Here is a 144,179-nt window from a genome sequence, read left to right on the forward strand (position 1 = left end):
GCATCCAGAAAGTATTCACAGCTTCACTTTATACAAACAATACCCCATAATAAAAGTGAAAAAACTGAAAATTCCTATCAAAATACTTACCGTAATTTTCCTTTCCTGATGGACTCCATGGCAGCAACGTGTGGGTTAAGTCCCGCCTCCACTACCCTATAGGACACTACTCCCATAAATCTTTGCTCCCTGCCCATGGCCGTGTTCGATAACTAGCCTACTCCAGCCATTTTGGGAGGGAACTCCTGCTGCCATGGAGTCCATCAGGAAAGGAAAATTACGGTAAGTATTTTGATAGGAATTTTCCGTTTTCCTGACAGACTCCATGGCAGCAACGTGTGGGAAATAACTCGCCAAACACACTCGGGTGGGCAAAAATGCTGAACCAAGATTTATTTAACACTGTCCACTGACAGCACCTTTAAACCAAAATCAACAGAAGATAAACTGGCAGGTTCGACACAATAGTGAGCCATAAATGTATGAATGGACGACCAAGAGGCAGCCTTGCAGATAACCTCAGGAGCCACATGACGTGAAGCTGCCCAAGAAGTAGAGAGACTTCTCGTGGAATGTGCCGTAACCGCCTCAGGAGGAGCCAAGCCCTTCTCTTTATAAGCCCACTGGATCGCCTGAACCACCCACGTGGAGATGGATCTGACCGAAGCCCTAAGGCCTTTGTTTTTGCCATGAAAAAGAACAAAAAGGTAATCCGATTGCCGGAAAGAAGCTGTCGCCTCCAGGTACCGTTTCAGAATAATTCCCATGTCGAGAGGATGAAGATCCTGACTCCCAGCAGAATTAAAGGTAGGAAGAGTAATGTCCTGATTTTCGTGGAAGACCGAGGTAACCTTTGGGTTTGAACCCAGCATTGGCACTAGGACCACTCTGTCAGGGAAGAATGTGAGGAAAGGTTCCTTTGATCCTAAAGACTGAATCTCAGAGACTCTCTTCGCTGAGGATATGGCTACCAAAAAAGATGTCATTAGGGACAATTCTTTGACTGAAAGTGATCTGTCCAGTTGAGAGAAGAAGTCGAGAACTAAGGGTAAATCCCACTTGGGGAATCTGGGTTTCCTCTGTGGTCTAAGTCTAATTGCTCCTTTAAAAAATTGCTGAACCAAAGGATGTTTAGCCCAAGATATTCCAGAAAAGGCTGAAATTGCCGAGACTTGCACACGAAGAGCGCTGACAGATAGGGGAATGTCTAGTCCGGACTGTAAGAAACTCAGAACATCCTGAACCGTCAAATTACCATCGGAGCAAGACCTGGAAGATAAGTGATTTGTGAATCTAGACCAAATCCTCTCATACACCTGGTTGGTACTTTTCCTTCTAGCACTCATGAGAGTAGGGATGGCCTCCTTTGGACAACCCAGAGCCTCTAACCTTCCCCTCTCAAAAACCAGACCCTCAGACATAGATGGGCCGGGCAGGGATGGAGCTTCGAGCCCTGGGACAGAAGATCGGATCTGAGAGGTAAGGGAATCGGATCCCTGACACTGAGGAGCATTAGAAGCGGAAACCATGGCCTGTTGGGCCAATAAGGTATTACAGCTATCACCTCTACTGCTTCTGATTTGAGTCTCCGCAGGAACTGTAGAATAATAGGAGTTGGAGGAAAGGCGTAGGCTTTGTTGAACCACCATCGATCCGTCAGAGCATCCACTCCGTAGGCCTGAGGATCCCGAAACCTGGAATAGTATCTTGCCAGTTTCTTGTTGCAAGGGGAGGCAAATAGGTCGACCTCTGGGACGAACCACAATGTTAGAATCCACCTGAAAACTTCTACGTGAAGGGACCATTCGTTGTTGTCCAGACTGACTCGAGACAGAAAGTCCGCCTGGACATTCTGTGTTCCTGGAACATAAGTTGCTGTAATGTTGACCAGGTTCTTCTGAGCCCAAGACATGATTGGCTCTACCTCCTGAAGAAGGGAGAGACTCCGAGTACCTCCTTGTCTCCTTATATATGCCACTGCTGTTGTGTTGTCTAGTCTGAGTAGGACCGAGGTTCCTGAGACCAGATGACGAAAGGCCAGGAGTGCCTGAAAGGCTGCCCTCAATTCTAGAATATTCGACACCGTCCCCCTGGAAGGGAAGTCCCAGGTGCCTTGTGCTACTTCCGACAAACAGTGGGCGCCCCAGCCCCTGTTGCTGGCATCCGAAGTTATTGTTATCCACGAGATGGGGAGAATGGAATGACAATTGAATAGGTTCACCTTCTGAAGCCACCAGGGCAGAGAGATTCTCATTGAAGATGTGATCCGGATAGGTTGAGTCTTGTCGCCTAGCCATTGGTGAAGAAAACCTTTTTGAAACGGTCTCATCTTCCATTGGGCCCACTTCACCATCGGAATCGTTGCCACCATGGTGCCAATAATTCTCAAGCACTGAAGAGCCGGAAGATGGGAGGCTGAGAGGGCCGGACGGATTCTGTCCCGAATTACCACTACTTTCTCCTCGGGTAATGAGATGGTACCCCTCACTGTGTTGAAGAGTGCGCCTAGGAATACCAGAGACTGGGAAGGAATTAACTGACTCTTTTCTAGATTCAGGATCCAACCGAATTCTTGAAGAGTGGAGATGACCTGCTCCTTGTGCACTAACAGACGGTCTCTGTCCTGGGCTAGCAGCAGAAGATCGTCTAAATAGTGGTGAAGACGAATTCCCTTGGTTCTCAATAGAGCCACTACGGCCAACAACACTTTTGAAAACACTCGGGGGGATGTTGAAAGTCCGAACGGGAGACAAACGAACTGGAGATGTAGTTTTCCTACTGAAAATCGCAGAAACTGCTGAAAATCTTCTGCCACAGGGACATGAAAGTACGCGTCCTTTAGATCTATTGAAATCATCCAGTCGCCTGACTGGACTGACTGTTGTATTGTCGACAAGGTTTCCATCTTGAACCTTTCCTTTCTGATAAAATGATTCAGATGTGTAAGGTCTATGACTGGTCTCCAAGAACCGTTTTTCTTTTGGACCATAAAAAGAGGAGAATAAATTCCTCTCCCTCGTTGATCGTCTGGCACGGGTACGGCAGCGCCTTGAGCCAATAAAGATTTCACGTAGGCCAACAAGATCTGCCTTTTTTCTTCTGAGGCTGGAAGGGAGGTGGGAACAAACTTTAGTCTTGGGGACCTGCTGAAGGTCCAAGAATGGCCTGAAGAGACCGTTCTGACGGTCCAGAAGTCCTTGATTGAGGCCGCCCAGACATGCCGAAAATGTAGAAGACGAGCCCCCACCTGGCCTATCTGAGCGGGCCCAATCTCAAAAAGATTTGGTTGGTTCCCTCTCTCCTGTCGCACTGCTCTTGGCAGATTTCTTGAAGGATGACTGCCTTGATTTCCATGATCTAGAATATTCCCGACCCGGTCTATAGCTACGGGCCTCCCTGGCTTGCTCCTGATACTGTTTTTTAGGAAAAAATATCTTCTGGCTTTTTAGACGTCTGTCCTGAGGAAGAAACCCCGATTTACCACCAGTGGCCCGGGATATGGCGCTATCCAATTTATTCCCAAAAAGGGAAGAACCTTCAAAAGGGATACGGCACCACACCTGTTTTGAAGCTGGATCAGCCAGCCAGGGACGGAGCCATAGGGCCCGCTTTGCGGTTACAGCCGAAAGCATAACCCGGGACACTAGGCGGATGATGTCAATCGAAGCCTCCCCCAGAAAAGCCGAAGCAAGCCGTAACTCCTGAATAGGAGAACTTTTAGCGACTTCCTCCGAAATGTTTCTGAGGGTATCATCCACACCGTCCGTCCAGACTTCCATGGCTTTGGACATTGCCGCTAAAGCCAATGCTGGCTTGCATGCCATACCGGCAGTGAGGTAGACTCTCTTTAAATCGGAATCAATCCGTCTATCTAAAGCATCCTTAAATGAAACTGTATCCTCCAAAGGAAGGGTTACGTGTTTTACTAGTCTCATCACCGCTGCATCCACAAGAGGAGCCGATTCCAGATGCTTGACCTCATCCTCCTTAAAGGGATATAACCTTAGGACTTTTGAGAGCATACTATTCTTTTTCTCCACTTTACTCCATTCATCCGTGATGACCTCACCAAGTTCAGACAGAAATGGAAAGTTAAGACGCTCCCTTTTAAGTTGCTTAGACTTGGAATATGAGTGCCGGTGGTAAGATTTAGAAGAATCGCTTCCTCTGTGCGTTGAGCTGCATTGCTGTTCTGATCTAGATGGGCTAAGACAGAGATAGAAGAGACATACAGATAAGGAAAGATAACAGACTGACTAATACCGGACCCCTCCCCCCCCCCTTACTTCCCCCCCAGACAGTACCTATTATGAGAGGGCTGGCCACATACAGGCGGAGGTGAATCCGTATCTCTAAGGGTCTCCATAACTGCTGCAAAGACATATAAGTAAGGCTGAGGATGCTATAAACACACACACATGCCCACCCCCATCTTCCCAGAAGGCCACCTACCTCCACAGCAGAGAACCTGGACAAGGGGAAGTCACGAAATAACCTGCAAGCATTCCCAAGGCTTGCAGGCTATATCCCATGTTTAAATAAGGCGCCTTAATGACGTCATCACCGCGTCCCGTGCGCCGCTACCGCGCATGCGCGAATAGCGTCACTTTGCCGCTATCGCGCATGCGCGAACCAAGCCTCGATCCTGAGTCGTACTCGCGCATGCGCAGAACGAACGTATTAACGAAAACCAGGAAGTGAGCGACGGCTGGAACGCAGGCTAATCCGACCGCAATGTCTAAACCCATATACCTATACACAGGAAAAAACGAACAGAAAAGAAGGGAAGAAGGCAAAGAACAAACACAAACTGCTGCCATGAAAAAAGAGGAACAATCTTACCGCTCCCACACGAACGTCTCCAGGCCGAAGGTAAGCACAATACATACCGGACTTCTTAGGGCACAATAGGTCACCTGCTATTTAGCTGGGCTATCCGACCAAATGCGCAGCCTGCCTGCCAGTGGCTAGGCTCCTGGCTTTCCTCCAGCGCTTATATCCAACTGCCCACTCCATACCCCGCTAGTAGCTAGGGCTTAACGGAGATATGCGACAACTTCGTCCACAGTCGCTTTTCGGCCAAACCAACGACGGAACCGTGTGGGAGCAATCTTCAGGTAGAAAGACCATACGTCTGGTCCTACGGAGGAGGACAAAAAAAGAACACGGCCATGGGCAGGGAGCAAAGATTTATGGGAGTAGTGTCCTATAGGGTAGTGGAGGCGGGACTTAACCCACACGTTGCTGCCATGGAGTCTGTCAGGAAAGGGTTTTTTAACCACTTCGCATCCAGGCTAATTCTGACATTTCTCTCCTACATGTAAAATGCATAATTTTTTTTGCTAGAATGTTACATAGAACCCCCAAACATTATATATGTTTTTTTAGCAAAGACCCTAGAGAATACAAGGGCGGTCGTTGCAACTATTTATCTCACACGCTATTTGCGAAGCAATTTTTCGAACACGTTTTTTTTCAGAAAAAAAAAACTTTCATGCTTTAAAAAAAAAAAAAACAGTAAAGTTAGCCCAATTTTTTTGCATAATGTGAAAGAGGAAGATACGCCAAGTAAATAGATACCCAACATGTCACGCTTCAAAATTGCACGTGCTCGTGGAATGGCGCCAAACGTTGGTATTTAAAAATCCCCATAGGTGACGCTTTACATTTTTTTACTGGTTACATGTTTTGAGTTACAGAGGAGATCTAGAGCTAGAATTATTGCTCTCGGTCTAACGTTCGCGGTGATACCTCACATGTGTGGTTTGAACACCGTTTTCATATGTGGGCGGGACTTACGTATGCGTTCGCTTCTGCGTACGAGCTCACGGGGACAAGGGCGCTTTAAAAAAAAAAAAATTTATTGTTAATTTTATTTTATTTTTTTTAGTTTGACACTTTAAAAAAAAAAAAATAATTTGATTACTTTTATTCCTATTACAAGGAATGTAAACATCCCTTGTAACAGGAATATGGCACGATTGGACCTATTTACAGTGAGATATGGGGTCAATAAGACCCCACATCTAACCTCTAAGCTGGGAAGCCTAAAATAAAAAAATAAAATAAAACGATCCTGGCTTCCCAGCCAAAACGGCGCCATTAATTTGAATGCAGAGGCCGGGCGTGACGTCATAACATCCAAACGATCATAGAGACTCCGGGGACAATCTGGTCCGCCGGAAATCTCTATGGTATCATCCGGGGGCCGGCGGATCCTGTGACCGACACACCGATGGAAGCAGTGAGTCGGTACAAGCACCGGAGGGCAGCGGAAAGGGGGGGTGTCCCCTCCCGCCGCCCGTAAGAACGATCAAGCGGCGGATCGGTCGCTATGATCGTTCTTATGGTGCAGGGCATCGCTGGCTGAAAATGCCGATATCTGAATGATGTCTGTGGCCTCAGGCATCATTCAGATATACCGCCACAAAGCCCATGACGTCCTATGACGTAGTGTGGGCGCCAAGTGGTTAAATCTTTGCAAATTTATTAAAAATAAAAAAAGGGAAAAAAATAAAAATCGCATGCATGTACATATTCACAGCCTTTGCTCAATACTTTGTAAAAGCACCTTTGGTACCAATTACAGCCTTGAGTCATTTTGAGTAGGATGCTACAAGCTTGGCACGCGTATTTTTGGGCAGTTTCTCCCATTCTTCATTGCAAGACCTCTCAAGAATCAAGTTTGATGGGGAGCATCGTTGCACAGCTATTTTTAGATCTCTCCAAAGATGTTCAATCGGGTTCAAGTTTGGGCTCTGGCTGGGCTACTCAAGGACATTCACACAGAGTTGTCCCGTAGCCACTCCTTTGTTATCTTGGCGTGTGCTTAGGGTCATTGTCCTGTTGAAAGATGAACCTTCACCCCAGTCTGAGGTCCAGAGCGATCTGGAGAAGGTTTTCGTCAAGGATGTCTCTGTACATTTCTGCATTCATCTTTCCCTTGATCCTGACTAGTCTTCCCAGTTCCTGCCACTGAAAAACATCCCCACAGCATGATGCTGCCACCACCATGCTTCACTGTAGAGATGGTATTGGCCAGGTGATGAGCGGTGCCTGGTTTCTTCCAGAAATGACGCTTGCTATTCAGGCCAAGCCCGTTCTAGGAAGAGTCCTGGTGGTTCCAAACTTCTTCCATTTATGGATGATGAAGGCCACTGTGCTCATTGGGACTTTCAATGCTGCAGAAATGTTTCTATACCTTGATACAATCCTGTCTCGGGAGGTCTATAGACAATTCTTTGGAAGTCATGGTTTGGTTTGTGCTCCGACATGCACTGTTATCTCCGGGACCTTATATAGACAAGGGTGTGCCTTTCCAAATCATATCTAATCAACTAAATTTGCAAAGATTTTAAACAAAACTTCTTTCTAATTGTCATTATGGTGTATTGTTTGTTGAATTTTGAGGAAAATAATGAATTTAATCCATTTTGGAATAAGGCTGTAACATAACAAAATGTGGAAAAAGTGAAGTGCTGTGAATACTTTCCGAATGCACTGTACATTCTGCATTAGACTGAACAGGCAGGTACATTTATTTTATTGCAGGAGAGACGACATTACAAGTCTCTTCTGCAATGAAGAGCCTAACCAATCACAATTTTTTTATCCTTGCATTTAGCTCCACTTTAACTTTGTTCTGTTGAGTGTTTAACCACTTGCTGGTGGTTGAGCTTTTTGAGCATGGTGAAGCCAATGAGTTGTAAAGGAGGTTAGCTTTAACAAGTGGTAAATCTCTCAGGTGTAAAAAAAAAAACAAAAAAAAAACAAAACACTAAAGCCTAAAGCCTCGTACACACGATCAGATTTTCAGTTGACCGAACGTCTGTTTTTTTTTTTGTGGCATACTAGTCTCATGTCGAAAGTGAAGAGGTTACTCACAATGCGAACATTTTCATACGACAGAATACAATGTCAGAAGTGATGTAATGTGTTGAATAGTTTTGTATGTATTCTTTCGTTTCTGAGCATGCATAGTCTTGCTCTTACAATTTTTTACATATGAAAACCACACTAGTGAAACGAAAATCAGATGTTGAATTCACATCCTACAAAAATTTTATAGTCTGCACATCCTGCTTTTGTTTGATGAAAAAGCGAAATCGGTTGTCAAAAGCACCGTACTAACAATCCAAAAATCAGCATAAAGCTTGTCGTACGAATTTTTCCATCCAATTTTCACGGACCTTTAGGTCCAAACAGAATCTAAAACTTCAGTTGCATTATGAATAGTTCACTGTGCAAATAAAGAAATTTACAGTCATTACATTGTATTAAGAAGTTAACTGTTGTGTGCAGCATCACAATTTCCCCTTTTTCTGACTAAGGCCCCATGCACATGAGACGCTGTTAACCGCGCGTTCAGAGGCAGCTGGACACTTTTTTCAACTGCCCCTGAACTCATTCAATATTATCCTATGTGCCCATGTACACAGTCTCGTTTTTTGCCGTTTTTGGGCAGCTGTGTTTAACCTCGTTCTTCCAGAAGCAAAAAAATGGGTTCAGATGCAAAAGTTTTCCACGTTTCAGACGCCAAACGTGGCAAAACGCTGGTACCGCGTTTTTGTTTATAAACGTTTTTAAAGGTGACCTTTTTTTTTTTTTTTTTTTTACAAAAATCTCAAAAATAATGGCAAATGAAGAAAAACCATAAAAAAATGTTTTAAACAATTGCAAGTGGACAATCCACAACTTGTGGCAAGTGACATGGCAGGCGGCAAGTGACGTGGCAAGTTGACAAGCCACAACTTGTGGCAGGTAACGTGGCAAGTGTACAATCCACAACTTGTGGCAGATGATGTGGCAAGTAGGCAATCCACAACTTGTGGCAGGTGACGTGGCAAGTGGACAATTCACAACTTGTGGCAGGTGACGTAGCAAGTGGACAATCCACAACTTGTGACAAGGCAGGTGATGTGGCAAGTGGACAATCCACAACTTGTGACAAGGCAGGTGACGTGGCAAGTGGACAATTCACAACTTATTTGAATTTTTTTTAAACAATTGCAAATGAGCCCTTGATCCAATCCAATACACCACTTGCATTGCTGTTATCCGAAGTATCATTGGAATTTGACCCATATGTTGTTAGATTTGAACAAGCAACTTGTGGCAGGTGATGTGGCAAGTGGACAATCCACAACTTGTGGCACGTGACGTGGCAAGTGGACAATCCCCGACTTGTGGCAGGTGACGTGGCACGTGGACAATCCACATCTTGTGGCAGGTGACGTGGCACGTGGACAATCCACAACTTGTGGCAAGTGACGTGGAAAGTCACGTGGCAAGTGGACAATCCACAACTTATTTAAAAATATATTTTAAATAATTGCAAATAAGCCCTTGATCCAATCCAATACACCACTAGCATTGCTGTTAGCCGAAGTATAATTGGAATTTGACCCATGTTTTTAGATTTGAACAAGCAACTTGTGGCAGGGGACGTGGGAAGTGGACAATCCACAACTTGTGGCAGGTGACATGGCAAGTGGACAATCCACAACTTATTTAAAAAAATATTTTAAACAATTGCAAATGAGCCCTTGATCCAATCCAATACACCACTAGCATTGCGGTTGGAATTTGACCCATATGTTTTTAGATTTGAACAAGCAACTTGTGGCAGGGGACGTGGCAAGTGGACAATTCACAACTTGTGGCAAGTGACACACTAAATACAAGTACACTGCTGCTCTCACAGTTGCTGCTACACACTCTGGTCTCACAAAATGGCTGAGATAGTTAATAACACGTTTTTTTGAGCTTGGGGAGGGTCTTATGATGTTATCTTAACTAAACGCTTCTAGACGCAAACGCGGCACGCAAAAGCGGCAAAACAGGAGTTTCTAAATGCCGGTTTCAGCTTTTAAAAACAGGTTCAGCAGAGTTTACACAGGCGTCTCGTGTGCATGGGGCCTTACAGTAACAAAATCAATTGCTACAAGCAACAGAATAGTTTACCAATAAAATCTATTCCTGTAGTCAGTCAGTACAAAACACAAGATGTTTAATCATTATGACTGGGTTATTTGCAGTTATCTTCAGGGGATTGGACTCTGGCAAAAAAAAACACTGAAGAGACATCTCCTATATGACCCTTACCACTGCCTGCTAGCCTCAGTTTTGTATCAATCAATAAAGGAGATCATAAGAACAGGGGGAGGGACATTTGCCCTGTAATGTACTCCAAGAAATGCATTTTACAGTTAAGTTCGTAGCAGGCTCCGAGACATCCAGAAAGCAGTTAAACTAAAAAGTGAGCAGCATAGCAAACACCACCAACAGTGCTACAAAAAAAAAAGAAAAAGGGGATCAAGAAGAGAAGAGAGAGGATCTTGTAGTGCCTTACATCCGAAAATGGCACCAGAGGAGGCCTGAACCTCCACCAAGTAGAACGTAAACATGTGATGTTTGATGTGTTTGCAACAAGCAAGGCCACCTTCAGAAGAGCTGAGAGAACCAGATTGAGATCCCAAGGAGACACAGGGGATTCTCTAAAGGGGTGGTGGGGTGTAATGTGAGGTACACCCTAAACGAAGGCCTTAATCAAGGAGGGAGTTGTCAAAAGGTCTAACAGAATAGTTAGGGGGAAAAAAAAATGTGTCCTTTTGCCCTGGTTCACATTGATGTGATTTGTCAAAATCGCATGCCAAATCAGTGGCAATGTCACCATCTGATTGGTGCGACTCTGCATTTACGGCACCACATATTTCCATTGACATCTGTGCAGAGACCCACACAGATGTCTCTGAAATCACCCCCAAAATCGGGACTGACATGCAGGAATTAAATTGTGCGAGTTCAGCTGAACTCACACGATTTCATTCCCGCAGTCAGTGAGAACCAGGGCTCAATGGTAATCCAAAATGCCCCGTCCCAGCCAAGCAATTAAAGACAGCAACCGAGAAGCAAATTGAAACACTGGCTCTTACACAGAATGGTTATATGAAACTGGAAGGGTCCACAGGAGGCCTGCAAAAAGTCTGAGCATGTCCAAGTCCTTCTGGGCCAATTCAGTGCAATGAGAATAACTGGAATGCCCTCCTTCTCAAGCCTGTGGCGTAGGTAAAGGAAGAATCTGGTGTGGTTTAGATCACATTGACAGACCCCACGGCATTACCAGCACATTTACTGCAAAGGTCCGAGGGTCCCTGTGCCTTGCGACAACCCTGTACACTTTGTCTTTTAAGCTAGACCAAGCAGATACAAACATTTGGCATCCCTCATTTCTAGCAAAATGCCGGACTACCACCCAGCTGGAGAGCCCATTCCATTGAATCTATACGCTGACGACTAAAATTCCATCTGGCAATCTTTAAACACCTGGGATATGAACAGGGGACAGGGCTGAAACTTAAAGGATCAATTCTGCTTTCCTTGGAGCAGCATGACTTTAAAGCTGGATGCACACTATACAATTTTCTGTAGAATTTTTAATTCAGATTTACCAAAATCATATAATATGAGGTCAAACCTTAATGCCCTGTACACATGGTCAGACTTTGACGGAGTACGTCAACAAGCAGTATAACGTAAAGATAAAAAGGAGGGGCCTGTGCTGTGTCGGTCGGTGAATTACAGAGAAAAAGGCTGGCGTCCTGTGTGATCACTGTCCACTTTAGGAGGTAGGAACGACTTTCCGGCCTGAATCACCAGGGACCTCAGCCACCAGATCAGTGATTCTCTGACTGACTGGCTCACCTGAATCTGACGATCCAGGGACAACTGAGATCTGTCCCATTTTGATAAGATCTACTTCTGCAGGACTCTGGTGTAGAACTGGGCAAACGGTACAGCACCAAAAAGGAGACCACCATGAGCTCCAGGACTCGCATGCAAGAGCAAAGCGACGACCACCTGCGGTTCATCTGCAGTTTTACCATGGATCTAAGAATCTGCAGCTTGTCTGAAGGGAGAAACACTCTCGCTTCCATGGAGTCTAGCAGCAAGCCTAGGTACTCCAAACACTGAGTCGGTACAATCACCGCGTTCTTTAGGTTCAACAGCCACCCAAATTCTCGCAGAGTCTGCATGGTGATCGCCACACCCTCCTCTAATTCTGAGGTGGAAGATGCTCTCAGGAGATCTTCTAGATATCGCACGATCGCGACCCCACGTTGCCGTAGCAACGCCAAAACCCTGATAAAGACTCAGGGGGCTGATGCCAGACAAAAGGGAGAGCTACAAACTGGTAGTGGGCTTCCCCGACTGCAAATCGCAGAAACTTCTGCTGTCACAGGCATATGGGTATGTGCAGGTACGCATCCTGGAAGTCCAAGGGCGCCAGGGAGTACCCTTAATGGAGTGCAGCAACTACTGGGCAAACTGATTCCATTCTGAACCTCTGCACTTTTACAAGATGATTGAGGGCTTTTAAGTCCAAGATTGGACGTACCCCTTCCTTCTTGGGAACTACAAGCATATTTGAGTAGAATCCCTGGAAACGTTCCGATTGCAGAACCGGTACAACCACCCTGTGACTCAGCAGGTCCCTTACTGCCCCCAAAGGGCCTCCAGGTGAGCCGGGGATACGGGTATGCTGGAGAGGAAGAATCTGTTTGGCGACCAAGAGAGACACTAGCCTAAGGAAATCAGATCGCAGGTCCATTGGTCGAAAACTGAGGGGACCACCAGGCTGCAAACTCCCGAAGGCAACCCCCCACCCGAGACATGGGTGGGAACAAACTTTCATGCGGTAGCACTTACTCCCAGGCTTGTTAGGCTTGCGGTTCCAGGGACGTTTTTGTCCGTCCGTGGTCGTCCTGTCGGGCTGGGGACGTTATACCGAAGCTCCAGGCGGACTGAAAAGCTGTTAGTGAATGGAAAAAGGGGCCCTAAGGCGTGGCTCCTTAGCCTTCCTGGCCTGTGGGAGTAGTGTACTCTACCACCAGTGGCATTTTTACTAATGCCCTCCAAAGAGGCTCCAAAGCACCGGTCGCCAAGGAGGGGAAGATCAGTCAGGGCTTTTTTAGATGCCTGGTCAACAGACCAGCATATTAGCCAAATCAGGCGCCTCAGCACCACAGCTGACACCGAAGCCCTAGATAGAGAGGGAGGGTATCCAGGGCCACGTCACAACGTACTTAAGGCCTTGCACTAGTTGGTCTGCTAATTTCACACAGACAGGAGAAGCCTGTTGCTCTCCCAATTTGCGGTGCAAAAGTTTTGCCCACCCAGTCAGTGTCTGTGACACAAGTGTGGATGCCAGTACTGGTCGCACAGCGGACCCCATAACCGTAAACAAGGAACGAGCCACTGCCTCAGCCTTCCTGTCCATGGGATCCTTAAATGTAGGAGTTCCCACTATCGGGATCATGGTTACTTATTTAACCTGGATACTGGAGGTCCATGATTGGGGGAGCCGACCACTTGTGAGAAGGCTTTCCTCAAAAGGGTAACACACCACCATGTGTCTGGGGACCAAAAAGGTCCATTGCGTGCGACCCCACTCCCTCCCAAGTGAACTTGCAAATAAGTCAGATACGGGAAAACCATAGGTGAACATGCTGGCTTGCGGGACCCAAAAGGGACCAGTACATCAGCAGGGGGACCTGCTGGCTCGTGAATCTTCAGGGTATCGTGCACAACTGTGATAAGTGCTCCAACAAGCGCGTTGTCGCGCACGGACCCGGACGGGGACTCATCCTTAGTGTCCGAACGGTCCTGGTCAGTCATCTGACAAGACAGAGCAGGGGTCACCAGCCTCATCGGGGCCCGAGTCTGTGCCAGAGCTCTCCCCAGAGGACGGGGGGAGGGGCCACCTTATTGCACCCATCTTCCCATGCACCATCTCCATCTAGCAATGAACGAGTTGAGGACCGCCATCAGGGTGTCCATGGGCACTGCGCAGTCTGCAGGTGACCCGGTTGCCATTGCCTGGACTTTGGGGGAAGAAACGCTAGTTTCTGAGCCATGCTGACCCTATCCTGACTTCCACCCGAAGGGGACTTAGGACAGTGACAGTCCCACCCTCCCTGCTGCCGCTGACTGAGGGGCTCATTCCCGTCGCACTCACCACCCTGGGGAGTTCTACGCTGTCCACAAGTGGTGCCTTTATTCCCTGAGTGCGCCCAGGTGCAGAGGAAACCAAGAACTGAGTTGGTGATAACCGCTGGAACGATTGCTAAAACTATCAGAAAAAATGCTCAGGCTTCCATAAATTGGCCGCTCAGCGTCCAGTACACAGATGGGAAACACAGGGAAAAAAAAGGCTGTGAGAGCACATGAGCCATGCTGCTGTCAGGGAACACTGAAATATGTTCAGGCTTCCAGAAAATGGCTGCTAGTGCCTTGAATAGGATTCACATAGAAAATGGCCACTGAATTTTAGTCAGCCTGCTCTGCCCCCACCTAAAATGGCTGCCAAACATCGCCATGAGGTAGATATAAAAAACTCCCTGCAAAGCCACAGCACTGCACCATTCCCAGCAGACCCTCACAGGCACCTTCCAGGCGCATACAATACAGGTCCCAGGACCACCGCCATTCAGCCACCCCCATGTCAGGTGAGAGCCCACAGAGAGCCCCTATATAGGCACACACACACCGCTCAACAGCCACATGCAGCATTCCCCCCCGAAGGGGAGAGAGAGTGAAGATAGGGACAGGGAGGTGAGGGGGCCCCCGAATCGTCCTCCCAGGGAATGCCCAGCTGCTCAGCCCCGTCAGAACAGGGAGAGCTGTACTTACCAGTCCTGAAGAGCTGGGAGACATTCCATTGAAGATCTACTCCTGATCAGTACAGGGTAGCTACTGGCCTCGGCATACTGTGACGCAGACATCAGTAGCCCACTCATATGTATGCCCCGAAGCATAAAAGCTCACGACCACCTCTGGAGCTGAGGTATGTCGTGGCCTGCGACCTACACACGCTCGATGGCTGGACTGGGGAGACTACGAGGATAAGTGAACCAGCCTTTCACTCAGCCGGCTGTTGATAGAAGATCACAGGATCACATCTTGCACAAAAAGCAAAGCTTCTGCATAAAAAAAAAAAAAAAAACTAAAAAAAAAAAAAAAAAACGGACCTATGGGCTCGCAGGGTTCCTAGGTCTGTCTCCTTCACTAGTCAAAATAAAACTGGATTACTGCAAGGCAGGGTGGAGGGTTGATACCTGGAGTGTTGTGTTACAACTTTGCCTAGTGTCTCCTAAAAGGGAAAGGTATACAACCCAATGGTCTAAGAGAGGAGCTGTGTCGGTCGGTGAATATAAGAGAAACTTCTATAGTGTGTATGAGGTCTTGGTGTCTCCTTGATAATTGATTAGGGTCATGGTTAATCCATTGTCAAACTGTATTTTCATCCAGCATCCTTGCAATAGAGGATCTCAATGTTAAAAAGGCAATCTAATCATCCAGAATGTTGATAAGAAGGCAAGCTTCCGTCAACAACCATGTACCCTACACGGAGAGGGTGTGCAAGACTACTCTCCCCAATTTGCCAGTCTGACATCTGACATGAGGATCTTCCACAACTGAACGTCCCTAACTTCAGAGCTGGGTTTGAAACCCATGTCAGTCTGGCTTTGGAAGTCAGCTGCATGGGCCAAGGACCAAGCCTGTTTGTCCGCCAGACATACCGTTTGGTGTTGAGGCCAATAATTCAATTTTATTCTCATTTGACCACCTAAAAAAATAAAAATAAAAAAAAAAACACACACACACCTTGAAGATTCTGACACTACATGGAAAAGGGTGTTAGGGTCAGCTGAGACCAAAATATAATTATTTGGCCTCAACACCAAACGACATGTCTGGCAGAAATCCCATTCAGCTCCCCATCCAAATAACATCATTCCCACTGTAAAGCATCGAGGTGGTAATATCCTTTTACGGGGGTGTTCCTCTGCAGCAGGCACTGGAGCACTTGTCAGGATAGAAGAAAAATGGATGGGCCAAAATACCATTAAAGGTTTTTTTTGAGGAAAATCAGCCGTGGTGTAGACCTGTTAAAGAAAAAACATCAAAGACCCAGTGGTTAAGCTGATCCTGTTTTTTAACCACTTAATAACCGGCCTATAGCCAAATGACGGCTACAGGTCGGTTTGTTATCTCTGGGAGGCAGTCATATGACGTCCTCCCGGAGAATCCTTCCTGCACGCCCCCTCGGGCGTGCACACCAGAACATCCGTGCTCGCTGGGTTCACGGGACCCGGCGCAACACGGATCGCGGTAAAGGGCAAAATAGCAGCGGCCCTTTACCACGTGATCGCTCCGTCCAATGACGGAGCGATCACAAATGTAAACAAAAACGTCATATGGGGGTCATCAGAAGTTCATCTCTCTCCTCTCCTCACACCGATGCAGCGTGAGAGGAGAGGAGAGCGATCGAGTGAACAGTGAGTGCCCAGCAGTGCCCAATAGTGCCACAACAGTGCCATCTGTCACCTCTGTGCCACCAGATCCACACCAGTGCCACTACAGCGCACACCAGTGCCCATCAGTGCCACCTGTGCCCACCAGTGCCATCTGTGTGCTAATCAGTGCCACCAGAGCCACTATAGTGACATCAGTGCCGCCTGTGCCCACCAGTGCCATCTGTGTGCCCACCAGTGCCATCTGTGTGCTAATCAGTGCCACCAGAGCCACACCAGTGCAACCAAAGCCACTATAGTGCCCAGTGACGCCTGTGTCCACCAGTGCCCCTTGTGCCCACCAGTGCAGCCTCACCAGCCACCAGTATGGCAAAAAATTTTTTTACTAGCGAGGAGGCCTACCAGCTTCCAAGTATGACCGATGAGAGCAGCGGGGAGCTCTCTGATTCTCAGTCCGATTCGGATTCTGCCTATGAACCCGTTACAAGCAGTGGGTCTGATACTGAATCAGAAGAGGAATATGTGCCCGTGAAAAGAATGCGTTCTGGCATGGAGCAGCAGCCTACTACCAGCAGCGCAGAGCCGTCCACCCCGAATAGGGGCCATGCCAGCCTTCCCTATGCCCTTCAACACCCCCTGTGGCTGCCCTCTAATTCCGGAGAAGCAAATATCCCCCCCCTTCACCGCCCAGCCAGGTGTCCAGGTGAACACCGCTGATTTTTCAATGCTAGATTTTTTTCATTTGGCTTTCACCGAAGACTTACCATCGTCCATTGTGGCCCAGTGCAACCTCTACTTATGCCCGTCCCTTTCAGTGGAGAGAACTAACTGTAGAGGAATTCAAAATTTCTTAGGCCTAACTTTTTCTATGGGACTTTAAAAAAAAAAAAACAATTGTACTCCTATTGGTCTACCAAACCTGTCCACCACATGCCACTCTTCTCATCCCTTATGCCAAGATCACGATACCTAATGATTATGCGGTTCCTCCACTACAAATGACAACACCCAGTGCCTTCCCCGAAATGACCCAGCTTTTGACAAACTATTTAAAATTCGGCCACTCCTAAATTACTTCTCTGAAAAATTTCCCCAATTATATACCCCTGAACAGAAAATTCTCAGGCAGGCTTGGCATCAAACAGTTTATCCCCAGCAAAAGGGCCCGATATGGGGTTAAAATGTACAAACTTTGTGACCGAGCCACGGGATACATCTACTCCTTCCTGGTGTACGAAGGGAAGGTCTCCCAACTGCACCCCCCTGAATGCCCAGAGTGCATTGGAGCCAGCGGAAGAGTGGTCTGGCAGCTTGTCTATCCACTCCTTGGAAAGGGATACCATCTTTATGTGGATAATTTTTATATGAGCTTGCCCCTCTTCCGCAATCTTCACCGGAGAGACACCCCAGCATGTGGTACAGTAAGAGCCAATAGAAAGGGCTTCCCACAAAAACTCGTCATTAGAAGAGACACCGCATTTTATTGTCCCGATTGTCCTTCCCAACCAGGCCTCTGTATAGGTGAAAGCTTCCGCCGTTACCATACTTCTCTACATTATTAGGGAAGTATGGTAAACGTAATTCTCATTTCCTGTCATTTTCCTCCACACCCCTTATGCCACTGCACTGAACTGTACATACCTCTCCCTTCTCCGGAATCGACCCTGGCCTGTTATACGACCAAGCTTTTGCCTAACGCTAAACTGTACCTGCCTCTGCCTTCTCTGGAACTGACCATGGACTGTTTGACCACATTTTTTGCCTGCCTCTTGGATTGATCTTTTACCCTGTTATGCTAGTGGGAACAAAAGGGGTCTCACATGTGTGAGGGGCTCCAGAATAGTTTTTCTGGATGAAGAAAACTAATTTTTTAGTTTTCTTATTCCCAAAATTAGGGACTGGAGACTCAGAGGCTTCAAAGAGATTTGGGTGGGAGAAGCCTCCACCCCTTTCCCCATTATTTCATAGCCTGCTACTTGGACCATGTTCCTGCTTACTACCAGGATGGACAATATTCCTGCCTGCTGCCTGGACAATTCCATTCACTGTCGCTGACCACGTCCCTGCCTGCTGCCTGGATCAGGGCTCTCCTCCTGTGGACAATTGGACTACTAAAACCACAGGTAATTTTTTGTTTACCCCTTACTTGGTATGTACGTGCCATGTTAGAAATATGAAGGGCCTTCAAAAATGTGATAGATTGTAAGGAAATTGGATGCGCAAGTTATGTTCCTAGAACACCTGATGATGCTTCTTAGATGTTGGGCCTCTATGTGGCCAGGCTGTGTAAAAGTCTCACACATGTGGTATCGCCATACTCAGGAGGAGTAGCAGAATATATTTTGGGGTGTCATTTTTGCTATGTACATGCTATGTGTTGGAAATATCTTATAAATGGACACCTTTTTGTAAAAAAAATGCATTTTCATTTTTTTCCCACATTTTCCAAAAACTTTGGGAAAAAAAAATTAACCATTCAAAAGGACTCATTATGCCTCAGATTATACATTGGGGTGTTTGCTTTCCAAAATGGGGTCACTTTGTGGGTGTTTCCATTGTCCTGGTGCTCCAGGGCCTTCAAAAGTGTAATAGGTGGTTGAGAGATTAGATGGGAAATTTATGCTCCTAGAACGCCTGAAGTTGCTACTTCAATGTTGGGTGTGTGTATGTGGCCAGGCTGTGTAAAAGTCTCACACATGTGGTATTGCCGTACTCAGGAGATAGCAGCAGAATATATTTTGGGGTTTCATTTGTTGAATGTACATGCTGTGTGAGAGAAATAACCTGTTATAATGGCAATTTGGTGTGAAAAAAAAATAAAGAATTGTGGGAAAAAAATGACAAGTTCAAAAAACTAACTGTGCCATGTACTAAATACCTTGGAATGTCTACTTTCCAAAATGGGGTCATTTGTTTTTTTTTTGTACTTTACTGGCTTGTTAGGGTCTCAAGAAATGAGATAGGCTGTCAGTACATCAGATGTGATCAAATTGATACATTTTCAGCGATTGGCACCATAGCTTGTACACCCTATAACTTTCACAGAGAATAAAAAATTTCCACTAATTTGGGTTATTTTTACTAAAGATATTTAGCAGTATAAATTTTTGCCCAAATTTATGAAGAAAAAATTTACAAAAAAAAATTAATAGAAATGAAGAAAAATGCATTTTTTTTTTTACAAAATTTTTAGGGAATTTTTTCATTTATAGCACAAAAAATTAAAAACCCAGGAGGCGATCAAATACCACCAAAAGAAAGCCATTTGTGTGAAAAAAAAAAAAGGACGAAAATTTCATATGGGTACAGTGTTGCATGACTGAGTAACTGTCATTCAAATTGTGAGCACTGAAAGCTGAAAATTGGTCTAGTTATTAAGGGTGTTTAAGTGCCCAGTTGTCAAGTGGTTAAAATGGGGAACAAGCGCTGTAAGACCATTTATAATTTGAAGATCTCCTTCAAGGTGAGAATCCAGTTATTTGCCTTTTGTGGTAGTTGGAAATTCACTCACACATGTCAAGATTCTTATGATTTTCGGGTTGAAGGACATTCACATTTTTTGGCATGAACTGATGAATGAATGGATGGATTAATTTGTTCACAAATTATTTACATACACACAGCACTGGCACTGTATTTATGTAGTGCAATTGTTTAGTAAACACAGGATTTTTTGCGATTGGCGATGTATTAATACCGAATAGTTTTTTCATATATAGTTTACCGTGGCACATTGAGGAATATATATTGTTTAGAAAGTTAAATACCTTCGAGTGCTGCAGCTTTATGTTCACACACATATAAATAGTTGAGCATGAAGCATTTCATTGTGTAAATTTGACATTGTGGCAGAAGTTTCTTCTAGCTGATGGGCCAACCAAATGGCCAGAGAAAAGCAGGGAGTTAGAGTGAGGGGAAAGCCATCAGAAAATTTCTAGGATGCTAAATGGATAAATCTACCACACCCATTGTAACCAGAAGCTATGCCTGAGCTTTCATGTCCATCTGTCCCTTTTTCCCTATGCTTACGGTCTGCCATGCCTGTAAAAGTGTTCCCAGAGGAGTACTCCTAACCACTGTAGCACTGGAGAGGAGGAGGAGGAATATGTCAGCATTGAATATTTATAGGACACAGTAACCCAGGTATTGCAATATTAGCCACTCTAATGTGCCCACAGCAGAGACCATCAGAAAATGTTGCCCGTCCAAAATTCCACCTGCAAAGGGGAAGAGGCAAGGTGCACAGCTGTAGCAACCCCACTGACAACTAGGAGGTGCTGTAAGTATTGCACAGACCCAGTAGCATCACAATAGATGCACCAGTGTTGAAAATTATGCCAAGTTTAAACTCAAACCTAATAATTCTGATTCCCTGCTGTGACCACCAGAAGGGTGGTTGGAGGCTCCCACAAACCCCAATAGGGGTTTTCCAGAAAGAATGGCAGCCGGGGTTGAATGTTTAAAGTTCTTTCGCCCCTGTGCTTACCACATCTAGTAGACAGGGTAAACATAAGATTAAACTCATCCTGGCTTCACCCTCTATAATGATCCCCACAGAGGTCTTCAGAGCCAGGGCTTTGCGCCAGTTAGACCCTGGCCTTGGACCTGTAAACCACCCTGTGGCTAAATCCATGCATTCCCAAGGGGAGATCCTACAGCAGTAATCAGTGGAGAAAGAAAAATTATAGGATGGCCCTGCATCTTCCACCAGGCAGGGTCAGGGTAGAGTCCAAGGCTCTGAGGAGGGGTCAACCAATACACAGGCTGGATAAAGAGCCCCCCCCCCCTGCAGCCAATCAACAGAAAAATCATGTTGAAAAAATAATCATCCAGAGGGGGAAATAAAGAGAAACCTCCATCGAGGAAGGCAAGCTTGGGTACATCGCCTATGGTCACTAGCAAAAAGCTGAGTCTAGATGGGATTATATATGGGATGTCCCTCCCAGCATTTATTTATTTATTTTTGTGTGTCCAAATACTTGAAATAGCTGCATATAACCAGCCATAATGATTAAGGAGCCTATGTCCTGTACAACAGGAAAACACATTTTTGAGAGAATTACACACATGCCCTTAAAACTTAAAGAAGAAAGGGAAATTAATTTATAATAAATATGTAACCCATTCAGCGGACTTTATTTAACATATTTGAATAATAAAAAAAAAAAATAAAAAAAAAAAAAGGTATCTTTCATAATTCAACCTGTAAATGTTCATGTTTGAAGTGAATGGTCATTTTTATATTGTTTCAATCAAAGTAAAAGTTTAAAAGTTGTAAAACAAAAATACTGAAAAACCACGTCGCCACATGTATAAAGAAAAACTGCTAACTAATATAAGACCAAGAAATCAGAACATTTATTTATATAAAAATCCAAAGAAACCTAGAATAAATATGTCAAATTACTTTTCTGCATAAAGATTATGCATTGTTAATATCCTTGAAGTCCGTTATAAACATGTTGTACCGATTCATGTTTCAAAAGCTGTTTCACACCTAAAATACAAAAACAAAATGATTTAGAATATAAATAAATACAGCACCATAATATATTAGCACTCCTGGAAAAAAACTAAAATTGATACATGTAATAACAAAAGTTACTGATGGATAAACAGGCTCATAGCAGAAATGTAAACTTGCTCTAGTCCAATACAGGTAATACAGGTGTGGCAAAGGCTGAAATGTTTAAAAGAAAATGGGGAAATCAATTCTTAAAGCTAATCCAGTATTGATCATGGTGTTATTGCTTGACTCTAATTTTTGAAAACAAAGCAGGTACAAAAATAAAAAAAAAGAAGGAAGTGGGGGAAACCAAAGATCACACTTGGAGGTAAACTATACTGATTTTTGATCAGTTTTGAGGCTCACAGTTTTTTTACCCAATCTCTAATTTTTCTGTTATTTTTTTTTAAATTTTACGAATGCACATCTAACTTTTTTTTTCTACATCTATTTTTTTATCTCCTTTTTTCCTCAAAGTCTATGATATATTTGGAGAAGACTTTGCCCATGGCCCCAGCAACCAATGACTGCTGAAGTGAACAGCAGGCATGTGGCGCTGTACACTGACAGCCTGATGGTCCGGACAGAAGCGTTGCTCGGTCCATGTTCGGACTGCCATTTAGTGACAGCTGATATAGATACACCGACTAACATGAATGTGGTGCAGTAGACTGCTGCTGCCAAACACTATGCTGTGTCTGAATATTACAAAATAAATTTACAGCCTGAGCTGTAAAATATTATCACATAGATCATATGCATTTATACAAGCATGCACACCTTAGGGCCCAGTACTTACTACAAATATTGAACTCCATTAAATTGCAAGGTTATGCTTTTTTGAAGCTTTACTGCTAAAATATCATACCTGAATGCCATGCATCAGAAACTCATCTGTATTGTAAAACTTTCACCCCGCATAATGAGGTCCCATCTCAAAACTTCTGCCTCAGAAACTATATGATAAAAAAATGTCCACTTAAACTCCCATCTGTTAGCCCTTGTACACACGGTCGGACATGCCGATGGACAATGTCCGATAGGACCGGGTTGTCGGATAATCCGACAGTGTGTGGGCTCCATCAGACTGTTTCTGTCAGAGTATCCGACGGACCAAGTTTTCCAGCTGGGCTATAAAATTTTCTGACAACATGATCTGATCGGACTTTGTCTGATCATGTGTAGAGAATTCCGATCGGACAAAGTGCCAGGCATGCTCAGATCAAATTCCTAGACCAAAGCTATTGGCTACTAGCCTGAACGTAGTCCCGTCCTAACGAAATAACGTCATCACGTTAAGTACAATCAGATTTTCTGACAACTTTATCCGACTGTGTGTATGCAACAGTTTTGGACAAAAATCCGTCGGATTTGGCTGTCGGAATGTCCGACCGTGTGTACAAGGGCTTAGGCTACTGGAACACAGTATTAAAACCTGCTGTCCCAGGTGCTGGAGGTGCACCCAGAAGTGCCTGGAACTCACTGGATTTGAAAATAATTGATTAATCTAATTAGAGATACTAGACATGAACATCTTTGAACTTTTCCCTCTTTGTATTTTAAGGAATCGATACTAATCATAGAATCAGTTTTCTAAAAACATTTTTAAAGTACATCTGAAACACATACCATTTTTCTGTTCTTCTGTTAGTTGTTCTTTGGGAAAGTCAACATCAAAAGTAATAATCAGAGAACCTTTGATGTTATTGTTGTCGAAATTTGGCAGGCCTTCTCCCTTTTTCCAAAGTTTTGCACCAGGTTTAGTAATTTTATCACGCATTATGTGAACCTAGTTAGAAAACAAAACAATATTACATGTGGCAGACATTTTGTCACTTTTCTGCAGCAGAAAATGTCGTTATGGCTTTAAAATGAAAGCACATTAAAAATTAAATGGGTCAACGGCCTTAACAGGTTTCCAGTTTCAGCTTTAGAGCAAATTATCTTTTCAGTTACTGATATGACCAGTTAAAGCTAGAACCTGATCTGGCTTAAACATTTCCAAGGAACTGCAGCTTCTCTTGGTGTCTGCAAGTACATGTGTTAACAAAACATTAGATCCAAGGTCCAGGCTGTAAAAGTAGCCTTGACCTTTGTATAAAGTGCATCTTCAGCCACAACTTTTCTTGCTTCTTCATAAAGCTGGAAAGGGATAAAATTATTTCAAGTTTATAAAATTCTCCATGAGACTTCCCCAATCATCAATCCAGGAGACAATGTTGTCACCAGCAAAACAACTAAAGTGGAGCTCCACCCAAAACTGGAAGTTCTGCTTTAAGCACTTCTTACTCATTTGACGTGTGTGTGTGTGTGTGTGTGTGTGTGTGTGTGTGTGTGTGTGTGTGTGTGTGTGTGTGTGTGTGTGTGTGTGTGTATCCAGTTTTGACAGGTACCTGCTCCCACTTGGGACAGGGGAGTATGCGTTTATTAGGTCAACAGCTACACTTTTTGTAGCTGCTGACTTTTTAACAAACTCAAAAACGGCTTGAACTCCGCTTTAAGTTTTATAAATATCTATACATACTTTGAGTGTGCTATGCATTGGGTAATAGCTTACCATTGGAAGTCACTGTCTGTACCATTACCACAAGTTATTTCCAGAATGGATGCTATTACTTCAAGAATCAAAACCACGTTTTGATGCCAAGTGGAACCCATGGTTTGTGTATCATCTTCCTACATCAGACTGATTTTATTATACATCTGGCAATTGCTTCTTTTGTTACCAAATTTAATTTCTGACATGGGAAATCTCCAAACATATGTATATAGATGCACTCTGAAATCTTGGAAAAATAATAATGTATGACAAAGTGCCTCTGGTAAGCTTCTTTTTGGGAGAGATCTTTGTAAAAAACAAAATATCATTCTTTTCATTTAGTTCTTTTTTCCTGATACTGTACACATTCTTGAGACACATTAGAATTGGCTTGCTTAATATTTGTTCTACACAGTCTGACTGTATCTAATGTACTTTGCTTTTTGTACAGGTTTCTTGTACCATTTACAATGAAAGTTTTTTTTTTTTTGTTTTTTTTTAATAAAAAAATGGAAATATGCATATTTTTATTGCAACTTGTATTAAAGCGGAACTGGATGCATTTTACAACAGACTGCAAACAGGCAGGCTATTATTGCAGAATAGACAAGCAAGGTCTCCTCTGAAAAAATACACCTACCTGTCTGCGGCATGTAAATTAAGCTGCACTTGCACAGCTGCTGCGTGCAGTCTAAATGAATACAGTGCATGTGCAGGAAATTAAAATGAGTCATCTCATGCCTGCCAATGGAGATGCCCAAATACTGGCAGTCAGGGAGAAGATCCTGGCGTCAATGCGGACCCAGATTGTTAAAAGAGGCGGCAAGTAAAGTGCCTACAGTTCCACTTTAAAACACTGCTCATTTGTACTGTTTTGTTACATACAGTGCCTTGAAAAAGCATTCATAGCCCCTAAAATTTTCCACATTTTATCGTCATGTTTATGGTTGAAACTATGCAACTATGCTTCAACCAAAAACGTAAAAAGTATTTTATTGGGATTTTATGGTGATAGACCAACATAAAGTGGAACATAATTGTGAAGTGAAAGGAAAATGATAAATGGTTTCCCAAATTTTTAATAAACATTAAAAGTGTGGTGTGTATATGTATTCATCCCCCCCCCCCCCCCCCCCAGTCAATACTTTGTAGAACCACCTTTCGCTGCAAGTCTTTTTGGGTATGTCTCTACCAGCTTTGCACATTTAGAGTGACATTTGTGCTCATTCATCTTTGCAAAATAGCTTAAGCTCTGTTAGATTGGATGGAAAGCGCCTGTGAACAGCAATTTTCAAATCTTGCCACAGATTCTAAATTGGATTTAGGTCTGGACCTTGACTGGGTCATCGTAAACACATGAATAGGCTTTGATCTAAACCATTCTATTGTAGCTCTGGCTGAATGTTTAGGGTCATTGTCCTGCTGGAAGGTATCCAGTATCAAGTCTTTTGCAGACTCTAATAGGTTTTCTTCGAAGACTGTCTTGCATTTGGCTCCACCAATCTTCCCATCGACTCTGAGCAGCTTCCTCAACCCTGCTGAAGAAAAGCATTCCCACAACATGATGCTGCCACCACATTTCACGCTGGGGGTGGCATGTTCAGGGTCATGTGCAGGGTTAGGTTTCAGCCACACATAGCATTTTGCTATTAGGCTAAAAAGTTAAATTTTGGTCTCATCTGACCAGAGCACCTTCTTCCATGTTTGCTGTGTTCGCCCTACATGGCTTCTCGCAAACTGGACTTCTTATGGCTTTCTTTCAATGGCTTTCTTCTTGCCACTCTTACATAAATGCCAGATTTGTGGAGTGCACAACTAATAGTTGTCCTGTGGACAGATTCTCCACCTGAGCTGTGGTTCTCTGCAGCTCTTCCAGAGTTACCATGGGCCACTTGGCTGCTTCTCTGATTAATGCTCGCCTGTCAGTTTAGGTGGACAGCCATGTCTTGGTAGGTTTGCAGTTGTGCCATACTCTTCATTTTCTGATGATGGATTGAACAGTGCGCCGTGAGATGTTCAAAGCTTGGGATATTTTTTCATAACCTAACCCCATTTTAAACTTCTCCACAATGTTATCCCTGCCCTGTCTGTGTGTTCCTTGGATTTCATAATGCTGTTTGTGCACTAAGGTTCTAAAAAATCTGAGGGCTTCCCAGAAAAGCTGTATTTATATGGAGGTTAAGATACACACAGGTGGACTCTACTTACTAATAAAAGGGGACTTCTGGAGGTAATTGGTTCCACTATATTTTAGTTAGGGGCATCGGAGTAAAGGGGGCTGAATACAAATGCACATCACACTTTTCAGATATTTGTAGAAAATTTGGAAAACCATTTATCATTTTCCTTCCACTTCACAATTATGTGCCACTTAAAATTCCAACAAAAAATACATTTACATTTTTAGCTGTAACATAACATGACAAAATGTGGAAAATTTCAAAGGGTATGAACACTTTCAAGGTACTGTATATTTCATATGGTCTTCAAATGGGTTTGCAGCACTGCCGATTTCTAAAAGGTTTAGGATCCAAAAACCTTTTAACCATTTGTCGACCAGGACATAGCCAAACGACTAGTACACAACAGTCGGCTAGTTTTGGGAGGGTGTACTCACGAACGCGCGTTTCCCATGCCCCCCCGGGGCACGCACATGGAAGTGTCCATGCTTGCCGGGTTCACTGGACTTGGCTCATCATGGATCTTGGTAAAGGGCCAATGACAGCAGCCCTTTACCACGTGATCGCTCCATCCAATAATGGAGTGATCACTTGTCAACAAACCGGCGCATGTCCGATTCAGCTCTGCCCTCTCCTCGCACTGATCAGTACAGTGTGAAATGAGGGAGCTGGTGCAGCAGCCCTTGTGGGCTGGATCTGAAGTGCCCACAGCGCTGATCTGTGCCCATTCAGCCTCATCTGCGCCAGATCAGTGCCTCATTCCATTCCTCGTGTAAAAAAAATAAAAAAAAATAAAAAAAAGTTTTTCATTTTCTTTCCACATTTTTTTTTTTTTGGAAAAAGGGACATATTCAAAAGACTCAAATATTATATGTTGGGGTGTTTGCTTTCCAAAATGCTGTAATTTTTTGGGAGTTTTCATTGTCCTGGTGCTCCAGGGCCTTCAAAAGTGCAAGAGGTAGTCAAGAAATTAAATGTGTATTTATATCCCTAGAACACCTGACTGTGCTCCCTGCATGTTGGGCCTCTGTATGCGGCTAGGCTGTACAGTCTCGCACATGTGGTATGATCACACTTGGGAGGAATAGCAGAATATGTTTTGGGGTGTAGTTTTAAGTTTGCATATGCCATGTAAGAGAAATAACCTTTTAATATGATAATTTTGTGCAGGGGGGCACTCATCTTTCATTTTAACTAATGGTAGGACCACAGCCACATGTAGGTAGGGTTAATGTGCTGGAAAGATGGGAGATGCAAACAGAGGACAGAGTGGCAAATAAAACAGTTCTGCCTTAGACCCCTTTCACACTGGGGCGTTTTTCAGTCGCTTTAGCACTGGAAATAGCCTCTGCTAAGTGCCTGAATACCGCCTACCATTTATTCAAGTGTCACTTTTTCACACTTGGGCGAAGCACTTGCAGGATATTCTGAAAGTTCTGCAAGCAGCATCTTTGGGGCAGGTTGGGAGCGCTGTATTTAGCGCTCCCAAAACACCCTGCCCATTGAAATGAATGGGCAGCGGTTCCGAAGCTCGGTAAAATGAGTTTTTAACCCCTTCTTTGGGGTTAAAAGTGCCTCGCTAACGGCCGAAAAGCACGTCAAGCGCTGATAAAATGAGTGGCATTTTAAAGCAAAGTCGGCCATGGCCCTAGTGTAAAAGGGGTCTTAAGGCTCACATTCATCACTGGTCAATCTGCCATGGGCCCGCCATTATGTGTATTTCCAACTATTATAAGCAGATGATGGAGAACAATGTATTGAGCTCTGTGCACACTGCAAAATCCTGCCAGAAGAATCTGCCCCATCCCCTACTACCACACATGCAATGCAGGATTTCCGAGTAGGTGAAGATCATCTACACTTTTATTGTACACTTACTACAATTTTTATATATGTCAATAAAAAACACTTGACTTACTTTATGGTTATCTAAATGATTAATTTCCATTTGAAAACCCACAAGAGCTTCGACTAAAGAAATGGTAACATTTGTGTATAGGTCATCTCCTCTTCTTTCAAATATAGGGTGCCTGTTTGCAAATGTACAAAAAATTAACATTATATATATTTTAACAGCTCTACCAATCATTCCCAATGTTTTTTGGAGATAGAAAATAAGCAGCACAAAAAATACACCGCAACAGTAGACTAAAATGAAAGCTTAGTTTTTCATAGACTACAATTGGGCTTAGTTAGTTATCTGAATGCAGTATCTCCTTACTTGAGAACTTTGATTCGAAAACGCAAGTCACCTGGCTCTCCATCAATGTGTGGTTCACCTTAAAGAAAATAAATAAATTATAACAATTAGTAAAAAAGGACAAGTATATATATATATATATATAAAAAATAAACACCATAATTAAAAACATAGCAGTTACCTTCTCCAATGAAAGGATATTCCATGCCATCACGAACACCAGACTCAATTTCCACTTCTAACGTTCTTTCTTCATTTACAAGTCTACAAAACAATTAATATAGTAAAATCTGATGTTCTATTAACCCACCCACAATGAACACCCCTCCGCGCTTTATGGACAACCGCCTGTTAGTATATTGTGTTTATAAAAACTATCAGAGATATAATCCCATATGAAGCTGCTGCTGCTTTTAAAACATGTAAACTGGCAATATCTTAAAAAAAAAAAAAAAAAACAAGAAGTCCTTTTATAATACCGCAACAGCGCTTCCCATACACTGTCCAATATAAATTGTCAGTAGTTGATAAAGGACATGAACTGATAAGAAAGATGCGTTTTATCGCTGTGCTGAAAAGCTTCCACCAAGGATAACCCTGTGTGATGGAATCTCCCCTTTGGGGATGCACTCACCAAAACGCCAAGAAATCTGCGCCTTTAAGAGAATAATAATTCCACCTCTCATTGGCTCCTCTATCCCCATCCACCAGAAGTCAGTATACCATTTCAATAGGGCTCCAGGTTCATGTGAAAAGAATGCAATATCCACATAGTGTAAACCTGTAAACAAATTTACTAAATTCACAAACCCCCCCCCTTGTACAAAGTCTGCGTAACACAATAAAGTAAAAATGAAGCATGAATCAAATAAAGTGCACTGTGCCTGTCTCAAGAGGGATCCTGCCGCCGGAAAGAGCTCCCAACGTCCACTGGATACAGTGGATGTGTGTTTGTTTGGCTTCCTGCTGGCCAGATTGCACTGCTTGAACGCACTTGTCATTTCCGACTTTGTTTCAAGGGCATGGCTTACCTACCGGAAGACGGCCTTTTATGTCAATCCCATGGCCCCGCAGCCAATGTAGATTGTCCCTTCATTGACAAATCCCTAGGGGGACCAATAAAAAAAAAATCACTAAGCCCCCTCTGGACCTACTGAAGGGAATTTTCTGCCTTACAAATAAATATATAATCTCACAAATGCGTGTAATACTTCAATATTATTTCTAAAATAATCAGTCTTCCAGCACACAATTGCTCAAATATTTTTAAATGTTTTTAAAACACCATTAAAATCATAGGCATAAGTTTTATAGGAGATGGCAAACAGTGAAATGTACCTTCATTAAGAAAAATCTTTCATAAAAATAAATCCTAAAAATAATCTATATTGAGAGATAATCGAGATAAAAAAATAATAATAATTTTTAGTATAAAAAACACTATGTCTAAAATATCACTTTTATTCTATTGTACTTTTAATAACCTGATTTACTCCTAAGTGTCACTGATAAAACAATTAATATCTAACTCTATATTTAAACCTTGTGGCGCAAGTACGTCTACTAAATAAATCCATTTAGTTTCACGATTAGATAATTCCCGAAAAACTATTGATACCCCTCCAGTGTGGCTGAAAAATTACAAGCACGTGGCATCCATATTGTGTTTTAATTTAAAGTGCAGTGAAACATTTTTGTTTTTTTTAATATATTCTTTATTTTTATTTTTTCCACTTTGTACATATCCATATATAAAAGGAAAACATCAATACAATTTATTAAGAGGTCTTCTCACATCCCTCTTCTTACAAAATACAAAACAACCCTTTAGTACCTTCTTCCCCCCCCTCCCCCAGGGCAAAAAAAAAAAAAAAAAAGAAGGAGGGGGGGAGATGTGCCCCCCCATCTCCACCCTCTCTGTCCCCTTCTCATGCCAACATAGCATGACAGTCCCCCCTTCTCCAAGAATGCCAGCCATTTTTGCCATTTCCCTTGACATTCCCCTTCTATATCCTGAACTTTGTGGATCGACTCTTCCATTAGCCTAACCTGCTCCACCCTCCTCACCCATTCAGGAATTGTCGGCACCTGTGTAGCTCTCCAGTGGTATGGGATCAAGGCTTTGGCTGCATTCAACAGATGGGGGACTATCGTACCTTTATATTGCCTTACTCCTATATCTGTGTCATGGAACAGACAAGCCCATGGGCATTTACTAATCCTCCTTCCTGTCACCAAGAATATGATTTTGATTATTTTGTCCCAAAAAGGGGTTATTTTCAGGCAATCCCACCATATATGTTTAAGGGAGCCTTGTTCCGTACATTCCCTCCAACAGGTTGATTGCTCTTCCCCTCCGAGCCTCTGCATTCTTTGGGGCATCATATACCACCTCGCTATTAATTTATATGACATTTCGATCGTTCGGGAATCTCTTGGGAGTGAAAGTGTCATTTTAAGTATTTTCATCCTGTGCTCATCATTTCTTAGTGACCCCAATTCCCCAAGTATGCTGGTAACCCCGAATCTCCCTCACGTCTTAATATTTTATACATTTTTGATACCCTTTTCACTAAACAATGTGCATCCTTAAGTAATTTCTCTAATGGTCTTAGCAAAGTCATTCCTCGTAAGGGCTGTGGAAGCCCCTGTGTGAAATGTGACAATTGGTTGTGTCTCCATCTATCTAATGGTTTGTGCCCCCACTCTTGAGCGATTTCCCTATACGTGAATATCCTGTTCCCTTTAATCACCTCCCCTAATGTTATTTCCTCTCTCTTTGCCCATCTGCTAAAAATACAACCGCTCCTCCTTCCCTGGCAAAAAATATTTTGTGTCCAACAGTGACATTAATGGAGAGTTATATGTCCAATTATGTGTCTTATTTATTTTATCCCATGTTTTAAGTGTGTGTCTTGTTAGAATACTAGTGCTTACTCCTAGGTTCCGCGAATGAGATGGTAGCCAAATCATTTTTGCCAATTCCGTCCCACTTAATCTAGTTTCTAACTCCACCCAACTCTTCTTCTGATTATGCAGCCAGTCCGCTACTCTAGATATTACTATTGCTTCATAATATTTTTTAAAGTCTGGGAGTGCTACTCCTCCTCTTTCCTTTTCCTTTTCCAGGACCTTATACGCAATTCGAGTTTTTTTTGGGGACCATATGAATGAAAAGACCAGAGATTTTAATTTTCTAAAAAAACTCCCCGGAAGCGAGATGGGGATCATTTGAAATGTATAGATTACAATTGGTAATATAAACATTTTTATTACGTTTATTCTACCCATCCATGATAATGCTTTGTACTTCATACTTTTCATTTGCGCTTTAATTTTATTTAAAGCGGTAGTAAACCCGCTATTTATTTTATTTTTTACACCTGCAAAGCAAAAGGCATAATGAGCTAGTATGCACCGCATACTAGCTCATTATGAAATACTTACCTTAGAACGAGGCCCCGACATCTGGCCCGATCCACGCCGAGGGAGCCGACATGCTCCCTCGGCGTTTCTTCCGGGTATCGCGGCTCCGGCGCTGTGAGTGGCCGGAGCCGCGATATCGTCACTCCCGCGCATACGCGCGGGAGATTTCATTCCGGCCGGTCGGCCACTGACGGATTTTCAGGCTGAGAATCCCCTTGTGCGCATGCGCCGCTGCAGTCAGCGGCGCATACCGAGGGGAATATCTCCTAAACCATACAGGTTTAGGAGATTTTTTTTTACCTACAGGTAAGCCTTATTATAGGCTTTCCTGTAGGTAAAAGTCCCAAAAATTTGTATACAACCACTTTAAGAGGGGCATATAGTTAGCTTCATACAAATTAGACCTTTGTGCCGTTAATTTTATCCCCAGGTAGCTCAATTCTCCACTACACCACTTAAAAGGCAGACTTGCGGAGAGATCTCTCTGCTCTGTCTCGGGTAAGTTCAGGTTTAAAATTTCTGTCTTTGACAGGTTGATTTTAAAATTTGAGAGTCGTCCATATTGTTCCAGTTCTTTAAGTACCGACGGGATCGATGTTCTGGGGTTTGTAATATATAGCAATAAGTTATCGGCAAATGCAGATACCTTATATTCTCTACCTCCCACCCCGATTCCCCGAAGGTCCCGATTCCTTCGGATCGCTGCTTAAATCGGCTCCAAGATAATCACAAAGAGAATCGGTGATAAGGGGCATCCCTGTCTCGTCCCGTTGAACAATTCAAGGGGACGAGACAGAGATCCGTTCACTCTAATCCTAGCTGTCGGCCGAGTATACAACGCTTTTACCCATCTCATCATTCTCTCACCCAGTCCCATATATTTTAAAGTCTCGTTTATAAACTCCCAAACTACTCTATCAAAAGCCTTCTCGGCTTATAATATAGGATGGAATATCCATTTGGTCCAGGACTTCCACCCAGGGCTATATCTTTAATTACTCTCTCTACTTCCCTGAGATAGGGGTCTCTAATTCCTTCAGCTCCTCCCTCGTACCTTTTCCCTCCCCCCCCCCCCCCCAAGAAACCGAATTGCTCCCTCCCCACCTGCCCCCTCCCTCCCCTCTTCCCAACTATGCACCTGCAGCAGTTGGTCAGGGTCTCGCCCCCTTTTTTTTTTTGGCTATATGGACCCGACTTATATCTCTTTGATATCGTCTATTCTCCATATTTACCCCGGGGCTCACACCTGGGGTCGACTAACAGGAGGCGGCACCCTCCTCCCCACCCCCCCATCCCCTGTATCCCCGGACCCATCTGCACCCCATCTTGTCTACTCCCTGATGCTATTTACTCTTTCCCCTTTCGTTTATCTCTACACCTCTCCCTCTCTGCCATCTTAACTTCCTTTGGGGGTCCTAGCTTCAGTTTCTTCCTGCCAGCCTGGCAGAGGGGGGGGGGAATTATCTCCAGGCACTCACAGAACCCTCTCAATTCTTCGGGGAAAAACGCAGAACCGCTGATCGTCCATCCTTTTTCCCCCCCTCAAACACACTGGAAAGCCCCACTGATAGGAGACTCCCGAAGCAATCATACGTTCAGTTAAGGGTTTTAGTAGTCTCCGTCTCCTCAGTGTTTCAGGAGCTAAGTCCGAAAACACCCGCAGCTCTGCGCCCTCAAAGGGGATCTCCGTCAGTGCCCTTAATTTCTCCATTATTTGCCCTTTCTCTTCTGCGTAATGAAACCTTACTATCATCACGTGGGGAGTCTTCCCTTGCTACCCCCTGGCTTGCAATCCTATGGGGTCTGTCTATCTTTAGGGTTTCAGTTGGCTCCCTTTGTAATATCGGATTAAAGACCTACTGCACTATTTTACCCAGTTCCGCGCTACCATACTTTTCCGGGAGGCCTTTAATGCGAACGTTCTTCCTCCTACTCCTATTCTCCTGATCTTCTAATTTATAAAGGAGGGTCCTATTCGCTCTCTGGAGACTCTGGACTTGTTCTGTTATCTCATCCATCCTTAGCTCCTGGCTATCCATTCTTTCCTCTATCTCCTCCACCCTCTCCAACACCCGTCCGATATCTGCGCAAACTCCTGCCATTTCTATCTTTAATGCCGCCTCCATTTTTCCAAACATTTCCCCTAGCATCTCCTTTATAGGAGATGATTCTTCTTGGGGAGCCAGTCGCAAAATCCCTTCCTCGCACACTACTTCTTCCGTTACACTCTCCCCCCCCCCCCATCCTGTTGACCTTTGGCTATGCTTTGTAGTGTGGGGCTTATCTCTTTAATCCCACCCGTTTTTAAACCATTTGCTTTCCCACCTTTACCTTCCTCCACTATCTTCTGTCTACTCAAACCTGACCTCCGTCCTGCTCCTTGTCTAGGGCTTTCTTGCCCCTCCTCTATCGTACTGGTGTTGGTGATGTTGCTTGCCATGTATCTCTGGATCCCTCCTGGACTAGATACAGGTGGGACATTTTTACCTCATTTTACCTTCCCCCTCATTCTTTCTCCCTACTATACCTTAAAATTTTCTAATCTAGCCCCCCTTTCCGTAGACAGACCATCACCACAAAAGGGAGAAGAATAAAAAACTCAGGAACATAAACAAAACCTGCAGTCAACTGCCACCACCACTGCTGGTAAATGGTATTTTGAGAAAACAAGGAAAAATTAGTTAGTTCTAGGGGTGTAGGCACCACGGGTTCTTCAGATGCTCTTCTCTATACAGTCCTGTGACCTCCTGGCTCCTTCACCTTTTCCTCCTCCTCGGGATGGAGACTTAATTCGTCCCTACAATTTCCGACCCTTCAACCGGCTGAGTAAAGTGTTTAGAGTCTGTCTGTACTGTAAGCAAGTCTCCTGTAAAAGTCACCACTTTATCTCTACTTGCTCTTAAAGTAGGATAGCTGCTCTTGTAGTGGATATGCGGGAGAAAAAAAAAAAAAAAAGTCCCTGTGTTCCGCTGATCCAGGGAGAGAGAGAGGAACCCCAGATTAATACTCTTAAGTGGCCCCTAGGGCACGTTTTCTTTCTCTTTAGCATATGCTAAAACTTTTTTTTCCCCTTCTCCCTTTAAACGTAGTCTGTAACCTTACTTGTGCAAAATGTCAAAAGCAGATGTCAAGTCAGGAATAGCGTAATAAGTCCTCATAGGTGTAACAGGCTCAGGGCAGGATTAGCGTTAGCAATAACAGCCGCACTCCCCAAGCTTCCTACTTTCTATATGGTGTACCCGCACCGTAAAGACCAGAGGAGAGAGCCAGGGATAGAACTGTCCTTCCAATACCCTATGAAAATGAGTAGCAGCCTAATATGCCTTTCCTTCCATAGTCCTGTAATCTTTTCCTTGCTTACTAGTACACAATTATGGCTCAGGGCTCACAAAGCATAGTCTCTGTCCTGTTTGCACGTTTGTTTGGACAGTTTGACACAGTTTTATTCAGGCCACTCACCACTCCACCTTCAGGTACCTTTACTCTGGCGTCTCCCCCATCGGAGCCTGGATCAGCTGGTTCCTCTCTCAGCTGCACCGTTCCTGCGTCACCTCGGCAGAGCTCCTTCCAGCGTTCCGGTCTTTAAAGGAGCGGACTGCAGTCTTAGCGTACAGTTCGTACTATCCACGGGGAGTCTGGTTCCCAAGTCCTTCTCCCCTTCCACCGCTCCTGCCTCCGACCGCCGGACCGCTCCAGCCGCTCAAACCGCGCCAATCCCCTCTGGGCCCCTTCGCCAGGCAGCGGATCCTGGTACACTCTCGCCGGCTTCCTATGGCATCCGCTTGGGGGAAATTTCCAGTTTTTCGTCCCCATGGTACACTGCTGATGGGTCCTTCCGGGTGCCTCAACGTAAGCGTCGGACACGCTCACTGCGCTTCCCGCAGCTCATCATGAGGCGTGCTGTCACAAGGACATTCCTGGAGGCTGGGATGTCGGGAAGCCGCCCTCAGCACACGCCTACCTCATGGTGCTCCACCCCTCACCAGCCGGCCACTATGTGGACAAGTGCAGTGAAACGTTGTGGTCCTTAAATCCAATCTTAATATTATGAATATGTTCAGTTATCCTCACGCGCAGAATTCCATTTCGTGCAACCAATATAGATCAGGCCGCATGGACACCTCAATGCATAGACCACGTGTGTACTGTTACACGTAATAAATTGGTCAATTTTAAACTGATGATCATTGACTGGTGAGGTGAAATTACCTAATGCACGGATTGGACGGGAGACCTCTCTGCATGCATAGAAGTCAGTCATTCTGATCCCAGAAAGTTGGTGGATCAACCACTTTAATAATTTTGTCACCGAAACTTGTGGCCTCCTTTAAATGAATTGCAGATTAGCTGGTAACTCAGTATTCAATTTATTTATCTAGTAGCAGAACATGCCAATGTCGCTTACAAATAGCTTCAGCCTCTCTGTATTGGGCATGAAAACCTGAGATGAAACCCCATTCCTTATCTCGTGTATTTCTACACATTTCGTTGTCAGGGACTATCGTCTTGCGTTCTTCCAGACATGCTGATCTCGGGATATCGCCAACTTCCTCAATCACTTTGTTCAGAGCTGCAGGATCATATCCACGGGATAAAAATCTTTCTGCTAGTATGTTGGCCTGTATGTTAAAGTTATCGTGTTCAGAGCAGTTCCTCCGAACCCTGATTATCTGGCCCGTCGGTATGTTTTTCAGCCATTGTGGGTGATGACCACTTGATATTAGTAGATAACTATTTCTATCAGTTTTCTTAAAATACACTTTTGTTTCTAATTTATTGTTCTTTTTATAGATAGTCACATCCAGAAAGTTAATTTCCTGCTGATGCCATTCTGAAGTCAATCTAATATTGTGGTCAATCGTGTTGAGATATTGCACAAATTCTTTCAAATTGGACTCAGTACCAGTCCAAATAAAAACAGATCGTCTATAAAACGTTTGTAAAAAATTAGCTCCGTTGGTTGTTGTTTAAAAATCACCTTGTCCTCCCACTTCGCCATAAAAAGATTTGCGATGGGAGCAAAATTTGCACCCAGCATAGCTAAACACCCCTTTGTTGTAGCAAAAATAATTGTGATTCAAACAAAAATCGAGAGCATTTCTTAGGAAAATTTTCTGATTGTGTGGAAGATCATCCCGCTTACTCAATGCCCAATTTAAAGCCAGCAGAGCATCGGTGTTGAATTATTGAGGATAACGAGGATACACCTGCTGTCACCAAAAGCACCTGTTCATTATTTAACTCCGGATTATATAAATTATTTAAAAAACTTTTTGTATCTTTTAACCACTTGGCGTCAGGTGGACGTCCTGGGACGGCCTTGACTTTCCAGGGGTATATCTAAAAGATGCCTGAGGTTACAGACATCATTCAGATATCGGCATTTTCAGCCCTACACTCTAAGAACGATCATAGCGGCTGTTCTGCTACTTGATCGTTCTTATGGGCTTCCATCGGTGAGTCGGACACAGGATAAGCCGGCCCCCGGCTGGTGATCATAGAGATTTCCGGCAGATCAGATGGTCGCCGGAGTCTCTATGATTGTTCAGAGGCGGTGGCGCGATGTTATGACGTCACGCCCAGCCTCTGCATTCAAATAACGGCGCCGCCTCATCTGGGAAGCCGTGATTTATTTTTATTTTTTTTAGGCTTCCCAGCCTAGAGGTGAGATGTGGGGTCTTGACCCCATATCTTACTGTAAATAGGTCCAATCATGCCATATTCCTATTACAAAAGGATGTTTAAAAATGTATTTTTATTCCTATTACAAGGAATGTAAAGTGTGAAACTAAAAAAATAAAAGTAAAATTAACAATAATAAAAAAATAATTTAAGCGCCCCTGTCCCCATGAGCTCGTACGCAGAAGCTAATGCATATGCAAGTCCCGCCCACATATGAAAACTGTGTTCAAACCACACATGAGGTATCGCCGTGAACATTAGACAATTCTAGCCCTAGACCTCCTCTGTAATTCAAAACATGTAACCAGTAAAAAAAATAAATAAAATAAAAATAAAAATAAAAAGAAGGTCGCCTATGGGGATTTTTAAAATACCAAAGTTTGGCGCCATTCCACGAGCAATTTTGAAGCGTGGCATGTTGGGTGTCCATTTACTCTTCATCTTTCACATTATGCAAAAAAATTGGGCTAACTTTACTGTTTTGTTTTTTTTAAAGCATGAAACTTTTTTTTTCTGAAAAAAAACATGTATAAACAAATTATATTTATATATATATATATATATATATATATATATATATATATATATATATATATATATATATATATATATATATGTTTGGGGGTTCTATGTAATTTTCGAGCAAAAAAAAAAAAAAAAAATTATGAATTTTACATGTAGGAGAGAAATGTCAGAATTGGCCTGGGCGCGAAGTGGTTAAATACGATCAAGTCTCACCTACATTTTTCTGTAAAAACTTATCTAAATATTGACCCAATCTTGAAGAGACCGAGTCAATACTATTAACGATCGGCCTTGCAGGAGGGTTCATTGGGTCTTTACCTAAAATCCATAAAGTATACAGTGTGGGTACCCAACTGCTGGTAGGTGTGAGATATCTTCTTTCCTTAATTATTAGGACCCCTGTGTTAGATCCTATTTCAATTCGTTTTTCCAACCGGTCTCTGTAATGTTGGGTGGGATCTGCATTCAATTTCCTGCAAGTCATCGTGTCGGATAACATATCAGTTATCTGATTGTGGTAAAAGTCCATCAACAGTATCACCACTCCTCCTCCTTTAGCCGCAGGTCATATAATGATATGCTTGCGTTTTTCTAACATTTCAATGCCATAATTTATATGCCTTACATTTATTTCTTTTTTTGGTTTCAAATTTTCCAGATCCTGCAACACCAGGCCTTTGAACACTTCTACTTGATGGTTTGGATTATTGGGAGGGTAAAATAAGGATTTATTTTTTAAACCACTATTCACCACCTTATTTTGATAGCTCACAGGGGTTCCTATTCTGGGATTACTTCCAATAAAATGTTTCTTTATATTCAATTTTCTTATGTATTTATGAATATAGATAAATACACTGAATTTATCAATGGGCTTTTTTATGCCACATTTAAGTCCTAAGTTCAAAATGTTTAATTCTTTATGGGTTAGTTCCGTTTGTGTTAAATTGAACATACCGCTTCCTCAGATTCCCTTCTTTTGTTGGGCCCTGAAGCCGGCCCTGCACTCCCGGGTTTTTCTATTTTTTGTTGTTGGTGTGGTTTGAACTCCATTTCCAATTTCTGCGATGGACCCTTTCCAGGGCAATTTCCATAGTTCATTTGCCCCTGTGAGTTCTTGTATAGGGTTTGTGGCTGGGGGTACCCTAAAGGTTTCCCCCTTCTTGGTGGGAAACCTCGTTCTCTCCAATGACCCCCCCTCCCTCTCCCTAAAAAAAAGAAGGACGAGGGTGCGGGTAAGGTTCATATACATCCTGCTGTTGTAATGGATGTATGTTTTCCCATATAGAAACTGGATCTGTAATGGAGATTGAACATACATGGTGCAATGGACGTTTGTCCGACCATAAATGTGGGTCTTTAATGACATACGTAGCCTTTATGGTTTGATTAACACACGATCCGTATATAAATTTTAAACATACATAAGTTTAAACATGTACAATATTTAAGGAGGCGATTATCTCTCAATATAGATTATTATTTTTAGGATTTATTTTTATGATAGATTTTTCTTAATGAAGGTACATTTTACTGTTTGCCATCTCCTATAAAACGTGTGCCTATGATTTTAATGGTGTTTTAAAAACATTTAAATATATTTTAGCAATTGTGTGATGAAAGCTTGATATTATGAAATAATATTGAAATATTACATGCATTTGTGTGTGTATAATTATATATATTTTTTTTTTTAAGGATTTAACTATCGGCAGAAAATTCCCTTCGGTAGGTCCAGAGGGGGCTTAGTGTTTTTTTTTTATTTGTCCCTTCATTGACAGATCCCTAGGGGGGACCATCTACATTGGCCACGGTGCCATGGAATTGACATAAAAGGCCGTCTTCCGGTAGGCAAGCCACACCCCTGTGACAAAGTAGGAAATGATGAAACGCGTCAGTGACGTGGCTTACCGGAAGGGACGTGTGTGTTCCAGCAGTGCGGTCCGGCCAGCAGGAAGCCAAACACACATCCGCTGTATCCAGCGGACGTTGGGAGCTCTTTCCGGCGGCAGGATCCCTCCTGAGACAGGCACAGTGCACTTTATTTGATTCATGCTTCATTTTTACTTTATTGTGGTACGCAGACTTTGTGCAAGGGGGGGCTTTGTGAATTTAATATATTTGTTTACAGGTTTACACTATGTGGATATTGCATCCTTTTCACGTGAACCTGGAGCCCTATTGAAATGGTATACTGACATCTGGTGGATGGTGATAGAGGAGCTGATGAGAGGTGGAATTATTCTCTTAAAGGCGCAGATTTCTTGGCGTTTTGGTGAGTACATCCCCAAAGGGGAGATTCCATCACACAGGGTGATCCTTGGTGGAAGCTTTTCAGCACAGCGATAAAACGCATTTTTCTTATCAGTTCATGTCCTTTATCAACTACTGACAATTTATATTGGACAGTGTATGGGAAGCGCTGTTGCGGTATTATAAAAGGACTTCTTGTTTTTTTAAGATATTGCCAGTTTACAAAACAATATACTGTTGAGGAGCACAGAATTCTTTCAGCGAGATTCAACGCCACAATATTCCTGTCAGAGATAAAGATCCTTATACATATACAAAGATCCATCCTTATATTACTATTGTTAGTGTTTAGCTGATCAGAGTTGCTGCTTATTGGCAACTCATGCTTCACATCTGCCTACACACAAAGACATAAAGAAGCTTGATTTAGGAGCAGAAATTAGAGGTTTAATGAAGAAGTTGGGATCACAAAGCCCCAACTTATATTGGGTAGTTCAGATGACATATTGCATGCTGTGCTGTTCAGGCATCAACATACTACACTGAAATGGCCTTCATTACACCAGTGATCACAAACAAAATCAGAACGAATGAATCAGAAGGAGCACTGAAACAGAGCCACTAGCTGATACACTGGTTTCACTCATTCAATAGAATATGAAAATCAAAGTTTCTCCTATTTATCATGATTTCACCCGTTATCAATAGGTGTACTTACTTGACGTTTGGACATTCATCACAAACAACTTCTTGAGTCATCTGAAAACGTCCTGGTCCAAGTTGTGTAGTTCTCATTTCTTGCCGGCAGTTGCATTTACGTTTTCCTGGTGCTTGCCGTGCTACAGGCTTATTTCTTACAACCTAAGAAAGTGTATTAAATATTCATGACACAGGAAAAAAAACAAAAACAAAAAAAAAAAAAATTTTACTGAATAGTACATACATATATCTTTAGGCATTTATTGTCACAGACAAATTAAACGTACTCGAATAGCCCTGCTGTGTTTCAGGTTTAGTCAGTGTACTCCCTACCAAGGTCTGAAGGCCACTTACATGAACAAAATGCCACCCAAATTATCCGATTACTATGATTTGGCAGGAATACCAACTAAAGCCCAATCCGTACACACGATTGGACTGACAACAAAACCGTGGAATTTTGTTCTAAGGGTGTTGACTCAAACTTGTCTTGCATACACACGGTCACACTAATTTTTGCCAATTACGAATGTAGTGACGTACTGCGTGGTTTTTCAGCTCTTTAGCGCCACCCTTTGGGCTCCTTCTGCCAATTTTTTTTTTGTTAGTAGAAGTTTGGTGAGTGTTTATTTGCGCTTTTCCATTTCGTGCTTTTCAGTTCGTTTATGAACAGCGGTCGTCAACCAGACATGTTGTGGAATCAGAGGAGATAACGTGTTATTATTGGCCTTGAAGTTATTGCTTTGACATTTTTTTTGGTTGAATAAGAATTTGATTTGGTATTTTCTATAGCTTTGGATGCATAGAATGCACCTTTTGGTTTATTTCTATTCGCAGATAGCATGTCTAATTTTTTTTTTTTTTGTGCATTAAAAAAAAAAAAAAAAAAAAAAAACTACAACAAAACACATAAAATTATTCTTGATGTCACAAGAAAAAGAAAAGCCTTTGAAAATTTGTTTGCAATAACTCCATCAGTATCACCAGCAAAGCAGCTTCATTATTATCCCATTAAAGAAGAGGAGAATTGTGCGCTGCATTTGGAGATTTCATAATTTGCCACGTCACGAATGTCAGTTCTCAATTACAAATGCTAGTTTACAAGACCGACTCATTCTGCTTCCAAGCATGAGTGTTTGTACTTTTGTCCACATGATCGGAAAGTCCGACAACACACATTTGTTTGCAGAAAATTTGAGAACATGGTAGACAACATTTGTTGGCGGAAAGTCCAACAACAAATGTGTGATGGAGCATACACACGGTCAGACTTTCTGCCAACAAGCTCAAATCCAACATTTCCTGTCGGAAAATCCGATCGTGTGTACGGGGGCTTTAGACTTAAACTTATGGTCAATGTCTATGGAAAGGACTCGGAAGGTTTTCAGCTTAAAATTACCAAGCTTAGCGTTGATGCCCAATGAACAGATTTCCAGCATGCACAATGACTCCCACGCCAAGTTCCATAAAATCTGGGAACCGTGGGCGATGTATGCCTTTCCTATTCTCCCTCATGCCAGCTTGGGCTGCCTATGATGGGCAGTCTTGATGCTCCCAAACCCTTGTCTTCCCCTTCTTGACTTTTGGCCTCCAAACCCCCCCCCCCCCCTTGTCTTTTCTCCGATTTCCCACTTTTCAGGTGCACGACTCCTTCCCCTGCAGTGTTACTGTCTTGCCTAATTTCCCTCAGGTTTGTGCTCTGTTCTCTTGCTCTGTTCCCTTCCTCTTCTTGACATGTATAGACATGTATAGACTACATATTGCACCACTGTAGGGGTTTTGGTTGGAGCAAGGGATGCCTCGTTGTTGTGGGGAACTTCTCCAGGACCCCCTGGCTTTTTTTTTTTTTTTTTTTTTTTTTTAAGTAATTTGTATTGAGGTTTTTAAATATGTAAAAAACACACACAAACAATAGAAAATAAATAAATGGGGAAAAAGAAATACAAGGCTGATAACAGAGTGGGTGAAAAGCTTGGACACCCGCCAATCAAATAGTATATGAATCACCTAAAAATATGTTAGATAGATCAATAGGATCAGTGGTATCTCAAAGCAGCAACAGCATTTTGTTCATACAAATTAAGTGAAACGAACAAACAGGGTTTACCCACCTCTAGTATAGATAGCAAAATATTCTTGGTATTGCAAGAATAGATAGGTAAAACATTAGAACCATAACATAACCTTGTTACACTAATTGTCACAGCCATGAACCAATGTAAATATTGCACATACCATGATGGGTCAGAAAGTAGATGATACCTGGGTATGACCTAGATCACCAGATATACCTCCTCTGGCATATGACTAGCCAACACTGCAGCATTTGTAAGGAAACCAGGGAGAAAGGAGCTTGGCAGCTCCATCCAAGGATCCCAGAGCTTAGAAAGCCGATTGGGTTACCTCTTCGTTTTTATATTTGTTGTTTTCTCAATAGAGGAATATTAACTTGTTGTCCCCAGTTTTCAAAACGTGGGGGAATTCAAGGACATCATCTCATAGCTATAGTTTTACAAGCTATAAACAGTAGTCATAACACCGGTATTCTAACTTCAGGTGGAAATTGTTCCTCATCTATATTTCCCAGCAAGCAGATCACTGGTGAAAGTTCCAGTTGTATGTGATAAGCTTTATTAATGTCTACAAATCGCTTGCCAGTACCGAACCAGCTTGGGGCATCTCCAGAGCACATGTATAAAACCGGCTGTATATCCCTGACATTTTGGGCAGTCCGGGGTAGGGCTACAGCCCCCTTTAGATAAGGTATAATGTACATCCCTTAAACTATGCATGATAAACAATTGGGTGAGTCTGTGTTGGGGATAGGGATATTTGGGTCACTTGTTCTAACAAAGTAAGCCAGGATTCATCAGGTTCGCTTCCTCCAGGAAGAACTAGACTAGCCAGGTATTTCTCCATCAACTGTTTATAGAAGGATGAAATAAGCCCCCGTTTTCCAGCAGTGGCCTCCAAAGAGGAAAGCAATGGCATAATCTGAAGGGAAAGGTTCATTTTCTGAGCGTGGGATGTTAGAGCATGCCTGAGCTGGAGATCCTGAAAAAAATCTAGAAATAGGTAGCGGCTATGTCTCTCGCATATCCTGATAGGACTTCATAGTTTATTGGGTATACATTTGAACAACATAATTTGATACCATGAGTGTACCAACACAGTGAAACCCCTCTAATTTCTGAACCACCTCCAGTCTAGGGCTCTCCCACAAGGGCATAAACCTGGATATTCCATCATAGTGCATTATATCCTAACACGTGCGTGGGCAGAACTGCTGCATGTTAAACAAACATCATTGAAACAGAAAATTGGCAAGCTTATTTCTATCTTTAATTAGCAAACCTGTAGGCTAGATCAGTGGTTCTCAACCACAGGCATCGGGTATCCCCAACAGGCCACGTTTGCAGGTTTTCCTTTATCTTGCACAGGTGCTTTAAAATCAGAGTCAATGGCTTGGTATTTTGGACAGCTATTTTATCTAAGAGAAATTCCCAAAACATGGCCTGTTGGGGGTACTTGAGGACTGAAGTTAAGAACCACCGGGCTAGATAATCCTTCTAAACTTCCTATAGGATCATGCCCTGGTGTCCTGAAAAGCTGGATTCCTTGATTATGCAAGCAGAGGTATCATCGAGTTGTGACCTGCCTCTTATTTGGATCACCTGCCTATTGGCCACCATCACAATACTTAACCAACAAAAAAGAAAAAAGGGAGCAAAGAGGCGAACCACAGTGGGGTCAATTTACTAAAACGGAATTGCAACGGAGTGCAAAGTCTGGTGCAGTTGTGTATGGTAGCCAGCACACACTTTTAACTTCAACTTATTCAATTAAGCAGTGACCAAAAAAAAAAAAACCTGGAAACTGATCGGTTTCTTTGCATAGCTGCACCAGATTTTGCACTATGCAACTTTTTTGGGTTAGGGAGTCACTCCTCAAACCACAAAAAAAAACGAAATGAAAGAAAGAAGGTGCACTGGCCTAGTGCATTATACCATTAAATCGGGCCACTCTCTGTGGCTAAACATTCCCAGACTGGCTGATGACTCTACTATAGGGGGGGACATTACCAGGGTCCTGCAGGCTGTCGTTTCAAATGTATGCCCATCAGAGCCCTGATGAGGACCCTCTATACTAGTCATCTGCTAGTCTGGGAATGTTTAGCCATGGAGAGTGACCCGATGAGCCCTATTAGTACCTATGCTTGTGAGTAGTTCTTACTATAGTTTACATAAAATTTTGTGGGATAATGCGCTAGCATTTGTTTTTTCAGCGACTCTGCAAATTAACCAAGTCTGTGTTCTGGGATCTTGCGTTAGAATTCTGCACTTGGTTTGCCACGACATATACACTTTTTATTTTTATATTGGCATTGCTAAAGGGAGAGAACAACACTGGAATACTAGTCAATACCAGTATATACAAAGATATGATTGCTTTGTAAAAATAAATCTCTTCTAATTTTGGATGTCTCAACTGTGTGGATGCTGCTTCATTATGTGAAACTATAAAATTTTAGTTTTTTACATTGTTAGCATACAGAGCACAATTTTAAAAAGGTGTCTTCACAAAAAAAAAAAAAAAAGAAGAAGAAAAAAAAGGGGAGGTGAGAAACACTGGTCTAAAGTATATACATTTCTCTATGTAACACACAGGTAGTTCTTTTCCTCAAGTTATTGTCATTTTAAAATACTGCAAAATGTACCTCTACAAAATTTCCAGAGTATACTTCTTCCAATGTCACTTCTAGATCGATGATTATATCGCTGCCTCGTGGTACATTTCGGTCCTGTTGACGTGTATTGCCACCAAACATGAATCCAAAGTCTCCAAAGAAGCTAATAAAGAAAAGTTTATCTTACAGTGATGTGTTAAAGAATACACATACTTTTCCTTGAAGAGGTTCTAAAGCCCAAAAGGTTTTTTTTTTTTTTTTTTACCTTAAATGATTTCTATTCACCTTTTGGAACATATTATATGTTCCACCCCAATTTAGGGTGCAACATGTAACATGTTGCAGCAGCTGCAGCCATTCCCCCTCTCCTCTGTAGTAGCATTTCATATTAAAGAGGAAGTAAACCCTGATGAGTTTACTTCCTCTTTTTTTCCCTGCAAAGGTAAAGCATAATGGACTACTATGCATCGCATAGTAGCCCATTATGTGTCACTTACCTGACACAGGAGCCAGCGAAGTCGCCGCTGTCCCCTGTAGTCCGCCGCATCCATCTTGCTGGTGGCGTCTCGCAGCTCCGCCGCTGTCATTCGGCGAAGCCGCGATGACGTCACTCCAGCGCATGCGCGCGGGAGTCGACAAATGCGGCAGCTCCATTCTTGGAACTGCCGCCCTCAGTGCGCCTGCACGCCGCTGTCTACGGTGCATGCACCGTAGACAGCAGTGCCCGTTTTCGGGCAAATATCTCCTAAACCATATAGGTTTAGGAGATATTGCCTGGACCTACAGGTAAGCCTTAATCTAGGCTTACCTGTAGGTCAAAATGGTTTGTAAGGGTTTACAACCACTTTAAAGAGGAAGTAAACTCTCCCACTCTGATGCTTCTTTTCATTTAGTCCATTATAATAAGTAATTATCAAACTATAGCCACTGTAATCCAGCCCAAATTGCATATTACTTACTGTTTAAAGAAACTTTAAAAAACTTGTTTGCAGGGGTTAGGCATCACCATCTTAAGTATTGTTTTCGGAGTCCACAGTGGAGTGCATTTCCGCCCTTACATTGAGCACTTCATGTACTGTTAACCAAGCTTCCTTTTAAATACAACATTTCTATGGCAACCCTGCTTCCCTGTTCATAGCTGACTTGTTTTATTTCATAGTATTTACTTGTGCTAATTATCTAGTGTTGGCCTGTGTGAGTCCTATCAGCTTCCGATAAGACTGCAGTAATGCTGTCCCATGCCCTGAGTGATTATGCAGCTTCCTGGGATGTTGTATGCCATAGGAAGTCCTGATAACAGATAGATAAGCACACAGAGTGTGCCGTAAATCAGATCTGGGCATGCTCAGTGACATCATTCTAAAGAACAAAAAGGATTACCGTATATACTCGAGTATAAGCCGAGATTTTCAGCCTCTTTTTTGAGGCTGAAAGTGCCCCCCTCGGCTTATACTCGAGTCATCGCTGTCTGCCCGCTCGATCAGCGTGTCGAGCAGACAGACAGCGGCCATTCTGATTCAAAAGCCGCGCCTCCGGCTCCGCCTTCGCCTGTGATAGGCGGAACACTGAATTTCCCAGCAGCCTGTGTTCCGCCTATCACGGGCATCCGCTCATCCTCGTACTACGGACGAGGATGATACGACGTCCGTGATAGGCGGAACACAGGCTGCTGGGAAATTCAGTGTTCCGCCTATCACAGGCGAAGGAGGAGGCGCGGCTTTTGAATTTTACAATGGCCGCCGACGAAGAGGGCACGGGACGGAGGCAAGGCAAGGCACGGCACGGGACGGGACGGGACGGGACGGGACGAAGGCAAGGCACGACACGGGACGGAGGCTCGGGACAAAGGCTCGGGACACAGGTAGGCTGGACACACACACACACACACACACACACACGGATGGAGACACACACACACACGGATGGATGGATGGAGACACACACACACACACAGGGATGGATGGATGGATGGATGGAGACACACACACACAGGGATGGATGGATGGATGGATGGAGACACACACACACACAGGGATGGATGGATGGATGGAGACACACACACACAGGGATGGATGGATGGACACACACACACACAGGGATGGATGGATGGACACACACACACACAGGGATGGATGGATGGATGGAGACACACACACACAGGGATGGATGGACACACACACACACAGGGATGGATGGACGGACACACAGGGATGGACGGACACACAGGGATGGACGGACACACAGGGATGGACGGACACACACACAGGGATGGACAGGCATGTCTCACCCTCGGCTTATACACGAGTCAATAAGTTTGCCAGTTTTTTTGGGGGTAAATTGGGGGCCTCGGCTTACATTCGGGTCGGCCTATACTCGAGTATATACGGTACAACAATACTAAGCAAGTAAGGAGATATCTACAAGCAGTATTAATTAGGGGTTTTTTTTATCCTGATTTATATGGGACAAAGTTGTGGGGGAGGGTTTACAACCACTTTAACTACTATATATTTTATGATATTCATTTGCATATATGTTTTATTGATAATTATTATTTGTATTATTATTATTATATAGTAGTGGTTTTATCAATATTATTCAGTAAAGCAATAGTTATAAATCTTTATTAAAAAGTATACTATGTTATTCCATAGATATAGTAAGTCTTCATTCTAAATGTTGAACTTTAGATGACCTCTCTGCTTGTTTTATAGTTTACTGGGTGAAAAAGTTTTGGGATACTTCATAGTTTTTAAATTTACTAATTAGAAGAGAAAACACTGACAGCAGCTGATCTACACTTGATAAGATAATAATCATGGTCTAGAATAAGTGATAAAAACTTCTTGTATTAATCGTTTTAAAATAATTATCGGAATATGGGACAGTTATGTACTTTGATTTAGTTTGACAAGGTCAAAAGGTCTGCTTGTGCCCTCATTAAAAAACTGTTAAAATTTCATTGAATAAGAAGTACACCGATGTGTATATGTATATATTAATAATTAGACAATATCAAATAAAGCAGTTAGATATTACATTACATGTTTGTGAAACCAATGCATGTATACATACACATAGGATTGTATAGTGAAAAATAAGATATAACACATTTGGTGGGGTTATTGAAAGTTCATTCTCCCAAAGTCGTAAATCTGTTATTCTTGAATTTGGTTAAGCCTCATCAGGACGAGGAGGGTTGATTTAACACAGCTGGGCACCATACGGTCTCTACACAAAAGTGTTTTTAATTGGACATAAAATATAAATCACTTTAATGAACATATAGGAATTCTGGGAATGAATACGTTTGTCTGGTTGTAGAACAGGTGTCAGATTTATGGATGGTTACATTAACAGATTTTAGCAACCAAATCATATCTAGGAGAGATGGAGAAGATAAGCCTTGTAAAAGGTATATAAATGCAAGTTTTACAATTGTTAGACAGACAAGTCCAGATAGCCATCTATCAGGCTCACTGCTATATATACAGCCCTATTGCACGGGTTATAGTGGTGAGAACCAATAGGCAAAAATCTGTTCCTTTGTTGTAACTTGTCTCCTTATACGAGTCAAATAAAGACAACCTGCATCAATGAAGTCCTGCCAGGTTCGATACGTTATTATTCTACTTCACCTGCCACTCCCCAGTGACAGTGAGCAGGTAACTTCTCCAAGTTACTGTTTGAAAAGAATGTGGCTGTGCAGGCCTCGGCCTGCCCAGCCACGTCATTTATTTGCAGTGCTCTGTGAATGGGAAACTACAAGTACCGGCAGCCTTGGCGGTTGTTGGCTTGTTTCAATGAACTACCACTGTTGAGAGCTCTGGTAGTTCATACTCTGTCAGTGTGTATCTGCCTGCCTGTATGAGGTACAAGCAGACAGATACACTGACCAGCCTGCAGGAGTTCTACATTGTAACCGCAATCTGCCGATTACGGGTGCAATGCTTTACAGGATCCAAGTAAAGAAAAAGAAAAATGCATATTTTTCTTACCTGCAACAAAAAAAAAAAAATGTGCATTTTACTGTGTGATAGGATCCCGCCCTCACCCCCCTTATAATTACCCAAGCCATATTTTGATGCCTATTAGCAGGGGTTTTCTTTGCTCTCTTCCTAGTCACAGCACAGACTGATAGTAGCGTGAGCCATTGGGTCCTACTGCTGTCAACTTCTGCGACAAGGGAGAGGAGGGCAGGACCGAACCTCGCTCTCTATGTTCATTCAGACTAGGCGGTTCAGAAGAAAGGTTTCACGAGCTAAAAGGGGCACTTGCCGAAGAGGAGGAGCCAGGAGCCCTGGCGGAGCACCCCAGAAGAGGAGGATCAGGGCTGCTCTATGCAAACCTATTGCACTGAGCACGTAACCTGATTATCTTATTTAAAAAAGATAGATAGATGCGCTTTACAATCACTAAGCCTGAATGTGAGTAGTAATACAATACAGCACTGGTATTTGTTATGTGTGCAGGTGAAAGCACTAAACAAAAACACACTGAACTTAAAAATTGACTGACACAGTTTTCCCAAGAACAGCACTACCTTCTTAAAACAGAAAGCCTTCAATCCTACAGTGAGCAGAGCCATGGAAAGCAGTCGGTCTATTAAAAGCCAAGTTCACCTTTTGGGAAAAAAAACTAAATAAAAAAAACCCTAAATATGGGTGTAACATGTAAACATGTTACCAACTGTGAACTTATCCTTTAAGTCAGTCAATGAGGTGAACTGTGCATCTGGATAGACACCGTTAAATTCAGGCAAAACACTATAAAGATTTCTACATATACATACAGATATCTATCTATCTATCTATCTATCTATCTATACATATATACTTATTTTCTGCTATAAAACATATCCAACAACAAAAATCTAATTTCTTCATAGATTTCGGCCAAAATGTATTTTGCTACAAGTCTTTTTTTTATAAATAGTAATGGTGGTAATCAGCAATTTATAATAGGACTGAGATGCTGAGGTGCTGGGGGAAATCTGACAGTGACTGACACTGGGTCACAACTGACCTCACCAGTGACACAAATACAGTGATAATACTATACACGGTCACTGTACTAATATCACTGTCTTGGAAGGGGTTAACATCTCAAGGAAATCAAGGGGTTAAGTGTGTGCCTATCAAGGGTTAGGCATGTGTATACTGTGCTGAGTTTTATTAAAAATCTTTGTTCCTTCTCTCTACGTTGCGGGGAGAACAAACAAGATCCCTCTGTACATTCTCTGGGCCGTTATAGGACACATCCACTTAGCAGGTCCTGGCCAATAATTAATAGCCAGGACTTGCTGACAAAATCCCACTTTGTCTAATCACAGCAGGAGTCGGAGGAGGGAGAGACATGCATGCCCTGTACTCGGAAGAGGCCAGTGATGTACAGGTATGTTGCTGTACCTGTAGAAGCCGCTTGTCCATAGCAAAATATTGCTTCCTTTGTTTGAAATAAATAATGCTCCTGCCACCCATCCGCTTTCCTAATAAAACTTCCCACACTAGGTGTAAGAGCCTAGTGTGGTCAGCTTTCTAGCTATGCTGGGAACTCAGTCTGCTCTCCTTCAATGATCAGGCTTATGCTGATCACAACCACCCCCCCCCCCCCCCCCCCCACACACACACACAGCTATTCTCTGGGAAGACCCGCATTCTGCTGTTTCTCCTCCCAAAGCTCTCTACATAGCTGAGAACAGAGGGTACGTGCAGGCGCACACGCGCACACGCACACGATGCATTCACAAATGTTTTGCCTTTCATTTCTATTTTAAACTGAATGGGTGGTTTTAACCACTTGCTTACTGGGCACTTAAACCCCCCCCCCCCCCCCAGACCAATTTTCAGCTTTCAGCGCTGATGCACTTTGAATGACCAAGCCAGACGCGGCCATACAACACTGTACCCAAAATGACATTTTTATTTTTTTTCCCCACAAATAGAGCTTTCTTTTGGTGGTATTTAATTACAGCTGGGAGTTTTATTTTTTGCTAAACAAACAAAAAAAGATGCAAAATAAAAAATAAATAAAAAAAATCATGTTTCATAGTTTGTTGTAAAATTTTGCAAACAGGTCATTTTTCTCCTTCATTGAAATGCGCTGATGAGGCGGCACTGGTGGGCACTGACAGGCTGCACTGGTGGGCACTGACAGGCACAGTTAAGACAGCACTAATAAGGTGGCACTGATAGGCACAGATAAGGCAGCACTGATGGGCACAGATAAGATGGCACGGATGGGTGGCACTAAGGGGCACTGATAGGTACCACTGATAGATGGGACTGATGGGCACTGATAGGTGGCACTGTGGTGCAGTACTGTTGTTGAGGCAGATTATGGGCACTGATAGGTGGCACTGTGGGCACTGATGGGTGGCACTTTTTAATTATCTAGGTGGCACTGGCAGGGGGCAGGTGGGCACTGATAAGCTGGCCGTGATCGGGACTAATGCCCCGTTCACAGCCGCCGGTGATCGGCTTTTTTTTTTCTCCTCGCGCTGTCAGCGCGAGGAGGAAAAATAGCCGATTACCGGCTCTATTGTGTCACATGATCAGCTGTCATTGGCTGACAGCTGATCATGTGGGTAAGGGGTCGGGATCGACCCTTTGCTCAAATGCGTGATCAGGCGAGTCTCATAGACTCGCTGATCACAGAGCGCGCCGCTCAGGGGGCGCGCAAGCTGCTCGTGCATGGGACGACGTCAATAGACATCCCCCCGGCAAAGCAGGTCCGCGCTGTAGCCGACATTCGGCTATAGCGCGTATCTCTAGTGGTTAAAAAGGTAAGGGCTCACGTATTCTTTAAAGTGTCTGACTTTTTTCTGGATTGAAAGTATAGCTAAATGTAAAACTTATTTTGTAGAGTGAAGGAATCAGAGATTCCCCCACTATGGAAGGCTTCCTGGTTTGGCAGGAAGTGAAGGGAAAATCTTCCCAAAGAGATAAAGATGACAAAAATAAAAGACTGGAGGGATTATAACCTCCCCTACTCTCAAAAAAAACATTGGTTTTACTTTAAGGATTTGTAATCTCTTTAGAGAAAAACAATACTGTATACAGCCGGTCAGATCACATTATTTAGATTGACTTACTGTGAGAATACATCACCATGAGAACTGTGATGGCCATCTTTAAGTCCTTCTTCTCCATATGCATCATACTGCTTTCTCTTTTCTTCATCAGAAAGTACCTAAAAAATAAAATAATAATTATGCATACTGATACAATAATATTTTATAAATGCATTTTCATAGGCGACAGATTCTTCAATGTATTAGTCTGTGGACTTCAATAAGAAAATTATTGTAGGCCCAAAAAGAGAATGATTGATTACCAAAATGGCACAAAATCCATACAAAAGACAAATAACAATGGGCGTATAAAAAACACACAAAAAAACAACAGTTCTCCATGTTTTCTTGTTTGTAAAAAAGTGAAAAATCTAACAGTGTAAATAAAAAAAAAAAAAAATTAAAAACAAAGAATAGATTCCTGAGAGTCATTCTAATGTTAATACATTTAAAAAATAATAATAATATGGACATAATAAATCTACCACTGTATTTGTTGGAATTTTGTTTTTGCTCTTTAATGCCAGCTGCAGTGTTAGTTCCCAAGTTTGACTTGGCATCACCTCTTGCAGTACTTGTACAGTGGAGTTGAAAACTCATCCATTTCTCTGCCCCTGTCTTGCACAAGCTCTAGTTCCCCATATGTGTTTGTGCGGTTAGGCATAGAGATAGTGATCAGAGGAGCCGTTGTCATCTTTTCAGTTCTTGTAGTAAATAAACGGTGCCTGGCATCTTCAGCCCCATACACACAGGCCAAAGGTTGAGCAGCATTGGCTGGTTCAATAGAAAATTGGCATACATTTGGCCTATGCGTACAGCAGTTGGTCCAACAGATGAGGGCTTCTAAGAGGCATGAATAAAAAAGGCCTGCAGACCAGCTCCAGGTCAGCCAATGGCTGAGAGCACTGACTGCAGTGTTCTGGCCGGAGGGCCAGGAAGGAACAGAACAGCAGTGGAGATAGATGTACCAACATTAGATTGTTAGTACAGCGGCTCTGACCTGAGCTGTTAGTTTTGTTTTTTTAAACTGGGCTGAGAAAATAACACTCAATGTGTACTGGGCTTAACCCATTGACGCCGATGTAACGCAAATATGCAGCCTTTGGATTCAAAGGGTTGTACCAAGGTGATGCCCGCAGCTGTCATGACATCACTTCCGGTTTATTGAAGACTTAAAAGGCCCCAGATGTTTAAAAAAAAATAAAAAAAAAATAAAAAAAAATAAAAAAAACAACCACACGACAGCATTCAAAAATAGCCAAACTTGGTGATTTGAATTATTTTTAAGTAAAAAGGAGAGGAGAGATTTTGGGGCAAAATTATCATCAAAAATAAAAAAAAATTATATAATTTAAATAAAAATATTTCAAGCGCCCGATGCCTCCGAGCATGTGCGCAGAAGTAAACGCATATGCAAGTCACGCTCACAAATGTAAACAATGCTCAAACCACACATGTGAGGAATCACCGTAATCATTAGAGACAGAGTAATAATTCTTGTGCAAGACCTCCTCTGTAGCTTTAAACAGGTAACCTGTAGAATTTTTTAAATCATTGCCTATAGAGTACAGTGTGACATAAAATATTGCAATGATCGTCATTTTATTCCCTAGAGTCTCTGCTAAAAATGATAATACACACACACACACACACACACACACACACACACACACACACAGTTTTATTCAATTAGATGAATTACATTTAAGGGGACCATTTTACCTGTCATAAAATGGTATTTCCATCTGTCCATTCTGCCGATTTATATTGCTATATTGCCATGCCATATAGTCCAGTCAAATAGGTGACTTCCATTTTATCGTTTGTCGTTAAAGCAATACAACATGGTCACCTCCCCCACCTTCAGCCTGTAACTGGACAGTAAGGGAAGGAAGAAATTTTCTGGATTGACAACACTTCTAAAACATGTCTACAAAACAAAGCAGGGGATTTGCAGTGTCCACAGCTAAGGTGTTTTTATGCCAAATCATAGCTATGATTAAGGGCTGATTTAGTGTCAAACGTTAGCTGCGGACACTGCATTCCCCTTCTTTGTTTTGTAGGCATGTACATTTATGAAGATTTTTTCAAATCTAATGTGATGTTTTAGAAGTGTTGCTAATCGGAACATTTCTTCCTTCTTTCCTTCCTATGAAAGCTGTTCAGGGCCAGCAACTATTAGCCTCGGTTCACACTGATGCGGTGCGAATTGATGCAATTTCACAGTGCAATTTGTGCTTTGACAGGTGTGAATTTAATGCAATTTATGAGGGGACTGGGCATAGCTGGACATTAAATTTGCATCGCGCCCCCACTAAACTTGCTTAGAACCCTTCTTTAACTGGATCAAAATTGCACCGCAACAATCACGTTGTGAGTGACTTTCATAGAAAACAAAATATTTTCAGATGGCATGCGACTGTATGAATTTTGGATCACATCAGATTCGCATGAGCGTGAACCGAGCCTAATGCCCCGTTACACACAATCCGAAAAATCGGACGACAGATCGACATTTTTTTTTTTTTTTCATGCTAGTCGAACCTGAAGAGTTTACTAAAGTTAAAAAAAATTCCCGTACGACAGAGTAATACAAAATAAATAATAATAATAATAATAAATATATATATATATATATATATATATATATATATATATATATATATAAAAAACGGAAGTAATGTCATGTGTGTTAGTGTATTTGTATTGTATTTTCGGATGACAAATGTACCAATTAAACAAAAATCATACGAGAAAATATTTTGTGCATGTCAGATAAAATAAAGTGGATGAACTGCCGCGATCGGCTCTCGAAAAGCTCTGTAGTAATGATTGTGGTATGATCACGTTAAAAGCAGTATTTTTCATCCGATTTTCAGATCGCGTGTATGGCCCATTAGTAGAATAGAGGAGGTGGAACAGGAGACTGACCTGGAGCTGTATTTTGTTTGGTCTATGTAGGAAAGCTGTCAGCACACCGCGTTAAGGAGCGGCTTGTCGGTATGATCAGCGGGAGGAGCATTATCAGTGTGCAGCGCCACGGGGGGGGTTAAGAGAGCAGGATTTGTTTGACATGCTGTTAGAAAACAATGAGCCAGCTCAGTGAAGCTTACAGTATAATAAGCTTTAACAAAAGACAAAGCTTGTTTGGAGTTGGGGGGGGGGGGGGGGGGCAAATTAGAGAGCCAGTGACTGACAGCTCTCTGTCCACCGACCTCAGCATTGTTTGATCGCTTGGTTCTCAGTTTTAGGCCCCTTTCATACTGGGGCGCTTTGCAGGCGCTAAAAATATCGCCTGCAAAGCTCCCTGAAACAGCCGCTGCTGTCTCTCCAGTGTGAAAGCCCGAGGGCTTTCACACTGGAGCGGTGCGCTTGCAGGACAGTCAAAAAAAAGTCCTGCAAGCCGTATCTTTGGAGAGCTGTAGGAGTGGTGTATTTCCCATTGAAAACAACGGGGCACCCGCCTTCAAAGTGCCACTGCAGGCGGTTTTAACCCTTTTTGGCTGCTAGCGGGGGTTAAAACTGCCCCGCTAGTGGCCGCATAGCGCCGCTTTACCGCCAGCACCCGCAACACCCCAGTGTGAAAGTAGCCTTAGAGATAGCGGGGGACAGATACAGCATCAGTAACCAATTTTTTTTTTTTCAATCATTTTTAAATCAAAAACCACACACCCCAAAAAAATAAATAAAATAAATCTGAACTTTACACATTTGAAAACAAAAAACATTTGGCTAGCCAAAGAGCAGAGCACTTTTTGCGATTTGGCACTGTATCGCTTTAACTGATAATTGTGCGGTCGTGTGACATGGCTCCCAAACAAAATAATTGACGTCCCTTCCCCCCCACAAATAGAGCTTTTTTTTGGTGCTATTTGATCACCTCTGCGGTTTTAAATTTTTTGCGCTCTAAACAATAGCGGCAATTTTGGGAAAAAAAAATAAATAAAAAAACACATTTTTTTTACTTTTTGCTATAATAAATATCCCCCCCCCCCCCCCCCAAAAAAAAAAAAAAAAAAAACTAAATATATATGTGTGTGTGTGTGTGTGTGTGTGTGTGTGTGTGTGTGTGTGTGTGTGTATATATATATACACACACACACACACACACACACTTTCTTTCCTTAGTTTAGGCCGATGCGTATTATTCTACATATTTTTGGTTAAAAAAAAATAAAAATTATTATTTTTTCACAATAAGTGTTTATTGGTTGGTTTGCACAAAAGTTATATAGCGTCTACAAAATAAGGGATCGTTTTATGGCATTTTTAATAAGAAATTTTTATCATGACTGTAACATTATGACGGACACATCGGACACTTTTGGCGCCATTTTGGGACCATTCGCATTTATACAACAATCAGTGCGATTAAAATGCATTGATTACTGTGTAAATGTGACTGGCAGTGAAGGGGTTAACACTAGGTGGTACTGTAGGGGTTAAGTGTGTCCTAGGGAGTGATTCTAACTGTGGGGGGGCTGGGGCTGTGTGTGACAACACTGATCACGGCTCCCGATTACAGGGAGCTGCGATCAGTGACAGTGTCACTAGGTAGAAAGGGGACATGCTTGTTTACATCAGCATTTCCCCATTCTTCCTCTCCGTGAGACAATCGCGGGTATCCCCGTGGACATAGAGTCCGTGGGACCTACGATCACACTCACGTATGGGGTTTCGTGCAGAGGTGCCATTCTGTCTCCGTAAAAAAAAAAGACGCAAGCTGGTCGGGAACCGTTAAAAAAGACTGTGCAGGGAAGATCAGCTTTTAGTACTACTTTAATATTATTATTATTATTCAGGATTTATATAGCGCCAACAGTTTGCGCAGCGCTTTACAATATGAGGGCAGACAATACACTTACAATACAAATCAATACAGGAGGGATAAGAGGGCCCTGCTCGTTAGAGCTTACAATCTAGAAGGGAGGGTCAAGTTGAAACAAAAGGTAATAACTGTGGAGGATGAGCTGATGGAGAAAATGAAAATACAGTTAGGTGTGGGTGGGGTAGGCTTCTCTGAAGAGAAGTGTTTTCAGGGATCGTCTAAAAGCTAATAAAGTAGGAGATAAGCGGACAGATTGGGGTAGGGCATTCCATAGGATTGGGGAGGCTTTGGAAAAGTCCTGGAGGCGAGTATGGGAGGAGGTGATGAGGGAGCTAGAGAGCAGGAGGTCTTGAGAGGAACGAAGAGGACGAGTAGGTTGGTATTTAGAGACTAAGCTAGTGATGTAGCTGGGGGCAGAGTTGTGGATGGCTTTGTATGTAATTGTTAGTATTTTGAATTTAATTCTTTGGCTGAGTGGAAGCCAGTGGAGGGATTGACAGAGAGGAGTAGCAGCCACCGAGCGATTGGTAAGGTGGATGAGTCTGGCAGCGGCATTCATAATGGATTGAAGAGGTGATAGACTATGTAGAGGTAAGCCAATGAGAAGGGAGTTGCAGTAGTCGGGGCGGGAGATGACCAGCAAGTGAATTAAGAGCTTTGTTGTCTCATTGGTTAGAAAGGGGCGTATTTTGGAGATGTTGCAGAGGTTGAGGCGGCAGGATTTGGACAGCGATTGGATGTGTTGCTTGAAGGAGAGTTCAGAGTCCAGGACTACACCTAGAACCTTGGCATGTGGGGATGGGCTTATGGTTGTGCCATCAATTTTGACAGTGAGATCAGGGGAAGGGGCATATGGGGGAGGAAAAATTATAAGTTCGGTTTTGGATAGATTGATTTTGAGGAAGTGGTGTGACATCCAGACTGATATATCCGATAGTAAATTAGTGATACGTGAGGAGACAGAGGGAGTGAGCTGAGGGGTATATAAAAGATATATAATAATTTATAATAAATTTTATATATAAATATAAAAGATTTCCATCTCCCTTCCACCCTTCATGCCTGACTCCTATTTATAATGCCTATATATCCTACTCCTGGGTATATTTATTATATATTATTACTTTCACGGTTTCTCAAAATAAAAGAACCCCTTATAGTAGTGATTATGTGCTTTTTGTACTATAAAGGGTTAACTTTAGTCTTATTAACCCCATTATGACATGCTGCTGCTACTAAACGTCTTGGCCTGGTTCACATCTATGCAATTTTTTATGCTTTTTTCATAAACGCACTACAGTTAATCTAACATTGTTTCCTATGGAACACGTTCACATCTATGCTTTTTTTCAGCCACTGCATATTTGGAAAGGGTCAAGGACTTTTTTCAGTGCAAAACGGTGCTTTTTTTTTTGGTTAAATAGACTTCAATGGAGAAGCTGCAGAAAAGCCATGTAGTGCGTTGTTGCTGCAATTAGCGTTTTTTTTAAATCTGCCCAAAAAAAAAATTGGTCAAAAGTAAGCATAAAAAGAATCCAAAAAACACACAGCAAAAAGCACTGCAGAAACAGATCAAAAGCAAACTGCATAGTTGTGAACCAAGCCTTAGGCCATACACGTATCAATTTTTGGATGAGAATATTCATTACGAAAAATCTTTGTACATTCGCTGAATGAAAGAATGTCGTTTGAAAATTTTAATTGAATGTAACTTCTGTACAAAATCCACATACACTGTCTGAAAATTTCTTTTGACCAAGAAGTTTTCTATTCTGCTCCTTCAAATTTTCCAGTCACTGGTCAAACACGAACATCGATTAGACCCCACTATTAGAAAAATCGAACAAAGATTCTTAAAATATTATTATTATTATTTTTTTTTTTTGAAGGAAGACATGAGCTTGATTTTGGACTGAAGCAACCTTCAGTAAAAAAAAAAAAAAATAGGATCTGTCTGTCTTCAGAACAATTTTGTCTAAAAAAATAAAAATAAAAAAAAGGCTCCCTGATTGACAAGGTTTAAAACTCTCAAATTCTTCGAGCTGTTGTAATAGCAAATAAAATGTAATCAGTCTCAGGGAGGCTAAATTAATAGGTTCAAATGGTTCCCTGGTCAGGGCCTGTAGAACAACCGATAAGTCCCACTTTGATCACTACTGGTCTGGACTGGGTGAGGGCCTTGAAGTATCTGATCACTAGGGGTTCTGATAAGATAGATTTTTCCCAAAAATACCCCCAGAGCAGCAACCTGAACTTTGAGGGTACTTACTGCTAAGCCCTCATCTGCTCCTTCTTGCAGGAATTTCAGAATAGAAGAAATATCTTTTAAGAATCTGCCGGACCCCTAGTAAAAATCTGTGTTTTTTTTTACATCTGTCTCTGAAATGTCCCTTACCGACATCCTTTCGGTCTAAAAATCCCGAGATTATAGCTTCCCCACATCTCCAGTACCTTCTCAGCCAATAGAAACATGTCTATGTATACTGTGTGATTGTATACTGTGTGGCCCCATAATTTCAGATTGCCTGGGGGCCCCATAATCTTATTGCCCAGGGGCCCCATGAGTTGTCAGTCCGCCCCTGGTTGAAAACTTTCCAGACTTTGGAATAAATTGCTCCGATAACACTTTTTCTGCTAGATAGGAGGGTAGCAACCAACTTATCTGAAAATCCCTTAAGTGCTGCTCTTCAGAAGCCAAGCTGTGAGCTTTAGCTTTGCTACTGGTGAAGTAAGGGACCTTGTATCAGCAGGTCTTGTCTCAACAGAAGGTGCCACTACGGTTCGCACACACTTTTGGCTGCCCCCATTTCTTCACGATCGTATGGAAGTTTTCTGGCTTCAATCGCCACTCTGCTTCGTACACCTGGTTTCTGCTGAGGAAGTCTGCTACCCTTTTAGATGGACCACAGACAAGGATAGAATATAGAGATCTGCCCATCTTAGAATACTTCCTGCTAGGCACTGAAGAGCTCTGCTTCTGGTGCTCCCCTGTCTATGTAGGCCACCACGTGGTCCGATAGGACCTGTCCCCGCACTTCTCTGACAAACATCAGAAAAGCCATTTCTATTGCTTTTAGTTCCGTCCAATTTGATGACCTTACTGCTTCTCTTGTGGACCACGAGCCCTGAGCCCATCGACAGCTCACGTGAGCCTCCCAACCCCAGGAGCTGGCACCCGTTTGTTAACCTTACTTGGACCGTGAAGGACCATAACAGACTTGTGGAAAACCTTGTCCGATTCTTCCACCACCAAAGACTCCTTTTCACCGAGTTGGGGAACCTCACTAGCGAATTTAGAGAATCTTGCTGATGATCACAGATTTTTAACAAGAAACCTTGCAGGGGTCTGAAGTGAAGTCTTGCCCACTGAATTGCAAGTATAGAAGAGGTCAGGGTTCCCAATGCCGACATGACCTTCCTGATGGACAGAAGCTGACTGGACTGCAACGACGAAACTACTTCCACCAGCTTTTTCTCCTTTTCTTCTGGAAGAAAGATCTTTTGCTCCACTGAGTTGATACGGTACCCAAAGAATAACACCTCCTGCAAGGGAAACCGATTTGACTTCTGGGAGGTTTAAGAACCATCCTATGGACTCTAGGTGGGCACGAGTTCTGACCAAGTTTTGCTGAAATTTTTCTCTGGTTTGAGAAAAAAAACTGTTCTTGCAGATAAGGAATAACTGAATATCCTTTTAGGCGCAAAGGTGCCAATGCTTCGGCCATTACCTTTCGGGAGCACTCTTGGGGCCAAATGGGAGTGCTCTGAACTGCAGGTGTACCATCTTCTTTCCAACTTATGCCAATCTCAGATATTTTGGCACCTGGTGGCAATAGGCATCCTGCAAGTCTATTGATGTCATGTAGCACCCTTGGTTCAGGAGGTTTTTGATCGAGAAAATTGAATCCATCCATAATCTTTTGTACTCTATCGATCAATTTAGTATCTTGAGATTTAGGATGAGAGGGAACTTTGAGTGTTTCTGGATGAGGAATACGTGCGAGTAGAACCCCTAGTAGAACTCGCCTGTAGGGACTGGAACAATGACTCTGAGATCTCAGTTCCCGATTAGGGACTTCACGACGAGAACCTTGGTTGGATCCTTTGGGGAGTTTGTCCCCAAAAATCGTTTTGGAGGTTCTTCCATGAATTCAAATCACATATCCCTGGGAGAGCATGTTTGGAATAAACTGGTTTGGTGTAATGCCTCTCCACTGCGGAAGAAACTCCTGGAGCCTCCAACTGGGAGGAAGGAGTCACTGTGACTTTCTGGAACTCCCAGGAGGATTGAAGAGCACTCCACTCCTTCCCTTGGACTTTTGGAAGGACCATGGCTTCCCTTTTCCCTGCGTTTTATCTTCCTGCTGTCCTTTCTGAGGCTGAAAAGAATGCTTACGGGTCTGCACCTGCTTCTTGACTGGAAACGGTTTATTTTTGCAGGCCGTTCAGTCAAGAATGGATTCTAGTTCTGAACCAAACAACAAATCCCCTACAAAGGGAATGCTACACAGCCTGTTTTTTGATGCTGCGTCCCCGGGCCGGATTTTTAGCCATAAGGCCCTCCTAGCAGAGTTTGTTAATGCTGCATATGGACTCTGCTGAGGCATCCGCAATATCTGACACTGCTGCAGATAAGGTTATAAAGGAGTTAAACTCCTGTTTCGGGGAATTCGCAGTAACATGGGTGGCTTTAGATTGTCCATAACCGATTGCCAGGCTGTTTTAAGAAGTAGGTCAATCCCCTTATCCATGGGCTCCTTTAGCGTGCCCATATCTTCAAAAGCAAGGTCAGTTGACACTGAGACCTGCGAGAAAGCGGAATCCAGTTTTGGAACCTTGTTCCAGATAGAGTCAGGATTTTTCTCAAATGGGAATCTTCTCTTGTGGGCCTCAGATTAGAAATGGCTTCTTCTCTTGTTCCAGCCATTCCTTTTTAATCACGTCTGCAATTACTGAATAGACCGGAAAAGTAAAGCTTTTGGAGTCTCCCAGACCTGCGTACATGCGGTCATGCAGGGAAAGCTCCTTCTCCTCCTCTATCCCCAAGATAGCGTGGATTAATTTAAAAAGAGTCCTCCTACCCACTTATAGTGACATCTTGTACTTAGAGGCAACATCTGCTTCATTTTCCTCCTCTTCTGAATCTGTTCTATCAGGAGCGGGAGAAGCAGGTTCTTGGGAAGTATCCTTGGAGACTGGACCTCCCGCCTGTATCAGAGAAACCCCCTGGGATTCTGAAGTTCCATTCAGGGACCTGGCTCTTCTCTCAGGTTTGACCTGAAAGCGTTAAAAAGGTGGCCCGGAGCTCATCCTTAATGGTTGTAACCAGATCGCCACAAATGGATAAAGACTTCTCCCTGACTAACTCTGAGATACAATCTGCACAGAGACTTTGTCCAAACTTTGCTTAAATTTTTATTTGCAGACAGGACACCTTCTCTAGACTGGTTGAACAGAGCTTTTGGCCTGGATAAAATAAAAAAAATAAAAGAACCACTGAAATGAACCACAGAAATGCTGCTGCACAGCACAAGTACAACACTAACCAGGTGCACTAGGCAAACCTCTCACTTCCCCGTGCCCAAGCAAGCCACCACCACCAGCACTTTGTGGAGTCCCCTATGCTAGGCAGAAATGCTAACCCACTAGCCACTGTGCTACACATTCACCAGGGAGAGCTCTCACTGGGGGAGGGGGCCCTTGCTGGTGCCTTGGCTTGCCCCATTGTCTGCTGCACCCTCCATTGCAGATTGCACTGCAGTCACGTGTCTGAAAGAAAGCCGGTTCAAGAACGCCACGGCGCCAACCCAGAACAGGAAGTTTAAGAGCACCAGGTGACCCTGCCCTCTCCCCCTGACCTTTACACCCGGAAATGATGCTGTGCGCCCAACCCGGAAGTGCTGCCTCTTCCTGTATGCACAGGACATGGGCGAGGGCTCTTCACGGCCACCAGAACAATGGCCGCTGCTCTGCACCACCGCCGTCCCACGATGCGGGAAGTCAGCCTCTGCACACCGCCCATCCTGGAGAGAAAGAAAACAGGCAGCACTCCCAGGCAGTAAAGGCTCACAACGACCACAGAAGGGGGAGAGGGAGCCCACGGAACCATCCAACAAGGGGCAAGTGGGAGGATCACTCTCCTAAAAAAATAAATAAAAAAGGCAGGCGAGAACCTTTTGTCTCCCAGGAAAGCCCTGAGAGATCATGGTTCCCACTAGAGGTTTTTCTCTGGCTGGGGTAAACAAAAAAAAAAAAAGTGCAGGAAGTTGCATGGAGGCCTCCTGTTAAAGCTTTGGATGATGATGAGGCGTTTCCTGTTCGAGGAGGAGCCATGATCTCTTGGGTGCTGTCCTGAAAGATGTTTTGGGAACCCTTCAATTTGTTTGCAAATATTAAAGATTCTAACCACCAGCAAAAATAAGTCCTTACATTTAAAGAGCACCTGTCATTTCAGATCCATCATGGCAGCGCTCGTTAGACATCCACTTACCTGCTGCCACCACATTCCTCACCTTGTTGCATGAATGGGACCGTTGGTGAGTCAACAGCGGGTGCTGCTGCAGGACAGAGATGACAGTTGCTCTTTAAAAATTGATGATATAAAGAGTCTAGTGATTTAAATCATGATTTAGAGGACACCAACACAGGGTCAGGGGAGGAGTAGAGGGCAGAGGACAGTGTCAAAGGGGAACCTGGACAGCTTGTGATGGTTGGCAGGAGCCCAGATCAGAGCCCTCTGTACGGATCAGAGCTAGGGGAGTCGGGCAGGAAGAGGACTGCTGGTGCTCACGATCTGGGCAGCAGTGGAGCCTGGTAACTTCCTGAAGGACATCTGCTGGCTGAGGGGTAAGTCAGGACCGAGAGTGAGGTACCTAGGGCCCGGAAAGTATGGGTGGGACTCAGACATAGCCAACTCCCCACCCCCAACACTACTGCCCAACATCAGTCAATGAGAGCCAAGCAGAGCAGCGATAACCGGGATCCGCTGTACACTGCACTGACCAGAAGGCGGCACCGCTAACCCCAACCCACACCTCCAACCACTGCTAGCCCTGCTCCTCCATCCACCAGACAACCAATCACCCTCTACTAACCTGAAGGTAAAGACTGCCGTGCCCATTAGCAAGGCAGGGGGTGGGAAGAGCTGCAGATCTGGATTATATTAACAAGCGGATGATTACCCGGTTGTTAATATGAAAAAACTCCTGCTCTCTGTGCAAATCTCCAGCTCCTCCCGGCCCCTGAATTGCTGATACAATGAGAGCAGAGAGACAAGCATGGTCGCATAGTGGGAGGTGAAGCGGCGACCGAGGACTGTGTTGGCCCTGTCTGGACCACGGTTGCTGCTTACATCCCTCCTCCTCCACTCCTGTCAAGCCAAAAGGCTTCACTTTCCCTTAGTGGAGATGGCAGTGGCAGCACCCGACTGCCACTCAGAAGATCGGCTGGGGTGCCGGCATTGCGGGCTTCCTGAACAGGCAAATGTCCATATATTAAAAAAGCATTTGTAGCTGCTGACTTTTCTTATTTTTCCCGCAGGCAGAACACCTCTTTAAGAAAGTTTGGAGAGCCCTGTATGTCAATTGACTGCCATACCACCCAAAAACACAAATGAAAATATATTTTTTCCCCATGAACATAATGTCTACCCTTATTCCTGTGATTAACAGTAAAATAATTAACATAACTCAAATCGACAGGCTTGTCAGATGATCAGATTTTCTGCTACCATATCTGTGGGATACAAAACGACTAAAAATGCAAATCAAGCTGACGACATAAAAAAATAAAAAAAGTAATGCAAACCAGAAAAACATTTTATTTTATATTATTTCTTAGCACAGATGAATTTTAGAATGTATAATTACAACCATATTTAAAGTCACACACATACATGGCGAGGCCAAAATGGTCAGGCACCAACTAGTCTTTCAGTATATTTTAGGCTGTGGGAGGAAATCCACACAAACACAGCAATCAAATGCAAATTCCATGCAAATAGAGTCCCTGGTGGAAATAAAACAAGGGACACTCCTTGATTATTACCTTGATTATTTCCCGCCTTGACTACTGCAACTCTCTCCTTAATGGCCTACCCTTAAGCAGGCTATCCCCCCTTCGGTCTATTATGAATTCTGCTGCTAGATTAATACACCTCACTAATGCCGCATACACACGATCAGACTATCCGCCAGACAATCCGCCCGTGTGTGGGATCCGGCTGACTTTTTTTCCCCCAAAAGTCTGGCGGACTTAGAAAGTAGTTTGGACTCAAAAATTGTCCGCCGGACTACAATTCGGGCGTCTGTGTGCTAGTCTGCCAGACTTTTGAAATGAATGGACTTTCCCGCACACGGAGAAAAGTCAGTTAATTTTGAACGTGGCTCCAGGTAGATGGGACTAGCGAAGGATTTCAATGTCGCCGCCTCCATGGGCGAGATGGACAAGTTGCTGGCCCCGTCACGTGGTATGCACTTAAAGGGGAAGCCCTACGCCGAAAAAACGGCGTGGGGGTCCCCCCCAAAGTCCATATTAGACCCTTATCCGAGCACGCAGCCCGGCCGGTCAGCCGTACCAGGCTGCGTGCCCTCAACATGGGGGGGGTGCTTTGGGGAAGGGGGGGCCCTGCGGCCCCCCACCCCAAAACACCTTGTCCCCATGCTGATGAGGACAAGGGCCTCTTCCCTGGCCGTTGGTTGTCGGGGTCTGCAGGCGGGGGGGGGGGGGGGGCTTATCGGAATCCGGAAGCCCCCTTTAATAAAATGATGCTGGGACTGTGACATCATAAGGGGCTGGACATCACCTGGAGACCCCACCCATTGTCCCTATATAAGTCGCTGTACACCGCGTCCCTGTCATTTCGGCCAGAGAGAGCGTCGAGTCAACATCTCAAGGAAGAAGAGAAAAAAAAGAAGACAAGAGAAGGCGGCGGCGACGACAGAAGACTGGGCCACTGCTAATAAAAGAGCTGGAAAAAAGGAGCGGAGGCCCGGCAAGAAGAACCGAAGAGGGGGACAAGACCCCCAAAGTCGGAAAAAGAGGCGGTGACAGAAGACCGGGCCACCGCTAGTAAAAGAGCTAAAGGAAGAAAGCGGAGGACCGGCAAGAAGAACCGAAGAGGGGGACAAGACCCACGAAGTCAGAAGAAGACCCCCGAGTGGCGACGAAGAAGAAAGCCGGGCTCCTCCGCTAGTAAAAGAGCTAGCAGAAGATAGCGGAGGAGTCCGGCGGGAAGACACCCCCAAGACGGAAGAAGACCCCCAGAGCTGTGCAATAAATTATTTTGAAACCTTGTGTTGTGTTTTATTTACTTTTTTTTTTTTTCCGCCAGGTGAATGGGTAGGGGGACATTGTACCCCAATACTCATTCACATAGGGTGGGGGGGCCGGTATCTGGGGCCCCCCTTATTAAAAGGGGCTCCCGGATTCCGATAAGCCCCCCCGCCCGCAGACCCCGACAACCAACAGCCAGGGTTGTCAGGAAGAGGCCCTTGTCCTCATCAACATGGGGACAAGGTGCTTTGGGGTGGGGGGGGCACGCTGCCTGGTACGGCTCAGGAGGGGGGGTGCTCGCTTGTCCCCACCCCCTTTCCTGACCGACCGGTCTGCGTGCTTGGATAAGGGTCTAATATGGACATGGGGGGGGACCCCCACACCGTTCTTTCAGAGTAGGGCTTCCCTTTTAAGTCCATACCACGTGACGGGGCCAGTGACGGGTCAATGTTGTCGCTAGTCCCGGCTACCTGGAGCCGCGTTCAAAATTAACGGACTTTCCTCCATGTGTGGGTAAGTAAGTTAATTTCAAAAGTACGGCAGACTCCCGCCTTAGTCCGGTGGACCTAGTCTGCCGGAAAAGTCCAGTTGTGTGTGGGCAGGTCCGCTTGTTTGGTTTGACCGCCAGACTAAGTCCACCGGATAGTCTGATGTGTGTACGCGGCATAACTGTTCCATGAATGCTGCTCCTCTCTGCCAATCCTTTCACTGGCTGCCCCTACCCCACTGTGTAAAATTCAAAATGCTAACCACAAAATACAAGGCCATTCACAACATCGCCCCCAACCACATCATCCCCTCCGCTCCTCCCAGGACCTCCTGCTCTCTAGCTCCCTTGTTACCTCCTCCCATGCTCGCCTTCAAGACTTCTCCAGAAGCTCTCCCATCCTCTGGAACTCCCTGCCCCAGTATGTCCAATCAGCCCCTACCCTGTCCACCTTTAGGAGATACCTGAAAACACATTTATTCAGGGAAGCCTATCCCACACCCACCTAACAACTGTCCCTGAGCCACCCCCATCAAATCATTCTCTGCAACTATTACCTTTTGTACCAACGCCTCCCTTTAGAATGTAAGCTCAGAGCCCTCCTGTACCTTTTGTATTGAACTGTACTGTAATTGTGTTGTCCCCCCTATACATTGTAAAGCGCAGCGTAAACTGTTGGCGCTATATAAATCGTGTTTAATAATAAAAAATAAATAAAAAAAGAGCTCCAAGGCAAATACACAATAAGATGTATGGTCAGGTAACACATGTAATACTAACCTCATAAGCAGCACCTAAGTCTTGAAATTTGTCTTGTGCTTGGGGGTCATCTGGATTTCTATCTGGATGCAACTGCAAAGCTAGCTTGCGATAGGCCTTCTTTATCTCCTTTATACTAGCAGTTCGTGATACACCCAGAATTTTATAGAAATCACGTCTACAATAAAAAAAAAAAAAAAAAGGAGCGGCATTCACTTTAAAGTCATATCATAGAGACAAACTAGTTAAGGACACATTTCATTAAAAGAAACTGGAAATGTTTAATGCTAGCTCAAATGACATTTAAAAAAATAATAATAAAAAAAAAAAAAAAAAAAAAAAAAAAAGGGAAGGAAGGGGGTTATATGCAGTCTCATATATACAATGTTAAACTAAAACTCTAAGCAAAACCTGGTTTTGCATACAGTGGGAGGAGAAAGGGATAGACTGATGAGATTTGCCCTCACTTCCTGTCAAAGGTAACAGTTGGTGATCAACACAGGAAGTGAGGGAAAGGGACCAAATCTAAATCCCCCCCCCCCAAAAAAAAAAAAAAAAAAAAAAAGATATATGTATGCGTGTCAAACTTTCCTCAAACTGGATTTCAGAGTGACTTCAAATGCAAGCTCCCCCCAATCTGTTATGTAGCCCATAAATATTAACCCCAAGGTATATTTTACTTATAGGACCAAGATGACTGCTCATATAAAGACTGATTAAAAAGTGCAATTTTTACTTTAATAAGGCGCTGTTTAGCACAAGCAGCTAGTGATCTCACAGACACATACGCTCTAAAAGCATCCACCCGGACCACAGTCCTGTGCCGTAAACGGAGACTCCTGCATACATGTGTGGGAATGACTTTGCGGCTCCGGACACTCACACAGCCGAAATCCACAAACCCAAAAAAGGAAGACGGGTGAAGCCCTGTCACCACTGGAAGAGTGACAGGGTTTCAAGGAACACACATTAATAAATTATGCTACCAAAATTAGTGTGTGCTGTAAATTGCCTCCAGCATTGCTCCCGTTACTTCTTGCCAGAGGCTGCCATTTTGCTGAAGCCCAGAGCTAAATCATAAAGTGGAACTAAACTCATCAATTTATTGGTTTCAAACAACTGCATTCCTGGAATGCTGGGATTGGCAGTTGTCACATTTGCTTGTGTCCTCAACCAAAACATCAAATGGCTGGTGTCATAACTGATCACATGTGTAGCACCATGGCAGTTACAAATTAAACAGAAGCAGCTTCCTTGGCTATAAAGGATAGGGGGGGTTTAATTCCACTTTAGGACTGAAAGCAGATCGGCCTCTACAAACTCGGAAATACCTATACATGGAGATCAACTGAGCATGTGCAAAGTAGGGTAAGACCGTGTATTACTGGATTTTAAACAGTATAGACACTTATTTTTAATGCTTTACACTATACCTTGCTATACCTGCAAAATGAGATAGCCTGAAGTTATCTAGCAGGATTTAAACTGGTTGTTAACCCACTGCAATAAAACAGTCTTATCCCCTCTGTACCATAAGACCCCTTTCACACCACACCGCCCATAGGGAGGGCGGTAAATTGTCGCTATTTTTAGCGGCGCTTTACCACCGGATTTGCGGCGCATTTCGGCCGCTAGCGGAGCGTTTTTACCCCCCACTAGCAGCCGAGAAAGGGTTAAAACAGCACTGCACCATTGATTTCAATGGGGAGCAGCGGTAAACACATCGCTCCAAAGACGCTGCTGGTAGCACTTTTCCCCGACATCCTGCCAGCGCACCGCTGTAGTGTGAAAGCCCTTAGGCTTTCACACTACAAACAATGGTGCAGCTTTTTTAGGGCGGATTGCAGGCGCTATTTCGAATGTTATAGCGCCTGCAAAACGCCCTGGTATGAAAGGGGTCCACCAACAATTGTCCCTGTGTCTATGTTATGTAAAAAAATAAAAATAAAAAAATAAAAAATCTGATCTGTAGCGGCTCCCAGCGCTCCGCCAATTCCTTGGCTCACAGTTCCAGTGGATGGGGCCAAGCACTCCTGCTGACATCAGCCAGGGAGGAGGAAGGGAGAGGAGAGAGAGAGCCGACAATCAGCTGAGCTCCGGGAGCCACGCTCATATAGGTACAGATAGGCAGATTTTTTACATTACACAGGCACACATAGTTACATAGTTAGGACACCAGTCCATCCAGTTCAACTTGAGCGAGTGTCTACAATTGTCCCTATCCCTGTACATGGTGTCTCATTAAGATGCTTATCTATTATATTATTTTATTTAAAAAGGTACCCATATAGCGCCGTCAACTTACCCAGCGATCCACACATACATTGCCCACAATCCAAGGTCCCCAACTCACATTCATATACTAGGGCCGATTTTGGACAGAAGCCAATTAACCTACCAGCATGTCTTTGGAGTGTGGGAGGAAACTGGAGTACTCGAAGGAAACCCACGCAGGCACAGGGAGAACATGCAAACTCCAGGAAGGTAGTGTCGTGGTTGGGATTCAAACCAGTGACCCTTTTTACTGCTACCCACTACACCACTGTGCTGCCACACTCGTCATTATGGTACATAATGGGGATAAGATGATTTTATTGCAGTTATGCCTTCAATGGCACAAGCAGACAGGCAAGGGGGGGGGGGGGGGGGGTAGGACAGAGGAGACACAACATATATTGATTGGTTTGCGCAAAAGTTATAGAGTCTATAAAATATAGGATAGATTTATGGCATTTTTTTTTTTACTAGTAATAGCAGCGATCTTTATTGGGACTGCGACATTGTGGTATACAGATCGGACACTTCTGACACTTGTTTGGGACCATTGACATTTATACAGCGAGCAGAGCTAAAAATAGCCACTGAATACTGTATAAACATCACCGCAGGAAACAGGTTAACACTAGGGGGCGATCAAGGGGTTAAATGTGTTCCCTCAGTGTGTGTTCTAACTGTGTGGGGATGGGAGCGACTAGGAGAAAGACATATCTCTGTCCCTAATAGGAACACACAACCTGTCTCTCCTCTCCTGGCAGAACTGCGATTCGTGCATTTACACACACAAATCCCCATTCTGTCTCTCATGCCCACAATCATGGGTGGCCGGCAGTCATCGCGACCGCCAGCCACGCACATCGGGCCCTCCGCCATGCAGCAGGCGGGCACCTGTTAAACCTCTAAAAGGAACCGATGTACCTGTACTTCTTTTTACGTTTTTTGCAGGGCTGCCAATCGGCCGACGTATATGTACATAAGGCGGACGGGAAGTGGTTAAGCAGTTACAGCAACAGTCTCTCTCTACCCCCCCCCCCCCCCCACACACACACACACACTTTGGGGTTTAAGGCTTTACATACAATGAGCAGCTTTTAGTCATGCAACTGTCACTTTTGCTGGCCAGCTTGGTCTGTTAACCACTACAGATCCGCGCTATTGCCAAATGACGGCATTAGCGCGGACCTACATTTCCGGGACTACGTCTATTGACGTGGTCCCGGTTACGAGCGGCCTGCGCGCCCCCTGAGGGGCGCGCGCGGCGCGCTCTGTGATCGGCGAGTCCGTGAGACTCGCCTGATCACCGATCCGTGTAAGGGGGTCGATCCCGACCCCTTATCACGTGATCAGCTGTCAGCCAATGACAGCTGATCATGTGATAGAACGGAGCCGGTAATCGGCTATTATTCCTCCTCGCGCTGACAGCGCGAGGAGAGAAAAAAAAAGCCGATCGCCGGCGGCCGTGATCGGGACATCAGTCCCGATAACGGCCATCAATACAAGGGACCACCTGCCACCTGCCTGTGCCCACCTGCCTCCCGCAGTGCCATCCTGAAATAAAATAAACGCAAAAGTGCCCCCCGTCAGTGCCCATAGTGCCACCCACAGTGCCACCCCCAGTGCCACCCCCAGTGCCACCCAATCTGCCTCAAAGGTGCTGCACCCCAGTGCCGCCCATCAGTGCCCAGCAGTGCCGCCCATCTGTGCCCAGCAGTGCCACCTATCAGTGCCACCTATCAGTGCCCATCAGTCCCATCTATCTGTGGTACCTATCAGTGCCCATCCGTGCCACCCATCCGTGCCACTTATCCGTGCCACTTATCCGTGCCATCTTATCTGTGCCCATCTTATCTGTGCCCATCTTTGCCCATCAGTGCCGCCTTATCTGTGCCTATTAGTGCCGCCTTAACTATGCCTATTAGTGCCCACCGGTGCAGCCTATTAGTGCCCACCGGTGCAGCCCATCAGTGCCCACCAATGCAGCCCATCAGTGCCCACCAATGCAGCCCATCAGTGCCCACCAATGCAGCCCATCAGTGCCCACCAATGCAGCCCATCAGTGCCCACCAATGCAGCCCATCAGTGCCCACCAATGCAGCCCATCAGTGCCCACCAATGCAGCCCATCAGTGCCCACCAATGCAGCCCATCAGTGCCCACCAATGCAGCCCATCAGTGCCCACCAATGCAGCCCATCAGTGCCCACCAATGCAGCCCACCAGTGCCCACCAATGCAGCCCACCAGTGCCCACCAATGCAGCCCACCAGTGCCCACCAATGCAGCCCACCAGTGCCCACCAATGCAGCCCACCAGTGCCCACCAATGCAGCCCACCAGTGCCCACCAATGCAGCCCACCAGTGCCCACCAATGCAGCCCATCAGTGCCCACCAATGCAGCCCATCAGTGCCCACCAATGCAGCCCATCAGTGCCCACCAATGCAGCCCATCAGTGCCGCCTAATCAGCGCACTTCAATGAAGGAGAAAAATGACCCGTTTGCAAAATTTTATAACAAACTATTAAAACATGATTTTTTTTTTTTTTTTTTGCATCTTTTTTTGTTTGTTTAGCAAAAAATAAAACTCCGAGCTGTAACTAAATACCACCAAAAGAAAGCTCTATTTGTGGGAAAAAAATGATAAAAATTTCATTTGGGTACAGTGTTGTATGACCGCGTAATTGTCACTCAAAGTGCATCAGCGCTGAAAGCTGAAAATTGGTCTGGGACTGAGGGGGGTTTAAGTGCCCAGTAAGCAAGTGGTTAAAGGAGTTGAAAAACAAGAGACTTACTGAATGGACCACCAGAAAAAGAAAGGAAAAACGCCTCAAATAAGAAACTTAAGGGCCACCACATCCAAGACTTGATATACTGCAATATATTACATTTTTGTTTTTGGGTTTAATACCACTAACTACAGTGGTGTTTTACTAGTACTACATTGCGTAATTCTACCTTATGGTCCGCATGCTTAATTCCAAACAAATGAGATATGCCATAACGGAGGTCTTTCTAAGCATATTTTTGCCAGTATGACAACAATGCTGCTAAATACAGTTTTTAAAGAATTGAACTCAGAAATTTTTTTTTTTTCAAAAACACTGACAGGTAGGGTTTTTTTTTATGACAGAAGTAATGTGCACTAAGCCAAGCATGTACAGCTTAGTATAAAATTACGGCACCCCCCTATGCCATGATGATATGACTCCGGTACTCATGCACGAGTATGACATCATCTCAGCCCGGCCATTCATGCGTCCAAATCCGGAAGGAAGACTGGCAGAAGGAAGCGCATCTTTAGACAGACAAGTCTGCTGTAATATTCCAATATCCTGGGCATATTATATTATGGTATAAAGCTCCTGGGGCCCATTTAATTAAAAAATAAATAAAATATAGATAAAATTACACTGCAATATATTTTTGGTTATAAGATACAATGATTTATAATAAATAAAAAAAAAAGGGATTGTCATGTCAATGTTAAACATCTATATAAAACCCACGTTTATCTGTAGGGTAGTGGCTTGTTTTAATGGGCTCTTATCCTTCATGATCAATTTAGGTAAGCTTCATTAAGTAGTAACTTAATTCCACCAATGCTCTGCAAAGCAGAAAGTGAGAAATGATTACGGTCTACTTGGTAGACATGGATTGACGCTTGTGACCAGGTCCTGTGTACGTGAGGAAAATGAAAACACACAAGGACTGAAATGGTTACTAAGGCTGGATTCACACCTATGCATTTTTTGCGCTTTTGGCATTTGCAGATTTGCTGTAAAGAACATGTTCCATAGGAAACCATGTTAAATGGACTGTAGTGCAAATCTACAAAGCACTAAAAATGCATGGGTGTGAATCAAGCCTTACACATGAACATGAACCTCACACTGCAATGGGGACACTGGGAAGTGTGACTCTAGAGCTGTTCTGCATTCCACATCACGGCTTCAAACTTACTATCATTATATTAGTGATTCAGCAGGTTAAACAACATTCACATTTCATTGCACATGCCAAGTAGTAAGCAAACACTTCCCCACACACACACACACACACACTTTAAAGCCATCTTAGACCTCACTGGACGTTTAGCTCCAGGGTATGAGATCACGGCACTTTTAAGTTGGCAGAAGGCACAGATGCACCATCCAGCACCACTGTTGACAGCCTGCAAAAGGCTATTTGAGGCTGAAAGCTGCTGCCATTGGACAGTGCAGTGCACGGGGTGTTACTAATGTTTAGGGTTGCATAAGCTCAGGGACACATGCTGGGAAGGCAGACTCCATGTGTTCCGGAATTCGTTCCTGAGCGCATACTGCCCTAAATGTCAGCGCCGTTTGGTGCATTGTCCGGCTGCAGCAGCTTTCAGCCTCTTATAGACCTTTACAGGCTGCCGCAAGTGGGACTGTATGGTGCACCTGTGTACTGCGTTCCCACAAAAACTCTGGGATCTCCTATACAGGGACTAAAGGTTCAGTGTATATGAAGCCTATAACTGTCAGCGGAGCTCTATTCATCTGAGAGATTGGATGTCAGTGCAGCACCCCATCACTGCAGACACAGAGAGTCTCGACTTATTTCTGTGACTGACAATGTGTGGCACTGTGTTGACATCTGTCCTAAACAAACACCTTTTTAAAAATTATAGTGAGGATAGATGTTAGGACCATATATGGATCAAAATTTTGATCTATGTATAGGTACGCCAGTTGTACAGAAGTAGGTCTACCGATCGACTTCTGTACAACCAGCCTGTCAAGTTATTCCTGATTGATCAGTGCTGCTGGCTATCATTGTATTCTGATGGCAGGAGGTCGCCCCACCATCAGAACACAATGGCATGGTGGGAGGATTCCCCTATCCACACATCTGATGTGGATCGGATCATTTTTTTTTTTTAACAAAAGGATGAATGTATAGGCTGCTTTAGTCAGCCCAGGACTTCAAGTGTTTAGATGTCAGAACATGTCCATGTAAGGGGATTTATATCATATATATCCAGGTAACCAAAATATTGAAGCTGAACTCCAGAAAGTATTTGGATTGCATAGTTACATTGATCCAGCTTGGCACAATGCAAGTATGCATATCTCAAACCTGATGGACCACTGGGGAAGCTGAAAATTTCTTTGGGGGTCCACACTATTACAGAGGAAGCCATAATCCTCCAGGTTATGCTGGTGTTCTGTGGGAGTGGCTTCCCCTCTGCACACTGACCACAGGGGGTCGCTAACCCAGAACTGCTGCCATTCTTAGAATGTCCTGCTTTTTCTTTCCAGGTAATACAAGGTGTCCTCTGATTGGGCATAGTGAAAATCATGATAACGCTACCCCTTTCCATCGTAACCAATCTGAGAATGCCTTGTAATAAAATATAGAAGGTGTTCTATGAATAGTGGCAGTGCCAAGGGACCCCCCTGTAGCCAGTGTGCAGAGGGAAAATCATGGCCATCACTGTAGTGGCCCTAACTTATACGGTGATTGTGTGCTTCCCCAGAGGCCCCTCAGGTATGAGATATGTATACTTACATTGTGCTGAACTGGACCAATAGAAGAATGAAATACAGATTATAGCTGGAGATCAGCCTTTCCACCGCAGGGGTGGCCACCCTTTACCCTCAGGGTGCCTTGCTTACGTGTACTATAGCACCCTGGTTGATGGCTGGAACCCCGACACCTCAGGAATCCGTGTGCCTGCTTTATGTGGTAGTCTATATTTGACAAAATACATTTGTTTTACTTTATTTTAAAAAGAAGGAGGGCGGCCATCACTTGAACGGTCTGTTCAATCATACGATAATCTGATCATTAGTACACAGTTTGAGAGCTGATCACGACAATTCATGCAGATTTAACCGATGGGACAAGCACGCAAAAATTTTATTTTTTTAAATCAGTACAATTATCGTCTGAAAATACAATACAATACATGCCATCACTTCCAAATTGTTATTCTGTCATACGAGAATTTTCGTAACTTTAGTAACCTCATTTATGTTCGATATGAGACTAGCATGCAAAAGACAAAAATAAATAAAAGGATCATTCGGCCAATAATCTCAATGTGTGTACCAGGCATTAGGGTCACCATAAAACTTACAATCAAATTTAACAAAACGATGTAATATAAAGGACAAACCTAACCCATCTAATCAGGCAGACCCCTGCACTACATAGTTGTTGGTAGATCTAAAAAAGATTGTACAATCAGACAGAAAGGTGTATGGTGAGCTTTAGGCGTGGCTGTAGTGTGCTTAGTCCAGCTTTAATAAAGTTGAGACGTGATCTGCCATCATTGGCAAGTGACTTCCTGCTGAGTTGGTGGAGTGTGGTTGGATTTCCTCTGGTCAGCCCCCAGCATTTCAGACGCAAGGGCTTAGAGTGCTGACATCCCACTTCAACCACCCACAGCAATGATCACACTGAGTCGATTGGCACTTAGCTTATTGTCCAGCAAGCTGGAAAATCTCTGCTTAGGGTAAGGCTGAGAGTGCAATAGTCATAAGCTGGGAAGCTGACATTTGTGAGGCTGCGGATCTCCTGGGTCATGCTGACCTTTATGTCATAACAGGAGACAGTAGTGACAAGAGGTGGGGACCATTCCCAGCAGACCTCATTTCTCATAAACAGAAAAATTTTTGGCACCATAGTTACAAGGAGAGGTAAGTACTTACCTTCTTTTACAGGTTTGCCCAGGAATGTTTAGTGTGGTGACAGGATTGCATTAAGTTTTCCAGGTGTCAACACCTGATGAAATTCTACATCAGGCAGGCAAAAATAAAGTAGGGGGGGGGGGGGGGTTCACAGAACAACCCCATTCTATATTCTTCTAACAGGCAGATAAGAGCCATTTATATTCCATTATTTCACATGATCTACATCTTCTGTTGGGAACACGACCTTCTGTCTATGGGGATGTGTATCTAATAACAAAAAAACACAAGCTGTTCCATATTTCCGCCTTACAATTGCAATCAGTGACTTACCCTGCACACACCACGCTCAGCATGTACACGACTAGCAGGCAGATGCTACTCAATGACAAGCAGCCGATCCTCATGGTGGATGAATGAAGCCAGTCACCAGAACACAGATACTCAGGGTCCTTCGGCTGTCACCGCATCAACACTGTGACCCAACTTGCCTCACGTCGGTCTATACAGAGACCTGGATCTCCCATACAACAGGTATTGAAACAAGCACAGCTAATCATACAACACAACGTCAGCTTCAGCCGGGGGACAGACAGCCAATCACCAAAGCTTCCATTTCATTTCCGGGATCGCCTGACCAACCACATGCAAAGACATGGCAAATTACGGTTCCCACTTACTCCACCAATCGCCTCTCAGAGCGTGAACACCGCATTTCCTTTCCAGATGTGTCGCCGGTTCAGGAACAGCGCCATATTGTTGGTTATAAAACCCTCTAAGTGGTTGACTGCTCTTGTAAAAGCGTGACTGGAACAAACACTACGCTCTATTACAAACAGAAAACACAAAAATCAATGATAATGCTCCAAGTGAGCTTATACATCAGCTATCAGTGTGCTAGAAACTTTTTGGAAGTTACATATGCTTTCAGAATGTAGGGATTTTCTGTCCCCTACTGTTTGCTGCTAATATTATGTATGAACACTTCCTGTCTCAGAAGGGGTGTTCTATATCAGAATACCTAAGTAACGTTGTGAACTAAATTGCTTTATTGCGCATGCGTTCGAACATGGCCGCTATGCGTTTCCATAGGTTTCCTAATCCGACAGAACATGAAGGCAGCAGCGGACATCTTCTTACACCCACGCAAGTCTTCAATTTCACACTTATTTTAGCAGTAAACTCAGCTTATATACTGACATAGACTATTTCAACCAATCTGTTTGGCACTGTGTACAAAGATTGCCGTCACTTACCCTCTGCCTGCAGGCTTGGCGCTGTATTTACTATAATACTATAGCATACCCCCCAACTGTCCCTGATTTCGAGGGACTGTCCCTGATTTGGAGCAATGTCCCTCTGTCCATCATTTGTCCCTCATTTTGGTCTGATCTCTATATATAAAAATCTCTATATATAAAATGCACTTTTTATCTTTCAAAAAGTGTTTCCCAGAGCTAAACCTTTTATCTAAATTCTAAATGGCTGCATTAGTAAATGTTAAAATCCAATATAAAGGAATAGGAGTGGCAAAAAAAAGCCCTTGTGGATTTAATTAACCTTTTTTTTGGTTAATTCTCCTTTAAGTGTGTCAGGGGGCGTGTCCTATGCCTACATACGTTTGTGGTGTCCCTCATTCCCATCTCAAAATGTTGGGAGGTATGCTATAGTACTATAATTATAATAATAATAATAATGTATTTCAGTATATAAGATGAGTTTACTGCTAATATAAGTGTGATATTAAAGACTTCCATGGGCATAAGAAGATGTCCGCTGCTGCTTTCATGTTCTATCAGATTAGGAAGCCTATTCAAACGAATAGCGGCCATGTTGGAACACATGCGCAATAAGCAATTGTGTTTGCAACGTCACTTATGTTGCATGTTCTGATGGGTAGCGGTATTCTGATAGAGCACCCCTTCCAGAGATAGGAAGTGTTCATACATAATATTAGCAGCTAATAGTAGGGGACAGAAGAGAAGATCCCTACATTCTGAAAGCATGTAACTTCTAAAAAGTTTCTAGCACACTGATAGCCAATGTAAAAGCTCACTTAGAGCATTATCATTGATTTTCGTGTTGTCTCTTTGTAATAGAGCTTAGTGTTTGTTTCATTCATGCTTTGAATTAGTTTATACAATTGAAAAGCAGGGGTATAATAAACACGACAGTAATAATAATAACATTGCATTGTGGCTAATAAAGACCAGGGTTGGGGGGCATGGCTTGGCACCGGGAGAGAATGGCCGCTTAATCCTCTGGCTCCCGCTCGAAGAGGAAAAATATCAGCCTAAAAGAGGATCATAATCCGACAAATCAGAAGACGGATCAGTGAACTGAGCAAAAAATGGATGTTGTGAAACGCGTCTTCTGATTAATCGTTACGTCACTTCCGGTCTACAGAGCTTGCGTTCCATGCTGAGGTGCACTTCCGGTTCCGGCCTCTCGGCTCCCTGCATGCTACACAGACTATACGCCACTGCTATTACAGCGTCTACAAAGCGGCGATTTTAAAAAACATTTACAGAGCCTGTACTGCTACACCCCTTCTTATGGGTTTACCAGCAATCAACCATCTTCGCTTATCCGTGGACCAGTGACCTTGGATTCCTCTCCCTTCACTATATAGACATGCCTGACTATAATCAACTTTTGTGCGTAGCCATTTGGCTGTGTGCTTTTATTATATTAAACGCAATTTTTTATATATACTGCACTTAGTTTGGCGCACTTCTCCTTTCTTTACAAAATAAAAGTGGTCTCTGAGGCGGATTCGCTATGAATTCCCTTTTATCGGTGGTGGGAGAGGGCCCCCCCTCCCGCCGCGATCCGGTGCCCTCCGCTGCTTACCGGAGCCATCGGTAGCGGCGGAGATGATCACGCCTGTCTCCTTGCTAGGTATGCAGATGAGTGTGGGGAAGATGGCGCCCACCCGTCTCCATACCATAGCAGGGCGGAAACGACGTCAGAACGTCACTTCCGCCCATACTTCTTAAAAGCACTTTTTTATGTAATTTTTTCAAAATGACACATTTTTTTTTTTTTGCATTTAAGTCCAGATATGAGATCTGAGGTCTTTTTGACCCCAGATCTCATATTTAACCACTTACAGCGGGGTTCCACCCTAAAGTGGAACTTCCGCTCATAGGAACCCTCCCCCCCTCTGGTGTCACATTTGGCACCTTTCAGGGGGGAGGGGGGTGCAGATACCTGTCTAAGACAGGTATTTGCACCCACTTCCGGGCATAGACTCCCACGGGAGTCTATGCTGTTTCCTGTCCCGCTGCGATGTCTGCTGGGACACACACGGGTCCCAGAAACAGCACGGACCATTCCTAGTGTGCTGCGCGACTCGCACATGCGCAGTAGGGAACCGGGAAGTGAAGCCGCAATGCTTCACTTCCTGATTCCCTCACCTAGAATGGCCTGGGACAGGTGAGTGTCCATTTATTAAAAGTCAGCAGCTGTAGTATTTATAGCTGCTGGCTTTTAATATTTTTTTTGTAGGTGGAACCCCCCTTTAACCACTTAAGGACCGCCGTATTGCCATTGTACGTCATCGCAATGGCACAGGCAGGCACAAGCACGTACATGTACGTGCCTGCCTTCCATAGGGTTGCCACCTTTTCTTCAAGTCAAACCCGAACACTTTAGCGGCGCACAGCAATTTTTTTTAATAGTATAAAACTATACATATATTTTTCTATTAAATAACATTTCTAATCATATGAAGTTAATAACAAGAGTCCCCCTTTTCATCAGAGTCCACAGAGTACCCCTTTTACATCTGAACTCGTAGAGTTCACTTTCACTGTAAGGGAGGACTCTGCAGACTCTGATGTAAGGGAGAACTCTGGGGCCTATAACATAAGCAATGCTCTGGGAACCATGATTTATGGGGGGCACTGAGGACTCTGATGTAAGTGGAAACACTGTGGCCTCTGGTGTAAAGGGGAACTCTGATGTAAGGGTTGCTCTGAGAGCCCTGATTTGAGTTGGTGTACTTACTCAGATGTGGGAGAGAGTAGGGGGAGACTTCAGTCACAGATAGGGATGGATGGTGAGCTCAGAGATGTAAATCGAGCCCTCTCTCTTCTCCCGCCTGTGTGTGTGTTTGGGGGGGGGGTTGTCAGTGTTGGCTTTGGGCAGTGAGGGTGTAACACACACTCTAAGCCAGCAACCCTGCTGCTAAGCCATAGTCCAGTCTAAATAAAGTGTCCAGGTTTCAGGCAGTCTGAAACCTAGACACATGATTCCAAACCCGAACTGTCCGGGTCAATCCTGGACAGGTGGCAACCCTAGCCTTCCAACGGGTGGGGGGTCCAATCGGACCCCCTCCCGCTGGATACGGCGGTCCGGTTCGCTGCAGGAGCGATCCGTGATGAGGGAATGGCCGTTGGTTTCTGGCCACCCCCTCTGGATCGCTCCTGGCCAATGAGAAGCTTCCTCCCACTGTGTATTGTTTACACAGGAAGGAGGAAGTGATGTCATTCTCCTCGGGGCGGTCTTTTTGACCGGACTACGAGGAGAAGACTAAAAGTAAGTGTGCACCAACACTACACTGACATGTAGGTACACACAGGCACACAAACCCCCCCCCCCCCGATCCCCCCCCCCCCAGTCACAGTGTCACTGATTGCATTGATCATTTCTTTACTGATCACTGCATTCAGTGTCAGTTGTAACAGTAAAAACTGTCAGGGCAGTTAGTGTTAGGTCCAGGGTAGCCCCCTATCACCCCTCAATAAAGATTTAACCCCCTGATTGCCCCTAGAGTTAACCCTTTCACCCCCTTTTGCCAGTGTCACTAAGCGATCATTTTTCTGATCGCTGCATTAGTGTCGCTACTGTCGCTAGGTAGCTAGTTATTTTTTTAGGTTCACCGCCAGGTTTTTATATCGCTAGGTACCCCGATATACTACCCAATAATGGTTTTAACCCCCTGATTGCCCCTAGTTAACCCTTTCACCCCCTTTTGCCAGTGTCACTAAGTAATCATTTTTCTGATCGCTGCATTAGTGTCGCTACTGTCGCTAGGTAGCTAGTTATTTTTTTAGGTTCACCGCCTGGTTTTTATAGCGCTAGGTACCCCGATATACTACCCAATAATGGTTTTAACCCCCTGATTGCCCCTAGTTAACCCTTTCACCCCCTTTTGCCAGTGTCACTAAGCGATCATTTTTCTGATCGCTGCATTAGTGTCGCTAGTGTCGCTAGGTAGCTAGTTATTTTTTTAGGTTCACCGCCAGGTTTTTATAGCGCTAGGTACCCCGATATACTACCCAATAATGGTTTTAACCCCCTGATTGCCCCTAGTTAACCCTTTCACCCCCTTTTGCCAGTATCACTAAGCGATCATTTTTCTGATCGCTGCATTAGTGTCGCTAGGTAGCTAGTTTTTTTTTTAGGTTCACTGCCAGGTTTTTATAGCGCTAGGTACTCCGATATACTACCCAATAATGGTTTTAACCCCCTGATTGCCCCTAGTTAACCCTTTCACCCCCTTTTGCCAGTGTCACTAAGCGATCGTTTTTCTGATCGCTGCATTAGTGTCGCTAGTGTCGCTAGGTAGCTAGTTATTTTTTTAGGTTCACCGCCAGGTTTTTATAGCGTTAGGTACCCACATATACTACCCAATAATGGTTTTAACCCCCTGATTGCCCCTAGTTAACCCTTTCACCAGCGATCACAGTATAAGTGTCACTGGTTATGCTGGTTAGCCAGTTAGTTATTTAGGTTCCCCGTCAGGTTTTTATATAGCGCCAGGGACCCTCATATACTACCTAATAAAAATTTGAACCCCCTGATTGCCCCTAGTTAACCCTTTCACCACTGATCACCGTATAAGTGTTACGGGTGACTCTGGTTAGTTTGCTTTTTATAGCATCAGGGCACCCACCATTTATTACCCAATAAAGGTTTAACCCCCTGATCACCCGGCGGGTGATATCAATTAGGTTTTAGGGTCAGGGTCTGCGTCGCCCCAGGCAGCGCTAGGTTAGTGCCAGTACCGCTAACACCCACACGCAAAGCATAAACCTCCCGTAGTGGTATAGAATCTGAACAGATCAATATCTGATCTGATCAGATCTATACTAGCGTCCCCAGCAGTTTAGGGTTCCAAAAAAACGCATTGTTAGCGGGATCAGCCCAGATACCTGCTAGCACCTGCGTTTTGCCCCTCTGCCCAGCCCACCCAAGTGCAGTATCGATCGATCACTGTCAATAACAAAACACTAAACACATAACTGCAGCGATCGCAGAGTCAGGCCTGATCCCTGTGATCACTAACAGTTTTTTTGGTAGCATTTTATATTTAAATCCGGAAGGCAGTGCTTGGTTTTCGGGGTCCCGTACGTGGCTAGGCTCCCAAAAAGTCCCCCACATGTGGTATCCCCGTACTCAAGAGAAGCAGCAGAATTTATTTTAGGGTGTAATTTGACTTATGCCCATAGCATGTGTGAGCAATATATCATTTAGTGACAACTTTGTGCAAAAAAAAAAGTTTGTAATATTCCCGCAACTTGTGGCAAAATATAAAATATTCCATGGACTCAACATGCCTCTCAGTAAATAGCTTGGGGTGTCTACTTTCCAAAATGGGGTCATTTTGGGGGGTTTTGTGCTATTTTGGCATTTTATGGCCTTCGAAACTGTGATAGGTAGTGAGGAGTTAAATCAAAAATTTGCACCCTTAGAAATCCTGAAGGTGGTGATTGGATTTCGGGGTGCCGTGCGCGACTAGACTCCCAAAAAGTCCCACACATGTGGTATCCCCTTACTCGGGAGAAGTAGCGGAATATATTTTGGTGTGCAATTCCACATATAACCATGGCATGTGTGAGCAATATATCATTTAGTGACAACTTTTTGTAAAATTTTTTTTTTTTTTTTGTCATTATTCAATCCCTTAGGACAAAAAAAAAAAATATTCAATGGGCTCAACATACCCATCAGCAATTTCCTTGGGGTGTCTACTTTCCAAAATGGGGTCATTTGGGGGGGGGGGTTTGTACTGCCCTGCCATTTTAGCACCTCAAGAATTGAGATAGGCAGTCATAAATTAAAAGCTGTGTAAATTCCAGAAAATGTAATCTAGTTTGTAGACGCTATAACTTTTGCGCAAACCAAAAAATATACGCTTATTGACATTTTTTTTACTAAAGACATGTGGCTGAATAAATTTTGCCCTCAATGTATGACTAAAATATAGTTTATTCGATTTTTCTTATAACAAAAAGAAGAAAATATTTTTTTTTTCAAAATTGCACCCGCTCGTGGAATTGCGGCAAACGTTTACTCTTAAAAATCTCCATCGGTAATGTTTAAAAAATGCTACAGGTTGCATGTTTTGCGTTACAGAAGAGGTCTAGATCTAGATCGTGGCGATACTGATCGCGGTGATACCTCACATGTGTGGTTTGAACACCGTTTTTGTATATGTTCGCTTCTGCGCGCGCGTGAGCTCGGCAGGACGGGGCGTGTTTAAAAATTATTTTAATAAATTATTTTATTATTATTATTTATTTTACCTTTTATTTTTACACTGTTAAAAAAAAAATCACTTTTATTCCTATTACAAGGAATGTAAACATCCCTTGTAATAGAAAAAAAACATGGCAGGACCTCTTAAATATGAGATCTGAGGTCAAAAAGTCCTCAGATCTTATATTTAGCCTAAAATGCAATAAAAATTAAAATTGTAATTTAAAAAAAAATTATTTAAAAAAATTGTCCCTTTAAGAGCTATGGGCGTGTGACTTTTTGATGTTGATTCCACCCAGCAATTGTATTGAGAAGGGTAGGGGCCATCTTCCCCTCACTCGTCTCCATACTGAGCCATCGAGAGGATGCGATCGCCTCCGCCGCTGCCGACAGCTCAGGTAAGTGGCGGAAGGCACCAGATTGCGGCGGGAGGGGGGCCCTCTCCCGCCACCGATAAAAGTGATCTTGCTGCAAATTCGCCACAGGGAACACTTTTATCTTGTAGTGGACCGCCTGTTGAAGAAGGGGATAACGGGGTTATGGCAGCTAGCTGCTGCCATAATAACAATGTCCTCCTTCAAACAGCTGCCGTAAAACTGCGGCGGGCCATTCCGTAATTGTAATAGGAATAAAAGTGACACAATTTTTTTTTTTTTAAAACAATGTAAAAATAAAAGGTAAAATAAATAAGAATTTTTTTTTTTAAACGCTCCCCGTCCCGCCAACCTTGTGTGCAGAAGCAAACACATACGTAAACAGTGTTCAAACCACACATGTGAGGTATCGCCGCGATCGGTAGAGTGAGAGCAATTATTCTAGCCCTAGGGTTGGGAGCTCCAGGGGTGAGTCATGATCTATTACTGTTTTTCTAATGAACTATTATGTTTGGATTATGATTATCAATTTTGGTTATTTATTGTATTGTTTATTGTTTCTTTCTCTGTGTTTATGGCCACACAATCTATGTATTGTATCATTAAAAATCATATTTCTTTGTACATACTAGATTTATAAAGTGACGTTCCCTGAGGAAGCGGCGTTTCTAGTGCCGCGAAACCGGTCGGATTTATGCGTCAACTCTGTACTCCGTAAAAAATCCCTCTGTTTGGAAATGTTAAAATTATGTATTTGAACCTATTCCGTCCTGTTTTTGGATTGAATATATTGTGGTTCTGTTATGTAAATGTTTGTCTGTCATTTTTTTATGTGGATTAATTTATAATAAAATATAATTGAATTTTAATGATCTTTTTGATTAACATATGATACCGCAATAGTCCCTGTTCCCACTGAACTATTAGGAAACTCTCCCTCTAAGTTTCTTTTTAGTTGCTCTGAGCTTTATGCCCAGTCTTCTCCTTCTTTATATACACTATTTGGAACGATGGTATCTTGGTGAACCTTGAGGCTATTATATTATTTACATATTCTAGCCCTAGGCCTCCTCTGTAACGCAAAACAGGCAACCAGCATATGGAGATTTTTAAGAATAAATGTTTGTCGCCATTCCACTAGTGGGCGCAATTTTGAGGCGTGACATGGGTATCAATTTACTTACGTAACATTATCTTTCACCATATAAAAAAAATTTGGCTAACTTTACTGTTGTCTTATTTTTTATTAAAAAAGGTGTATTTTTTTTTTTTATGCGCTTTTTAGACCACTGCGCAAATACGGTGTGACAGAAAGTATTGCAATGACCGCCATATTATTCTCTAGGGTGTTAGAAAAAAATGTATAATGTTTGGGGAATCATTTTCTAGCAAAAAAAAAAATGTTTTTAACTTGTAAACACAGAGTCTGAAAAAGAGGCCTGGTCTTTAAGTGGTTAAGATCAACCAGAACACCTCACCCCCAGTGCATGAGTTTACATTTATGAACATTAAACCTCATTTGCTACATAGTTGCCCGATTAAATATATTTGCTATACAGTAGAATATCATGAGCGTGCTATTTCACTGTGTAACTTGGTTTCATATGCAAAGACTAAAATGGTACTTTTAACCACTTCAACCCTAGAAGATTTTACCAGAGCACTTTTTACAATTTGGCACTGCGTTGCTTCAACTAACAATTGCACAGGCATGCAATGCTGTACCCCAACAAAATTTGCGTACTTTTTCCCCACAAATAGAGCTTTCTTTTGGTGTTATTTGATCTCCTCTGCGGTTTTTATTTTTTGCACTATAAACAAAAAAAGTGACAATTTTGAAAAAAAACATATTTTTTTTAACTTTTTGCTATAATAAATATTCCCAAATATTAAAAAAAAAAAAATCTTCATCAGTTTAAGCCAATATATATTCTTCTACATATTTTTGGTAAACAAAAACGGTGATCTGCGATTTTTAGTGGTACTGCGACATTGCGATGTACAGATTGGACACTTTTTTGGGACCATTGACAATTATACATTGATCAGTGCTATAAAAATGCACTGATTACTGTGTAAATGTCACTGGCAAAGAACGGGTTAACACTAGGGGGCGATCAAGTGGTTAACTGTGTGTTCCCTCAGTGTGGCGATGAGAGTGACTAGGAGAAGAGACATATTTTTCCTACTTAGTAGGAACAAACGATATGTTTCCTCTTCCCTGACAGCACAGGGATTTGTGTGTTTACATACACAAATCTCCATGCTGTTGATCGTGCATCAGGTTCCCCACCGTGCATCAGGCACGCACCCTCTGGTGGCCAAAAAAAGGGTAGGACATACGGGATTTCGCCCAGGGGAGCCATTCAAAAAGGCCTAAAGCAGGATCCACTTGCAGGGGTGATCTCTCTCCACTGATCAGGCATATGAGAGGTCCATGTCTGCTATGCAGAGACACGGATACAGCCCGCGCTCGTGTTTGGCGCAACCAGATGGAAACAGACCGCCTGTCCAATTCCATTTGGACAGATGGGGAATAGGTCCCCCATCCATCTGTTTTTGGCAGACCAGATCAGATGGTGCCACTCCATAGAAGAGACTGGAGGGTCCGATCAGGTCCGCCTGGAAAACCTACAGGCGGACCTGATCAGATTGCTTGTGTGAAAGGGGCCTAAGGGTCCCAAAACTAAACCATGGGGTACACCACTGATAACCTTAGAGCAGTGGTCCCCAACCTTTTTGGCACCGGGGACCGGCATTGTGGATGAAAATTGTGGCAAGGCCCGGGGGGGTGGGCGCATGGGGGACGATGCGGCTTTTCGCGGCCATTTTGTCAGGAAATGGCTGGTGTTAGCACTTCATCACAACACCATGGTTAATGTGGTGTCAGGATGATTGAAGTGCATCATTTTTATTATTATATTGTAATATAAAATGAAATAGTTCAACTCACCATAATGCAGAATCTGTCACTAGATGCAGCTTGTCACTTGCTACCAGCTTGCCACGTTGCCTATCACCAGATTTCCACATGCCACATCGCCTGCCACCAGATGCAGACTGCCACATGCCATCAGATACAGATTGACACATGCCACAGTCACATGTCACCAGATGCAGATTGCCACAGTTCAATGCCACCAGATTGCCACGTCACCAGATGCAGATTGCCACAGACACATGCCACCAGATGCAGATTGCCACAGTCACTTGCCACATGCCACCAGATGTAGATTGCCACAGTCACTTGCCACATGCCACCAGATGCAGATTGCCACAGTCACTTGCCACATGCCACCAGATGCAGATTGCCACAGTCACTTGCCACATGCCACTTGCCACCAGATGCAGATTGCCACATGTCACCAGCCACATGCCACCAGATGCAGATTGCCACATGTCACCAGATACAGATTGCCACAGTCACTTGCCACTAGAAGCGCATTGCCACAGACACATGCCACCAGATGCAGATTGCCACAGTCACTTGCCACATGCCACCAGATGCGCATTGCCACAGACACATGCCACCAGATGCAGATTGCCACATGTCACCAGATGCAGATTGCCACAGTCACTTGCCACAGCCACCAGATGCAGATTGCCACATGTCACCAGATGCAGATTGCCACAATCACTTGCCACATGCCACAAGATGCGGATTGCCACAGACACATGCCACCAGATGCAGATTGCCACAGACACATGCCACCAGATGCAGATTGCCACAGACACATGCCACCAGATGCAGATTGCCACAGTCACTTGCCACATGCCACCAGATTCAGATTGCCACAGACACATGCCACTAGATGCAGCATCTTAAATGCAAATTGTCACTAAGTGCAGTGCAGTGGAGTGGAGTGGAGGGTTCCGCGTGAGAGAGAACAGAGGTGATGCAGGCGGGCTGTGAGAGATGATGTAATCTCTCTGCTCCCCCGCTTCACCTCCAACAGTATACTGGCCGGGCTGTGTGGGCGGAACAGCGGTGATGTGGGTGGACGGTGGGAGATGATGTCATCTCTCTGCTCGTCTGCTTCACCCCCAGCAGTGTAGCGGCAGGGCTGTGTGGGCGGAAGTGCGGTGATCGCTCTGCTCACCGCCGCCGCATCTCAGTGCACACTTCGCGGCCCGGCTGCAAACGGGCTATGGCCTGGTAGCGGGCCGCGGCCAGGGGTTGGAGACCCCTGCCTTAGAGCATTAAGAGTATGAATCATTAACCACTACTCTCTGAACATGGTCTTTTAGCTTGTTTTCTATTCATTTCTAAACTGATTTTTCCAGGCCTATAGACTTCACCTTACCCATTAGCCGTGTGTGGGAAACTGTCAAACACTTTGGCAAAATCCAAGTATACTTTATCCACATCCACCCGTCTAAGGTTTTACTTACCACCTCAAAAAGAAATCAGATTCGTTCAGCAACATCTACCTGTCATGAATCCATGTCATCTGTTGCATAAAATATTTTTTCTATAGGTCTATAGTTACTTGATAAAGACGTTGATCCCTTTTTAAATAGACATCACATTGGCCAATCCAGAGGTACAGTTCCAGTCATTAACCACTTCAGCTTTGGACCAATTGTCAGCCTAAGGTCCAGAGGTCTTTTTACAATTTCGCACTGTACTGCTTTAACTGGTAATTGCACGGTCATGCAATGTTGTACGAAATTTGCGTCCTTTTTTTCCCATAAATAGAGCTTTCTTTTGATGGTATTTGCCTCTGCAGATTTTATTTTTTGCGCTATAAACAAAATAGCGACAATTTTGAAAAGAAAACAAGTTTTTTTTACTTTTTGCAATCATAAATATCCCCAAAATTATATAAAAGTAAATTTTTTCCCTCAGTTTAGATCAATACGTATTCGTCTACATATTTTTGGTTCTAAAAAAAAACAAAAACGCAATAAGCTTGTATTGATTGGTCTGCGCAAGTTATAGCGTTTAGAAATAGGGGATAGTTTTATGGCATTTTATTAATAATTTTTTTATTAGTAATGGCGGCGATCATAGATTTTTATTGTAACTGCAACATTATGGCGGACAGATCGGACATTTTTGGCACGATTTTGGGACCATTCACATTTATACAGTGACCAGTGCAATTAAAATTGCATTGATTACTGTGTTAATGTGACTGGCAGTGAAGGGGTTAACCACTAGGTGGCACTGTAGGAGTTAAGTGTGTCCTAGGGAGTGATTCTTAAGCCTCATACACACGATCGGACTTTGTACAAACTTTCCCGTGGACTTTTGTACAAAAAGCGTTGTCCACAAACTGGTATTGCATACACACGATCGGACTTTTGAGAAAAAACACGAACGTAGTGACGTTACAGCATACTGATGACACTTCAAATGAGGACGTTCAGTTCTCTGGCGTCACCCTTCGGGCTCCTTCTGCTAATTTCGAGTTAGTAGACGGTTGGTCGGTGCTGATTCGCGGTTTTCCATTCCGTGCATTTCGTGTTCGTTTCCGACCGTTTGGGCCCACTAGCCATGTTGCACGATCCTAGGAGAGAGCGTGCTATTTATGGGCTTGGAGTTGTTGCTGTGACTTTAGCCCGGTCTAGGAATAATCGGAGTAGTAGGGTGAGGAGTGTTTGGGCCAAAACTTGGCTACTTAACCAGTTCCCGACCAGCGCATGCCAATGTACGTCGGCAGAATGGCACAGGCAGGCATATTGGCGTACAGGTACGTCCAATCTTTAATGCTGCCCTGCCATCACTCGCGTGCTGGTCGGGACCCCGTGAGTCCGGTCGCGGGTCCCGCGGACTCGATCGCTGCGGGCATACCTGCGATCGTCTCACGAGGCAGCTGAACGGAGAGATACCGTTGTAAACAGCATCTCCCCATTCTGCCTAGCAACTAGTGACGCTGATCTCTGCTCCATGTGATTGGAGCAGAGATCAGTGTTCACTAAATGAAAGCCCAGCCCCCAACAGTTAGTAACACAGCCCTAGGAACACTTAACCCCTACACTGCCACCCACTGGTTAACCCCTTCACTGCCAGTGTCATTTATACAGGAATCACTGCATTTATATAGCAGTGATTGCTGTATAAATGGCAATGGTCCCAAAAATGTGTTAAAAATGTCCAATGTGTCCCCCATAATGTCGCAGTCACAATAAAAATCGCTGATCGCCACCATTACTAGTAAAAAAAAAAATATTAATAAAAATGCCATAAAACTATCCCCTATTTTGTAAACGCTATAACTTTTGCGCAAACCAATCAATAATCGCTTATTGCAATTTTTTTTACCAAAAATATGTAGAAGAATACATATCAGCCTAAACTGAGGGAAAAAAATGTTTTTTTTATATATTTTTGGGGATATTTATTGTAAAAAATAATGCGTTTTTTCAAAATTGTCGCTCTATTTTTGTTTATAGCGCAAAAAATTAAAACCGCAGGGGTGATCAAATACCACCAAAAGAAAGCTCTTTTTGTGGGAAAAAAAGGACGTCAATTTTGTTTGGAAGCCACGTCGCATGACCGCGCAATTGTCAGTTAAAGCGACGCAGTGCCGAAACGCAAATGTGGTCTGGTCTTTGGCCAGCAAAATGGTCCGGGCTGAAGTGGTTAATTGTGACCAATTTAGCCTTATTGCGTGAGCTGCAGGAGAATAATCCGAATGATTATCGTAATTATCTCCGGATGACGGACTCTTGCTTTCAGCAACTATTGTTCTTGCTGTCCCCCTATATCATGAAGCAGGAGACCTGCATGAGAGCTGCTATTCCAGAAGAGCAAAGACTCATAGCCACCTTGCGTTATTTGGCGACAGGGAGGAGTCTCCAGGATATCAAATTTACCACTGGTATCTCTCCCCGGGCTCTGGGAGTCATTATTCCTGAGACATGTAGTGCCATCATCCAAGTCCTGCAGAAGGACTATATTCGTGTAAGTTTTTTGCTTTAATATCACCTTCACATTTTCAAATTCATTTTATATTTTTTGTATTCCATCCTTCCCATTTTTGTAATATGCTGTGAATGAATGTCCTCTTTGTCCTCATGCATGCTGTAACCTTTTTTGTGGCCTACGTGCATATTTGCCTTCACTAACCTCCCCAGCATGCTACCCTGGGCCCATACACACCTAGCCTAGTACTTAACACTGTATTAATTATGCTTCATTCATTACCCTAAACACCGCCTAAAATGTGTCCCAATCTTATTCCTGCCCTTAAATTTATGCAGAGTGCAAGAGTCCCTTTTTTGTGTTTCACGCACTAATTTTGAACGCCACCCCCCCCCCCAAAAAAAAAGAGAGAAAACAATACAAAAAAATGCAGAGTAAACCAATACAACTATTCTGTCTGCAGATTTAGCTAAACATATACACTGTGTACCTTATTTTTTGAGTTAAAGCGGAGGTCCACCCTAAAATGGACCTCCGCTCATCGGAATCCCCCCCCCTCCGGCGCCACAATCGGCACCTTTCAGGGGGGAGGGGGGTGCAGTTACCTGGATAATCCAGGTAACTGCACCCACTTCCGGGCTAGCTCTCTGCAGAACGGGGCGTACGTTACGAGCGAGCGATCGGCTTCGGGTGCCGACATCGCGGGCGCGCTGGACAGGTAAGTGTCACTATTTAAAAGTCAGCAGCTGCAGTATTTGTAGCTGCTGGCTTTTAAAAAAAAAAAAAAAACGCGGAGTCCCGGTGGACTCCCGCTTTAAGATTGCTTCCTAAATTATTAAAAGAATGTAGTGCAAGGGTCTGCCCGATTACCTTCAAAATGTACAAATTATACTTTGGTTATGATTAATTTATCATTATGAATGGCTCCCACCATCCCTGTGCTGTGCCAGCTTCCTAGGTGTTTAACAAATACTCATAATTAATATATATATATATATATATATATATATATATATATATATATATATATATATATATATAATATTTTTTTTTTTTTTTTTTTTTTTTTTTTACGATGTATGTCAAAATGTGTCTAGATTTTGACGATGTGCATTGTTATTTATGTTTTATGCCGCTTCTTACCTGTCCACTGGCCTGACAATCTTGTAAAGATGGATGGGTTGGCCAAATTAAACTTACATTTTAATGCATTTAGTTCTCATGGAAGTGTTTACTTGTCGAAAACATATACCCATTCAACTCTACCCCTCCTAAGATTTTTAGAATGTGCCACCAGAGAGGGTGAGGGAGCATATAATTCTAACTTATAATTTTTATTTGAAATACACATTTAAATGTTAGAATATTCTGTTGCCCCACAATGTTTGTGTCAAATATGGTTGCAATTTTATGTACTCAGGTATTCATTTTTTTTTTATTTGTTTGATTCCACAGTTTCCTTCAAACACCCAGCAATGGCAGGAAGTGGCGGCCCAGTTTGCCAATTTATGGAATTTCCCCAACTGTGCAGGTGCCATTGATGGCAAGCATGTGTCCACCGCCAAACTCGGGTTCATATTATTTCAAATACAAAGGATTTTGCAGCATAATTCTGCTTGCTGTGGTGTCAGCCAAATATGTTTTTTTTGTACGTTGATGTTGGGATGAATGGCCGTCACTCTGATGGAGGTGTGCTGATGCATACAGATTTTTTTTTTTTTTTTCAAATATAAATTTTTATTAAACACCACATAAAGGGAGATATCCCGACAGTACAATCAATACAGAGATACAAACATATGAAGCGCTTGCATGACTTCAAAAACATTACTAGCAAGGTCACAGGACCAGGCGTCTCACAGTGAACTGCCAGCAAACCGGGATAATGCACTAAACCACTCATCATCCCACCGTAATCACTCATGTCCAAGACGGGAACCTCCCTTCCATTTTCCATATACTCTGCAGGGAAAGGGGGGGGGGGGAGAAAAGAGGGAGTGAAAAGAAGGGGGGGGGTATCAGCCAGGGAGATGGACATCCCCATCCTCGGGCCCTCACCGTCGCCAGTCCACTACGAGCCCAGGAGGGCAGTCCCCTCCTCCGAATAAATAAAGATAATCCATATTGCCCACGTCGCCGTAAATTGCTCACTCTTATGCTGTGCCGTAAGGGCCAAGTCCTCTAATTTCCTGATTTCCTCCACTTTGCGCAACCAATCCGTAACAGTGGGCGGGGACTGTTGCTTCCATCTAAGCGGAATGCATGACTTCGCTGCATTCAAAAGATGGCGTACTAATGACTTTTTATATTTTTTTTAGGGGGATAGTTGACAGGTGTAGGAGGAAGAAGGCGGCGTCATCTGGAATTGTGTATTCCGCAAACTTCTGAACAATGCGCCTTATAGCTCCCCAATAATCTCCAAGTTTGGAGCAAGTCCAAAAAATGTGGAGCATGGTTCCCTCTTCCTCGCCACATCGGTCCGAGACGTCAGGGAAACATTTTTGAAGTCCTGAAGGAGTGAGATACCACCTATAAAGCACTTTATAGTTTGTCTCCTGTATTCTGGTACAAATGGACGTTGTAACCGCGCAGCTAATCATCCTCTGTTTTTGTGTGTCTGAAAACGTTCGGTTTAGGTCTTTCTCCCACTTTTCCAGGCCAAGCAGGCATGGTTGAGCGGCGGGTGAGTTAAGTAGTATATACATACTGGATAGCGTACCAGTCAAGGGTTCAGTGCCTACGCAAAGTTCCTCAAATACTGTCCGTGGACGACAGAAGTCCTGGGGCTCAGGGATCGAGTGCAGGAAGTGGTGTATCTGCACCGCCTTCCAGAAATTTAGGCGGAACTCACCCGTTCCGTCGGATAATTCCGCGAGAGTAGGCCAACGGTTCTGTATCACAAATTTCGCCGCATGATCAAAATCTTTGTCACGCAGGGCAACAAATTCCCTGGGGTGAAGGCCCGGCGCAAAGTCTGGGTGACCCAATATTGGGTAAAGAGGGGACGTAAGCGAGGTTAGTGAGTGTTGTACCGCTACCCGTCTACCGTGTCGCAGCGTGGTCCCCAGGAGGGGGTGATGTTTCGTGTCTGAGGGGAGGGAGTCGTAGCACCATAGCGCGCCTTTCAGTGGGACAATTGACTGAGCCTGTTCCAACTGTACCCATAGTTTAACTCCACCGTTCCGTCTCCAGTCCAGGAAACGACCCAAGTGTGTCGCCTGGAAGTACCGCTTAATATCAGGCACTGCCAGACCGCCCTGGTGTTTGGGGAGGGACATCTGGTGTCTATTAATCCTCGGCTTTTTGCCGGCCCAGATAAAGCTTATGAAAAGGTTGTGCGTTTGCTTGAAGAATGCTAATGGGAGATGTATTGGAAGGGCCTGGAGCAGAAAGAGGATCTTAGGCAGTATACACATTTTAAGGAGGTTACACCTGCCAAACCACGAATGGAGACCCCTGGACCAGCCATCCAGGAGTGAGCGGATTGTGACCAAGAGTGGTGGGAAATTCAACTCGAACGTTCGTGTGATGTCCATGGGAATTTGAGTCCCCAAATATTTCAGAGCCACATTCGTCCATCTAAAGGTGAAGTGGGTTTGCATAGATTGCATAATTGATGGGGGAACAGCTACACCCATGGCTGCCGATTTGGAATAATTGATTTTTAAATTCGATAACTCCCCATACGCCTCGAATTCTTTAAGGAGGTTGGGCAGTGAGATTGTGGGGTTGGTCAAAGTGAACAATAAGTCGTCCGCGTACGCCGATATTTTACAGTGCAAGGCGCCCACCTGAATACCCTGAATATCAGGGTTTCGTCTGATGTTACATAGGAAGGGTTCTAGGGAGAGTGCGAAGAGTAAGGGTGAGAGAGGACACCCCTGCCTCGTTCCGTTTGTGATAGGGAAGGGCGTTGATAAGATACCATTAGCCTTCACCTGTGCCGTGGGGGAGGAATACAATTTGGTGATCCAGGTGATCATTCTATCTCCGAGGCCAATATGACGGAGTACTGAAAACAGGAATGCCCAGCTCACCCTATCGAACGCTTTTTCAGCGTCTGTGCTAAGAAACACACATGGGGACTTTTTAGTACTGGCCACGTGAAGTAGGTTTAGAACTTTTATAGTGTTATCACGCGCTTCCCTTCCAGGTATAAAGCCGACCTGATCTAAGTCGATCAGCGTCTGCAGGTGGCGGGCAAGGCGTGTCGCTAGAATTTTAGTGAATAATTTTAAGTCCGTGTTTAACAGGGAGATGGGTCTATAACTACCGCATCCGGAGGGGTCCTTACCCTCCTTGGGGATTAAAGAAATATGTGCGTTTAGCAGATCCCTAGGTAGGGCTGTGTCTGCCCCCATGGCATTAAAGAATCTCACCATACGTGGACCCAGGACGGGGAACAACGTCTTGTAATATTGAGTGGTGTATCCGTCCGGACCCGGGGCTTTCCCCGGCTTCATAGCACTAATGGCAGTCTGAAGGTCCACTAAACTTATCGGTGCTTCAAGTTCTTCCCTAACTTCCGTGGGGAGAGAGGGCATCTGGGAAGATGCTACGTAAGCATCAAGCACAGTCTGGGAGGGGCCTTCTCGTGGGAGATTGTATAAATCGCTGTAATAGTCACGAAAGGCCGTCGAGATATGTTGCGGCAGGGCAACTCTCTGGCCGTCCGGGCCCACGATATAGGGAATGTAGGCTGCCTGTTTTTGTACCCGAATCGTTCTAGCTAGCGACTTCCCGCATTTGTCTCCGGATTCATATGCAATTTGCCGGCTACGTTGCACCGCTGCCTTAGCCCTGTAGTGAAGCAAGTCCGTGATCTGTTTGCGTGTCATGTTCAATTCTGCTTCTAAGGTCTGGGAAGGGGCGTGTTTGTGTCGTGCCTCCAGAGAGGCTAGGGTATCTAGGAGTGTACGCAAAGTTGCGGATCTCTCTTTTTTTATACGTGTCCCGTGGCTGATCAAGAGCCCCCTAATGACCACCTTATGCGCCTCCCACAGCGATCCCGGATCACAGTCAGGGGTGTCGTTCTCCCGGAAATATAATTCCAGCGATTTGTTCACTTCTGTTAGTATCTCAGGTGATTGGAGGAGGCTCTCATTCAGCCGCCAGAACCGCGAATACAACGCCGTTCGACCAGTGAGTGTGTATGTAAGGTAGATAGGGGCATGGTCTGACCATGTAATGTGTCCTATAGCGGAGTCTACCACTGCGTGTAGTTGATTGTGAGGGATCAAGAAAAAGTCAATTCTGGAGTAAAGTTTATGGGTGTTTGAGTAATAGGTATAGTCCCGTTCGCTCGAATGCTGTAACCGCCAAACGTCAATTAGTTGGGCCTTGTGAAGGGACTGAGCCACTCGTTTCCTGTGGGCTATAGGGACCGATGAGGAACCCAACGAGGTATCTGAAGATGGAATTAGAGGGATGTTAAAGTCCCCCCCTAAAATCAACTGGCCCTCCTTAAAGTCGTCCAAGCTATCCAACACTTTTGCAATAAAGGTGTGCTGTTGTTCGTTAGGCGCATATACTGTCGCAAGGGTGACTGTTACGTCTCCAACCAACCCCTTAAGGAACAAGTACCGACCTTCCGTATCCCGGAGGGCGGTTTGACACTTCCAGGGAATGCCACTGGAGATCACGATTGAGACACCCTTGGTTTTGGCGGAAGGGTTGGTAGCATGATATGTCATGGGGAAGAATCTGTTTTGAAGGAGTGGGACTTTAGTGTTTTGGAAGTGAGTTTCTTGGATAAACGCTATGTCCACACGGGATTTCCTTAAATCAGTTAACAGCATGCGCCTTTTTTCGGGGATGTTAAGTCCCCGTGCATTTAATGAGACCACCTTGACGGAGTCCATCTCCCCTGGCTGATGAATGGGGAGGGAGGGGTGTGACAGAGGGGGGGGGAAAGGAGAAGCGAGGATAGGGGGGAGTGAGAGACAGGAGAGGGAGAGAGGAAAGACAACAGAAAGAGGGTGGGGGGGGGGGGGAGGAAGGGCAGGCCGATATAATATCAGAGACCTCCCTCCCACTCGGGGAAGAAAGTTGTAAGGGGTGGGTCTCGGAAAAAGGGGGACCCACAAATATCTAATCAAGTCTAACCTTGAGAAGGCACGTCAACTCCAGAAATCCGGGGGTGCGTGCCGGCCTACGTGGGGGATGGGTTGGACTCTGGCAGGAAAGAGGAGCTCCCGTCCTCCCACCCTCCCCAGGACCACACTGTACCAGTGTAAGCGGCAACAATAATCAACCTAGTCAAAACCCCGCGAGGGGGGGGAACACAAAAAAAAAAAAATGGAGAAACAATAACATAACGAGATAATTAATACAGAGCATTTCCAAACAGAGTGCGGCAATATGGGGCAGAGGAACTCCGTGCAGAGCCCTCCACCAGATTCTCATGGAGACCCGAGGCGTAGCCCCCCGAGACATGGGGGGGAATCCGCGGCAGGGCCACACGTCCGTGAAAACAAACCTAGAAATAAGAGTCTACAATACAATACAATAACATTGTAGCGAACATAACATCCCAACATAACACACCTCCCCAGCCCCTCCCCCCCCATCTAATAACCCCACCCCGCCACCACCGCTCCCCCACCCAGCACCCAAGGTCCATGTCACCCTGGGGGGGGGTCCCCCACCAGCTCTACTACAGCCCCCCCACTCCTAGCAAAACAAAGCACCCTCCAGAAGGGCACCCCAGCCAACATCCCGGCGCCCCACATAGGCTGCAGTCCATAATACGGTGTCCACGACCTGCTCAGATTAGGCACAACGTTCGTGCGGAGGAGTCCAGGTACCAATTAACGAGTACCCAACGGTACAGTCTGGACCTCATGTTCCGAGGCCAGAGCAAGGTCTTACCCACCGGACCGGCAGGTAGGAGGTGAGGGGGGTGTCCACCGCATCAACGGCTCATAAAAGGAAGACAGTCCATGGAACAACCCCCATCCACCACCCCGAGGCATCCATCAAAACTGTGGGCGGCAAGCAAGAGGTCGCAGGTGTCAGCCGCCTCGCTCCGCTCGGTATGCAGACCGACCCCCCCCACCACCCCAAACCCCCAGAGGAAAGGAGTCAGGAGACAGGGGGGGAGGGTCCCGAGGCACCTCCGGGCGGCGGGACAGGGGGGGGGGTCCCGAAGGAGCCAGATAAACCATCCAAGGTGAAGAGTGAGGGGGGGCCCCGGAACAACTCCGGGTGGCAGGAGGGGGGGGGAAGCCAGAAGGAGCCAGGTGGATCATCTGATGTAAAAGGTCAGGGGGGGTCCCAAAACACTGCCAGGCAGCAGAAAGGAGAGGGGGGGTGCGGGGAAGTAACAAAACAGTCACCTAGAAAGAAAAAGATAAAGAGGGAAACCTCACACCTCTCTGCCGTCTTCCGGGGATGGCGCTCGGGATCGTCGTCTACTTCTCTGTGCTCTGGGAGGCAAGCCACCGCCCGCAGCGACACGGCTCCTGTGCCCTGGATAGTCCGGGAGGTAGTCCAGCCAGTTGGGCAACATTATTGGCTCAGCCTCCAGGAAGGAGAAAAGCGCCGGCAAGGAATCGGGGGAACGGAGTGTAAAGGACCGCTGGTCCCTCCGGAAGGTAACTGAAAGGGGAAAACCCCAACGGTAAGTCACACCTCTTCTCCTGGCAAGATCCAGCAATGGTTTCAATAGCGCCCTGCGCTGTAGCATAGCTCTGGAAACGTCTGGGAGGATCTTGAGGGGCGCCCCGTCAAGTTCCAGGTCTTGAGTCTCCCAAGCCTTGCGGGCTATAAGCTCCTTGTGAGCGTAGTGGTGCAGGCGACATATCACGTCACGTGGTCTAGCAGGGTCCTCAGATCTCGGACCCAGCGCTCGATGGATACGATCGAACTCCAGTCTGCCCTGCAGTTGATCCCCGCTACCCTGCGGAAGACATCCGCCACGGTCGCCTCCAGATCTTGCGGGCCAGTTGCTTCAGGGAGGCCACGAAGCCGCAGGTTGTTCCTGCGGCTCCTGTCCTCCATTTCTTCCATATGGAGCTGCAGACCCAACGATCGCTCTGATTGCGCGCGATGGTGTGCCTCTAGGTCCGCCACCCTGCGGTCCAGTACTGATAGGGATGTCTCCCCCACCGTCAGCCTATCCGCCAGGGAGTGCACCTCCTGCTTAACCGCGTTAAGCTCCTTACGGTGGGCCGCCTCCACCCGGCCAACCAAGTCCTCAATATCTGCCTTCGTTGGCAGTGCCCGCAGGATGTCTCGCAGCTCCTCATCAGCACTACATGGCGGCCGTCGCCGCGGTGAGGAGAAGGCAAGTGGGAAGTCCGGGGCCGGCTCCGGGCTCCGGGATCCCGAAGGGGTAGCCAGTGGAGTCGTGCACTCTGAGTCCTGCACGTGGGGGGCCTGCGCCTCCGCCATATTGGTGTCCGCGGGGCTCGGCAGGGCTGCCCCAAACAAGCGCTGGATTTCGCCCCGGGGAGAAGTCGAGGGAAGCCGAAGATCAGTTCTCCTGTTCTTCTTGGATGTGCGCTTACGAGAGGAGAGCATTATGCTGACAAAGGAGCTAAGTGATCCGGAGAAGGTAGGAGATGGCCGGGAGCTTCACTCAAACACCTCTCTACTCCGCCATGTCCAGGCCACGCCCCCGCATACAGAATTTTATGACCGGCTGCAGAAAGGGACCTTACATTTGCCACCTGCTCAGGACAATATTGAGGGACTAAATTTTGGGTTTGTGGCAGACGATGCCTTTTCTTTGGGGGAACATATTCTAAAACCCTTTCCAATGAGGAACCTAACCCCAGAACAAAGGATTTACAATTATCGCCTCTCTCGTGCCCGAAGGGTAGTTGAAAATGCCTTTGGCATTCTTTCCAGCAGATTTGGTCTCTTTTTATGAGAGAATATAAAATTAATCATGTGGTGTTATGCTGCTGCATACTCCATAATTTTTTAACATGGAATGCTTCCAGCTATATTGCCTCAGGGCAAACTGATGAGGCATTTTCCCGACCAGCTGAAGAGGCTGTGATGCCAGCTCTTGAAAGTACGTGTGCTGGTTTGGGCTCCCAGAATGGCCGTCTTGTCTGTGAACAGCAAAATGTTCTTGCTAACTTGTAAATAGTTTACTTATTTCTAAAATACTATTTCATTTCAACTACTGTTGTCTGTGTTTCTTATGTTTGCAAATAGCCATGATCTTTGTCCTTTTTGCCACTAGTTTAAACCAACCTGATGTGCAACATGAGGTGACAATCTCTCTTTGAGTTAACTTTTATATTGTGCTGTATTTTGGTTACACACATTTTAGAGTACGCGGTCAATGTAACTACAACAACTTAACAAATATACTGGTATTGATCATTGAAATAAGAAGCCACACATAGTTTTTAGTCTAACTTTTTTAATCTGTGCAAATTCACATGTGCGTTTTAATATATATTTTTTTTGATCATTTTTTTTAACATCAATATATATATATATATATATATATATATATATATATATATATATATATATATATATATATATATATATAATTTTTTTTTTTTGCTCTGCAAAATATGATTCATTTATTTTTTTTAAAACTTTTTTTATTTATAACATCAAAACAGAGGCGTACTAAGTAGGGGGAGGGGGGTGCGGGCCGCCCCGGGTACTACACACTGGGGGGTGTCAGGCCGGCACCCCCTCCACGATTATAGCGGTGGCAGCGCTGCGGGATAACACAGTGACAGGAGCAGGGAGAGGAGAGGCAAGCTTATCTATCGAGTTGTGATGCAAGGGGGAGGGGGTGTGCGGGGGGGTGCAGGGTGACACAGGTGCTCCTTCCATCCCCTCCTCTCACGCCCGAGGGCTGTCTGTCTGTGCGATCACGGACAGACTGAAGAGGGGGCTAGACTGAAGAGGGGGGCTACACTGAAGAGGGGGGCTGCACTGAACGAGGGCTACACTGAGGAGGGGGGCTGCACTGAACGGGGGCTACACTGAACAGGGGGGCTGCACTGAACGGGGGGCTACACTGAAGAGGGGGGCTGCACTGAATGGGGGCTACACTGAAGGGAGTCTGCACTGAATGGGGGCTACACTGAATGGGGGGTCTGCACTGAAGGGGGGTCTGTGTAACATGCAGGGGGTCCAGAGCTGCAGGGTGCTGTGTAATGTAAAGGATTCCAGAGGATCAGGGGGTTGTGTAATGTAAAGGGGCCAAGAGGCGCAGGGGGCTGTGTAATGTAAAGGGGTCAAGAGATGCAGGGTGTTGTGTAATGTAAAGGGGTCCAGAGGTACAGGGTCTTGTGTAATGTAAAGGGGTCCAGAGGTACAGGGTGTTGTGTAATGTAAAGGGGTCCAGAGGGGCAGGGTGTTGTGTAATGTAAAGGGGTCCAGAGGTGCAGGGTACTGTGTAATGTAAAGGGGTCCAGAGCTACAGGATGATGTGTAATGTAAAGGGGTCCAGAGCTACAGGATGATGTGAAATGTAAAGGGGTCCAGAGCTGCAGGGTGTTGTGTAATGTAAAGGGGTCCAGAGGGGAAGGGTGTTGTGTAATGTAAAGGGGTCCAGAGATGCAGGGTGCTGTGTAATTTAAAGGGGTCCAGAGGTTCAGGGTGCTATGTAATGTAAAGAGGTCCAGGTGGGCAGGGTGCTATGTAATGTAAAGGGGTCCCAAGGTGCAGGGTGCTGTGTAATGTAAAGGGGTCCAGAGGTGCAGGGTGCTGTGTAATGTAAAGGGGTTCAGAGGTTCAGGGTGCTATGTAATGTAAAGGGGTCCAGAAGGGCAGGGTGCTATGTAATCTAAAGGGGCCCAGAGTTGCAGGGTGTTGTGTAATGTAAAGGGGCCCAGAGATGCAGGGTGCTGTGTAATGTAAAGGGACCCAGAGATGCAGGGTGCTGTGTAGTGTAAAGGGGTCCAGAGGTGCAGTTGTGGAGAGAGGGTACGCAGTAGTGACAAAGAGAAATTGAAAGATGCAGGGGGCACAGTGGGGCATTTTTAACATTTTAATGGGGGGGGGGGGTGCCAGATATAGGATCCGCCCCGGGTGCCAAATGCTCCAGGTACGCCCCTGCATCAAAATACTATATATATATATATATATATATATATATTATTATTATTATTTTTTATATATATATATATATATATATATATTTTTAGGTGTTTTATTTTTTTTAATAGTCATGTTTAAAACCGCAACTAGAAGAACAATAAAATTGTAATGTGGCCTTCGCCTCAACATCATACAGCAGGAAATTAAGAAAATTATTTTTTTTTTCTTATGGAAAAAGGGATTATATTCTCCCCAAAATATCTATCATGTTCTTCATTTCCTGCTGCATGATGTTGAGGCGATTGCCCATGCCATCAATCTCCCCATTCCATGCCATTATTTGACGATGAGCCTCTGTGCACTGTCCTGAGTGAACGGTTCAGGTTCTTGTTCCACAACCAGCACATCATCTAAAAAAGGGTTAAAAAACATGTATTTAGAAATATGTGGCCATACATAGATTACGTGAAGCTGGGGTCAGACACTCACCTGGTGGAGTGTACATCTCTGTCACTTCCTCCACCTCCTCAGGATTGCTGGGGCTAATTTGCCATTCAGGCTGGCGAGGTTGGGGGTCCTGGTGAGGTTGAGGGTCCTGGCGAGGTTGGGGGTCCCGGCGAGGTTGTGGGTCCCGGTGGGGTTGGGGGTCCTGGCGAGGTTGATGTCTGAGTCTTTTCTCCCCTATGAGAATGAAACAAAAGGTATACTTTAGCACGCAGATATGAAACATTGCTTTGAGGTGGTGTACAATTGTCTGTTTATGAAGAGATCCAAGTTGAAGACATAATTAAATTTCCCTTTTAACCAAACTGAAATACTTAACCTTTCTTGCCCAAGTTTCTCTGATGTCGCATACTAGTGCTCTTGAATACAGATGTGGAAACAGCTGCTGAATGCCCTCTCCTTACATTCCACTGAATCTATTTAGCAATTAATTCAAATTTCAAAGACAGCTAAACAATAATGTTTTGAACTTCACTCAATATGACAAATTATCATGACTAAAAACAGTCATAACCCTGTATCAGCTAATGACATCGTATTCACTAGTAAACAAACGCCCTATGAACGTGGTTCCTGACTAAGAACGTTGGTTCATACATACGAATGGTTAAATGCAAGTGCATACAAGTTGCTATTTATAATAGGAATGCATGACAGGTACTTACTTTTTCGAAGCACCTTCTTTATTTTGAGGTACTGATCCGGCTCTCTCAGTTTAATGTCGGACCAGCACTTCCTTAACTGGTCTTTGGACCATCGCACCCCAAATTTCTGCTCCAGAGTGTTCACCACTCTACTCATAATTTGGTCCTTCAACAAATTCGGATGCAAGTATGGGCCATGTTTCCCATCATAATCCTCCCTGCGTAAAATATCCACCATCTCCACAATTTCTTCAAAGGCCATATTGGTGGCCTTGAATCTCCTCCTCCTAGATCGAGATTCCTCCTCACTAGGTGACACATTAGCCTGCATCTGTATCTCCGCCATGTTTGCTCCGACTGCGCAGCGAAGAGAGAAGGGCCGGGGAACATTACAGAAAAGGAACGTCGGGGCAGGCGGCACAAGCGGAGTTTCATGCATGCGTAGTGTATGTCAAGCTTAACACGCGGCCTATATATAGGTCCGATCGGAATATACGATGGACTCCACCCCATACATGATCGAAAATTTTAGGCACTAAAATTCTCTTTTGCTAAATACATGTATGAAAAATGTATCTAAGATATAAATATAAATATAAATATATATATATATATATATATATATATATATATATATATATATATATGAAAATTTAAATAGTCCAGACATGAATAAAGAAAACAATTAAAGTCAATGGTAAACAAGCGTTAAATATTAACGATGCATTGCAGAATCTGTAATATGGTCATGGCCCAAAGTAATTATGCTCGGAGAGCGGAGGTTTGCCGCATATGCCGTGTATAAAGCACGCATGTGTGATGCAATGTAAGGTTCAGAATAGGCGGGAGACGAACACAAGCTGACGCAAGCCGACGCAAGTTGAAGGTAGACACGAAAGGACGTGTTCGTCATTTCTAAAATTTGACGCTATCGCTGGTACTGTTAAATGACTCTTTTACTTTGGAAATTTAATTTTTCTCTCGGACTGTTTTTAAACATGGGAAACATTTGCAACTTTACAGGCATACTATAGACATCCAATTTGTCACAAACAACCTAAATGGTTTGCTATTGGGCGAACAGCCAATGTTCAAACTCATGTTCGGCTCGAACATACAGCCCATCCCTACTGCTTAAATAAAGGCCCATATTGTGAGCAGCTTATGAGCTATACGCCACCCATTATGGTTTGCTTTTTATTGTTTTGCAGAGATCAAAATTATGAAGTCAAGTTTATATTCTCACAAATTCCTTACACAATTTATAGAAAAATACAGGGAGCTCACTTGTCAGTGGCAAGTCAAACATAAAGACTATTGCAATAAAACCAATAGGATAGCAGCAATTGAATAACTGGTGGAATTAGCAAAAACTGTATACCCCAGAGTAACCTACAGTTTGATCAAGACAAAAATTGGGGGCCTCAGAAGCATGTATAACAGGGAACGAAAGAAGACAGAGGAATCTAAAAAAAACTGTAGCAGCAGCTGGAGAGGTCTATTTTAATAGCCTCCATTTTTTAAAGAATCAAACAGTACCACGCAGATCGCTCTCTACACTGCCCTCCGCATCAGCTGAGGCCACCGATACTGAGCCTGAACCTACACAGGATGAAGAGGAGGAGGAGCTCAGCTTGACCCAGGTATAGCATTGTTTAAAAGCTTGGCTAATATATATATATATATATATATATATATATATATATATATATATGTATATGTGTTGTTAATTAGATGCTAGTAGGCCTAATAATTAGTTGTATTAAAAAGTGAGTTCCATATCAATAGACAAGTAGTGGCCAAAAAGGATTTGGACAAGAATGAGAAATGCTGGAGTCATATTGATAGTCTTTTCCAATTGGACACATTCCAAATAAAAAGAGCCATGATCTGAAAAGTATTTGTGATGGATGACCAAACATTAAAACGATATGGCCCAGCAGCCAGACAACGGAGTGCAGAATCCCTCCCCTGCGTCCTCCCAAAAAAAGGGCCAGGAAGAGCCACCACCTGGATGAGGCCACAGCTGACTTCCTAAGTAGGGCTACTTCTGTCATCACCACAGAACCCGATAGTGCTGAAGGGTTTGGCTGTTTTACAGCTAATAATCTCCACAAAATTGACCCAGATCACAGGGAGCTATGTGAGGGTATCATAATCCAGCTCCTCAGCAAGGCCAGGAAATGTGAGCTAACCAACAAATCACATGAGTGTAATTTGGACCACACACATTTACCTCCTCCACAACAAACCTACCCACCCCAGCAAGCACACCCACCTCAGCAGCATGGTGGTCAGTGGCAAAATCAGCCCCAGGATGCACAAAGGCCAGTGGTCTGGGGAGTTTAGGGGCCTCTAATTTAGCATATTGGATTTTTTTGATTTAAGTATGATTTAATAGGCTATATTTTTAGTTTTCAGTGTATCATTTGCTCTTTTGGTTTATCATTTTAAATTTAGAATTGTGATGACAGAAAATATGTCTAATAACTTAAGAATGTTATTTATGTTGTGAATGCACAATAAACAAAATGGCCAAAAAAAATAAAAATTAGTTTTTTGATATCATTAGAACACAAATCCTATGTAAAATATGTTTGTTAGTACTTCGTCAGTATCACCAGCAAATCATATTTATTATTATTATTAAGCCATTAAAAATTAAGAGAATGTAAGCTGCATTTAGAAAATTTAGAATATGACACGTCATGAATGTGCTCTCTACATACATCTACGAAAACTAGTTTTACAAGACCGACCTCTTCGTGTTGGTCCTTGCTCCCGAGCATGCGTGTTTGTACTTTGGACTAAAGTCCGATGGTTTTGTGTACACACGATCGGACTATGCTCCATAGGACTTATGTTGTCAAAAAGTTTGTCCATTCGCACAGCCAACAAAAGTCCGATGAAAAAGCGTACACACAATCGGATGTTGCTCCAAAACAGCTAATTTGCATGTTTGTTGTCAAAAAGTCAGATCATGTGTACGGGCCTTTACTGGGGGGGGGGCTACATGTGACACAAAGAAAAAGAAGAGAACTGCGCAATCCCTAATACTTCTATTAGGATGTAAACCACTCTACCTTAAAGAAGTGTATCTTGTGATCTATTATTCTAACACACCAAACTAATGACTAAATAAACCATAAGGCATTACTTATAACTAAATACAGTAAACATATATATTGCCCCTCATAGGTTATGAACCAAAAGGAAAAAATGTACAATTCTAAGTCAGCGATTCAAAAACAAGAAACATATAAAGTAGAATCAAACAGTACTGAAAATGTATGTGATAACATAAAATCCATTAAAAGTTCAACTGGAGAAACACCCTGTGTAGAAGGGATCTATTCAATCGTAAAACTTTTCAATCAACGTGAAGTAAAACCAGGTGCACCTCCACCAGACAAGTAATAATAGCCCCTTACCAGACGTCCCGGTAGGGAGCGCTTAATCACAAAATGGGTCTGAAGATGGATCAAACTTGAGCCCTCCAAATGGAACACTTTTACGTAGGACAGGTTAGGAGATACGCCAGTCATAAACCATCCAGCAGGGGAAACCGCTGTTTGAAGCGGGACTCAGATGTGTAGCATTGTAGGATCAAGGAAGGTTCACCATAGGGAGGAAAAGATGCTCCAAATAGTGTAAAATCATTTATTAAAACAAAAATATAAAACAAGAGATGCACTTACAAACATGAAAGAACATCGGGCATATCATCAAACTGGGCAAGCGTCGGCCGATCGCGAACACCAATCGATATCCCTTCTGGTACCAGTTCACATGAGGCAAGTCAGCGTGTCCTACGTAAAAGTGTTCCATTTGGAGGGCTCAAGTTTGATCCATCTTCAGACCCATTTTGTGATTAAGCGCTCCCTACCGGGACGTCTGGTAAAGGGCTATTATTACTTGTCTGGTGGAGGTGCACCTGGTTTTACTTCACGTTGATTGAAAAGTTTTACGATTGAATAGATCCCTTCTACACAGGGTGTTTCTCCAGTTGGACTTTTAATGGACTTTATGTTATCACATACATTTTCAGTACTGTTTGATTCTACTTTATATGTTTCTTGTTTTTGAATCGCTGACTTAGAATTGTACATTTTTTCCTTTTGGTTCATAACCTATGAGGGGCAATATATATGTTTACTGTATTTAGTTATAAGTAATGCCTTATGGTTTATTTAGTCATTAGTTTGGTGTGTTAGAATAATAGATCACAAGATACACTTCTTTAAGGTAGAGTGGTTTACATCCTAATAGAAGTATTAGGGATTGCGCAGTTCTCTTCTTTTTCTTTGTTTTTATATGTATATTTCACTTTGGGTATATATTAGAATTGCTGCATCACACATTTTCGTTAAGTATACACTGTAGCGCAGATTTCCTCTTCCTTTTTTCTCTACATGTGACACAACACTGATCACCGCTTCCGAATACATGGAGCTGTGATCAATGACACTAGGCATAGCAAGGAAATGCTTGCTTACATTAGGATTTCCCTGTTGTTCCTCTCCGTGAGATGATCGCAGGTATCCCCGCGGACATCGAGTCCACAGGACCCAAAATCACGCTTACAAAGCTCTCGCTGGTGCATGCCCGCAAGCAGCCTATCGCTTCTCGGCCTTTTGGCTAAGATCAAGTGTAGTATCTGTTCTTATCAGTTACCAGTAGGCGGCGCTTGCTTCCGTCCCTGTTCTACGGCGAGGTGGAGCAGGGGTGGCGGTTGCTATGCAAAGCCTGCTGGTGTAAAGGTGACCCGGAGCGGTTCATAGCCGAAAGGGAAGCCTTCTGATGGAGCAGGGGTGGCGGTTGCTATGCAAAGCCTGCTGGTGTAAAGGTGACCCGGAGCGGTTCGTAGCCGAAAGGGAAGCCTTCTGATGGGGATGGAGAACCACTGGTCGGTGCCAGTGGAGGGGACCCTGGCCTTCTGGCTTGGATTGTGGCAGCTTTAGCTCCAGTCAGTTTTTCGGGAGGGAATGCTTGTTTTCCTGTTCCAGCAGGGGGTCGGCCTGTACTTTCCAAATGTAATTAGGTAGGCGTGATGGGAGCGAGGGTGCGACCTGATGGTAAAGGGTCTCACCAAGCTCCTGGATCTCCATGCCTTTCTGGCTGGGGTGGGGGCTGTCGTGGTCTGGGCTGGGAGGTCGGGGATGCTTCTGTTGAAAAGCCCATGGTGATGTGCCCCTGGAGTGGCAGTCCAGGGGTGCCTTATGTTCACTGTGCTTTGCACTTTGATATTTGGCACCTAGGTCATGTCACCAGATACACGCTTTTTTACACCTGCCTCTAGGGCCGGCCTTTTGGCTAGGACCAGAGGAATTTTTGATTCCTGGCCGGAGGGCCTGGTCATTGTATTGCACAATGGCCACCTTTTCACTCTCCTCTTCACTATCCCTTTTCTCACTTTTTATTTATTTTATTTGTGTTGTGTGAGTCACGTTTGTCACTTCACGTTTGATGAGTAGGGTGTCGCTCCTCAGGCCTATCCTGAAAGTCTTGTGGGAGGGCGGACATAGGCCTTCTGGCTTGGTCCAACCTCTATTGGGGGGCCTACCTTCGGGGAAGCCCCATAGTACCAAGTACCCATGAGGTTCTGTTTCGGCAGTCCTCCCGGGGAAAGGAGGTCTTCCGGCTTCCGCTGGAAGACCACTGATGAGTCTGGTACCTCAGTCCCTGTCAGGAGCCTAATGCCCCGGGGGATCAGGGTATGGTCCTTCCTAGGGAGGACATCAGACACCCGTCTGCACTTTTTAGTGTGTCACTCTTTATGTGTGTGCACTTTTTTTATGCACCGGGTGGAAGTTTTTTGGGTGTGTTTTGCACGCCATGGGCTTTTTAAAAAAAATAACAAAAAAATTAAAGGGCAACGTACATGCCCTTCTGCCGCAGTATATCTGCGTGAGGTGGTTGATGTCTAAACCGCTTGCAACAAGTGAATACACTCCTAAGTGAAAATGTCCAAATTAGGCCAAAAGGGTCAATATTTTGTGTGGCCACTATTATTTTAAAGCACTGCCTTAATCCTCTTGGACATGGAGTTCACTAGAACTTCACAGGTTGCCACTGGAGTCCTCTTCCATTCCTCCATTAAGACATCACGGAGCTGGTTGATGTCAGAGACCTTGCATTCCTCCACCTTCCATTTGAGGATGCCCCACAGATGCTCAATAGGGTTTGGGTCAGGAGAGATGCTTGGCCAGTCCATTACCTTTACCCTCAGATTCTTTAGCAAGGCAGTGGTCATGTTTGGGGTCGCTATTTTTGAATACTGCCCTGCGGCCCAGTCTCCAAAGGGTGGGGGGGATCACGCTCTGCTTCCGTTTGTCACGGTACATATTGGCTTTCATGGTTCCCTCAATGAACTGTAGCTCCCAAGTGCCAGTAGCTCTCATGCAGCCCCAGACCATGACACTTCCACCACCATGCTTGATTATAGGCAAGACACACTTGTCTTTTTACTCCTCATCAGACCATGGGACATGGTTCCAGTAATCCATTGATGCGGTGTGTGGCTTATGATCTGAGCACTGACAGGCTGACACCCCCCCCCCCCCCCCAACCTCTGTAGCAATGCTGGCAACACTCATACCTCTAGTTCCCAAAGACAACTTCTGGATATGACGCTGAGCCCATGCACAATGGCGAGGCCTGTTCTATTGAACTGCTGTATGGTCTTGGCCACCCTGCAGCTCAGTTTCAGGGTCTTAGCAATCTTCTTATAGTTTAGGCCAGCTTTATGTAGCGCAACAATTTCTTTTTAGATCCTAAGAGTTCTTTGCCATGATGAACTTCCAATGACCCGTATACGAATGAGCTTTAACACACCTGAGACCTTTTAACACTGACAAGTTACATGTTCAATTTGGACATTTTCACTTGGGGTGTACTCACTTTTGTTGTCAGCGGTTTAGACATTAATGGCTGTGTCAAGTTATTTTGAGGACAGCAAATTTACACTTTTATACAAGCTGTACACTCACTACTTTGCTACAATGTAAAATTTAATTTCTTCAGTATTGTCACATGAAAAGTTAATAAAATATTTACAAAAATGTGAGGGGTGTACTCGCTTTTGTGAGATCCTGTATGTCAGCACCAGTGTTCAACTAAAGAGTTATCTGGCAGCCACCATGGAAGACAAGGAGTTCTATCAGGACAATTCCAAGAGCTGAGTGGCACCACTACAATTTTGTGAATCCAAGAAGGAAACTAGCAAATGACAGACACACCTTTACAACACACCCTGAAATAAAAATAAAAAATATAGGATTTTTATATACAGCTTACCTGTAAAATCCTTTTCTTGAGAATACATCACGGGACACAGGAGCTTCATTACATAGTGGGTTATATAGGCACCTCTGGTGATTGGACACTGGTTAACCCCCAATTAAGGAGAATTCCTCCCCTATATAACCCCTCCCATATGGGAGGCACCTCAGTTTTGTAGCAAAGCAATAGAAAACCACGTAAAACCCAAGAGGGGTGGGAGCCCTGTGTCCCGTGATGTACTCTAAAGAAAAGGATTTTACAGGTAAGCTGTATATAAAAATCCTATTTTCTTGATCATACATCACGGGACACAGGAGCTTCATTACATAGTGGGATGTCCCAAAGCAATGCTCAGATTGAGGGGAGGGAGACACAGATCATAATTATAGACCGCCATGGACCGGAGGACCTAAACTGCAGCCTGCAGTACACTGCGCCCAAAGGCGATATCCTCTTGCCCTCTGACATCCACCTGATAGAATCTGGTGAATGTGTGGACTGATGACCAAGTTGCAGCCTTACAGATCTGAGCCAGGGAGGCCTGGTGATGCACTGCCCAAGAAGCACTTACAGCCCTAGTTGAGTGCGCTTTCACTTGAAAAGGAGGGATTTTCCCTTTAACACTATAGGCCTGAGAAATAATCTGTCTAATCCACCTTGAGAGAGTGGATTTTGATGCCGCCTGACCCTTCCTAGGGCCTTCCGGCAAAATAAATAAGCAATCAGTTTTCCTTATCTGAGCAGTTGCCTGAAGATAGATACCGATTGCCCTTACCACATCCAAAGTGTGCAAAGATTCTTCCTCTGCGGACTGTGGGTCCGGAAAAAAGGATGGTAGGATTACATTTTGATTCAAATGGAATCCTGAAACCACCTTAGGCAGAAAGGACCTGTTGGGACGCATTACCACCCGGTCCTTATGAATAATTAGATACGGCTCTTTGCTGGAGAGAGCTGCTAGTTCTTTTTTTTATTGCCACATCAGCGAATCCTCTAGAGAGACTTAAATCAACTTTACGTTCATCACTGTCTCTTATTTTTAGTCTTCACATCATTGTAGCTTATCTTTTTTTTTTTCTTTTTTTTTTTTTATATATATATATATATATATATATATATATATACAAATTTTTTATGTATAAATTTATTTCTTTTTAACTACAAGTAATTTATTCACATTCCCATTATAATTATGTTACCCCGTAACCTTCCCTCCCTGCCTAACCCCACAATGTCAGTAATTTTTCTCTTTCGGTGTCTTCCTCTCTTAAAGGTCTTTATGGTCTTAATTGTGCTGTATAACTCCATTCTCTCTTGAAATCTTTCCAACCTCTCCATTTTTTTATAAATACTGCTCTTTTACTTTCATCCCGATATTTAGGCTTTCCATATTGAATATATCCTCCACCGCGTCTACCCACTCCCACGTCGTTGGACATTCGACCTCCTGCCATTTCTTAGGGATCAATTTTTTCGCTGCGTTAAGGAGGTGTGGGATAATTGTGTCTTGCTATTGTTTTACACCCCCCTCTGTACCATGGAATAGTACTATCCAGGGATCAACTTTCACTGTTGTTTTAGTTATCTCTTTTATCTTTTCTAAAATCTTTCCCCAGTATATGTTAATTTTTGGACATCCCCACCATAAATGTGTCATTGTTCCTATAGCTTTACAGCCTCTCTAACACTCAGCCGATCTTCCCTGTTGATATTTAGCAGTCTTTTCCGGGGTATTATACCATCGAGATAGACATTTGTAATTCATCTCGGCAGATTTGTTGTCTATTGCCGAACGGTGTGTTAATTTCAGTATTTTACTTATTGTTTCTTTATCCCTCTGTGTTCCTAATTCCTTTTCCCACTTTTTCATATTTGGCGGAATCTGCAGCTGGTTAGCTGACATCAACAGCCCATACATCCTAGAGATGGTACCTTTGACACTATCTGATGTACAGAGTTGCTCCAACCCAGTCAGCTCATCTTCCGATCTTATTGGTTGAGGTAACCTTCCTATGAAGTGAGCCAGCTGGAGATAACGCCAACTATCAATCAACATTAATCCCTTGTGTTCTAAATCTCTATGTAAAATAAGTTTCCCTTTTTTCATTATGTCTTTTATTTGTAATTTTTCCTTTTTTTATCCAATTCCCATCCATTACCCTCCTACCAGGTGGGAAATACTAATTTTCTTTTAGTGCTATAAGAGGTGAATTATAGTGTCTGTTTCATTTTTTGTAAACCCCATCCCAAATCCTAAATGCAATCCGTGTCAACTCGTTTGTGTCTGAATCTAGTGCCCTAAATTTTGGAGGGTTCCATACTATCTTACTAAGTTGTGCCTTACTATATACACATTCTAGGTTCACCCACCTTTTCTCATCTTTTTTCTCCCTTACCCATTCGACAATTCTAGACAACACTATCGCCTTATAATAGTATTGCAAATCTGGGACTGCTAATCCCCCTCGTCTTTTCTCTTGTTTTAATACGGCATGGGAGATCCTTGGTTTTTTATTATTCCATATATATTTACTCTTTAGGGATTCCAACTTTAGAAAGTAACTGGGAGGTATTGCGATCGGCATCATCTGAAATTTATATAAAATTTTTGGGAGAATAAACATTTTAAACACGTTTATTCGACCCAACCAGGATAGTAGTCTATTGGCTACCCTTCTGAGTTCAGATTTAATTTCATTTAATAATGGGATGTAATTTAATTGGTAAATCTTTTCCAAGGAGTGAGACAATTTTATTCCTAAGTATTTCAACTCTTTCCCCCACGTAAAATTTACATTGCTCTTGGATCAGTTGTACTTCTTGTTTACTAACGTTTATGTTAAGAATTTCAGATTTCATTTGATTAATTTAAAAATTTGACAGTTTCCCATAATAATCAAGGGCCTCAATTAACTTAGGCATTGAGTTTTTAGGTTTACTGATATAAAACAATACGTCGTCCGCATATGCTGCAAGTTTATGCACCTCCTGCCCCGCCGTGATTCCTGCAATTTCTGGGTTGTTTCTGATCGTCGAGAGTAAAGGTTCCAGTGACAGCACAAAAAGAAGGGGTGACAATGGGCAGCCTTGTCTAGTCCCGTTTTCCATCTCAAAGGGAGGGGAGGGTGACCCATTTATCTTTATAGTTACTGTAGGATGGTGATACAATTTTTTCAATTGTCTGAAACATAAATCCCCAGTCAACCCTGTCGAAGGCCTTCTGAGCATCCATCGACAGTAGTAAAGCCGGGGGTCCCGTCTTCTCCCTTTGAGATAGCAACAATAGGGTTCTCACCCCATTATCTTTGCCCTCCCTGCCAGGTACAAACCCTACCTGGTCCGGGTGTACCAGTGAGTTCATTGTCGTCTTCATTCTACTTGCCAATACTTTGGCAAATAATTTAGTATCTGCATTCAGCAGTGATATTGGTCTGTAGCTGGAACACCTAGTCTCGTCTTTTCCTTCCTTCCGGATTCAGTTATTGAGGCTGTCAGTGCCTCTTTACTCAACTCATTTTCTGTCCCTAGTCCGTTCATATATTTGCATAATCTCGGTATCAGAATGTCTTTGAACCTTTTATAATAACTAATTGTCAGTCCATCAGGTCCGGGACTTTTCCCAGGAGCTGAGTCCATTAGCGCCTTATTTATTTCCTCTTCCGTGATGGGGCTTTCTAGGTTATCTTTTTTAATTTTATCAATCTTAGGTAGTCTAGCATTGTTTAAGTATTCATCTATTTCTTTTGTTTTCTCTCCTGTCATCTTTTCCTTATTTTTTACTGCATATAGTCTCCCATAGTATGTTTTGAATGATTCTGCTATTTCTTTTGTTGTATAAACCATATCCCCATGTTCTGTTTGAATTTTCTCTATATAATTGATAGCTTTTTTCTTTTGAAGCATATTAGCTAGATATTTAGTGGGTTTATACCTGTCTTGATATCTTACTTTCGCCAATTGATTGAAACATTTTTTTGTATCTTGTTCCATTAGCCCTCGTAGTTCTTCTCTTTTAGATAGTAATTTCTGGTATAACTTTTTATCTATAATACCCTGTTTATGCTGTTGTTCTATGCTAAAAATTTCCTCCCTTAGTTTGTTAATCCTTTCGGACCCTTTTTTTTTTTTTTCCTCGAGCCCAAAGCAATCAGGATCCCACGAATATATGCTTTATGGGCGTCCCACAGATCTCCTCAGTCTCATTCATTAAAAAATACTTTTCTAATTCCTTACACACTACTTCGCCCCCCTCCTTATCTTGGATTAATTCTTCGTTTAACCGCCACAAAAAGGCTTGTTTGCAATACCCAGGGATCTGCATTTTCATTTTTACAGGGGCGGGATCTGACTGTGTAATTATTTCCATACTAGTTTCCACTACACTCTCTAGGGCTCTATGTTCCACGAAAATATAATCGATCCTAGAGTACGTCCCGTGCACAGGGGAGTAAAACGTGTAGTCCAATAATTTTGGGTGTTGTACCCTCCACACATCTACTAGTTGACTATTACTCAAATTTTGTTTTATCGTTTTTAGTTGTGCGTTACTCCTTCCCTGTGCTCTGGACGTACTATCTAACCTAGGGTCCAAGCAAAAATTCAAATCTCCCATCATAATCACGTAACCACTCTTAAACTCCTGTAATTTGGGCAGTATTCCCTTTAGAAATTGTATAGGGTTTTTATTCGGAGAATAAATATTGGCCAATGTATACCTCATATTTCCTAGTTTTCCCTTTAGAAAGAGATATCTTCCCTCTGGGTCCGTCTCTCTTCCCTCCAGGACAAAGCAAATATTTTTTCCATATCCTATTGCTACCCCTCTCCCCCTATTTGTAATCGTGTCACCATAATACCAACTCGGGTAGTCTTTAGAATAGAGACTGAACTTTGACACATGTGAAATATGCGTTTCCTGTGGGAAGATCACCTCTGCCTCGTATTGTTTTAGTTCTTTCATAATTTTATGCCTCTTTTTTGCTGTATTGAGCCCCTTGACGTTATAGGACATAAAATTGATATCCATTATTTTGCTATCCATGTTTTCTAAACAGACCTTGTTTTCCTTTCCACTCCCCAGAGATTTCATTACTGACATTTCCCCCCCCCCCACCCTCTGTCCAACCCCTCTCCCTCTTCTCCAAACCCCCCCCAATCACCCCCCTCCCCTTTTGGCCACAATCGGGCCCTCGACTTGTTGATGAGCCTAGAGTCTCTGGCCATCTCAAAGTCTTTAGTGTTTCGAGGTGGGGTTCTACATTTTGCCTCCACTCCCCCCCCCTCCTCAGATGAAGCACCGAGGAGGAAGGGGGGTAGTGGGCCCACCTCCGGCCCTGCCTTACCTCCATTCTGTCCCTTTCCCGCACCTCCTCCTCCTCCCCCCACCCCCGTTAATCTTCGCCCCCTCCTCCTGTATATGGGTATCAGTTCTCTTATAATATTTCCCAATGACGGTCCGTCCAACCTGGGAGGATTGGAGTCTGGATTTCTAATTTCTCACAGAAATCACCAAGCTCTTCTGGGAATCTCAGCCTAGCGGTTCTTCCATCTTTGAATCCTATCAAACATGCTGGGAACCCCCAACTGTATCTTATATTCTGAGCTCTCATCTGTTCCAACAGGGGTTTTAAGAGACGCTTCCTGGCCAAAGTTTCAGGTGCTAAATCTGGGAAAATTTGTATTTCTGATCCTGCATATTTTAATGGGGCTTTTCCCCTTAATTTTCTCCAGATCTCCGCTTTGTCTTCATAGTGTTCAAATCTTACAATAATATATCGTGGCCTTCCAGTCTCCTCAAACTTTTTCTTCCCAACCCGATGCACCCTCTCAATCCTGGGAAATTCCTCCTCTTCTCTATCCAGTATAGGGCGGAATATGTTTTCCATGATATCCCTTAGCTCCTCTTTCTTATTTTCTGGGACAGACCGTACTCTCAAATTTTGTCTTCTATTTCTATTTTCTTGGTCTTCAAGTCGATAAAGAATTTTCCTCTTATTTTGGTATGCTATTTTAACTTGTTCCTGCACTTTGTTTAGATCCTGATTCTTTCTTCTACTACCTCCACTCTTGTTAATAAATATCCTAGGTCGCTTCTCAACATGCTTATATCTGATTTAATAGCATTCTCCAGTTTCAGGAGCATCTCCCTCATCATCCCTTTTGTTGTCACTTGATCATCAACCCTTTGATCTTCACTTTTACTTAATTCCAGTTCACTCTCCGTTGTCAATTCATCCCTAGATTGATCCGATATTTCCCCTGTTTTTTTATCCATCCCCTTTTTCTTCTCGGGTTTAGGGGGCAGCTTTTCCATCCCTCCACCCCTCAGACTGGCTCCTTGGGTCATGTATTGTTTTATAGTGCTTTCCGTAGTTATATTTTTGGGGTCTTAGGGCCGCCACCTTTGGCGGCTAGTTTTGAGGATTTACTCATGGTGTCTTTCTTTACCTCTCTTGATCGTTTCCCCCAGTTTGTTGGTCTTCTTGTCTCCCAACTACTCAGCAAAGGACTCTCACAAGATTCCCCGTTTTACTTTCCTACGCGGCAAGTTATAATACTCCCCTTTGAGCAGCCCCCTTCTTTCTTGTTATCTTGTTTTACTGGCCCTTAGAATTTTTTTTTTTAAATAGTATATTTTTAACCATCCAGCCTCCTCCAAGAAGAACATTTTTTCTGTTTATTTCTCAGGGGCGTATCTTATTATATCTTCACTGCTTATTTTATGGGATGAAAACCAGTGTTTTTATATATCTTCAATATTTATTGCAGGTGATAACCAGCTTAATTGTTCCCTTCAGGGTCTCCTATGATATCCGGATCATCAAAAGTTTTATACATCGCCTGTTTCACTAGTATATCTCGCAGGCAAACTCCTCAACCTCCATGCGAGTCTGTGATATAGCATACATTAACTTAATCCTGCTTTGCCAAGTTTGTAGTATAGCCAGCTATCTCTTCACATCCTCTATAATATCTATCCGGGTTTACAGTTTACCACTCAGTCCTTAACCTCATGTGAGAATCCACAGTAGTATTCAGCTTGTGGTGATCTAGAGGGTCTTTAAAGTTACTCAAATCAATTGTACCGTTCTCTTCCTGTTAATACTATATTGACAGTAAGTATATATACAATTCATACACAGACGGATGAGAAATACTAGGGACAAAGGCAGCAACAAAACTTATCTGTTCCAGCGTTATTTCTATGAGTTTCCTGATACTGCTCTCCTTCTTTTGTCGCTTGTGCTGGTCCTCTTCTGGGTAAGTATCTCTGCATTCAAACCTCCGTGTTTCTCCCAGTGTTCTGACAGAGGGGGGGGGGGGTGGGGGGGGAGAGAACGAGGGACGGAGGTCAGTTACCAGCGGCGCACCTGGTTGTTTGCCTTGGCCGGCGGAGAGGCGGGTTCTGGAGCAGTCTCGTGCGGCGGATCATCGGTTCTGCCAGAGCCTCTCACCCTCCGACTATCCCCGATCTCCACTTCTGCACTCCCTCTCCAGCCAGCCTCCTCACACCCCTCTCTCCGTGCTGAACGTCCTTACGTCATCCTCCCTCTCTCCATTCCAGAGCTGCTAGTTCTGACACTCTTCTAGCCGTGGATATGGCTACCAAGAAAACCAATTTTTTAGTCAAAAGAACTAATGAAGCCTGATGCAAAGGTTCAAAAGGTTGCTCCTGCAAAGCCGAGAGAACCAAATTCAGATCCCACGGGCATACCGGAGGTTTGACTGGAGGCCTTATCCGCATAGCCCCCGGATGAAAGCCCGCACCAGGGAATACGATGCAAGTGGCTTCTGAAAAAACACTGACAAGGCCGAAATCTGCACCTTGATAGTGCTTACGGCCAAATTCATTTCTAGGCCTGACTGGAGGAAGGCCAAGATCCTGCTAATGACGTACTTTCTAGGATGCCATTCCCTGAGTTCACACCAGGAAACATATGCCCTCCAGATTTTGTAGTAAATAAGCCTGGAGGCCGGCTTTCTGGCATTGACCAGAGTAGAAAGGACTGGCCCCGAAAGCCCACGGTCTCTCAGAATGTGGATCTCAGCAGCCAAACCGTCAAATTCAGACTGTGTAAAGCAGAATGGTAAATTGGACCCTGTGAGAGCAGATCTGGCCCGGAGAGGGAGGATCCACGGCCTGCCTACTGCCAACTTCATGATCTCTGCGTACCACGGTCGTCTGGGCCAAGCCGGGGCTACCAAAAGAACCGACTGTGTCTCCATCTTGACTCTTCCCAGGAACCGCGACAGAAGCGGGCACGGGGGGGGGGGGGGGGGCATAAATCTAATTGTACTGATCCCAGGGAACTTTCAGAGCATCCGACCCCTGAACGAGTGTATCTCTTGTCCTTGACACGAATTTGTCCAGTTTTCTGTTGAACCTGGACGCAAACAGATCTACGTCTGGAGTACCCCACCTGCGACATATGTTCCAAAACACGTCGGGGTGCAGAGCCCATTCTCCTGGGCACAACTGCTGGCGGCTCAGAAAATCCGCCTGCCAATTTTCCACTCCTGGAACGAAGACTGCAGAAAGGCATGGAACATGCCTTTCTGCCCAGACATGTATGCGATTCACCTATTTTTGCGCAACCAGACTCCTGGTACCGCCCTGGTGATTGATATAGGCCACTGCTCTGGCATTGTCAGACTGAACCCGAACAGGGAGACCCCGTAGTCTGAAAGACCAGTTTATGAGAGCCATATAAACTGCCCGGATCTCCAAGACATTTATGGGCAATAGCTTCTCGATCGCAGACTATTTCCCCTGCGAGCACGTCTCCTCCAACACTGCTCCCCAGCCTGTCAGGCTGGCATCTGTCGTAATAATCTTCCATGGAAGAGGAAGAAAAGTTTTGCCTTTCAGCAAATTCTCAGGTTGTAACCACCAGACGAGACTCTTGCGTGTTCCTGGGGATAGACGCATAGGAAGATCCAAGGACTGGGGCTTCCTGTTCCAAGCCGCAAGGATGCATCTTTGCAGAGGCCTTGAGTGGAACTGGGCGAATGGAACGGCCTCGAAGGAGGCGACCATTTTCCCTAACAGTCTCATGCACAACCGAATGGGGGAAGATCTTCTGCCCAGAATTAGGCGCACCAGATCCCCAATGGCCAAGGCTTTTGGCCTTGGTAGAAACACCTTGCCCTGAGCGGTGTCGATAAGCATACCCAGGTATTCCAACCTGGTAGCAGGCTGTAGGGACGACTTTTCTAGGTTTATAATCCAACCTAGGCATTCCAGGTGTTCTAGTGTTCTGGTAACACTGTGGTTCAGGAGCACTACTGTTTTCTCTATGAGAAGCAAATCGTCTAGATAAGCCATGATGGCTATACCCTGAGCTCTTAGGTTTGTCAAGAGAGGGTCCAGAATCTTTGTGAAGACTCGAGGGGCCGTAGCGAGCCCGAACGGCAAGGCCACAAATTGAAAATGGCACAGCTCTACCGCAAACCTTAGATACTTTTGGTGTGCGGAAAAAATTGGCACATGGAGATATGCATCCTTGATGTCTATTGATGCCATAAACTCTCCCCCTTGCAGGGAGGAGACCACAGTGCGAATTGACTGCATTCAGAAGGACTGGATGCGTAAAAACCGGTTCAGATCCTTCAGATCCAGGATTGGTCTGACACTTCCATTTGGCTTTGGAACGGTGAAGAAATTCGAGTAAAACCCTGAACCCTGTTCTTTTGGGTCCACTTCTACTATCACCCCCTGGGATAGTAAGTGATCTAAGGCCAGAAATAGCGGTCTTTGCTTTACTGGGTCCCTGGGGATCCTTGACCTTAGAAAGCGAGAAGGTGGAATCTCCTGCAACTCTAGCTTGTAGCCCAGAGATACCGAAGAGACCACCCACTTGTCCCGGATCTCTTCCCGCCAGGCTTCCGCAAACTGCAGGAGCCTCCCCCCCCAGTCGACCAAGCGGGGGCATTCCCTTCACAAGGAAGCTTTTGGGCTCTGCTTGGCAGGCTTTCGCCCCCAGGATTTCTTCTGCCCCTGGGCCCGGCCTTTCCTGTAGAGGGGGGATGAGAAGGCCGTCGCCACTGCTTAGAGCTTGATGCTCCGGGAGAGAGAGAACGCCTAAATGATGGACGTTTGCTCCTTCTGATTGGAAGGAGAGTAGATTTACCCCCTGAAATTTTTTGGACGAATTTGTCTAATTCTTCTCCAAATAAACGTTCCCCTTTAAACGGGAACCCAATCAAATGCTTCTTGCATGATAGCTCAGCTGCCCAATTCTTTAGCCATAGGGCCCTTCGCATGTGTACCAACAGGAGAGACAAACGAGATGCTTGTTGGACAGAATCCAAAATCGCATCAATCATTAAACACAGAATTTGAGGTATTTCTGCATAATTCTCCACTTCCTCACTGGGAAGGAGGCCAAGCATCTGCTTAACCTGTTCCTTGAGGAACTGACACAACCGCACAGCTGCGACTGTAGGTTGCACTACAGCACCAGTCATGGAAAAGGAGGCTTTTAATAATGTTTCCAGCTTCTTATCAGTTGGATCTTTAAATACCTGAGCATTATCCAAAGGACAGGTCAGGTTTCTATTCACGCAAGAGACAGCCGCATCGACAGATGAGACCCCCCATTTCTTGGTGAAACTTTCCTCCAGAGGATAAAGCATAGAGAACCTTTTAGGAGGAGCAAACAGTTTATCGGGATGTCCCCAATCCTCATACAACAATTTATCCATTAAGGGATGAATTGGAGAGGAAAAGGCAGTCTGTGGGATTTTCCTGACCCCCAGGGAAGAAACAGAGGATGTAGCGACCTCAGCAGCAGGCATTCTGAATGTGGTACACACCAATTCAGTATAATACTGCACCTGTTTTCTGAGCGCCTGGCAGGAGGGGACTCTCTCCTCTTCCTCTGATTCAACCGACTGCTCAAGATCCCTGTCCCAAGATAGGGATCTCTCCTCATTGTCAGAAGTGTCATCTGAAAGAGGAATCTCAGCAGAGGGAGGGGATCTACCCCTTTTCCTGCTATCTTTCAGGGAAGCTGAAATAAAATTCATGATTCTCCCTTCAAAGCCCTCCTTGAAGCCCTAAGGGAGTCCTCAGTGACGTATACCGGGGCTGAAATATTAGGAGAGGCTGCAAAACCTGACAGGGGCACTGACTCATCCTGTGAGGCTGGCTCCAGTCTTGCAGGGGGGGATGGTAACCTACAGGCATTTTTAGAACCCCTAGACCTAGGCGGTGATTTACCAGTGCCCTTGTTACCTCCCCCTGAGACCCTCTTACGAGGAGACATAGTCCTAAGCTACAAAGCAGAGGTACTAGTAAAAAGTGCAATCACTGTTGTGCTTAAAGTGCATAACCTGATGCTGAGTAGGTGTCTTAGGTTTGCCTGGATCCAATCCCTTGGGATGCTTACTGCCCACAGCTCCTGTGTCTCCACTTACAGCCCCCTGACGCTCTGGGCTTTTTTAAAACTGCCGCCTGTGCAGTACAGCGCCATGCACACCGACGTGCACGGCTCGCAACCACACTCCCCCCTCCTCCATTAGCACGGGAGCGCGCTCGGCGCGCGTGCACGAGGACCGCCGGTATCCATGGGGGAAGGGAATCGCCATCGGAGCTACGTGGGACCCCTGTATTACCTTCATTGTGGCAGAGATTGCAGTGGAGACGTGAGTCATCTGGGAGAACCGGGCTTCACTGAGCGTGTGTATCTGAAAGGCATGTAAGTATGCATCAGGCTGCCCTTACTCCCTCTAGTGGTGGAAACCAGGTAAGACATACAACTACTCAATGAAGAAATCCATAATATAATTTATATAGGATTAACTTCCCTTACCTGTCCTCGCCGCAGGAATTGCTGAAAACAGACAGATTCCAGCCTTCACCCATCACGGCGGGCAGAGTTGTGCCAACCTTTAGGTTTTTTTGGGGTTCCTTCTCAGAAGAACCTCCTACCTGGACCTTGTAAAAGACTCTGCCAGAAACTTTCGTGCCACTATGAAAATAGTACACCAAGTCTGGTTTTCCCAGAGCCCAGTCTTCCAATAGGAGAGGACTTACAGGCAAAACCTTGTTTCTTCGGATGACGAGGCCTGGGTACCATATCACCTTGGGAGTCAAAATATCGGCCTGAGATATGGATCCGGTTTGTTGTAGCCCTTAGGCCCCCGCAGGGACCTGCACAGAGCTTTCTTCATAGCACATGTTTTACGTGACCAACCACCATAGACACTGGCGAAAAAACTGAGGTGCCTCCCATATGGGAGGGGTTATATAGGGGAGGAATTCTCCTTAATTGGGGGTTAACCAGTGTCCAATAACCAGAGGTGCCTATATAACCCACTATGTAATGAAGCTCCTGTGTCCCGTGATGTATGATCAAGAAATAGGATTTTTTGTACTCACCATGAAATCCTTTTCTCTGTAATTCACCGACCGACACAGCTCCTCTCTTAGCCATTGGGTTGTATACGTTACCTCTAGGAGAATACTAGGCAAAGTTGTAATACAACACTCAGTTCCACCCATGGGGGCAGTCCCTTAGGTATCAACCCTCCTGCCTGCTAGCAGAACTCAGTACGTCAACAAGCAGTATAACGTAAAGAAAAAAAAAAAGGAGGGGCGGGTGCTGTGATGGTCGGTGAATTACAGAGAAAAGGATTTTATGGTGAGTACAAAAAATCCTATTTTCTCTTATATTCACCGACCGACACAGCTCCTCTCTTGGGATGTCCCCAAGCAGTGTCAAAACGAGGGGTGGGAAAAACAGCATAAACACTTCATCCACCGTGGCAAGTGGGAACAAGTGAAACTTTACCCACAAAAAAGAACATTGCGTGGAGAATTTCACCACAAAATAGGGGTACCCTCAACAGGAGTGACTACCCACAACCGCACAAAAAACTGTTGAATGTAATGCAACAGTGCATTAACCCCTTGCCGCTGAGCATACGCAGATGTGCGTACTCGGCTTCCGGGGGGAATACCGGGATGATGCCCGCACCTGCAGGCATCATCCCGGTACTGTTTTGCAGAGCGAGCGATTAGCATTCCAGCCATAACAACCGATGCGGCTAAAAGCCGCTCGGCTGTTATGCCGGAGGAGCGGGAGGGGACGTCCCCCCTCCCGCCCCTCTTACCGGTGCTCCAGCTCAATCGGGAGCACCGATACAAGATCTGATGCCTCTGGCTGCTGGGCAGGAACTGAAACGGCTTCATTCCAGTCTCCTAATGGTAAACGCGGAAGCGACGTCATGGCGCCACTTCCCGTTTACTCGGCTGCCAATGGCGCTGGATTAAAAAAAAAATACACTATTCAGAATCGCCGAAAATGGTGATCTGAATAGTTTGGAGTGTAAAGGAGGGATCGGGGGCCTTTTAGACCCCCGATCCCTCCATAAAGAGTACCTGTCACCACCTATTACTGTCACAAGGGATGTTTACATTCCTTGTGACAACAATAAAAGTGATAAAACAAAATTTAAAAACAATTTATAAATTTTAAAATAAATAAAATTAAATTTTAAAAAAAGCGCCCGCCGTCCCCGCGAGCTTGCGAAGCAAAGAAAACTGATACGGAAGTCGCGCCCGCATATGTAAACGGTGTTCAAATCACACATGTGAGGTATCGCCGCGATTTACAGAGCGAGAGCAATAATTCTAGCACTGGACCTCCTCTGTGACTCACACCTGGTAACCGGAAAAAACATTTAAAGCGTCGCCTATTGAGATTTTTATGTACCGTAGTTTGTCGTCATTCCAGGAGTGCGTGCAATTATAAAGTGTGACATGTTTGGTATCTATTTACTCGGCGTAACATTATCTTTCACATTATGCAATAAAATTGGGCTAATTTTACTGTTTTGTTTTTTTAAATTCATGAAAATGTCAATTTTCCCCAAAATTTGCGTCTAAAACACCGCTGCGCGAATACCGTGTGACATAAAATATTGCAACAATCGCCGTTTTATTCTCTAGAGTCTCTGCTAAAAAAATATATATAATGTTTGGGGGTTCCAAGTAATTTTCTAGCAAAAAATATGTATTTTAACTTGTAAACACCAAATGCCAAAAATAGGCTTAGCCATGAAAGGGTTTAATTAAAGGTACTGTGTTTTTAATCGAAAAAAACATGGGAAAAATATTGCATATTCAATTGCAACTATACAGCCGCCTGCCACCTATGCGGCCAAAAACAGGCATCAGCCAATGCACTGACGTCTACCTTGTAGAACTTGGTAAATGTGTAGACAGACGACCAGGAAGCCACCCTTCACACCTGAGCGATAGAATGTCTTGGGCTTTCCGACACCAAGCGTCTAATTGAGTGGGCCGTAACCAGAAAGAGGGGCATCTGCCCCTTTAAGGCGTAGGCTTGTACTACAATCTGTCTGATCCCCCTGGAAATGGTGGCCGATGAGACCGCCATGCCTTTCTTGGAACCAGCTACCGAAACAAACAGCGACTCTGAATTCCGAAAAGGAGCAGTGGTAGACAAATACACTTTTAGAGCCCGGACCACACCCAAAGCGTTAAGGGACATCTCCTTAGGGTGTTTTGTCCTAGGACAGAGAGATGGTAACACCATGTGCTCATTAATGTGAAAAGTTGTGGCCACCTTTGGTAGAAAGGATGGTTGCGAACGCACCACCTTATCCTTATGGATAACCAGATAAGGCGACTTGCAAGACAAGGTCGCCAGTTCTGAGACCCTCCTGGCTGATGTGATGGCCACTAGAAAGACCACTTTCTGAAAAAGCGTCACCAGGGGAACGCCCTGATATTTTTAAGCGTCGGATTTTGAAGCGCTGATAACACCAGGTTCAAATCCCATGGGGGTAACGGTGGACGCACCAGAGGGACTACATGACAGACCCCCTGAACAAAGGTACTCACTATGAGTGAGATGCCAGGGTTCTCTGAAAAAGACAGTCAAAGCTGAAGCTTGCCCTCTAATAGTGCTTAATGCAAATTTTTGGTCTACTCCTTGCTGAAGAAACAGCAGCATCCTGGATATGGAAAAAGAGCGTGGATGCCAACCCTTCTCCTCACATATGGAGATGTAGGCCGTCCAAGGTACGATGATATATCTTCCTAGAAGAAGAGTTCCGTGCTCTCAACATAGTTGGAATCACTAAATCAAACAGACCCCAGTTCCTCAACACCTGGCTCTCAATAGCCATGCCGTTAAAGCCCGCGATGGTAAAGCAGGATGGAGAATCGGACCCTGAGACAGAAGGCCCTCTCGTAATGGCAGCCACCAGGGAGCGTCTGCCACCAGACGCACCAGGTCTGCGTACCGTGGTACTAAGGCCAATCTGGGACCACTAGAATTGCTGGGATCCCCTTGGCTGCCACTCTGCAAATCAGACGTGGTAACAGCTTCTCGGCCTTTTGGCTAAGATCAAGTGTAGTATCGACTATAGCCCTTAGGGGTGTCTCTGCTTCACAGCTAGGACGTTGAGAACCACTTGTATCTATCCAAGCCATTAGGTCCTTGTGGGGTACCCTCTGCTCGGCCTTGTAGGATCGTTGATTAAATTCAGCTTCACCTACTTGCTGCTATTGGGCTAGAGGCTTAGCCCCCACAAGGAACGAGATTGCGGTCTTCCCTCCTCCCCCCCTCCTCCGCATTACTACCTCCGGGCAGTAGATGCAAGAGCCTTTATAAAGGCTTCAGAGCGAAGACGTCGAGGAAACCAGAAGGAAGCTGCCGAAAGAACACCTGAAGCGACTTCCATCTCCATGACGATGGGGAAGAGCGATAAAAAGACCGGGAAGACCGGAAAGAACAAGAGGAACCCCGCTCCAGCCACTTCCTCCGAGACCCCCGAGGATGTCGCGGCCTCAACATCCACCCCCAACCCGGCCGGCGCCAGCCAGCCGAATCCAGCCAAGCCCTCCCCCCCTGCAGACGGGCTCCCTACCCTGGAGCCTTGGATGAAGCAGACGGTCGTGCTGCAGCTGAAGGAGGTGGACAGAAGGGTCCCCGACATGACCCCAGAGATCTTCGGAAAGAAGATGATCCTGGAGCAGGGGTTCAGCAAAGCGGAAACGCTTTCGGTGCAAGCCTTCACAAGAGGTATATTTTTTATAACTTTTGTGTCGTTCCAGGTCTGCAGAAGGTACTGGGATATGGTCAAGGCGGGTGGTCCTGAATCCCCCTTTCGTAAGTTCGCTGCGAACTGCCCCATAACACGGGAAGAGAAGTGGGTGACGGTGGCCATGAGGAACCCCCATACCTCAGGTAAGGACATAGCCACTTACCTCCAGAGGTTCTGCACCGTGGTGAAGGACCCCGTCCGAATCCTCGATGCCAACGGCTTCTGGATAGGTAAGTGGTCAGTACTCTGCAAGTTCAGGAAGGACCCTTCGGGGGACATCCTGCACCTGCAGCCGTGCTTCTCCCTGGGCAACTCCGCAGGCATCCTTTTCTACCCCGGTATACCCTACACCTGCAACAGGTGTAGCCACACCGGACACATGGGGAAGGACTGCAAAGAACTTGCTTGCAGGTTCTGTAGGGTCACAGGCCACGAGACCAAGGATTGTCCGAGGTCCAAGGCCTGCAACCTCTGCAGGGCGGCTGAGCACGTGTTTAAACACTGCCCCCAGCGGTCCCGGTCCTACGCTGGCGTCCTGATCCAGGGCAAGCCATCCGCCAGCACCGGGAAGAAGCAGCCGGAAAAAGAACCACGGAAGAAGACTGGTAAGCTCCAACAGCAGAGGAACCCGCTTCCTCCACTAAAAGGCCCACTGGCGACCAGCGCGAAAGCGAGGGACCAGAGCCAATAGTGGAGGACTTCGAGTCAGCGGGAGAGGAGGATGAGGATGTGGGGGGGGGGGTGGAGGTCATGGCCGTCCCTGAGCCTGACCTCCCCTCCGACCTCCACGTCACCATCAGCCAGACAATGATGGATGCTGTCCTGGAGGAGCTCGGTCTGTCCGAGAAGAAAACAGGACAAGCAGAGGAGGCAACGGAAGACCCCCCTCCGGGGAGGTAAGTTCGGTCCCTTGCTGACTAGACATCATACCCTTTTTCATTATAGCAGAGATCTCAATCTTTTCCATTAATGTGAGGAGTATCAAGGATACATCTAGACGGCAAGCGGCACTGACATTTCTTGCCACTCAGCAGAGTAATGTCTACATGCTCCAGGAGTGCGCACTTCCTCCTCTGAGGAGGTACACCCATCTGACCTCCCAGTGGACCCTCGGTCCCTCCTACTGGTCCGGGGGTGGCGATTGTAAGTCTGCAGGTGTAGCCATTCTTGTCAGGGGTGGGCGCTTCGCGGTTGACTCCATCCATGAGCTAGTCTGTGGCCGTCTTCTGGTCATAGACGGCTCGTGGGTGGGAGAGCCAATTAGGCTCATCAACGTGTATGCCCCCCCAGATAAGAATGAGCGGCTGGAACTTTTCCAGACCCTGCGGACCCAACTTGTCACCACCAGGGCAGTAGTAATCGGCAGTGATTTTAACTGTCCGATAGAGTAGGATGGGCGCAGCTCCAGCATGTACGCAAAACTTGATGCTACATCCAGGCTGCTCAAGGAGATGATCTCGGAGGCTTCCCTGCAGGACGCAGTGGGATCCATAGGGAAAGGTACCGTGAACTACTCATGGTGCCGTCCCGATGGATCAGTGCGTTCCAGGAGCGACTTCGTGCTCACTTCAAGAGCAGTCAAGCATCGCGATTTCTCCATGATCCCCTGCTTTTTCTCTGACAACAGGGCTATTCACTTTCGGGGTGACCTGGGCGAGGGCTTTGCCCGCGGACCAGGCTCCTGGAAGCTGAATAGTACCCTTCTGGAAAATGAGGAACTGATGGGGGAACTCCGGGAGGCCTATGCCACCTGGACGGAGGAAAATCGATTCTTCGGAAGGGTAAGTGACTGGTGGGAGTTTGTGAAGGTCAAGCTGCGCAGCTTCTTTCAGGCAAGGGGACGACAGCAAGTGTGTGCCAGGAAGAAGGAACTCAGGAGACTGCAACGTCAGTTGCAGTCCCTGCAGGACCTTCACCACTGTGGCTGGGACGTTAGGCAGGACCTGGAGGACACCAAGAAGAGCCTGAAAGGGCACTTTGAGGAAGAATCCAGGCACATTGTCTTCCGTGCCAAGGTGGAGAACCTTGAGAAAGGTGAGAAGTGTAATTCTTTCTTTTTCAGGAAACTCCACTCAGGACACACACCCTTGTCTGAGCTGCGTGACGAGACCGGAACACTCCAGAAGGGAAAGGAGGCTGTGATGCAAGTGGTCAGCGACTACTACACCAACCTCTACTCCCCGAAAACAACAGACACACAGGCAGCCGACAGGTTTCTGTCAGGTATCTCTAACCAAATTGATCCTGCAGGTTCGTCGGACGTCAACGCCCCCTTGGTGTTGGAGGAGCTGCACTCTGCCGCTAAATCCTTTAGACAAGGCAGGACCCCGGGCGGCGATGGTCTCCCAGTTGAACTTTATGTAACGCTGTGGGATCTCGTAGGCCCGGACCTGCTCGAGCTGTACGAGGAGATGGTGGTGGAGGGCAGAATGCCTCCGACCCTAAGGGAGGGGATGATCACGATTTTGTATAAGCGCAAGGGGGAGAGATCGGACCTGAAAAACTTGCGTCCGATCTCTCTTCTGAACGTGGACTACAAAATCCTCGCCAAGGTTCTGGCCAACAGGTTGAAATCTGTCATCGGACAGATCATCCACCCGGATCAGACTTGTGGCATTCCTGGTCGCAGGATTGTGGACAGCCTTGCGCTTGTCCGGGACACGGTCCAGTACATTCATAGCCGCCGTGTGCACGCGGCCCTGGTCAGTCTTGACCAGGAGAAGGCCTTTGACCGTGTCTCCCATGAGTTTATGTGCAGCACTCTGCGCAGGTTTGGTCTTGGGGAGATGTTTTGTTCGTATGTAAATGTTATGTATAATGATATTTGTAGTGTGGTGTTGGTGAACGGTTGGAAAACTGACCCCTTCCCAGTATTGTCTGGGGTCAGACAAGGCTGCCCTCTCTCACCTCTGCTTTTTGTCTGTTGTATAGAGCTCTTCGCCCGAAGCATCAGACGGAACCCAGAGATCAGAGGGATCACCGCACCAGGACCGGACAGACGGGAGGTCAAGTGCTCGCTCTACATGGATGATGTGACGGTGTTCTGTGCCGACCGGCGCTCCATCGACACACTCGTCCAGACGTGTGAGGACTTCGGCCAAGCTTCAGGGGCAAAGGTCAACTGCGGGAAGTCGGAAGTCATGCTCTTCGGAAAGTGGTTCCTGCCTTCTTCTGCACACATGCCCTTCAGCATCAAAGCAGACTTCATCAAAATCCTTGGGGTCTGGTTTGGAGCAGAGGGCGCAGCCCTGAAGTCCTGGGAAGAAAGACTGACAAAGATGCGACAGAAGTTTGGACTTTGGAGCCTCCGAGAACTCACCATCGAAGGTAAAACACTGGTACTCCGCAGCGAGATTCTCCCTGTGTTGCAGTACCTCGCCCAGGCCTGGCCCCCCCGGGTTAACACCCGCAAGGCCATCACCAGGACAGTGTTTCACTTCATCTGGAGCTCCAAAATGGACAGAGTAAAGCGGGCGGTTATGTTCAAGGAACCCCTCAAGGGCCGAAAGGGCGTGCCCGACATCGCCACTCTACTGAGGGTCTTCTTTGCCTGTAACTGCATCCGCAGAACTTTGGTGGACAGAACTGTAGACTCTGGTGGTAACTCCATGTCCCGTTTTTTCCTCCTGCCTCTCTGGAGGTCCCTTGGATGGGACAAATGGGACAGCTCCATCCCCTACAACTGGGACACTCCTTGGTATTACTTGGACACTTTCAAGTTTATTAAGGAGCAGGGGCTACATGGAGTGAAGCCCGACTTGTGGAAGCCAAAAACTATCTACAAGTTGATCAGCGCATCGGACATTTTTGAGACTGTTCCAGGCCTCCCTTCAGCCACTTGTAAAGTGGTCTGGAGGAATGTTTATTCAAAGAGACTTACCAACAGGCACAAAGATCTGGCATGGATGGCAATCCAAGGGGGGTTGCCACTCAGGACATTCATGCATGCCAGAAACCTGTGCAGATACAGACATTGCCCCTTTTGCATCATCCAGGAGGAAACTGCTCTGCATGTTTTCTGGGAGTGTCCCTTTGCACAGGACCTGTTGAGGGCTCTGGAACCTGACCTCAAAGACTTTGTTCCACAGACTGCTATAACACACTTTGGTGTGTTAAACGGACTCTTTTGTGGGACTCATTCACAAGAGGACATTGATAGTGCCTGGAGGATGCTGTGTTGCTTTAAGGACGCTGTTTGGTGTGCCAGAAAGCGCCTCATCCACCAGAGGGAGAGGATGTCCATCGAGGACTGCCGCAGACTGACTCACAGTCTGCTCAGAGACTATCACCTGATGGACAACAAGGAGGAAGAGGAGGTCTGAAGATTTCCCCTTCCCCCCCACCCTCCCACCACTATGTACCCTTTTTGGCAGTTCAATAAAGCTTCGGGCCTGTGAACTCTTTTCCCCCTCCCCTCCCCACCTTCTCCAACCCCCCCCCCCATCACACCTGTTGCTCATTGAAATGCCATTTTGATTTTGACTTTGACTAAGACGGTATGACTTGACATGTATTTGGTAATGTTTTTGGTAATGCTTTCAGGGTAATGCGGCGTCATGCATGATGTGATGTTTCGGGGTATTATTACTCTGCACAACACATCAGGCATCATACCGCAGGACGAATGTAATTTATTTGTATGCTTGGATCTGTATTGTTATGTAGTGTATTTTATGCGCTGCGTCGCAGTACAGTGTGGAATGTACCCAATTAAAAGTATTTTGTTTTTTGTATATTTTCTTGCAAAATAAAGTATACATTTTCAATCAAAAAACAGCTTCAGTGGAAGAAAGGCATAGATCAGCTGGTGCTGATCCCATGGAGCCACCAGCACGTCTGACGCGTCCGTCCACGGATCCCTTATCCTGGACCCGAATCTTGGCCCCCTCTAATTGAGACGGGAGGCCAGGAGCTCCACATCTGGTGGGCCCCACCTCAGGCACAGTAACCTGAATACCTTTGGATGCAACGCCCATTCTCCTGGGTCCAGCATCTGGCGACTCAGATAGTATGTGAGCGACCTCCCGTGCCGCGGCTGAGCTTCTTGTCGCCCCCCGGTGATTGACGCATGCCACTGCAGTGGCGTTGTCTCACTGGACCCTGAACGGACATGCTTGCAGTCTCATTGACCATGTGGAGAGGCACGGCCTGATCGCTTTCAGGGGTAGGAGGTAGGAATGACTTTCCGGCCTGAATCACCGGGGACCTCAGCCATCAGATCAGTGATTCTCTGACTGATTGGCTCACCTGAATCTGACGATCCAGGGACAACTGAGATCTGTCCCATTTTGACAAGATCTCCTTCTGCAGGACTGTACCAAAAGGAGACAACCATGAGCTCCAGGACTCGCATGCAAAAGCAAAGCGACGACCACCTGCGGTTCATCTGCAGTTTTACCACAGATCTAAGAATCTGCAGCTTGTCTGAAGGGAGAAACACTCTCGCTTCCATTGAGTCTAGCAGCAAGCCTAGGTACTCCAAACGCTGAGTCGGTACAATCACCGAGTTCTTTAGGTTCAACAGCCACTCAAATTCTTGCAGAGTCTGCATAGTGATCGCTACATCCTCCTCTAACTCTGAGGTGGAAGATGCTCTCAGGAGGAGATCGTCTAGATATCCCACGATCGCAAATTCCACGTTGCCGTAGCAACGTCAAAACCGGAGCCAAAACCTTGTAAAAGACTCGGGGGGTGATGTCAGACCGTAGGGAGAACCACAAACTGGTAGTGGGCTTCCCCGACTGCAAATCGCAGAAACTTCTGCTGCCACAGACATATAAGTATGTGCAGGTATGCATCCTGGATGTCTAAGAGCGGCAGGGAGTACCCTTGATGGAGTGCAGCAACTACTGGGCGACTGATTCCATTCTGAACCTCTACACCTTAAGAAAGCGATAGAGGGCTTTTGGGTCCAAGATTGGACGTACCCCTTCCTTCTTGGAAATCCACAAAACATATTTGAGTAGCATCCTTGGAAACGTTCCGATTCCAGAACTGGTACAACCACCCTGCTACTCAGCAGGTCCCTTACTGCCCCCAAGAGGGCCTCCTGGCGAGCCGGGGATACGGGTATGCTGGAAGGGAAGAATCTGTTTGGCGACCAAGAGAGCAACTATCTTATAGCCTGAGGAAATCAGGTCGCAGGCCCATTGGTCGAAAACCGAGGGGACCACCGGGCTGCAAACTCCAGAAGGAGACCCACCCCCCCAAGACATGGGTGGGGACAAACCTTCATGCGGTAGCCTTATACTCACAGGCTTGCGGTTCCAGGGACGCTTTTGTCTGTCCGTGGTTGTCCTGTTGGGCTGGGGACAACATACCGCAGCTCCAGGCGGAAGGAAAAGCCGTTAGTGAGCGGAAACAAGAGGGCCCTTGCCTACAGCGTGGCTCCTCAGCCTTCCTGGCCTGTGGGAGTAATACACTGTTACCACCGGTGGCATGCTTAATAATGCCATCCTAAGAGGCTCCCAAGAGCCGTTCGCCAAGGAGGGGAAAATCCGTCACGGCTTTTTTAGAATCACGGCTTTTTTAGAATCCTGGTCAACAGACCAGCATTTCAGCCAATCAGGTGCCTCAGCACCACAGCTGTCACTGAAGCCCTAGAACCAGAGGGAGGTATCCAGGGCCGCGTCACAAATGTACTATAAGGCCTTGCACTAGTTGGTCTGCCAGTTTCACACAGACAGGAAAAGCCTGACGCTCTCCCAATTTGCGGTGCAAACGTTTTGCTCGCTCAGACTGTGTCTGCGACACAAGTGCGGATGCCAGTACTGGTCGCAGAGCAGCCCCACAACCGTAAACAAGGAACGAGCCACTGCCTCAGCCTTCCTGTCCACGGGATCCTTAAATGCAGGAGTTCCCACTACCGGGATCATGGTTACTTATTTAACCTGGATATTGGAGGTCCACGACTGGAGCAGCCGACCACTTGTGAGAAGGCATTCCTCAAAGGGGTAATGCACCGTCATGTGTCTGGGGACGAAAAAGGTCCGTTGCATGCGACTCCATTCCCTGTAGGTGAATTTGTCAAATAAGTCAGATACGGGAACACCATAGGTGAACATGCTGGCTTGCGGGACCCAAAGGGGACCGGTACCTCAGTAGGGGGACCTGCTGGCTCCTGAATCTTCAGGGTATCACGCACAGCTGTGATAAGTGCTCCAACAATCGCTTTTTTGCACCCGGACCCGGACTCATCCTTACTGTCCTGGTCAGCATCATCTGACAAGACAGAGCAGGGGTCACCAGCCTCATCGGGGCCCGAGTCTGTGCCAGAGCTCTCCCCAGAGGACAGGAGGAACAGGGGCCACCTTATTGCACCCATTTTCCCATGCACCGCCTCCATCTAGCAATGAACGAGTTGAGGACCGCCATCAGGGTGTCCATGGGCACTGTGCAGTCTGCAGGTGACCCGGTTGCCATTGCCTGGACTTTGGGGGAAGAAACACTAGTTTCTGAGCCATGCTGACCCTATCCTGTCTGCCACCCGAAGGGGACTTAGGACAGTGACAGTCCCACCCTCCCTGCTGCTGACTGAGGGGCTCATTCCCGCCGGACTCACCACCCTAGGGAGGTCTGCGCTGTCCACAAGTGGTGCCTGTAGTCCCCAAGTGCGCCCAGGTGAAGAGGAAACCAAAAACTGAGTTGGTGATAACCGCTGGAACGATCGCTTAAACAATCAGAAAAAATGCTCAGGCTTCCATAAAATGGCCGTTCAGCGTCCAGTACATAGACGGGAAACACAGGGAAAAAAGGCTAAGAGCGCACATGAGCCATGCTGCTGTCAGGGAACACTGAAATATGTTCAGGTTTCCAGAAAATGGCCGCCAGTGCCTTGAATAGGAATCACATAGAAAATGGCCGCTGAAGCCCAGACAGTCAGCCTGCTCTGCCCACACCTAAAATGGCCACCAAACATCACCATGAGGTAGATATAAAAACCCCCCTGCAAAGCCACAGCGCTGCACCATTCCCAGCAAACCCTCACAGGCACCTTCCAGGGGCATACCATACAGGTCCCAGGACCACTGCCATTCAGCCAGCCCCCCATGTCAGGTGAGAGCCCACAGAGAGCCCCTATATAGGCACAGGCGCACACACACACAGCTCAGCAGCCACATGCAGCATTCTCCCCCGAAGGGGGGAGGGAGGGAAGATAGGGACAGGGGAGAGAAGATAGGGAGGTGAGGGGACCCCCGAATCGACCTCCCAGGGAATGCCCAGCTGCTCAGCCCCTTCAGAACAGGGAGAGCTGTACTTACCAGTCCTGAAGAGCTGGGAGACATTCCATTGTAGATCTACTCCTGATCAGTACAGGTTAGCTACTGGCCTCGGCATACTGTGAAGCAGACATCAGTAGACTGGTCATAAAAAGCTCACGACCACCTCTGAAGCTGAGGTATGTCGTGGCCTGCCGAGTCGTAGCAGCGACCTGCACACGCTCGATGGCCGGACTGAGGAGACCACAAGGATAAGTGAACCAGCCTGTCACCCAGCCGGCTATTGATAGAAGATCACAGGATCACTCATCTTGTGCAAAAATCGAAACTTCTGCATAAAAAAAAAACAAAAAAAAAACATGGACCTATGGGCCCGCAGGGTTCCTAGGTCTGTCTCCTTTACTAGGCAAAATAAAACTGTTTACTGCAAGGCAGGCAGGAGGGTTGATACCTAAGGGACTGAGAGTTCTGAGTGTTGTATTACAACTTTGCCTAGTATTCTCCTAGAGGTAAGGTGTACAACCCAATGGCTAAGAGAGGAGCTGTGTCGGTCGGTGAATATAAGAGAAAATAGGATTTTTGTACTCACCGTAAAATCCTTTTCTCTGGAGTTAAAGAGGAAGTAAACTCTCCCACTCTGATGCTTCTTTTCATTTAGTCTATTATAATAAGTCATTATCAAACTATAGCCACTGTAATCCAGCCCAAATTGCATATTACTTACTGTTTAAAGAAACTTTAACCACTTAAGGACCAGGCCTCTTTTTCAGACTTGGTGTTTCCATGTTTAAAACAGTTTTTTTTGCTAGAAAATTACTTAGAACCCCCAAACATATTATATTGTTTTTTTTCTAACACCCTAGAGAATAAAATGGCGGTCATTGAAATACTTTTTTTCACACCGTATTTGCGCAGCGGTCTTACAAGCGCACTTTGTTTGGAAAAAATTCACTTTTTTTAATAAAAAAATAAGACAACAGTAAAATTAGCCCAATTTTTTTTATACTGTGAAAGATAATGGTATGCCGAGTAAATTGATACCCAACATGTCAGGCTTCAAAATTGCGCCCGCTCGTGGAATGGCGTCAAACTTTTAGCCTCAAAAATCTCCATAAGCGACATTTAAAAAATTCTACAGGTTGCATTTTTTGCGTTACAGAGGAGATCTAGGGCTAGAATTATTGCTCTCGCTCTACCGATCGCGGCGATACCTCACATGTGTGGTTTGACCACCATTTTCATATGCGGGCACTACTCACGTATGCGCTCGCTTCTGTGTGCAAGCTCGTCATAACGGGGTGTTTTTAAAAAAATTAATTTTTTTTTTCTTATTTATTTTAATTGATTTTATTTATTTTTACACTGTTTTAAAAAAATAAATAAAATGGATCACTTTTATTCCTATTACAAGGAATGTAAACATCCCTTGTAATAGAAAAAAGCATGACAGGTCCTCTTAAATATGAGATCTGGGGTCAAAAAGTCCTCAGATCTCATATTTGGGCTAAAATGCAAAAAAAAAAAAGAAAATCTGACATTTAAAAAAAAATAAATACCTTTAAGAGGTATGGGCGGAAGTGACGTTTTGACGTCGCTTCCGCCCTCCTATGGTATAGAGACGAGTGGGGGCCATCTTAGCCTCACTTGTCTCTATGCCCAGCAGATGGAAGGACCCGATCGCCTCCGCCGCTACCGACGGCTCCGGTAAGCGGCGGAAGGTGCGGGAGGGCGGCGGGAGGGGGGGTGGCACCTCTCCCGCCGCCGATAGCGGTGATCTCGCGGCGAATCCGCCGCGGAGACCACCGTTATCGTACAGCCGACCGCCGCCTGAAGAGATGGATATCTCGGTTGTGGCAGCAGCTGCTGCCGTTACCGAGATATCCCTCTTCAAAAATAGGACGTACATCGTCGTGCGGCGGTCGGTAAGTGGTTAAAAAACTTGTTTCCAGGGGTTAGGTAGCACCATCTTAAGTATTGTTTACTGAGTCCACAGTGGAGTGTATTTCCGGTGTAGTGTCATATTTTGCTGCCTATCACAGAATTCTGTGGAAGTGACGTTGCCGCCAGAAATTGCGTACTGCGCATGCGTGATGCGTTCCAAACACTCGCGCCGTGTGTTCCAACATAGTTTCGGCAATACAGTTCAGCGAAACCATCACATAATGTTACGGAAGTGATGTTAAACACAACACAAACACTGGGCCGTGCGTTACAACACTAATACTTCCCTTGTTACCTAGTATCATTATTTACCAACCATGCTGAGCTACGTGCGGTGTTAGGTTTTGCATTGCTGGGACTTGTAGTGCCTATCCTGAGCTACATGCTTCAATGTTCAGTGTCCTCATCCTTATCCCCGAGCTTCAATGTTCAGTGTCCTCATCCCTATCCGCGAGCTTCAATGTTCAGTGTCCTCATCCCTATCCCCCTGCTTCAATGTTCAGTGTCCTCATCCTTATCCCCGTGCTTCAATGTTCAGTGTCCTCATCCATATCCCCCTGCTATAATGTTCAGTGTCCTCATCCATATCCCCCTGCTTCAATGTTCAGTGTCCTCATCCTTATCCCCGTGCTTCAATGTTCAGTGCCTCATCCTTATCCCCGAGCTTCAATGTTCAGTGTCCTCATCCTGATCCCCAAGCTTCAATGTTCAGTGTCCTCATCCCTATCCGCGAGCTTCAATGTTCAGTGTCCTCATCCCTATGCCCCTGCTTCAATGTTCAGTGTCCTCATCCTTATCCCCGTGCTTCAATGTTCAGTGTCCTCATCCATATCCCCCTGCTTCAATGTTCAGTGTCCTCATCCTTATCCCCGTGCTTCAATGTTCAGTGCCTCATCCTTATCCCCGTGCTTCAATGTTCAGTGTCCTCATCCTTATCCCTGTGCTTCAATGTTCAGTGCCCTCATCCTTATCCCCCTGCTTCGATGAGGACACTGAACATTGAAGCATGGGGATAAGGATGAGGACACTGAACATTGAAGCTCGCGGATAGGGATGAGGACACTGAACATTGAAGCATGGGGATAAGAATGAGGACAGTGAACATTGAAGCCTGGGGATAGGGATGAGGACACTGAACATTGAAGCATGGGGATAAGGATGAGGACACTGAACATTGAAGCTCGAGGATAGGGATGAGGACACTGAACATTGAAGCACAGGGATAAGGGTGAGGACACTGAACATTGAAGCACAGGGATAAGGATGAGGACACTGAACATTGAAGCTCGGGGATAAGGATGAGGACACTGAACATTGAAGCTCGGGGATAAGGATGAGGACACTGAACATTGAAGCACGGGGATAAGGATGAGGACACTGAACATTGAAGCAGGGGGATAGGGATGAGGACACTGAACATTGAAGCTCGCGGATAGGGATGAGGACACTGAACATTGAAGCTCGGGGATAAGGATGAGGCACTGAACATTGAAGCACGGGGATAAGGATGAGGACACTGAACATTGAAGCATGGGGATAGGGATGAGGACACTGAACATTGAAGCTCGCGGATAGGGATGAGGACACTGAACATTGAAGCTCAGGGATAAGGATGAGGACACTGAACATTGAAGCTCGGGGATAAGGATGAGGCACTGAACATTGAAGCAGGGGGATAGGGATGAGGACACTGAACATTGAAGCTCGCGGATAGGGATGAGGACACTGAACATTGAAGCTCGGGGATAAGGATGAGGACACTGAACATTGAAGCATGTAGCTCAGGATAGGCACTACAAGTCCCAGCAATGCAAAACCTAACACTGCACGTAGCTCAGCATGGTTGGTAAATAATGATACTAGGTAACAAGGGAAGTATTAGTGTTGTAACGCACGGCCCAGTGTTTGTGTTGTGTTTAACATCACTTCCGTAACATTATGTGATGGTTTCGCTGAACTGTATTGCCGAAACTATGTTGGAACGCACGGCGCGAGTGTTTGGAGCGCATCGCGCATGCGCAGTACGCAATTTCTGGCGGTAACGTCACTTCCGCAGCATCCTATGATAGGCAGCAAAATATGACACTACACCGCCCTTACATTGAGCACTTCCTGTACTGTTAACCAAGCCTCCTTCTCAATCCAACGTTTCTATGGCAACCCTGCTTCCCTGTTCATAGCTTACTTGTTTATTTCATAGTATTTACTTGTGCCATGTCTAATGTTTCCCTTTGTCAGACTTATCAGCTTCAGCTGATAAGACTGCAGTAATGGCCAAGTAGACTGTATGTAAGGTCACATGGTCACATGGTGTGTAGGAGGAAGCTCTGAGTGATTAGAAGAGTTCAGTGTTGTGTGCTGTAGGAAGTCCTGATAACAGATAGATAAGTACATAGAGAGTGTGCCTTAAATCAGGGGAGATCTGGGCATGCTCAGTGACTTCATTCTACAGAACAACAAGGATTACAACAATACTAAGCAAGTAAGGAGATATCTACAAGCAGTGTTCATTAGGGGTTTTTATGCTGATTTACATGGAACAAAGTTGTGGGGGAGGGTTTACAACCACTTTAACTGACTGACACAGCTCCTTTATTCTTGACCATCGGGTTGTTACGCCACCTTCAGGAGAGGACTAGGCAGAACATGTTAACATGTAGAAAAAAAAAACAGACCTTTCTAGTCCCTTCAGTAACAACCCACCAGCCTGCTTCATGCAGCCTCAGTACGTCAACAAGCAGTATAATGTAATCAATAGGAGGGGAGGGTGCTGTGTCAGTCAGTGAACTCCAGAGAAAAGGATTTTACAGTGAGTACAAAAATCCTATTTTCACTTACGTTCACTGACTGATACAGCTCTTTTATGCTTGACCAACCGGACGTCCCCAAGTAGTGTCATAACGAGGGGTGGGAAACAGCATAAAAGAACTTCACCCACAATTAGAAGTGCTCCCTAACAGTGGAGACACCACCTTATCTAACCGCATCAGAACTTGCGGTAACAATGCAACAGTGCATTATACTCAAAGGTAACTATTTTCTTTAAACAGAAAAAGGAGTGCAGATGGCCGCCCGCAAAAACCTTGCAGCCAAAGTAGGCAGAGGATGCGCTTACATCCATTCTGTAGAAAAACTTTTGCGGCCAAGCAGGCATCAGAGGATGCACTTATATCCACTCTGTAGAATTTGGTAAAAATGTGAACGTACAACTAAATCTCCGTCTACACGCCAGAGCGACTGAGACTCAATGTCGGAAGCCCAAGAGGCCCCAATTGTCTTGGTGGAGTGGGCCATGGCAGAAAAGGGGGGCACCTGCCCCTTAAATGCGTAGGCCTGTACCACATCTGTTTGATCCACCTGGAAATGGTGGTCGACGAGACTGCCATACCTCTTTTTCGGACCAGCTACCAAAACGAACAGAGAATCTAACTCCTGAAGGGGAGCCGTGGCAGACAAATATATCTTTATAGCCCTGACCACATGCAGGGAATAAATGGCCACCTCTTAGGATGTGTCGGTTTAGGACTCAGAGATGGTAACACAATATCTTCATTGATGTTGCGTCTGCAAGGTGGTTTCGGCGTTCCACACCACCTTATCCTTATGGGTAACCATATAGGGAGACTTGCAAGACAAGGCCGCCAGTTCTGAAACCCTCCTGGCCGATGTAACGGCCACTAGAAAGACCTTTTTCTGAGAAAGAGTCAAAAAAGACAGCCAAGGTTGATATTGGTCCTTTAATGGTGCTTAAAACCAACTTCTGGTCTACTCCTTGCTGTGGAAACAGCAGAATCCCAGAAACTGAATAGGTGCACGGATGCCATCCTTTCTCTTCACACAGAGATGTATGCCTTCCAGGTACGACGGTATATCTTCCGAGAAGATTTCCATACTCCCAACTTAGTTGAGATCACTGAGTCCGACAGTCCTCGGTACCTTAGCATCTGGCTCTCAACAGCCATGCCGTTAAAACCAGCGATGGTAAAACAAGATGGAGAATCGGACCTTGACATAGAAGGTCCTCTCGCAACAGCAGTCGCCAGGGAGCCTTCGCAACCAGGCGTACTAGGTCGGCGCCTCAGGGACGCAGAGGCCAATCCGGGGCATTAGTGAATGAATGAATGAATGAAATACTTGTATAGCGCACAATGCGAACTGAATCGCCTCTAGGCGCTGAATTAGTATTACTGGAACTCCCTCAGCCTCCAATCTGCGGAGCAGACGTGGTAGTAGCTTTAGCGGAGGAAAGTCATAGATCAGTCGGTACTGATTCCATGTAACCACCAGCGAGATTGACGCGTCTGCCCAAGGATCACTTATTCTGGATACAAATCTCGGCCCCTTCCGACTGAGATGGGAGGCCAGGAGATCAACGCCTGGTGTGCCTCACCGCAGCCTTTACATCTCTGGATGCAATGCCCATTCTCCTGGGCCCAGCATCTGGCGACTTGGGTAGTCCGCCTGCCAGTATACAACTCCCAGGATGTAAATGGCCGACAAGGCCGGTATATGTCGCCAGGGACCTCAGCCACCAAGCAGGGAGTCCCCGACTGACTGAATCTGCCAATCTAGGGATAACGGAGATATGTCCCATTTTGTCAATATTTCCCTTCTGCAAGACTCTGGTGTGAAACTGGGCGTACGGTACCGCCTTCAGGGAGGCCACCATGAGGCCCAGAATTCGCATGCAGAAACACAGCAACGACCACCTGCGGTTCAGCAATAGTTTTACCACAGCTCTGAGAGTCTGCAGTTTTGTCTGAATGGAGAACACGCTCGCTTCCATGGCGTCCAGCGGTAAGCCTAGGTACTCCAAGTTCTGAATCGGTATAAACACAGACTTCTTAGGCCGCGTACACACGGGCGGACTGTTCGCCCAACCTTGTCCGCTGAACAGTGTTTGGGCGGACAGTCCGCTCGTGTGTGGGCTTTCAGCGGACAGTTTCAGCGGACAGTTGGACGGACAAAGTCTTTCGGAAATTCCGAAAAACTGTCCGCTGAAACTGTGTTTGAGCGAACAGTCCGCCTGTGTGTGGGCCTGTCCGCTGTACTTTCGAAATGAGCGGACTGTTCCCGCTCGGAAAGTCCGCCCATTTCGAGCGCGTGTACAGGTAGGCGGGGCCCGCGAAGGAGACGTCGCGGGCTCCGCCGCCTGGAATGGGCTTAAAGGGGAACCCCAACGCCGAAAAAAATCGGCGTGGGGGTTCCCCCAAAGTCCACACCAGACCCTTGTCCGAGCACGCTACCCGGCCGGCCAGGAAAGGGGGGCGAGCGAGCGCGCCCCCCCTCCTGAGCCGTACCAGGCCGCGTGCCCTCAACATGGGGGGGGTGCCTTGGGGAAGGGGGGGCCGCGCGGCCCCCCCACCCCAAAGCACCTTGTCCCCATGTTGATGAGGACAAGGGCCTCTTCCCGACAACCCTGGCCGTTGGTTGTCGGGGTCTGCGGGAGGGGGGCTTATAGGAATCCGGGAGCCCCCTTTAATAAGGGGGCCCCCGGATACCGGCCCCCCACCCTATGTGAATGAGTATGGGGTACAATGTACCCCTACCCATTCACCTGTGAAATAAAGTACAAAAAAAAACACAACACAGGGGAAAAAATATTTTATTGCACAGCTCCGGGGGTCTTCCGTCTTCGGGGGTCTTCTCGCCGGACTCCTCCGCTATGTGTGTGTAGCTCTTTTACTAGCGGAGGAGTCCGGCTTTCTTCCTCCCCGCCGCCGGCCTCTTCTCCCGACTTCGGGGGTTTTGTCCCCCTCTTCGGTTCTTCTGCCGGGCCACCGCGCCTTCTTGTAGCTCTTTTACAGGCGGTGGCCCGGTCTTCTGTCGCCGCTGCCTTCCGTTCTTCTGTCGCCGCCTTCGGTTCTTCTGCCGGGCCACCGCGCCTTCTTGTAGCTCTTTTACAGGCGGTGGCCCGGTCTTCTGTCGCCGCTGCCGCCGCCGCCGCCGCCGCCGCCGCCGCCGCCGCCGCCGCCGCCTTCCGTTCTTGTTCTTCTTCTTGTTCTTCTGCTTCTTCTCCTGGAGATGTTGACTCGACGAGCTCTCCGGCCGGAATGCCAGAGCCGCGCTGTGCGGTCACTTATATAGTGACAATGGGGCGGTGTCACATGGTATATGTCACATGGGTTGGTCACATGGTGACCCCGCCCCCTTACGATGTCATAGTCCCCATGTGACATCAACCCATGTGACCAACCCATGTGACATATACCATGTGACACCGCCCCATTGTCACTATATAAGTGACCGCACAGCGCGGCTCTGGCATTCCGGCCGGAGAGCTCGTCGAGTCAACATCTCCAGGAGAAGAAGCAGAAGAACAAGAAGAAGAACAAGAACGGAAGGCGGCGGCGGCGGCGGCGGCGGCGGCGGCGGCGGCGGCGGCAGCGGCGACA

At 45.1% G+C, this 144,179-nt stretch overlaps 2 protein-coding genes and 1 pseudogene across 2 annotated transcripts; 2 read left to right on the forward strand and 1 right to left on the reverse strand.

Annotated features, from left to right (window-relative positions):
- Positions 1-21,652: 21,652 nt before the first annotated feature.
- DNAJB11 (DnaJ heat shock protein family (Hsp40) member B11) lies at positions 21,653-77,951 on the reverse strand. Its single transcript, XM_077448723.1, has 10 exons — positions 77,694-77,951; positions 68,454-68,610; positions 53,107-53,204; positions 46,044-46,176; positions 41,346-41,488; positions 28,923-29,005; positions 28,763-28,820; positions 28,460-28,571; positions 23,452-23,611; positions 21,653-21,813 (listed from the first exon to the last, which is right to left on the reverse strand). The coding sequence occupies exons 1-10, from the start codon at positions 77,765-77,767 to the stop codon at positions 21,749-21,751; spliced, it is 1,083 nt and encodes a 360-aa protein (XP_077304849.1). The 5' UTR covers positions 77,768-77,951; the 3' UTR covers positions 21,653-21,748.
- Positions 77,952-108,881: 30,930 nt separating this feature from the next.
- Positions 108,882-108,966, forward strand: LOC143925800 (U2 spliceosomal RNA; annotated as a pseudogene).
- Positions 108,967-127,271: 18,305 nt separating this feature from the next.
- Positions 127,272-128,315, forward strand: LOC143925703 (uncharacterized). Its single transcript, XM_077450164.1, has one exon. It carries the CDS (start codon positions 127,272-127,274, stop codon positions 128,313-128,315), a length of 1,044 nt encoding a protein of 347 aa, XP_077306290.1.
- Positions 128,316-144,179: the final 15,864 nt, after the last annotated feature.

Source organism: Lithobates pipiens, unplaced genomic scaffold (assembly GCF_037356315.1).
Source record: "Lithobates pipiens isolate NorthernLeopardFrog02 unplaced genomic scaffold, aLitPip1_a1.2 Scaffold_22, whole genome shotgun sequence".
NCBI classification, from domain to species: Eukaryota; Metazoa; Chordata; class Amphibia; order Anura; family Ranidae; genus Lithobates; species Lithobates pipiens.

Excerpts from the sequence above, each read along its gene's own strand:
- LOC143925703 (XM_077450164.1), top strand. The coding sequence starts at position 127,272 with ATGGGGAAGAGCGATAAAAAGACCGGGAAGACCGGAAAGAACAAGAGG.
- DNAJB11 (XM_077448723.1), bottom strand. The coding sequence starts at position 77,767 with ATGAGGATCGGCTGCTTGTCATTGAGTAGCATCTGCCTGCTAGTCGTG. Across the intron at positions 28,821-28,922 it reads ATATCCTTTCATTGGAGAAG|GTGAACCACACATTGATGGA; the intron begins GTAACTGCTATG and ends ATTTTCTTTAAG. Across the intron at positions 28,572-28,762 it reads TTTCGAATCAAAGTTCTCAA|GCACCCTATATTTGAAAGAA; the intron begins GTAAGGAGATAC and ends ATTTGCAAACAG.